Raw genomic sequence first — 120,453 nt, 5'->3', positions numbered from 1 at the left:
AATCATAGTCCAAGTGCCGCTTAGTTATTTCTGAGTGGGAAGCAGTAAAGAAAGCAAAACAGTGCTGTGTACATACCTGTCTTTAATGGTTGCTAAAAGCCAATGTGGGTGGCGCTGTGGTGTAAACCAGAGCCTTGGGCTTGCCGATCGGAAGGTTGGCGGTTTGAATCCCCTCGACGGGGTGAGCTCCTGTTGTTTAGTCCCAGCTGCTCCCAACCTAGCAATTCGAAAGCACGTCAAAGTAAAGGTAAAGGTAAAGGTACCCCTGCCCGTACGGGCCAGTCTTGACAGACTCTGGGGTTGTGCGCCCATCTCACTTAAGAGGCCAGGGGCCAGCGCTGTCTGGAGACACTTCCGGGTCACGTGGCCAGCGTGACATCGCTGCTCTGGCGAGCCAGAGCCGCACACGGAAACGCCGTTTACCTTCCCGCTGGTAAGCTGTCCCTATTTATCTACTTGCACCCGGAGGTGCTTTCGAACTGCTAGGTTGGCAGGCGCTGGGACCGAGCAGCGGGAGCGCACCCCGCCGCAGGGATTCGAACCGCCGACCTTTCGATCGGCAAGTCCTAGGCGCTGAGGCTTTAACCCACAGCGCCACCTGCGTCCCCTCAAAGTGCAAGTAGATAAATGGGTACCGCTCCGGCGGGATGGTAAACAGCGCTTCCGTGTGCTGCTCTGGTTTCGCCAGAACCGGCATAGTCATGCTGGCCACATGACCCGGAAAAACGGTCTGCGGACAAACATCAGCTCCTTCGGCCAGTAAAGCAAGATGAGTGCCGCAACCCGAGTCGTTCATGACTGGACTTAACTGTCCTTTACCTTTTAAAAGCCAACAAACTTGTTCATTCCACCTCCTGTATTGTTTTTATTTTTAACCTACCTTTATTCTCTCCACCTCCTCCCAAAATCAGTATATACAACTGTCCTCTCATTGCTTAAGAGTCAGAGAGTGCCGGTTATTTCCTGTTAGCAGTAGCTTTGGCAAGAATTTCCAAGGAAAGCCCCCATTACACTCTTTTATAATCACAGTCTGAGAATGATACCGAAGAACGTAATCTGAGTTCCTTTGGCTAACGTCAGCAAGTTGGGCACATTTGGCATCACTGACTCATTTCCTGTAGAGCTTTTATTGTTTAGCTTACAAACCACATTTCTCATACATTATACCTCTAGGCACAAGTCTTTTTAAGGAAATGAAAAACACCTTTAGTATCCTTTTATATATTAAGGGGGTGGGGAAGCATGAAAGGCAGACACACAGAGAAATGTATGCTACCTTTTCTCACACCCATCCTCCTGTATCTCTCTCTCTTGGGTTCTGATGGGCATCCTGCAACTCTTAATGTTGTTGGATTCCCAGCTCCCACTAACTGCAGCCAGCCTGTCTAAGGAGCTGGGGTGATAGGGGTTGTAGTCCAGAAGAACCTGCAGCGCATCCCTGCTCTATCAAGAAAACATTACTTCAATTAGTAGTAATTCTCATTAGCACTTAGTTTTCCCCTGCTAAAGCCACTTTGTGATGGGTGATCAGTAGCAGACCAGGGCTATGGAACCTTTTTCAGCTCAAAGGTCATTCCTTTCTGGCCAACCTTGTAGGGGCCAGGTGTGATTGGGGCTAGCGACAAAAGTTGATGGAGCAACCAATGTGAGCCTGACCTTGGTACAGTAGCCTAGTTTCTACACACATACACATATCCCTCTGTCATCTTTATCCAGGCAAGCAGAAGGGATTATGAGTTGAAGAACACGTTCCAATCACACAAAAAACACTCAAGGAGGATGTGTTGATCAAAGTGTGGTCTGGAGAATCCCGAGGGTCAGTTAGAAAGGCCTGAGGTTCCCCGTCGCCCCCCTGCTTTTCACTTAAAGTGTGTCCCCCCCCCCTCCCAGCACTTGTTTGCCATGCCACCTTCACATCACTGCCTTCTGGACTGACAACCAGCAGACATGAGCGGAAGGCTAACAGTGCCTCTCGGGAAGGGGATATGACACTGGAGGCTCATATCACTGCCTTATGTGCTTTAACAACTGTTACTATATTTAAGAGCAAAAGCGGGGAAATGAAAACCAGAACTGCTTGAGGGCAATATACAGCTTGTCTCTCTTAAGCCAATATTAAAGTACTAGAAATCTGAATTTCCCACTGCGTTTTATTAGCCAACAGCACATGAATAGAACAATGGTGGGTGCGTATGTTTTAATAATTCAGCAAGCCTTTCTTAACGCAAGGTGTCGGCTATAAGCAACAAAAAGGAAGGGAAATGACACAGAAACTGTTTATAGCACTGTTCAGATTTCTTCAGCAGGATATGATTTTAGAGAAGTTCATAATCACGTCAGCATGTCAGTTTGGTTAGCCCCAGCATTCTGAGAAATAGGATCCTACATAGAAAAATAAATCACTTAAATGAATATAAGCAACAAAAGAAAACATGTTGTTACCCAAGTATTCCTTTATTGTTGTCTTGAGCTGGAATGGACAGATAATATACCACAGCATTTCACAAGAGCAGGAAATTGAGCTGCTGTGGTTATACTGTAAGAGGAAATGAGACTTGCCTCGTTAGACTTCAAGCGTTAGCTTTAAAGAGGTGAGAAAATGCATTCTGAAATGCAGTCGGATAATTTTCTCTTACAGGATTTAAATAAGTGCAAATTCATAAAATCAGCAGGTCCAAGTGGTAAATGTTCAATATTGCACTGCCTCAAGCTGCAAGTGAACTGTGGCTGACCTCTCTCGCAACTTGTCTGCACACAAAAACAGGGAGAAGACCAGGATAAACCTTTGATCCTCATTTGCTAAGTGCCATGAGCATTCCCTCTGCCTGCCCCACTCCCCCTACCACAGAAGAATTTGCAAACATGCAGCTGTCCTGGTTTAGTTCAGGAAAACATTTCAAGGTTGGGTCTTCCATAATTTGTCTAGTGTGTGGTCATTCTGCTACTCTGAAATGTGCTCGACTACTATGCACACAAGTAATCCAAACAGCTGATTTTGACCTACAAAGCTTTAAACAGCTCAGGACCTCAAAGTTCATATGGACCTATGAAGACCATGAGAACACCCTTTGAGGTCCTTCTTTGTGTCCCTCTCCACAAGAGGTCTGGAGGGTGACAACATGAGAATGGGCCTTTTCTACAGTGGCTCCCCGTTTGTGAAATGCTCTCTCCAGGGAGGTTAGCTGGTACCTTCATTATGCACCGTTAGGTGCCAGGCAAAAACATTTCTCTTCAACCAGACCTTTGGCTGATTAACATCCTATTCACTTTTAAATATATTTGTGGGAGTGGATGGGGGGGTTATTGGGGTTTTTTGTTGCTGCTCTTGTTTTTATCATGTATTTTGTGTTTTTATCTTGTATTTGTATGTTGTGAACAGCCCTGAGGTCTACAGATGAACGGTGGTATGCAAATTTAATAAACAAATAAATAGGCATTCTCAATGGCTACCCTAGAACTATGGAACTCCCTTCCACTAAACACTAGCATAGATAAATGGCAGGAACCTCTATCACAAAAGTGCTGTAGAATTTGATCTGGCTGCCCTAAACAGTCAAGAGCCAATTGTGTTTTAGGGTGATTTTGAAAAATCTGGTTTTTACATAGGCTGAGATCTAGAGATAGATAAGTATCTGCTCCACACGTGCTTCCTCCTGAACACATGTTGGTACTTTATATGCCAGCAGTAGTATCAGCTGGGTATTTTAATTTGTAGGTTTTATTATATTTATTAAAAGGTAAAGGTACTCCTGACCGTTAGGTCCAGTCGCGGACAACTCTGGGGTTGCGCGCTCATCTCGCTCTATAGGTCGAGGGAGCCAGCATTTGTCCGCAGACAGCTTCCAGGTCATGTGGCCAACATGACTAAGCCGCTTCTGGCAAACCAGAGCAGCGCACGGAAACACCGTTTACCTTCCTGCCAGAGCAGTTCCTATTTATCTACTTGGACTTGCACGTGCTTTTGAACTGCTAGGTGGGCAGGAGCAGGGACTGAACAACGGGAGCTCACCCTGTCGCGGGGATTCGAACTGCCAACCTTCTGATCGGCAAGCCCAAGAGGCTCAGTGGTTTAGACCACAGCACCACCTGCGTCCCATTTTATATTTATTATGTAAAACAAATACACTAAATCTAATTCATTCCAAGTACCGCTTGGCACCATGAGGGCAAAGGAACAGCCTAACTAACCATTAGTTAGGATAGCTAAATGAATCTTCCTTGTCCAGAGGCAGTATTCCAGATGCTGGGGGCAAACAAGAGGTTGTCTTAATGTCCTGCTTATTATCATCCTGGAGACATCCAGGCCTCATTTTCAGTAAGCATCTTGACAACATGACTTTCTAGATATGAACATGCCCCAGATTTTAACCATTACAGAACATGGTTTTGCAAGTTTTTTGTTTTTTTTAATGAACCCTTAGTATGTGGATGCGGGTCTAAAGTAAAGTTCATAAAACTACATTTAAGTGCACATTTGTTGCAGAAACAAGCTGAACTAATGAGGTAATTTGTTAGCAGTCAAGTGGCATGCAAACAGACACAGGAACCAGTGTCCCAATGTAAAAGAGAGAAGAGAGGGCTTTTAACAAGAAAAAAGGCTGCATTAGAAGCAGCACCAGATTACTCAGATAAGACTGAAGTCTATTGTGTAGTTTCTCTTTTTTTTCAGGCCATGACATGAGTAATGTAGGTATTCACAGAGCCGGCATACAATTGCTCTTATTAATAGGACAGATACTACATTAATACAGGATTTCCCATGCCTCATAACCTCTTCCTGAATTGTAAAGGAAGCACAACACACTCATACAGGATACCTACAATATTTGAAAAATCCCATCAAATATTGAAATGTGTTCCCATTCGGCTGGTCCAATGTTCTTGGCATGAACAGAAATGCTCAATGCTGCCTTGTGCTGTTTCATTTACATGTTTGAAATGCATTTGCAAACTTCTTGCACGTGAAACTAAAGAATGGGCAGCCTGCCAGCATGCCACCATTCAGCTAGGCTGTTTTCACTTGGAAATGATGTGATGTGGCTGCAAGCAAGAAAAAGCTCATCTATTGTGTCCAACCCTACACAAAATGTTTGCGTTCCCTTGCTCTATAGTTCTCCTTCCTGAGTGGCCGATAAGAAGTCATTAGCTATGCTATAGCTAGTTCTCACCAGCGCAGCATTCTGACCCTTACTGAGCTGTGCATTCAGGCAAGCAAAAAACCCTAAAGAAAAACAAAGAGTTCTGTTCCCATCCATCTATAGAGGGAATCTCACAGACATTCCATTATGCACTTCCCACTGACCTTCGTCATCCAGAAAAGTTTGATTTGGAGGGGGAAGGGGAAGGCGCAGAGAAGAGACAAGGCCATTGTATTTCTGAGCCTTTTGTCAAGTTTGCTAGCCTACTGCTGGGCACAACTTTAATGCTCATATGTTGTTTAGCTTCTCCACCGCCACCCGTAACACAATTAAGCTTTGTTCTGACCAAGAATGTAATTTATTCTGATTAATATATGGATGCTGATTAAATGACCAAACATAAGGGGGGAATCAGGCATTCATTTTAATTAAGCCTATAAATAGTAACAACAGACAGAGGACTTCTGAGACTCAACTTGCAGGACACTTCTAAGCAATTATTTAGAATTAAGCCCCATTAAGTCCAGTACTTCCTTGTAAGCAGGGCTCAGGGTTGCAGACGTAGACCGAGGTCCTGACAAAATCTATGAGTAATCTTGCTGAACTCTGACCTAAAGTCCAAAGCTGGCAAATAACAGGACTGTGTCCCTTCAGATCCAGATACGGTGCTTTCAAGCAGATTGTGAGTCTTGTTCTTGTTGAGCTAAACCACAGACAAAATGTACTCATAGTCAACACAGATTCTGTTCTTTTTTTTAGAAAAGTGTTGATCTCCTGCAGGCTCTCAATCCATCTGTATTCAAAAGAAGGGTTTTAAAGTTAGTTTTTGCAGTCAGTCAAGATTGTTGCTGTTTTTGTAACTAAAAACTATTCCAAGCAGCAGAAGTGTTGTTGTAGTGTTTTTTTTCGGGGGGGGGGGGGATTATCCAATAATAAGTTAAACAGAACTACAAGTTTTCAAAACTTTTTAAAAAAATTTGTTAAGTTCCCCAAAATGTCAACACTGTTTGAGGTGGGATCCAAAAAATAGCCCATAGTTTTCTTGCTGTTAGTGCATATAAAACAACTCTATAGATAACATAATATTTCACATTAGCCAGCAACCGTCCAATTTTCAAGTAATCTGATTTACCTTCTAGAAAACTCTGAAATGATTATTATCTATCAAACTTATTAGTTGTTTTTCATTACAAAATCTCAATGCATTTACAACAAAAAATTAATAACATACATTAAAGTCAGCATAAACTACAATGCACCAAAATCTAAAACTGATTCATATTTTTGAAAAAAAGGACTAAAACATCACACCCACTGACAAAGGCCAGGCATAATTAAAAACCAAAGGCCTGATGTGAAAGTATTGTTTTTGCCTACCACCTAAAGGTAAGTAATGTGACTGCCTAGAGAGAGTATACCATAAGTGGGGAGCCATTGCTGAGAAGTATTTTTCTCATGTCTGCACTCTCCGCATCTCCCTTGGAGGGAACACATGGCAGAAGGGTGAGAAGTAATGGAGCTATTTTATTAGTTTTTCTTCCTCCGGCAAAGAGGGAACAGGAATCATAGCTATAGAGGGGTGCAAGCCAATACATTACTTTCAGAAATGTATTTACTGTTTTATTCCAAACATGGATTTCAAAGCATGATTTTCTGCCACTCAGCTATGCACCTGAGCAGAGTTTGCAAACTGGTCCTTTAGAGATAAACCCCCAGCTTGATTTATATTTTACAAAGTTCTAAGCCTTTGAAAACATTTAATTGCTGTAGTTAAATATTATGCACATCACCTTACCTTTGGAATGGTCAGGAGAGATAACACAAGTAATAAAAACAGCTAATAGTTTTTAAATTGCATCACTCAAGTGTTCTATTTGAGTAAATTATGTATTTGGAGCCAGAAGAATTTAAAAAACAAACTTAACAACTAATCCAGTTACAGATCCAGTTTAACTAATCCAGTTTTACTTTTAGGGCTATTCTTATTTTTCTCATGGGAACCATGGAATAGTTAGTGCACCTTACCTGTTCACTGAGAAGCCATAGACAATTCTATTTTATTGCTTTTTCTTCTTGTACTTTTGCTGTTTTGTCACTATCTGCATCACCCTTAAAAAGACATCACAGACTGAAGTTTTAATAATTTTTTATCAAAACAATTTGCCTCCACAAAATAAAGTATTTGATTATAAGATTCCATACTCTTTGGGCATATACCATCTCTAGAGGATGATCTAATGTTAGTTTCTCCTCAGTATGTATTTTGGGGTCCTTTACTGAAACAAATAGATTGAAGGCCATCATCACTAACAAATCCATGGATTTCAAGGGGCCTACAGCGAGTCAGATACCATCAACTGAAATTAACATGTTGAAGTAGTTTAACCAAAAGGAACAAGAGAGGAATGAGGTTAGGAAAGGATGTGATGCAATTAACAGCAGAAGGATACAAGAACTTGAAAAATGTCACTGACATCTCTGAAAGGTAACTACAATTTTGACTGATGGAATGTAGAGGATTGTAGCCTATTTCTGCAACAAACTACTGCATAAACACGCAAACCTGAAGAATGAGCAGCATACTATGTAAAAGATTCAAATGGCATATTACATGGCATCTCCCATTAAACATAATTTAAGAGCAGCTGTAGCATGCTGCTTGAATCCCAAACCTATAAGAACATGGCATTTCTAGTAGTGTGCTGCATTTCCTAATTATGAGTACATCAAAGTAGGAACAACCAGTGTTAGAAACTGAGATTTGAAAACAAGGAGCTAAATGGCACTTTAAACCTAGGCTTTGGGCGCAACAATGGAATATCTAGGCACACTTCTTTATAACAATACAAAGCTGAAAATGAATGAACTGCAGCTAAAATCTTATGTTCATTTTTCACATGGTCTAGTCTTCATCTGAAGGCTGCAAAAAACAAAGCCATGCTTCCCCAGCCCACCCCCCGTAATATTCTTAAAAGGGTCTCTTCTCCAGTCTTCAGAGTAGCTGAAAGTGGGGAGGCAGAAAAAGGTCCTCCTTTCCTTCCACTCCGCAGTTTTAATCTGAAATCTTAGGCACAGCACTGCACCCAGAGCTCAGAAACTGCTTGGGCTAATGAAAATCCCTTTCGCAAAACACGCCTGGAACAATGGGAGTTTTGAACCCTGGGAGCAACAGCATGGTACTTGAAACTATGGGACTAATTGGACTTATCCCTGCACAGCTCTGGTTCTCTAAAAGCATAAGGAGAATAGCACAGAAACAAAGAACACAGCAATTCAAACAAAACAGCTAAGAACAGAGATACACCTACAGCACAACAAACTCTCAAATGTCATACCTTGTCACTGGCTTTTGCAGATTTTTTCTTTTTGGGAGGATCTTTCCAGAGAGATTCTATATTTATGTAGGCTTGGAGACTCCAGTCGTACAGCTGAGAACCAGTTACCTTTCAGAAATCAGAGATTTCATAACAACAGTCAAATTAACATCCACTTGAAACACTGTGTATTTTTATTTTTAGGTTGGTTTTTTTTTAAAAAAAAAAAAACAACTTTACAAACATTTATGAAGAAGTGCTAGTTTAATTACTTTTATTGTATCTAGCCATAGGCCATTACAGCAAAATATTGACCTAGCCCAATAACGGCAGGGAAGATCAATTGCTATCCATGCAGTACAGGCCTAGAGCCCTCTGAACAAGGACAACATCATTTCTATGAGCTTAATCAAACTACCGTAGCAATGCAACAGCTATTCACAAGTACCAACTTTTTTTAAAAAGGTGTTCTTGCAAGAAAAATGTCAGTGCTAAAGATATTGGCAGATTAAGTTGGTTTATGGAAGGAAATTTCGCAGTCTTCTTCTCCCCCCGCCCTAACACAGTAGCACCCCCGGCAAAGGAGGAGATTCAGGGGCCTTCTTGAGCAATGCAGTAAGCTTCCCAAAATAACTAAAAGTAGCTAATGAAAGAAAACGGTCCTGTACCCTGCTCCTCACAGCAACCCCACCCCACACTGCCAAGGCAGTCTTTTTAGAGGTTTCTAAGGATGTGGTAAGGGACGCAGGTGGCGCTGTGGGTTAAAGCCTCAGCGCCTAGGGCTTGCCGATCGAAAGGTCGGCGGTTCGAATCCCTGCGGCGGGGTGCGCTCCCGCTGCTCGGTCCCAGCGCCTGCCAACCTAGCAGTTCGAAAGCACCTCCGGGTGCAAGTAGATAAATAGGGACCGCTTACCAGCGGGAAGGTAAACGGCGTTTCCGTGTGCGGCTCTGGCTCGCCAGAGCAGCGATGTCACGCTGGCCACGTGACCCGGAAGTGTCTCCGGACAGCGCTGGCCCCTGGCCTCTTAAGTGAGATGGGCGCACAACCTCAGAGTCTGTCAAGACTGGTCCGTACGGGCAGGGGTACCTTTACCTTTAAGGATGTGGTGGTACATGTGGTGGCAAACTTTACATTTATGAAGTTCCTTTATTCAATTTATTTTACTGGATCAAATCCAGTAAAAAGGTAAAGGACCCCCGGACAGTTAAGTCCAGTCAAAAGAGACTATGGGATGCGGCGCTCATCTCGCTTCAGGCTGAGGGAGCCGGTGTTTGTCCACATACAGCTTTCTGGGTCATGTGGCCAGCAGGACTGAACCGCTTTTGGCACAATGGAACACCATGAAGGAAACCACACAAGCTGTATAAGAAAGCCAGCCTTACAAAATGCAGAGATTGTCTAGAAAAATACTTAAAGAAGCATATGATAACGACTAGTTTTCCTTAAAGAAAGGTCAAAGATAAATCTAGAAAACATCTGCTCAAAACTTCAGCTGCTAAAAATGATATGCAAGAACCCTGATTAATCATTAACTTAAGGCTAAGCCACCAGCTTGTAAACAAACTGTGCTGTGCTCCATCTGTACTCCACGTCTCTGTACTTCAAAGCGTATTACTATCAGTACTCATTCCATATAGCATTGTTTTACGCTTCAAACACACTAAATGTGGGACTTAATTGTTTCAAATACACTTGAGAGGGATGGGTTTACACCAGTGCTCCCCCCCAGGGGGGTACTCAAGTGTACGCAGTACTGGCACATCTTTTGTCGTTGTTGTTAAAAAGTGTGACACTTACAGTGACAACTTCAAGGTGAGCACCAGCACCTATTTTTCTAGGAAAAAAGCACTGCTTTACACAGCTAGAGAGGGCCTCAAAAACAGCTGCGTCTTCAGCTTTACTTATGATAAGGAGGATAACGTCACCATTTTCAGTGGATGAGAGTGATTTATTTTACATGAACAAACAATCACAAGGATTCACTCAACCAAGAGACAATTTTAAGAAAAATACATACCTAGGACTATTCTACGAATTCTAAGGCAATCCTGAGGGGAATACAAGTGTGGAAACAAGACTTTTGACCACTGATAATTCATACAGCAACACTGCATAACCTTAAAACCTGCCTAGCTGACACAGACACCAAAAGAAGTAGACTACCCTATGTTGTGTCATTCTGGCATTTTAGACTGCATGTATTAGTAATGCAGGCTTTTGTAAGAAATAAGATGTGCTTACCTTTAAAACGAAGTACAGTGGTACCTCGGTTTACAAACTTAATCAGTTCCGGAAGTCCGTTCTTAAACCAAAACCATTCTTAAACCGAGGCGCGCTTTCCCTAATGAGGCCTCCCACTGCCGGTGCCCTTCCATCATTCAGCTTCCATTCTTAGACCGAGGTAAAGTTCTCAAACTGGGACACTATTTCTGGTTTTGTGGAGTTTGTAAACCGAATCGTTCTTAAACCGGACTGTTCTTAAACCGAGGTACCACTGTACATACAACAGCAGATGAGCATTTGCTATTTGCAAGCCATATTTACAGTTATACAAATAGGAACTGTGTGATTTCCCACAGTACTAACCTTGGCAAGGGTAATGGCTTGCTGCGGGTAGTAGAGAGCGGCACCAATCCCCATGAAGCTTGCTGGATACACCAACCTCTTTATTTTGGAACCTGCGCCAAAGAATATATAGTACTTCTCACGATGTCTGTATCCAACAAATGATGTGCTGAACAAGGTGATCCACACATTATAACATGATTTTTTCAGCCAGCCTAAGCTATCAAAATGGCACAGTATTTTGTTATAGGTACCTGTCCTTTTGACAGAAAGTAGATCTGGAGGAGAGTGTTTAAGCGATGGGATCTGATTAGACATAATAGTTTAGTGGGATAGAATTTATGTAGTGGATTAGAATTTGAAGATCAGAATTGCAAAGAACATAGATATACTGACGACTAAAGAACTCAAGCCTGGCTTCCAAGCCTTTAGCAGATCCTGCCCACATAATTCCAAATTCTTCTCTACAATTATGAGGATTCAACACATTAAAAAGATACAGTTAAATCTCCATTGCACATCAATATTTATGTCAATGAAAGAGAAAATTATCACATAGAATTTGAAGAGGGGAATTGTAAACTATCACATACCTCTAGCCACAAACAAGCCAACAATACCAGCAAAACCTATGACACCAAGCCTTGGATAAAATCCTGGAGGTGGGCTTTTGAGAAGTTCGTAGCCTTCTAAAATAAAAATCAGACCACAGCATATTACACTAGTATGTATATATTTTCATAATTTCAATTAAATTTAAAAGTATTATTTGCACTTATATTTCCAACTACAAATAATTGGTTACAACTACAAGCAACTTTTAATATCCACTTATAACCCACTTTTCCTCCAAGGAGCTCAGGATAGCATACATAGCTTCCCCACATTTTATTCTCAAAATAATTCTATGAGGTGGGTTAGGATGAGAGGCAATGTGGGTATTTGAACCTGGCTCTACCCAGCTTTTTAGTACCTGTCGCACACCTCATCAAGCCAGATTTTATTTTGCAAAATGAATCTGAAGGTTCTGTGAATATAACCATATACACTATTATACTTACTAAAAAAAAAATAATGTACTCAATTCTAATTTGTATAAATAGGGGATGGGTGAATTTTTGGGAATGTGGCTGTGCAAGGTTGCCAAAGTCAGGGAAAACAAGATCCAGTTGCACACAGCTAAAAACAGGACTTTGTTTTAAGAATAACATCAGATTAAAGAAAAACAACATTCCTTGGGGGATGAAACTGCATGTTCCAGAACAACAGTGCCAATTTGCCTAGACCCTAAAGGCACTATGATAAGGACAGGGATTATGGCCTTTGAGTCACGTAGTCAGAAAAGACCTTGAAACCCTGAAACCTAGAAGAATTCAGATGGGAATCTGAAAGATGCTGCAAGAATCTTGCAAGCTCAAAAAACATTCCAAGTTGATGTTGCAATCCAAAGAATATCTGCAATCAAGACTATGTCACATAACCAAAAGATTGAGCTAAGAGTATAAGAATTAAAAGGAAAGTTCTAAGAGTAGCAATTTGCCCAAAAGATCTTGCGGAACCCCAGTGAGCACTATGGAGCTTCCACCTTGTCCTCTTTGTGCTACTAGAATGGACATCTAGTTAGGCAAAGAAACAATCTCTGGGAACCATTCTTGCAGAGCAAATGTGAATGTGCTGCTTCATTGAGAGTTCTTGAGTAAATGAAATTAATACTTTCAAAAATCGGAACCAATGCCTTAGTCTCTGTGCACTTCATAGGAAGTTCTTAAGCAGAGGTTGGATGGCCAACTGTCAGGGATGCTTTAGATGAGCGATAAATATTCTCTCTTCCATTTCTCTACATTTTTAAAAAGCAAATGTAATCTAAATGAAGAGTTTTTGAGAACTTGCCACAATTTTGGCTGGTCCTAATAAAAGTACTGCCCAACGGTGGATTTTGTCATTCTTTCTGTTTTTTAAATCATTTAAACAGTGAGAGAGAGAGAAAAAGAATAGGATTCTTTTAGCTTAAGGATTTTTATTTTTTAATGACATACACGGACAGGTAGTATATGACTATACTGTTTCCAGTAGGGGCAAATGACACGGAGTGGGGGAGCTAGCAAGAAAATGACATGGAGTGAAGGGTTAGAAACCATAGTTCCCATAGTTCATTTTTGTAAAAAGATCATTACAGACAACTCCATGTTAATGTCTAATTTGATCCTCAGTGATGTTATCTAAATAAATATCCTTTTGTTTTGCATAACCTATTCACTATTAGCTTATGGTTCAAAGTCCAAAGTGCATTATGCCCCTGAAGAGATGAATTTTGAGATCTTTTGTTTTGCACTTTCACTGAATCCTTTCTTGTTTGACCATTATTTGAAACAGCATAAGGAAGACCTTTGTTTCGTTTCTAATAGGTCTCTTATCTTCTTATAACCACATTGTTCCGAGCCTAATACGCTCCAATAAAACCAAATACATTGCAGCAAATAAATATGCAGCAATTAACTGGTGCCTCGCCTCACTGTACAGCCAAGTTGGAGAAATACAATGCACATCTAGAAAGTCATGACAATAAAGAACAGAAACATTTCCTTGTTTAAACAGGAAATGCTGAAAAGACAGGGGTTCCTTTACAGAGAGAAAGAGAACCCAAGGCTGCATATCTTCTAATGTTTCAGTATAGGTATAGGAGCATAAAAACCTATTATTTCAACATAGCCTTAACACAGAATTCAGGTATCTTGTTGCCCCCTAATGCTTCCCATCTCCCAGCCTTTCCATGTAGCATATCAGACCCATCATTGCCATAATGTTCTTGGAGAGGAGAGAATTAAGAGCTGCAGTGAAAAACTACAGTAAGCTGAGAAAAGCACATTCCCGCATAACTTAGGCAAAGATTTGAAAATTGCAGTAAAAAAGGTGGAAGCCTTTTGTGTTAATTATAATCAGCATACTGACAACAAAACAACCACTGTAATGGGCTCAGTATGTCTAGGTCCCCACAGGATCTCATTATGGGTAACCTTTGGTGTGATGTGCCTATAATAAATGAGACCTTTAAGAGGGCAGAAATAAGCAGCTTACATGGCTAGTTTCCCCTTGAGCAGAATGAGGCAACTGCTTTAGCAATGTTCAATACGGCTGCAATCATACAGATTATGCAGAACTGTTTTTATAATCTTGCTACTACTTAACCACATCTGATTTAGTTGTAGGAACTATCAATGGATCTTACCTCTGCCATATTCAGCTGCTTTTTCTACTTTGGGCATGGCTTTGTCAGAAAAACCCTAGAGATGGGAACAACAGTGATAATTGCTACTGTTTTTCATCAAAGAAGATCACGAAGCCGTTTGTAAGCACCTAGTGGCATTACAGGTATTCCAAAGCAATTTAAAATGGTTTCTATATAGATCATATCTCTATATACCGTATTATACTGTGTTGTAGGCTACCCAGTAACACCAGGCTTAATATTGAATGTCTACCACACACACAAGAAGGAATGTAAGCTAGTGATTCCTCACTTCTAGGTGTCTCTAAATGGTCCTGTCATTTGTACAAGGCACACTCTAATCCAAACACTTTATTTCCAGAAGGCAACCTAGAGCCTTCTTGAGTGTTGCAAAATAATCTGCATGTGTGTGATTTGGGTCGGGGAGCAGACAAGTGCACTAGCTCTAGCCCCTTCCTCTATTCTGTAACCTTACAACTCATGGAAGCTCATGTCTCACTCTACTCATCAGACCGACCTCATGAGGAGGGGGAAGAGGAGCTCTCCATTCCCATATTTGAGGCAGCAATTCCTGAATCCTGACTGAGGTAGCTTCCCTCACTTCTCCCTTTTTCTGATATGGAAGGCAAGAGGAGACTTTAGGAAGTCAAAATGCTCAAATGTCCTGGCTGCTGCTTTCCAACTTCTTAGCCAGGGTGGGAACAAAGAAAGAGATCAAATCCTGCACAAGCACTACACAGTGCACCTCCCAGCCAGTGGTCTAGGGGGACAAGGCTAGTCCCCTAAATGTGTCCCATGCACCTCCTTCCCAAAGCCTGGGAAGCTTCTGCCCAGCTTAGGGTGGGAGGTGTGATGCTCATGGGTCCAAGAGCCATCCCAGCTCTGAGAAGGAGGCAGGAGGGCTCCAGCATCCTATCAGAACCCTGATGCCTCCTTCCCAAAGCCTGGGAAGCTTCTGCCCAAGGCACGATGTTCATGCATGCAACGTCAGGATGTCACAATGTCACACACATGATGTGCTGCCCCATCGCCCTTGCAAGCTGGTGCCTCTGGCTCCAGCTGTTCCCCTACGAAAATTTTCATAGAGAAATCCCAATGAAAATCCTCATTATTATATATTTTACATAGCTGTTTATTTGTATATATTTTAAAATTTTATATATGGATGTTTTATGATGGCTTATACTTGTAATGCCTAATAAAGATTTGACGAAGAAGAAGAAAAAATTCACCACATGCCACTGTTCCCAGTAATAGTCACAACCAGGAAGCAACATGGAAGTGGTACCAAGAATGGTGCCACAGCTGCAAATGAAACCAGAACAACCTGAACCACAAGCAGGATATTACTGGAACATGGCACGTGTCAGCTTAGTTTTTAAAGGTAGGTTAAAAAAACAGGGCTGTGCACAGCCCCATCAGCCATGACCACAATCACCCGGTCTCAAATCAGGACACTCTATCCAGAACCACCCGCACCACCCTAGAACTGGCCCCAAAGTAGTTCAGGTGTAGGGCTTATGTTTATTTGGTTTAAAACAACAACACTAAAGCCTAATTAAACATACAGCCATGAGAGGCAGAGAAGGAAGCAGAGAGCAGGGGTGTCGATTTGGTGGGGCACTGCTTTATAAGTGCCCCACAAAAGCTGCTAGCAAAGGGGCACCCTGCAGGAAGAAAACTCTGGCAGTGGGCTCCAACCTTTTCCCTGGCTCGGGCCTTGACCGAATCCAGCGCATAGCCCTGTTTAAAAAATCTGCCAGCACCACCAAATTGCAGGTGGTCTTGGGGGGCCCTAAAACCAGAGGGGTGTATGGAAGCTTCAGTAACAGGACTGGGAGATTAAAATGTAAATGCACTGGCCATTAGCTTATCTGGACTACAACCTGCTTGTGGAATTCTTATACTTGCATCTCCACAATCTGAAATAATTAACAGTTAAAGCTTAGTCTCATTATGAATTTAAACTCTATAAAGTTCCTATTAACTGTACCCCTCAGCTTACAACCCAAAAACTCCATTAAGAGAACTTCCTTCAACAAAGAACAAATTGGGCATTTTCAAGCACATTTGTTACAGGTGCTAAGTAACATGTGTTAACACCCAATTTGTGTCTGAAACCAAACAAAATCTAGGTCAGATAGCTTGTCAGGCAAATCTGTATTTAGAATTACTTCAAGACAGCATATCCTGGCAAAATGATGATATGTGGACGTCTGTATCAACAGTTAGTATGCAAGAGAACTGGTTCTACTCATGGGAAGTTCTGGAATGAGATCTTCATGTTAATATGAATTCATCAGTTGCCAGGACTCTCAATGACATATTACATACTGCTATACCTGAAACCAGGCTGTGTATGGCTCCAAAGATTGCCGCACATAACAGATACCTTCCTCCAACTGTGTATGCGTATCTTCCACATACTTTGATTTTGGTGATGGACTAGTATAGAGTGAAAGCTGTGAACAACAGAAAACACAAAGTTACTTGCTATTGTCAAATTATTCTACAATAATAAACATTAAGTAGTACTGCATTACTTCAGGACATCAATGTGTATGCAGAATAATTGCACCCCAGAAAGAGGAACCTTCTTAATTAAGAATGGCCACATTGAAACTGGGTGCTGGCTAACCGAAAACAATTGTTTACAAAGACAACAGACTCTTACCTCATCAACTTTCAGTAAGTTATTTTTAGATGCATCACTCTCAGGAGCAGCAGCATAAACTTGTACAGCAAGGAAGCTTAAACTAGCAGGAGCAGCCATCAATAGCTTTACCTAAATATGATGAAAACATTTATATTTTATGGGCTCAAGTGGAATTATATTGCACATCCCATAAGCCTAATATACATGCAGATAAAAAAGCCAGGGTGTTTATCAGAAGTGTGCAGTTAGAGAACCCTGTCCATTGTTACCAATCTACATTTTTGTCAGTATTTCTGTTTGCATTTCTTGAGGATAGCATGTCAATAACATTTCTGTTTTCAGTTAAGCCTGAACTGGAGCACAGTGGAGGCAAATCAATATTTTCTGATAAGCTTCCACAGAAATCTAGCTTGAAAAGCTGTGCTTTCAATTCCTGACACTCAGCTGCCATCAGAAATGAAACTGTCCATCATTTCTGTAATTGTTTGTTGTTATAAATAAATATTAATTACCAAAGAAGAGAACATACTAACCTCCAGAGGTTAGGGAAATTAGTTCTTTGGAGATAATCTGTAAATACCAATACCAACATGTTTGCTACAATAAATTTAGTTATGAGGCAAGATGAATAGAGCACACAAATTATATAAATGTCTGACGGCATAAGGACTACAATCAATTTGTATCACTCTTCCAAGGATTTTAAGCCACCCATATTCAGAACAATGGGCAGGCATCACTTAAAGAGAAAGAAAAGCAGTGTGCGCAGATCCTTGTTTGTCTAGATCCTTATTTGTCTACCATAATAAATTGGGCGGGGGCAGGGGGGGAGAAAACACTTTATGTGCACACAGAGACTGAGAAACTTTATGTGCACACTTGAGCTCCCACATGGCATTGAAGTGTTCACTCAAATTCATCAAACAGAAATCATATTATTAGTAACACGTTCTCTTAAAATAAACAGATGCCTAAAATAGAACAACACTTCAATCTTCATCAGGTTTTCTATGGTTGCCACCCAGTGCACTTTTATTTGGAATTAAGTACCACTGAAGCTGGGGAGGGGAAATTTTTCTGTAAACATGCATATGATTATAATGTAGAACACAAAGCTCTGCAAATGCTCAGTACTGAAAATGGCCCAGAAAGTTTAATTTATACTTTTAACTGTTAATTCATAGACTATCTAGTGTGCATAGTGTTTTATCAAAAGGAAGGCATTTAATAGCCTCTATTTTACAACCATGTTCAAAACTACCATTGAATTATTTATTTTGTTCCACAAAACGTATTTACTTGATTGTACTGAAACCACAGCAGTTAAATTAGCAACGAAGACAGAATAACAAAGTCTTCAAATCCAAGAGTTAAGAGCATATGCATTTTTCTTCCACAAATTAACTGGTTAGGAATATGAATTACATCAAATACAGTTAAGTGAAAAACAGATCATTATTTTTTTAACAATTACATTGTTAATTAACATACAAAACACCTTTCTATTTCACAAAGCTTGGTCCTATAGCTCCCCCTGTAGAATGGCAGGATGTATAACCCTAGAAAAATAGCAACTACTGTACTGTATTTTCAAACATCTGAATATAAACTGAAACATACAAATCAACAATCAATGCTCCTCTGATGAGGGATGAGTAGTTACTCCTATAACAGATCCGAAATAAGTTTCATTGTCCCTCTGTATCAGAAGCAAAACTTCACTCAGGTTTGTAGGCATTGTGAATTCTAATACAAATTACATGGCAGACCATCTTCCTTTAAAAAAAAAAAAAAGTTCCATATATTGTTTGCCCCTGCAGTATTCCATGCAAAACAGCAAAAGCAAAGAGGCTTGTGGCACCTTAAAAACTAACGGATTTATTATGGCATAATAAAACATCTGTGCATTACAGTTCACTTCATGATGAGTTACTTATTCTATTCATATGTAAACATAGGCTCAGAAGTCCTACTGAATTCTATGGGGTTTACTCCACAGGAAGTGGTGTTAGGACTGCAACCTCCATCTTTGAAGGTGATAAAGGATTCTCTGGTTGTGCTATGAACTAAGGCTGCATCCCTACAGCCACTTACTTATGTGAGAGCACGTCTCACAGAATTCAGTGGTATTTACTTCTGATTTGACGTGTGCAGGATTGCACTATAAACAACTCCTCTACAACACAAGACTACAATCCTAAACTCGCTTGGGAGTCAGCGCCATCAAACTGCATGCGATTTAGTCGTTTTAAAAAGCCTGCTAGGAACTAGGAACTCTGCTGGGAAATGAACACCGACAGGGGAACATCATCACTGGGGTTTTTTTGATCGCCATATGCGTACATCTAATCGAGCCGACAGCACCAGATCGCATTTAGATTCTTTTCTAAATGGGAGGGAAGCGGTGATTTGCGCGAGGGCTGAAACACGAGTTGAACTCCGTATTGTATTGACCCAGCATCGAGAGGGCTCCCTATGTGTGCGGGCGGAGGATTCGGAATTAGAAGACCAGTTCACTCCCCGGTCCGCCTCGCTCCCCACCCCCCACCCCGAGGAGCCCAAACGGCCACACAAAAGACAAAACTGAAGAGGGCGGGGCTGCTAACCCCAGCGCGCGCAAACCTCCGTCTACACCCCCCTTTTTTAAAAAACCGCCGCAATTGATTGGCATGTTTCCATGGCAACCGCGCGGTAATACGAGCGCGGCGCCGACCGTAACGGTGCAAGGGCGCGCGCGCGCGCACACACACACACAAACAGTTCGAAAGTCGCGCGCGGCGAAAGAGAGCCGGGGCGGGGGGCGGAGGCAGAGAAAGAAAACTAACCACAGTGATATCGTTCCTCCTCGAGAACTACCGGTGAAACTTTCTCACCTTGAACATGCCGAGGACAGCGCCGCTGCTGGAGTGCGGCGCGACGGCAATGACGCACAAACCACGCGCCGCGGACGGACGCCAGAGAGGCACCAGCGCGACACGAGGGAAGGGGGAGGAGAGACGTCGCGCGCGATTGGTGGGCGGTGGCCAACTTGGCTTCCGGTCGCGTTGCGCGTCCCTGTTGCTAGGCGACCGGCGAAAGGAGTTCGACTGCGGCGCCTGCGGGCTCTTGAGTCGAGGATGGCCACGATATGGAGCAGGAGCTCTCGCCCGGCAGGATCCAAGAGTGACAGCAGAGTAAAGCGGAGGTAAGGGCGTCGGATAAGCTGGGAGCCTGGCTCTGGGCTGAAAGTGGGCTATGCTTTTCCAATTCTACCGTGAATCTGTTAGGACAGAGCAGAAGGAGTTGGCCGTGCGGGTTTCGCGTGGGGGCTTTTACCATCCGCATGTGAGGCAGGCGCTCAGTAAGTGTAGCTTTCCCCGCGTGCTGAATTTCCGCCTCACCCAACTCTTAAGGAAACGCGAAAGAAAACGATTTACACACATGTAAAAGCCGCTCTGAAAATGCTTTAAAAAAAAAAAATACATTGAGTTTTCCATAAGGCTCACCAGTGCCACCTCGTGTCATGTTGTATATTGCACTTGAAACACACTTAAAACGTTTTATTTGCAGCTGAGTCCCTAGTCTAAGCATACCTCGGATTTAAGTCCCAACGGCCGGCTTCTGACGGGTTTGCAGGGGGAGCGTAATGTAACACGTTGAAAAGTTTGTGCAAGTTGGAAAAAGCTAATCAATCTTTAAATATGAATATGGATCTGTGTGGACTCTGGCCCCCAAACTACAAGGGTTGAACAAATAGAACAACTTGTTTTGTAAGCAGTTTTCTGAAGAATATATGTTCTTTTATGGCTCAAAAACATTGGCCTGGAGAGCACAGTTTAATCAATGTTGAAGGGTGCCACCTTTTTGATGGTCAGAAACCAGTACAGTGGTACCTCTGGTTACGTACTAAATTCATTCCGGAGGTCCGTTCTTAACCGAAACTGTTAAGAACTCTAACCTGAGGTAGAGGTATCACTTTAGCTAATGAAGCTTCCCACTGCTGCCGTGCCGCCGCCGCGTGATTTCTGTTCTCATCCTGAAGCAAAGTTCTTAACCCGAGGTACTATTTCTGGGTTAGCGGAGTCTATAACCTGAAGCATATGTAACCTGAAGCGTATGTAACCCGAGGTACTACTGTATTAGAAACAGAGATGTGACAGCTAGGAGCTAAATGGCACCTTAAACCCAGGTTATGGGGGCAAAAACAGGATGTTTAGGCATGCTTTTTTATAATAAGAATACAAAGCTGTAAATGAATGAATTGCAGCTAAATCATGTTCATTTTTCACTTGGTCTAGTCCTTCCCCTGCCCACCCCCCTAATATTTTTAAGAGGGTCTCTTCTCCATCCTTCAGAGAGTAGCTGGAAGGGGAGGCAGGAAAAGGTCTTCCTTTCCTTCCACTCTGCAGGTTTAACCTGAATTCCTAGGCGCAGTACTGCGCCCAGAGCTCAAACTGCTTGCACTAATGAAATTCCCTGTTTCAAAATGCATCAAGAACAATGGGAGTTTCAAACATTGTCAGAAACTTTGTGTCTGTAATAGCTGCAAAACAGAAAGCAACAGGGAAGCTCTTTCCAGCATGTGGGTGCAGGCTGGTGCAGAGCTTGTATGAGGCCTGGGGAGTAAAGGACTTGTTAGGGTAAAGTTATCAACTCAAACAGCATAAGTTTGGCAGGCCCCTGGCGGACCAGCACTGGCTGTCATAGCTCTCTGAGGTCCAGAACAAGTGTACCCAGCTATGCACCCTTCCTCCCTGTATGGGCTTGTGGGGATTTAATTGATTTCTGGCAATAATTTTAAGTTCCAATCACTATAGTCTGGTGATTTGCAATTTATTCCACCAGGTCTCATCCTGACGCAGCAGCAAAAACTATTCAGAAGGCGTGGTGGAGTCACACAAGGCTACGGTTGTATAGACTCATGAAACATACAATTCGGGCAGCGGTATGCTCTTGCATGTGATTTGGGCTGACTAGATGTACTCCTATAGTTTAATGTGTCATTATAACTCTATTTTTAAAGTGGTTTCCCTTTGTATGGATGCATTGAGGAAAAGAAACAAGCTCTGGCTTGCAAGGGGTATCCCTCAAGGTATCATGAATATATTTGTTTTATTTGTAACAGTATACACACAAATATTCAAAGCTAGCAGGGACCCAGGGATAATGCTTTCATGCTCTCTGTCACTGTTGGCAGTAGAAATCTGCTAACACAGAGGGGCTGGGCTGTGTGTTGTAAGAGGAAAGCCCACCAGAAAGTTGCTGCATCCTAAATTACTGAGCAGCAAGAATTGATTTTTGGCCATTTCCCCATCAGGAATAATTATTGCTCCTGAAAGTAAAACAGTACAAATTCGGAAGCTCAGAGGTGGGCCACAACTGGTTTAAGATTTTAAAGGTCTAACCAGCACAGTGAATTGAGGCCAGAAATAAATCGGTAACCAATGCAGAAGGCTACTATATTAGATAATATAATTGGAGTCAAAACCATAGTAGATGCATTTGTTTGAAGTTTGCCAACCATCTTCAGAGCAACTAAATATAGAGTGCATTACATTATCCTGTATGTGGTTGAAGCATGAGGCCAACCCCAGTTACTCTATATTGTGCACAAGTTGGTGCACAAACTGAAGTTGATAAAAAGCACTCCTGGCCATTGTTACCACCTGGTTATCCAGGGACCAGGCTGTGACCAGAAGTGTACACACACACACACACACACACACACACACACAAGCAATCTTCATTGCTCTTCATTACTCCCAGTCTTCCATGCCTTTCAAGCCAAATAAGCAAATAATGACCCGTTACTTTTTTCTAATTTGTCTGAAGATGTGTTGGTTTGCTGCAGACCCTGAAATAGCCAGTTCCTCAACATTCTAGTTGAAGTTAGACGTTGACGGGCACCTGTTCTTTTTCAGACTGAAAGGGTGACTATATAAATGGGCCTTCAACAGAAAGTTGCAGTGTGCCATGTTCCTATTCAGGGTTCTAGTTAGCCATGCATTCTTCCTGCATACTCCATTCTATTACCTTATCCTCCAATTTTCCATTTCCATCCATATAGACTCTCAACAATCTGTGGTCACTGAGTTTATTTCTTATTTTGTTTTGGGGAGTAGTTGCTGTTTACAAGAGGGGTTGTCCTTAGAATTTTTCTTTAAAATAATTTCTACTTCTGTACATTGATGTTTGTTTAAAAACAGTTACACCAGGCAAGTTACAACAATATAAAATTACAAAATTAAAGTCAATTAAAACACTTCAGAGTTGGAGTCCTGCCCTTCTATAGCATGCTGATACTTCCCTCTTCCTTTACTCCTGACCTGGATTGTGACTGTAATATATTCCACCTTTACTATAAAATTGTTGCATTTCTGTGCACTCTTGTTTCCGTTCCAGCGTTCCAGGGGTCCTTTACTTTTTTTTAACCTTCATATGTACATTTTATTGTTATCTGCTCTAGAATTGTTATTCACAGTGAAGAGCAAGGTAGAGATTTTTTTTTGCTTTTTCTTGATTTTCCACACGACAAAAAATTTACATTCCAACCTATTTATACAAATCCTTAAATTCCTAACAAAGAGTTATTTTGTTTAAGTCTTTTTCTTAATTTACAAATTCTTAATTTCTCCATATGACTTCCAACCTCCTCACTGAGGGTTCCTCCTTTTTTCTTTTTAATTATCACTGCTTCAGTATGCCTTATTTCTTTTGTTTTGTCTCATATATACTTTTTTTTTTTTTTGCAAGATAGAGATATTTTAAATGCTGCTTTAAAACAAAGCTTGTTGAAAACTCCCTGAGCAAAACATATATTTATTTCAGGAGTACTGCATTACCCATGATATTTTGAAAAGAGTGTGTCCTTTGGAGGCTGAACTTCTTAAAGACCCTACACTTACGTGCAGAGTTCGATTCAGGTAAAAGTATGAAATTTCCATGCCTTGGTTTAATATATTTTGTTTAGTTTAATGGTCTCTTTCTTCACCTTTTAAATGTTACTATGTAGGGGTGATTCCAATGGAGTAAGTTTCTTCCAAAGAAGAGTAATTGAGAATGAATTGTTCCTATTGATAAATGAACCAATATATTATTCTACTTTGCATGGCAGTAGCTTCATAAGAACAGTAGTATACAAGAATCATAAGCATCTCATAGTGATACTTTACTATGAAAAAACACCAATATAGACTCCTTCTGAGCAAGTGTATTTTTACTGATGACAGTAACTAAGGCTGCAGTCCTAAGTATATCTTTCTGCTTGATAAGCTGATTTTCAACATGCAGGAGGTATAGGTAGATAGATAGATAGATAGATAGGCATTTAGGCAGCTTATAGTCTGAAATGATATAGACTTTACCAAGTGATTTTACTGAACATATACATTTGATCTTATTTCCTTATAACTATGTCCAAGATTGTTGCCTTAAACACACTTGAGTCCCATCCATAGAGTTCCCTTGACTTGATAGCATTGGCAGAGCTGCTGTTAACAGAGGACAGCGAGAGATCTATTTTCACTACTTCCTCCCAAGATGTACCAAGACTCACTGGTCAGCTATATGTTTAGCACTGCAAATTTACCGTATTTTTCGCCCTATAGGACGCACTTTTTCCCCTCCAAAAATGAAGGGGAAATGCGTGTGCGTCCTATGGGGCGAATGCAGGCTTTCGCTGAAGCCTGGAGAGCGAGAGGGGTCGGTGCGCACCGACCCCTCTCGCTCTCCAGGCTTCAGGAGAGCCGCAGCGCCAGTCCCACAAGGTCGGGGGACAGCGGGGAGGCGGAACACCGCCATCCCGCTGTCTCACGATGTGGTTTGGAGGCTGATGGCGGGGAGATGCGTGCTTCTCCCGGTCACCAGCCCCGCAAGCTCCGGGGACAGCGGGGAGGCGCAGCGCGTCTTCCCGCTGTCCCCGGACCTGGTCTGCAGGCGGGCGGCGGGGAGAAGAGCGCTTCTCCCCGTTGCCGGCCCCACAAGCGCCTGGGGGGGAAATAAATTTTTTTTCTTTATTTCCCCCCAAAAAAACTTGGTGTGTCCTATGGGCCGGTGTGTCCTATGGGGCGAAAAATACGGTAATTCTAGTCCAGTGAGGCAAAATGTGTTCTCTGTTCCCAGCAGATAGAGCTCCAGAAAGGAAAACATTTTACACGCATAGGGTAGAATTCAACATGGTGCTAATTTGATCATTCTGTCAACGCAAGCATTTCATTTCTTTCGTCAGATAAATTTTTATTGGTTTTTCATTATACATACATATAAACATATACCATATTGATTACATAATTTACATATATGATATAATTTACATATCTATCAATGCAACCATTTCTTCCTTCATGCTCTATTCTGGGGGTTCTACTAATCCAGAGCAGATTTGGGGGAAGAGGAGCAGAAAGCCCCACTTCAATATTGGGAATCCTTGCCCTGGCTTCCACTAGTGAACCAGGTTAGTTAAATCCATCCCATAGACCTGAATTTGCATACAGATTGGAGCTAATCCCATACCTTTCAAGGGAACATACTCTTAACATGTGTTTGGGATTAAGGATATAATTTGTTGGATTGTCTTTGTTAAATAAAACCACAGATGGATTTTTAAAACATCGCCAATCATAGTATTTAAATTAGAACTAAAATGAAAACAGTCACTTCCATTGCCAAACAATAAATAAGCTGTTTAATAACAATAGGTAATTAAGTTCTGGTGTTTCCCCTCCCTTCAGATTAGCTGGATCTGATTTCCCCCCTTTCGTTGTGTTCAAGATATTTTGCAAGTCAAGAGACCAAAACACCCATTACATCACTGGGAAAAGCGTAATAACAGCAACAAGTGAGGTAACCTATTGGATATTTTTTTAAATGTTCTGTATCATCTGTTACCTAAGCTTGATACTATAATAAGTTGTTCTTTATATTTAAAACGCTACCGTTCTTAATTATGATAACTTTACCCCAGCTGTGAGGAATCAGAATTGTAGAGTTGGAAGGGATCATGAGGGTCAACAATTCCAACCCCCTGCAATGCAGAAATCTCAGCCCATGGGCCTAAGTAGGCCAAGCAGAGGTCCTAATTTAGCCAGTGAGGAAGTCAAAGTACTGGGAACCTTGGGAGGAAGTGATCATGTTCTCTTGGGTTTCATTATATAGAAGCAAGGAAAAGCTGAGTATAGTTGGATACCCACTCTGAACTTGAAGGCTGATTTCAGAAATCTTAAGGAACTATTGAGTGAAATGCCATAGTCAGAAATACTTAAAAGAGAAGGGAGTCCAAGATGGATGGGAGTTTCTTAAAGGTGAAATATTGAAGGCACAAATGCAGACAATTCCAACAAGAGCAAAAACAAGGGTCCGGAAACCAAGCCTGATGAGGAACAGTTGAGGGAATTGGGTATGGTTAGCCTGGAAAATTAGAGACTGAGAGGAGACAAGATAGCTGTCTTCAAATACCTAATGAGTTGTCAAATGGAAGATGGAGCAAGTTTGTTTTCTTCTGCTCTGGAGGGTAGGACTCGAACCAATGGCTTCAAATTAAAAGAAAGGAGATTCCAACTAAGCATCAATAAGACTTTCTGACAGTAAGACCTGTTTGACAGTAGAACGGTCTCCTTCAGGAGGTGGTGGACTCTCCTTCCTTGGATGTTTTTAAGCCAAGGTTAGATGGCTAACATATGCTTTACTTGAGATTCCAGCAGTGCAGGAGTTTGGACTAGATGACCCTTCTTTAGAATTTTTTGAGTTCTTAGTGTTACGGTTCTAAGACATCACAGTTAGTGTACAGATTGCCCTCCCCATCAATATCTGTTTCTTCACATTGTGTTTGAATTTACTATTTGAAATTGTACCCTGCACTTCACATACTAAGTGGTGTACACTAAAATATTAAGAATATTATAAACTTACTGTATGATGCACACACTTTGTATGGAGAACATATTCATGCTGTTCTTCCCTTTCAAAAACTGATGTGGGCACATGTAACACTTAGCTCATGATGGAAAGGATACAGCTACATTTCTTTATGAGACTAGGATTATTTTTCCACTAAGCTTCTGAACCGTGCCTTAGAAAATGCATCATCAAGCTCCTATAAAATTTTCAGATACAAAATTGATGCACTTTTGATTATAATGGTATAATCAGGCTGAGCTTTGTCTTGAATGCATGAGGATTTCAGAATGGTGATTTAGGGTAGAGTTACAGTGACACTGAGGCTATTTCTATATTTTCTGATGATTGATAGGCGGCTGTTGATGCTTGCAAGTTAATGGGATACCGGACATATTATAATCAGATACTGCAGGATGAACTTCAGCATAAGAAATACGGAATAACAGAGGAATTGGATGTGGCTACAATAAGAGACCACGTACAAGTAAGCAATGCTTATGTTCTCCACCCCTTATGCCATAATTAATTACAGTGGTACCTCGGGTTACATACGCTTCAGGTTACAGACTCTGCTAACCCAGAAATAGTGCTTCAGGTTAAGAACTTTGCTTCAGGATGAGAACAGAAATCGGGCTCCGGCGGCACGACGGCAGCAGGAGGCCCCATTAGCTAAAGTGGTGCTTCAGGTAAAGAACAGTTTCAGGTTAAGTATGGACCTCCGGAACGAATTAAGTACTTAACCTGAGGTACCACTGTAATTAATCTGATAATGAAAAAGACCGAACACGTGGGAAGGGTTGGAGGAGGGAATGAATGAGTCCAAGACCCTGCTTCCAGTCTCACTTGGGAAGAGGTTTGGAGGAAGATCTGAGCAGCCCCAAAGTCAACTTAAATACAACACTAGTAAGAGCAAGGCAACAGCATATTACCACACACACTGTGATTATATTTGTGTATTTGTAAAATTCAGTTAAATAATCCAGGCAACAGATCCTATAGAAAATATTATGTTAGCAGTAATAATATACAATGCAACCCTACATATTTTAGAAGTAAGTTCCACTGCATTCAGAGGGACGTACTTCACAGAATTGGAGCCTTAGGGTTCATTTTCTTGGCTGATAAAATGGAAGAATTGCAGTAAAGGGTGTAGTTTACAAAAGATAACCAGAGAATCCTAGTACAACTTTCTCATACATATTGTTCTTTCATGACTGTCTAGTATAGCAATCTCATGGATGAGGTTCCAGCATACTATGGTGGCAGACATAACTGCTGGAGAAGGCTGTCTTTACATGATTTTCCCAGATCAATGATTGTGTATGACATCATGGACTATGCACAGTCTGGGAAGCTATCTACCAGACTTAGGATGGAATTGCCATTTCTGCTGCTGAGGCCACAGAATGAAGAAACGTGTCGTGCTCAAATCATGGCTATTTGTCAAATCAGGTAAATCAGAGCTTTTCAAACTCCTCATGTTGGTGACACACTTTTTAGACATGCATCATTTCACGGCAGAAGCGGCAAATTGCGACCCGCGCACGGGCAGACACTGGTTGCATTCTGCTCAGGATGCGAACGGGGCTCCGCAACAGATCCCATTCGCCTCCCGAGGTACCACTGTAAAGACAATGTCCATTACTGATATGGAATGGAATGTTTATTTGAAGGCAGGTGTTCCCCCTTCTGGATATAGATAAGCATTGCTCTGGCCTCAGCTATCCACTTACAGCTCTTAGTTAATACATTAATTTATTTTATTATATATTATGATCTAAACAATTACATATCATGTTTAGTTTTATAGCAGCTATGTATTTAAAGGGCTTTCCATGTAATGCTAAATGGCTCAGCTCCCATTAATTTATTTTTTAACATGATTTCAATGTAAAATATATTTGTGATAGTTTCAGTATTTTGATAATATGATACAGAAGTGTATTTTCATGTTGCTTTGGTTCTGTTGATTTAAATGTTTCATAGTGTCAGTGATAAATATATTTGTTTAATACTGACAACAAATGTGCAAGCATTACAGTGCAGTTATGACTACTCATTCTTACTGGTGAAACCTAATGCTGCACCCATTAAAACATTTTTAAAGTTGTAGTCCTATGGACACTTAATTGGGACTAAATCTAGATTAACTTGGGGATGGTTTGTTGAATAGGCTTGCCGAGGATTACACTGTAAAGGAGGAATTTCCTTATTATATAGTGAATGCTGATAACATTTCAATTCTGTACAATTGTGTGGGGAAATTGTTTAAAACATTGTTTTCCCTCCAGAACTCCACCACAAATTCCCACAACTGCAATCTTCTCAAAACTGAGTAGAAAATCAGCACCTAGAACTGGGCGTCGCTCTTACCAAGCTCAGAAGAAGAATGCAAAAATGAGGAAGGCTTATAGCCTTGAGAAACAAAGAGAGGTGAGCATGTTAAAAGAAAAAGAAATTTTCTGATCAAATGCTGATAAATCTCACAGCTAAGATTCTACTAGTCTGTTTTAAAGAGCTTTTATTGTTTCCCCCCCCTTGGGATGAACTTAATAAGACAGTTCTAAGATTATGACCAGGGTAACTCTACTTGTTCTACATAAAAGCCATCAGAAAGGTGAGGACTAGAGCATAACACTATGTCTAACTAATTGTTCTTGATCACCTATGCTGAGAAACGTTTGTGTAATGCACTAAATAAAGAACCCAAAAAAGTTTGTACCATATTTTTCGCCCCATAGGACATACCAGCCCATAGGACGCACCTAGTTTTTTTGGGGGGGAAATAAAGGAAAAAATTTTTATTTCCCCCCCAGGTGCGCTGCACTAAGCCCGAAGCTTGGGGCGTGCGGAGCTCAGCGCGCCCCAAGCTTCTGGGTGCCGGCAAGGTCTCTGCTAGCCTTGGGAGAGCTGGGTCTCCCACGGCTACTGGATAGCTTCCTGAAGCCTGGAGAGCGAGAGGGGTCGGTGCGCACCGACCCCCCTCGCTCTCCAGGCTTCAGGGAAAGCCTGCATTCGCCCCATAGGACGCACACACATTTCCCCTTCATTTTTGGAGGGGAAAAAGTGCGTCTTATAGGGCGAAAAATACGGTATTTTACTGATCCTATCATTTTTATTTTGTTTTAATTTTATTAAAAGGCATTTAGACAGATTAGAAATCCATCTCCATAATTTTAAAACAACACATTTGTAGCTTTGGCATGCAAAAAATGCAGGAATTAACGTGTTAGTAAGCAACCTCACTTGCTAGATCTCAAGGGGTTGGCTGCAGTCCTTAATTGTAATAGACCTTCTAAAGAAATACCCGGTGTTTGAGATCTGCTTCTAACTAAGTGGCAATGCAAAAGGACCCTTGGACAGTTAAGTCCAGTCAAAGGTGACTATGGAGTTGCGGCGCTCATCTCGCTTTCAGGCCGAGGGAGCCGGCATTTGTCCACAGACAGCTTTCTGGGTCATGTGGCCAGCAGCCACTGCTTCTGGCGCAACAGAACACTGTGACGGAAACTAAAGTGCATGGAAATGCTGTTTACTTTCCTACCACAGTGGTACCTATTGATCTCCTTGCACTGGCATGCATTCAAACTGCTAGGTTGGCAGGAGCTGGAACAGAGCAATGGGAGCTCACCCCGTTGCGGGGATTCAAACCGCTGACCTTCTGATCGGCAAGCCCAAGAGGCTCAGTGGTTTATAAAATAAGCTCTGCTTTAGTAAGTTACATTCTGCAACAAAACCTGCAATAGGGCCCCTATAGGACACCATCCTGGTTGCTGCAACATAGCCTAGGAAGGAAGATTAGTGCAGACACTGCTCAAGTGTCCAATCCAAGACTGTCTTATGTTTGTTTGTTTGTTTGTTTGTTTGTTTGTTTGTTTGTTATTATGGGTGGGTTCAACTAAATGAACAAAAACTGCTAGTGCAACAGTGTCCCCCCCCCTTTGTGTGCCCCATGACTTCCCCCAAATTGGCTCTGTGCACAGGAGAGGGGGGAGATGGTTCCATTTGGAAAGCAAAAATTCTTCCACTGATGGAATGATCAGCCTCATCCCACACTGAATTCCACCTCATAGTGCAACATGTACAATGGATTCTGTTTAGGAGTATGAGGCTAAACAACTAAGCTGTGATTTCTTCTTAGAATAATCTATACTTTGTTATTTTGGAGCAGATGCTGAGAACTTCATCGTTGTTAAGTGATCATTCAGACTCCACAGTCACTGAAGAGTCAAGCCATGAAAGTCATTTGTCAGATGAAGACTGGGAGCACGAGGCAGTGAAGCTATACAACTGGGCCAGATCCCTACGAGTGGAAGATATTGGGGGAGACTAACCCATGATAAAACTTATGTTCCCTTCCATTTCTTCTGTTTGAATCACAGAATTGTAGAAAACAGATAATTTGTCCTGATGTGTGTAATTTTCTCCTATCATGCTGCAGACATGAAGAACATGAATAGCATGTGAATAATTACTGTCTGGCTTTGGGAAATTCATGGTGCAGCAATTTATTGTGCTAAAGTAACGATGGTGGTCTCATTAGCAGATAAGAGGGAAGGAAACATGACCTATAGGGAGAGAAGCAGAGTTATTTATCCTTCGAACCCACATGGACAAGTTTGAAAAGAGAGTAATAGTTTCCTTTTCTGAATTACAGCTAAGGGGGCACCAAGAGAGAAAGTTGGTGTATGATCTCCATTTTAAGTCATATTCAGGGTAGATTTTGCAAGGTAAGTATTTATTTCAAGGGGTCTACACTGAGCATGACACAGCAGGATATTGCCTGGTAAATTGCAATGTTAATCTAGTGTCCATTTTAACATAGTCATTTGTGCTTGCTTATCAATTGGGCTGAATGTTTTAAATAAACAGTAATTTTTGAGTTAGGTCAACATGCTTGACCCATAGAAAAGAAGAACTTGAAGTATAATACACAATGGACAAAGTACCCTAAAGATTAAAAATATTTTATTTACATTTTTATATATACAATTTTTACACATTAGTTTAAAAACAGAATAGAGTACATATGCATCACTGAACATAATGCATTCACAGCATGAGAGAAGTTAATGTTTGGAAACGGGTGGGAAGAAAAAATGTTTTTAGAAAGTTAAAAAGGACAGATCACAGAATTTCATAGCAGCTCTGGGAACGTTCCTGGAAAAAGTACCCCAACACGCACATTTGAGTTTGTGTATATGTTTGAACAAAGTACTTCCATTTGATTCAGCACAGTTAGAAGATAGCTTTCCAAATTAACTTGTCAAGACTGTTGTTCATGAAACCTCTGCCAACTCATTCAGAACAACAGTAAAGCAACAGCAGAATTCATGCCATATAGGGATATGCCACTGCATCCCGGTAACCTTTTCACCAGGAATGCAGAAAACCTGTGGCTCTCCACATGCTGTTAAGATGCCCAATCTCCATCAGTCCCAGCCATCACGTTTTAATGATCAGGGTTTGTGGGAGTTGTGCTTCAACAACATTTGCAGACCCGTAGTTTGCTTTACACTAGTACTCTTTTCGAGACTTCCAATGGCATTAATATGAATAGTAAAGATTACCAGTTATTGAGATTATAACTGGAATCCTGATCCTAACACAATACTATAATTTTGAAAAGTCCACCAAAGCAATCCAGAATTATTAATCCAGATTTCTGTCTGCTTTTCTCTTTGCTACACTATTTGGAACAAAAACTGCCACTGATAAGAGATCACACTATACGAAAACTAAGATTTTCAGTTCCTATAATTTTAATGATAGAGTACACATTGTTTTACAGAGACATAAGCTCACCCTTAATTGGCTTTTACAGTTTACACCATGTATGGGCAATCTTGATGCTACACTGCCCATTCTCCAGTTCAGAATTCACAATGTATGTTCTCTCCAGAATAAAAGTATTCTGAACATTAGCAAGTTCTGTGACCAGGATTTAATAAGAAGAAAGTATTTCTCCCTTTAACTGTTATGAAACAAGCAAAAAGACTTTACAGTGATGGAGTTCTACAGTATCATCCCAATTATTGTTTTTTAAGTTGGACCCCATCCGCATGGTTTCTAAATGACTTAGTTTCTAGCAGCGACTAATGGCTTAAGCAGCATCATACTAAATAAGTCTAGTTTTATGTATGCTGTAACCTTCCAATTCTAGCTTTATCCTTTTTCTCAGCAACCATGCTTGGGGGGAAAGTTGTGTCAACACAAACACTGCTTTATCTAGGCTCAAATTAGGATTGCAAACCTTTTCATCTATTAAATGGTTGGCATATGCCGCTAAAATGCTAGAGTCAACTTTTCCATTAGTATAAAACATCTGTAAACTCCTTGGAGAGCCACTGGTCCCTTAAAAAGCATTAAGAGCAGCCACTTCTTTCCCAGTTTTGTTTCCCTACAGTTGATGTACCTCACATGCCCCCCGTTCTACTGAAACGTATGGGCCATATATATTTACAGTCGTACCTTGGTTTTCGAACAGAATGTGTTCCAGAAGTCAGTTCGACTTCTGAAATGTTCAGAAACCAAGGAGCAACTTCTGATTGGCTGCAGGAGTATCCTGCAGCCAATCAGAAGCCACGGAAGCTGATGTTTGGCTTCCGAGGCAAAGTTCACAAACTGGAACACCTACTTCCAGGTTTGCGGCGTTCAAGTTCCAAGTTGTTCAAAAACCAAGGTACGACTGTATAATGCAGTATACTTAAGCTCATGTTAAACAAATTCCTTTCAGAACCTGAGGGCTTAAGTATGTGTTGGATTGTGGTTACTGCCTGTATGGAGTTTTTATGTTTCATGCCCCTTGTTTTGGCACCAGTTAAACAGGTAGCTGAAGCACCAGTACAAATGAAAACCATTGGGCTTAAACAAAGTATTGAGCCTTTTTTTATGAGCCTAGACTAGTCGGCCTAGTACTTGACAAATTCTAGTCCATAATAGGAAATGTGTTGGGAATCAAAGGAAAAAGATGCAAGTACCTGATGCCAGAGAACTAGAATTTTGGTGCATTCTTTTCTCTTATATTAAGCAAGCAAACAAACTCAAGTAATGCACAGAAGTTCTAAGAACATACTATTTGTTTCTGGCATCATAGGCAAAGTCAAGATATTAGGCTAAATATCACTGACTCCAAGTTGACAAATATTTCTTAACCTTATACCAGAGAAAAGAATACCATCCTTTAGATTTGAAACTGCTAGATGCTTGGTTTTGGTTTTTCAAACCTGGTACATGGGGCGATGATAATAAAAACAAACACAATTAAACAAATCCAGTGTAAACAAGATAGGAATTGAATAAAATAAGGCTGCAATTTCATGCAGACTGAGGTTAAGCCCCAATTCATTAGGGCTTCCAATAAAACATGTACGGAATTGGGCTTCTTAAACAGTTGCATTGGGATGGAATGAAGAATAAAGGGTTGATAACCACAAGCACTAGAGATTTCTAAACAGGTTAAAATATTTTTACACAGTCTTATCATTCCATTCTTGGCTTGCCGTAATTAATTCTCCAATACTTTACATTTGGTGAATCATTTCAGACCTAACTTCCTTTTATGCTGAAAGCAACAATGAAAACCAAATACCTAGTTCAAGTCAGAAGCTGAGAAGTGGCACATATGCAAAGCAATGACTTCTAAATCTGCACATTTGGTCTTCGTCAAAGGTTGAGAAACCCGGGTAAATCATTTTTTAAAAGCTTATTTGACGCCCAGGCTGATTCAGATGCACAGCAGAGCACATAGTATAATCAGTTTCATTATACACGATTGTGTGTTTGAAAACACTCTCACAACAAAGTGCCCGTGTTTACTTTTGCATGTGCAGAGATATTTTGGCCCATTTTACACATAATGCTAAATCACTGTTTAGTGTTGCATGCATGAGCAGCAGTGAGCCTTGGACACCCTTCAATGGAAACATATTTTAAATGTATTAGTTCTCTGTTCCAGGAACACTGGTTTGTTTGTTTTTAAAGGATTATAAACATGGGTTGATCTTGACTTCATTGAACAAACCATAGATCAAGCAAACCAGATTTTCCCCAAGTTCAGTGAGGAACTTGGGTTCATTTAAAACCAGAAGTGAAAGCTTTTGATTTCACTGGTCATGCTAAAGATGATAGGCGAAGAATACATGTGAGGCCATGGTTTATATGGGGGGGGGGTGTTTAGAAGGGTTGGGCTATAACTTCTTTCCGTACGTGCTTGTTTTGTATACACAGAGAGACACATCATGTGAAATTGTGCAGCTCAGATCTTGATCCATGTGTCAGGAAAAAAGACAGAAAAATGTTAAAAGATTTTTGGGTAGACGTTTACATGTTTGATGCAGAATAGTAACACCACTTTGGGGCCTCGGTAATCCAGGAGCTGAAACAAGACACAGTCAAATGTGTCCGTTGTGGAGGTTTCTAGCATGCATAAGCTTCAACTCCCAGAATACAAAATGAACTACATGTTCTACAGTGATTTCCAGTTCATGATACTGGAACAAAATGGTACAGTTAATTCCTCCATGTTTTACGCAAACAGTTGGACTTCCATTTCTTCTGAAGCCACATTTTAGCAGTTTGCCAAGCATCAGTGAGCCTTACATTGCCCAGGCAAGATTGGCTCATCTCCATATTCCACAGGCAGCTACTGGAACTTGAGTATTTCAGCTCAGAACTCTGTTCAGATTTATTTTCGGTGAAACGCAGATAGTTGTCTAATAGTTAAGAAAGTGACCTCAACAAGATACAATTGTTCAACATCCTCAGACCTCCATACAAGTATACTGTGGAGCCAGTGGTTATTTTCTAAATTTGCTTAAAAAATAGAAGTTTGCCTAACTCGGCATCTTTTGAGCCCAGCAGCTCAATCAGTGCAAAGAACTGTACAGCTGCAATGCTTCTGCGATAAACACCAACTAAAAAGCTCTACCATCCTTCAAGAACAGCAGAGGCAGTGATTGTTATAAATATTTCTGATTTGTATTTCTAGAATCAAGTACTGAAGACTACAGGTTGGGATCTGACTTTATAAACAACAAAAATGGTAGCTTCGACATTTTTATCACCTGGTTATAAAGGAGTTCAAGTGTTACTGAATCAATCAGTATATACCAAATATAAGTTTACATTGATAAGAACGAGGCCTCGTTACCCAACAAATTTAAATACATGAAAGGGTGCTATTAAGAGCTAAAATTAAACAGATATAGCTCATATCTGTCCACTAGTTAAAAATAGACTCTTCCAGCTGCACATAAAAATATGCATTTCATTTTGATCTTACAGTGTATGCATGTATGTATATATATAGATATATTTTATTCACAAACCACAACGCAGACAAATGCAGCCTAGAATTTATTTTAGTAGAAAATCTTCAGTGTTCTTTTTTTCAAAAACCTATTTTTTCAGCAGACTTACTGGAACTACTGTACATTAAAATAAATTGAATAGAAATAGAAAAATAAATAGAAAACCATTTTAAATTGTCACTGATATCAAAATGAGGAGTGTCAAACCTGATTGGGAGGAGTCATAAATGGAAATAAAAATAACATTTAAGCAACAAGTAATTACAGGAACAAATTGAAAGGCCCCTTTCACTGCTACATTGGAAGTCAGGCTCTGTTCTAGTAAGGCTGCTGAATTTTATCCTGACAGTTTAAAAAATAAAAATGCACAATACATAAATGCTTTTGACCCACCTTGCAAACAGAGTGTATTCTAGTGCATCCTGAAGCATGTGTTGTCTTCACTCATACAGAATGGACATAGTATATGGGGTTAAAACACATGAAATGGAAGAACAATTTCCCCTCTCAAAACACAGTAATAGCATGTAAAAAATAAAATCAGTATGAAACCACAGGTATTAGCATTCCTAATAAACTTGGTAGATGCATTCCCTGTACACTTCTTTTTTCTCTTTATTAATTTAAGTGGCATATTACACAATACACTGTTTTCAGTGGGCTTAAATCTGCTTTCCCTTACCCCAGCCCTCCATCCCACCAAATTATAAATAGTTTTGTTTTGTTTCTTTAAACTTTAGCTGCAACGTCTAACATGTTCCAGCACATACTCAGGAAAGTGTAGGCTACAAACTTGTAAGCCATCTAGCTTGCAGGGCATTCTTGGGTATTCGTCTTCTTTCCATTTATTATCTTCAGGATCAAAAGTGAGAATTGAATCACTGTAGTGACCATTATAACATAGGCCCCCAAGAACCATTATCTGTTTTTCCAACACAGCTACACCATGACCACTTCTACCAATTGGCATAGAAGCCAAAATAGTCCACTGATCACTGTCTGGGTCATAAACCTCTGTAGAAGGGCACCCTTGAGACTCAAAAGAGGCCCTCAGAATTACACAGACGCCTCCAAAAACATAAAGCTTGCCATTATAAGAAAGCATCTTGTGAAAGCATCTTGCATAATTCATTTTGCATTTGTTTTCCCAACAATTAGTCACCACTTGAGTTCTCCTTGTTCGCTGCTCCACAGTCCCTTCTTTACTGGGATCAAATACACACACCTGCTTAGATGTGGACGAGGATGTGATTCCGCCTGTGATGTACAGCTTGTTACCAAGAACAGTTCCTTCATGTCCATATTTATTGACTGGATAGGGATCCACAAATTCCCACTTATCTTCTGTGATATCGTATCGCTCTGTTGAATAAAATGTCTCATCTCTTGTCCTTCCGGCCACTGCATAGATATATCTTCCAATAACACCAACAGCAAATTCTGAGCGTGGTACAGACATATCTGCCATTCGTAACCAAGAATTTTGTCTTGGATCATATCTGAACACTTTGGAAGAAGCATGAAATTCACCATCTGGCCCCAACTCTTCCCCGCCCAATAAGAATACAAAATTATTAACAATAGCAAGGCAGTCTGGTCGTAACGGTACTTGTGGACCTTCCAACTCCCACCAGACCCTTGGTTTGTGCAGAAGAAGAATTTTACTATTTACCATGCTGTGTCCTATCATTCCTCTAAACACTGCAGTCTGGGGTTTGGCAGAACGGATGCGATTTGATTTCATTTCCATCAAAGGCTGCTGGTGCACACTATGGAAGTAATTCATAGCTTGCTCCACCTCATGCCGCAACTGCCGGGAATAACGATAAAATTCCGATGTTTTCACCTAAGGACAGAGCAAAACACACGTGTGTATTGACCAAGGAAAACAGTATGAGGAAGAAATCTATGCTGCCTAATTTTACACAATTGAATCATGAGGGGGAAAACATGACCTAATCACAGCAATAAGTCCCATAAGTCCAGCAGAGCCTGCTGAACCTTCTGACAAACTGCACCTCTTATTCTGTCACTTTCCTATCTAACTGCCCTGCCTATGTTCAACAAAACTCATAACTAATGAAATATTTTTTCTTTTTTGCATCTGATTGATTGTTCCCAGAAAACTTTTTAACTATTACCTTGAGATGTCTGGCAAAAAAGGATTAAATAGAACTTGCTTTTTCCATGGCAGTTTTTAAATGCTTAGAATCCAATTCAGGTTTAGATAGCCTCTTGCAGCCTTTCTCAACCTGTGGATCCCCAGATGTTGGTGAACTACAACTCCCATCACCCCTAGCTAGCAAGGCCAGAGCTCAGGGATGATGGGAGTTGTAGTCCAACAACATCTGGGGACCCACAGGTTGAAAACTGCTGCAAGGAATTCCACTACCTTCCTAATGCTCTAATGCTTACTAAAGTCCTTAAAGGCCATCAAATCCTGAATAGCTCTTTCAGTTAATTCCTAGTGGCGTGCCAGCAAGCCCATGCATTTCACAGTGGGCTTTTGTCACACTTGCAAACAAATCAGCAAGCATATACAGTGGTGCCCCGCAAGACGAATGCCTCGCAAGACGAAAAACCCGCTAGATGAAAGGGTTTTCCGTTTTGGAGGCGCTTCACAAAACGAATTTCCCTATGGGCTTGCTTCGCAAGACGAAATGTCTTGCGAGTTTTTCTGACTTTTTTTTCCTCCCCCCCCTTTTTCTAAGACGCTAAGCCGCTTATCTGCTTATCTGCTAAGCTGATAAGCCGCTAAAAGCCGCTAAGCCGCTAACAGCGCTAATCCGCTAAGCCGTCAATGGGCTTGCTTCGCAAGACGAAAAAACCGCTAGACGAAGAGAATCGCGGAACGGATTCTTTTCGTCTTGCGAGGCACCACTGTACCTAGTGGTTGCCACCGGTTCTGATGTTCATTGAGCCCAACAAACTTTGGTCACACAGCTGACTGCTTTAAGGCAGGAGGAAAACTGTTGGTTCTACCTTCCAAGATCTATAGGAAACTTTTGATTAGTTTAACAGCAAGGCTACATATTTACACCAAGAGCTTTTACCTTGCTGCTACAGAACAGACTTTCACCTTCTCACCCCTTGCTTTTTCCTATAAGACCTATTGCAGTCGTTAAGAGTTGTCAACAGGCTCATCACAGCTATCTGCCAATCACCCAATCCCACCACCCTTCTGAGTAATACCCCTCCCCACCTTCTCACTATATAGAAGGGTCTGGTGACTTCTGTTTCAGTGTATCTGAAGAAGTGTGCATGCACACGAAAGCTCATACCAAGTACTAACCTAGTTGGTCTTTAAGGTGCTACTGGAAGGAATCTTTTTATTTTGTTTTAAGAAAGACTTTATTTGCTGCTTCTAACAAATACCATGCAAGTGACATCCTTAAGTGACCTTTCACCACTGCCTCATGGATGCTGTGATCTTACAATCAAGGAAGTTATGCATTAACAACCACAGTCATACTGATCTTAACGAAAGAATCAAGCTACCAAACCATTTAGAGCTATGTGCATTTCAGTCATATACAAAGAGGCATCAAGATAAAAACATGCTCTAACAATGACCACATTTTACACCTTTGTGACCAAACGCTAGCCCTGCTTTCTCTCAATTTTAAATACATATACAATGGAATACCATATATTCACATGTTTGGAAATCAATGTTAGAAGTACCGTATTTTTTGCTCTATAACTCACTTTTTCCCTCCTAAAAAGTAAGGAGAAATGTGTGTGCGTCTTATGGAGCGAATGCAGGCTGCACAGCTATCCCAGAAGCCAGAACAGCAAGAGGGATTGCTGCTTTCACTGCGCAGCGATCCCTCTTGCTGTTCTGGCTTCTGAGATTCAGAATGTTTTTTTTCTTGTTTTCCTCCTCCAAAAACTAGGTGCGTCTTATAGAGCGAAAAATACGGTACTTTATTTTCCTGCAACATCAAATGAAGCCCTAGTAAATAGATAGTATTTTTGTTTCAATTTTAGTGGTACAATGAATGACCTGTGAACAGAAGTTTGGCTGTGAACACAAGACAGTCATTAGACTAAGAAAAAATGTACACTGGGTTTATCAATAGGGTTACAAACCTGTACTACATACTGCAAATACAAATCATCACAGAAACATTTGAAATGCTTTACTTTTTTTCCTTGTTAAAAACCAAATCAGAAAACTAGAGTAATATGATCAGCTAGGTTTATTGCATTATGAAAGTTTCTAGAGTGCATTTGATTTTTACAGTGGAATTTAGCACACACACTCTTGAAATTGCTTCCAAAAAACTTTGCGGAATGAATTTTTCTCTTTCATAATACTAGAATGAAATTGGTAGGAGACTCAGGACAGACAAAAGGTAGTACTTCACATGACACATAACTAACTTATGAAATTCACTGTCACAATGTATGCCAGTAGTCATTAAAAGATTAGAAAAAATATTTAATGGCTAAAAGTCATGATGGCTATATATTGAGTACTGTATGCCAACTAGTTTGCTAGGAGCAACAGCAAGTTCTACTTCCTAGAGGCATCTGGTTGGACAAAGTGCATTTTCTTGATTTTATTAGTTTACTAATATATTCAATTTTTAGTTTGTCAAAGTTGCATGGAAAACATAACAAAGTAGTAGCTTAGACGAAAAGTTACCACAGAAGAGGACATGTAAACACACGCAGCAGCACACATTTTGGATAAAGCAACTAAAAAGTTGAATATAGATCCTCAAATCTTCATGCTTTGCAACTGAATAATGATTGGCAGTTCAAGTAACATAAGATTAGTCAACATTCACATAAATTTGGCAGAACTTATACCATCCCACTCCACTAGCTGTTACTAACATTAAAGAACATTTGCATTCCAAGACAACTTGTTCCCACAGGCTACAAAATAACAACTTCCTCATAAAATCTAATACTTCTGGAAGTATAAAATTTGGAGAAATCTCCCTTAGCTATCAGTAAAATGAAAGTCAGCTATGAATCTTCATTTTCAACCTGGCTGAATTTGTTTTCAACATGACAGGCTTCTCTTAGGACAAAAGTCTTTTCTACCTCATATCTTAATTGCCATTTGTTAGCAAAGGCTATTACTAGTCTAGGCTTGTTCACGCATAACCCTCAGAAACATATTTCGGGCCACAGGTTAGCCACCCTGAGGATTCCTTCCCCACCCTCCCCTTTTATAACATTGAAGACAGCAGCTTGGTATTCAGCTAAGTTTTACTCAGTGTTGGCCCATTAAAATTAACAAGCATTACTAAGTTAGGTCCATTAATTGCATTGAAACGTAACTGAATATCACCCCTTCCTTGTCAATAAATACCATTCCAAAACTTTCAACCTATCTCCTATCCCTGCATTTGTTGTTTCACTAATTGGCTGACTTCTGTGACTGACAGCTATTCTGATTCACAGTTCTTAAAACACAAGAACAGGCCAAGCTGAAGATCTGTGCATACACATCTTCTGAGTAAATAACTGGCACAGGCTTGGTGCAGATGTAACACAAGCCAATTTAACCTTAATTGACCATCTCTCCCGTTGGCATTTCTCCTGTTCTTTCAGTTTGGAAACTAACTGAATTCAGTACTACAGGTAGACCTACGTTTTCCTTATTATAGTTTAAACAAAAACTCAACCTGACACACTGGTTAGAAGCAGGTTTGCAAACCGTGGCTTGGTACCATAGCTCATTCTGAAACTGAAAAGGAGGATTACCCATGCAAGAGGCACCGGCGCCAGGTATATGGGGCGCTGGGGGCTCCAGCCCTCTCAGTATTTTGAATCAGGGGACCCAGCCCCAATACTGAGGGGGCTGATACCTCCCCCTGCTGCCAGATGCCCTTTGTGCACCCCAGCCCACACTTGGGAGCCAGGACATGGCTGGGACGCGCAAGGGTGAAGATCACCCTCCACACCTCCTGCCCCTGCTGGGTGCATGCCGCGGGGAGGAGGTGGAGCTTGGAGCCCAGCGCCGCACTCCGCCACCTCCCCGCCCAGTGCTGCATCATGGATGCCTTACATGATGCATAACATGATGCCCTCCCCCCATGTAAGGGGTAAGTCGGCACCCCTGGCAAGAGAGGAAGGAAGAAGTCCATGAATCCACAATGCATTGTTGTCCTAAGAATGCTTCAACTGATTGGGCCTTGTTATGAAACACCTGTTGTTTGGAATTCAGTTACACCCACTTCCAGCAAGTCCTCCCACTTGCTATGAAACCGTTATACCAACTGTCAGGGACTAACTGTTAGGTGATACATGGAGGTAACTACAAAGATAGGCTGGATAACTACACAGTTTTGCATTGTGGATGCAGTCTTTTCATTCCAGGGAACACCCAACTATGAAGTAACTTCCATACATATACTGCTCTTCCTTGAGCAGGTTACTTATTCTAGAAGATGAACTCTAAAAGAGAAATATACCAAGGATTAAATCATACACTATTCATCTAATGCCTTCTTTGCCTGTACCAAAAAACAGGAGAAAGCAATCCAGGCTCAAGATTTTGCCTAAACTTATTTGATATTGCTTTTTTTAGAAAAGCACCACTGCCACACTGGGTCCCTATTTCTATCAACTTCAGGCTTTTGCATCTAGCCCTTTCTCTCTTCATCCCACCTTCAAATAATCCTCACTCATGTAGCGTTTGCATTTCCTTGAGAGTTCTCGATACTGCCAGGGCAAATTGGATTTTGAGAAAGGATTGGAGACTATACTCAAAGGTTGCTAGAAGCTGGGACTCTGTGTGACAGCAACAGATCACTAATTGAGGAACAGCAGTAAAATAAAAAAGTACAAAAAGTTTGGCCACTGGGAGAAGAAGGTCCCTCTCTTCTTTTAAGAACTAGGGCAGGGACACAAGGAGTTATGTACATGTAGGCCTGGAAGCATCTCATTAAGATACTATGCTGTGAACTGACACCAAGACAACTATATTTTGGATACAGACTAGACTAATAAATACAGGTGACTCTCAACTTAGACAGGGGTTATGCGTAAAGCCAAAATCATGTATAGTCAAAACACACTGGGTTCAATGGCAAAGTAGGATTGCCAAAGAAATTCTCCCCAGAAACTCACCCCCTTCTGAATTTTTTAACTTTTTTTTGTCAAGCGTGTAAATCTGAATGTGCACAAGTTAAGTACATGTAAGTTGTGAACTGCCTGTAATATAAATGGAAACAGAAAATATGGATGAGAAACACACATATACTGATCTAACATAAAAAGTGAGCAAGTCCACAAAGAGAATAATGTATGAAAAGCAAAATAAGGTTTTAAAGATACATCAAATGTTTGTAACCAATGACTACAGTACACAACAATCAGAATACAACACATTTATTTAATAAATTTCAAAAGTGTGGCATTAGGGATAAGTGTTAGAAAATATACGTGTCGTTCTTGGTTGTTTAGTTTGGTCTTTAAAGGCTTCTATTTCACTCTATTGGCTCACAGAACTTAAGTCTAAACCTAAGAAATTATTTAACGCAGCTTAGCATGAAAATACAAATGTATAAGGCTGGACACCTGACTTAAAAACCTAATTTTAAAATCAACCATATCATTAGGTTTCTTCTAATGCATATCAGTATCAAAATGTACATGGATTTAAACATTTTGCATATTCTTTTGAACAACTATTTTAGTCCTAATACAAAGAAAAATGCCAAACTGGTATGACAGCTTTACTTGATGGGTCACTATTACAGAATCTTATATAACCCTATCTTCCTAATGATAGTTTTGTACTTGTGGCAGGTGATAACAAGTGCAGTGGTTACACAAAGGTACTGACACTTTAGAACTTCTGTTTAAACAGAACTCTGTGTACAAGATAACACAGGCTGTGTACAGCCATCAGAGGAAAATGCTATTGAAAATGTATTTGCTTTCTTAATATAAAGAAGAAAAAACCCATCTACTTCATAATTTGGCTGATCCTTGTTTAGTACTAGGCACCAAGAGATCTTCCCCCTCCTCCCAGCCAGGATTCCACCCATGTACAGTTGCAAAGTCGAGGTGGTATTCCACCTAACCTTTTCCTCTTCTCTGTTTTCCCAATTTTCCTGCCCCATACTGATGGACTTCCTTGAATCAAAGTTTGCCCAACTCTTGAAATATCATATCTAGACCTAGGGGAAAGTTGCCACTGCTTGGGTAGTCTTCCTGAATAAGAAGCTTTGTTCCTGATGGATTGAAACTGCAGTCTGCTCTCCTAATAACCAGCTTCTCCAAAGGTCTCTTAATTCCTCAGGGAACCTTGCCCCTGTAAAGAATGCAGACCTCAATCCAGTGCACAACAGCCAGTCATTTTAATGAGTTTTGTACGGTTTCGAAATGTTTTTATATGGTGCACCTCCCTGATGTTCTGCAAGAGGGAAGTATATACAGTGGTACCTTGGTTCTCAAATGCCTTGATTTCAAAGAACTTGGGACCCAAACACTGCAAACCCATTCTGGTTTGCGAACTTTTTTCATAAGATGAACGTTCTCCGTTTTGAGTGTTACACAATTTGAGTGCCACACTTCCGTTTGGCGTGTTACACTGAGGTTGATCTATTTTTGCTATTTATTTTGCGTTTTTGTGGCTCTTTTTTGTCTGTGTGACTGTGTGGAACCCAGTTCCGCTACTCATTGATTGTGTGACTGCAATACATTGTTCATTGCTTTCATTTTATGGATCAATGGTCTTGTTAGATAGTAAAATTCATGTTAAATTGCTGTTTGGGGAATTGTTATTAAAAGTCTGAAACAGATCAATCCATTTTGCATAACTTTTTATGGGAAAGCGCTCCTTGGTTTTGGAACGGACTTCTGGAATGGATTAAGTTTGAGAACCAAGCTACCACTGTAAATACATTTATAAACCAACATTTACCATCTCCCACTTCTCTGTTATTGGAGAAGACCAAACCTAAAAGGGGAACAGTATTATACGGTAACTTTCCAAGCAGACTGAGAATTCAGCTTCCTGCGATAGAACAACTCAGGCCCCAAACACCTGAAAAACCACTTCCTAATCTACAGACACACTTGGGTGTTGGCAGGGGAGGTCTCATTGATTGTTCCACTGCCCTCGGAAGCTCAGAGACAAGGTAGCCCAGGAGAGGGCATTCTCTGCGGCAACCCCTAAGCTGTGGAAATCCCTTCCCACAGAGGTGCATCTTGCACCATTATTATACAGCTTTCTGAGAACGCTGAACAGGTGCCTCTGTACCCTGGCTTTTGACACCTGAAATGTATATTTTTAGAATGATAATACAGTGGTGCCTCACAAGACGAAATTAATTCGTTCCGCAAGTTGCTTCGTCTTGCGATTTTTTCGTCTTGCGGAGCGCGGATTCCCTGGGTATTAACGGTTTTACGAAAAAGGAAGCAAAACCGCAAGACGTTTTCGTCTTGCGAAGCAAGCCCATAGGGAAATTCGTCTTGCGAAGCACCTCGAAAAACAGAAAACCCTTTCGTCTAGCGAGTTTTTCGTCTTGCGAGGCATTCGTCTTGCGGGGCACCATATAAATAATGATAATAAATACAGGAGTGCTTTAAGCCCCATAATAATCAGAGTTGTCTCTTCCAACAAAGAGGAGATGGAACAGAAAGAGAACTGGTACTAAAGGCCCCAGCAAGAGGAGACTCTTCCATTTGCCTTAAACGTCAGCCGCAAATGACAGGAACAGCTGAAAAAAATAAAGAGCCATAACGGAGCTCATTTCTACTTCTGGAGCACATCAACCTAGATCCTCCATTGATTCCATAGGAATCAAGAAAGAAAAGGGTAGGGTTAACAATATAAAATCAAGGGTAGAATTAAAAACATAAAATCAAGCAACACCTATATTTCTAATACACTTTTGCATTTCTGATTTTCCACTTTATAAAAGAAGTCATTGTGTGCAATTGTGGACCTCCCAAAAGTCCATTTTCTGCAGGGGATTAAGGGGATCCTCAGGTGGTTTTCCCTCCCACTTGCTCCACAGGCAGGAATATACAAATTAGACAGACCTTACCTCAAGGAGAGAGGGTAACACCTCCAGTTGACAAGGTAATTCAGCTCAGAAGAAAGTATGTTAATCTCAGACAAAAGCACTGCATGCCATGGATACAAAAGGCAAGAACTGCAACTCTTAAGGAAGAGGAACATCCAATTAAAAAACCCAATACAAAACTAAACTGAACTGAGGAGAATACTAAAAAAACCCAGCATATAAACGAATTTGTCCAAGCTGCAACGAATAGCCGAAACTAGCCTAGAGTGGGTAGGATCACCTCCATCCCCTGCAGAAATGGACCTTCATTGGAGGTCCAATGTCACAATTTCCTTCCAGGGGTAAGGAATCCTTGGATGGGATGCACCAAAGCTACTGTCAGGTGGAGCCAGCTGTGGACCCTACCCCTAACTAGGAAACCACCTGTTGTAATACACACCTACTGAAAGAAGCTTTGGCAGATACATAGATATTGATCCTGTAATGTCTCACAAAAATAGACAGAGAAGAGTAGGTGGCTGCCCTACAAATATCCAAAGTGTCAAAGATAGCTGAAGCAGAGGCACTCCTAGTGAAGTGAGTAGTGACCCCAGCCAGCAAGGCCGAATCAGAAACCACATAGCACTTGGAAATGCATCCTGTCAGCCATCTGGAAAGTGTAGCAGCTGAAACCTTCTTTCCCATGGTCTGTGGCTGGAAGGAGATGAACAGGGAGTCAGACAGGCAAGATTTGTTCTCTTTAGACAGACATGCAGTGCTCATTGTTAAGTGCAGAGCACCATTCCCTCTCCTTGTCCAATCTAGGATGGGGACAGAAAGAAGGTAAGATGACATCCTGGCTCCTATGAAAACTTGAGTTAAAACGTAGGGACCAACTTCTGCATCACTGAATCTTTGTGAAACAAGAACAGTTGCTTACATGCTGAGAGTTCCCCCAGTTGTGACACTCAATGTGCTGATGTAATAGCTACTGGGAAAAGCACTTTCCAGAAGAAAGAAGGCCGATTTCAAAAAGCTGAAGGAATTACTAGGTGACATCCCATCGTCAGACATACTCAAAGAGAAGGGAGTCAAAGATGGATGGGAGTTCCTTAAGGTGAAATATTGGGAGGAGGGGGGATGCAGAATTCCAACAAGAAAGAAAGATGGGAGGCATCTAAAGAAAACAGTGTGGCTACACAAAGGAGTTTACAAATGGGCTGAGATTTAATAAGGGCATGCATGAGAAATGAAAGAAAATCATGAAGGAAGAGCACACAGGTGGGCCAAAGCTTAGAATGAGATCAGGCTTGCAAGAGATGGTAAAAATAATAAAATCAGTTTCTTTGGCTATGCTCAAAGCAAGAGGAAGAACAAGAAAATAGTAGGCCCTCTACTACTGAGGCTGAGCGGTGTAACCCCAGAAGAAAGCACACTGATATCCCATATCATATGAAAGATCATATTCAGCAAGGCTTAGTTAAGTTCCAATACTGTTCTTCAGAGTCTATGCTGGCAGATATATTTACAAAGCCTGTATCTGCAGAAAAGAACAAGTCTGCAACTTTTCCATTAGGTATCACAAATTGAAATATTTCAAGGCAACAGCCCAACAGAAGGGGTGTTGGTGTAATTTGGGAATATATGCGAAATTGCACGAACTGCTTGGTCAGTGTTTTGAGTTGCCCTTCCTCTGCAACTGATTTCTGTTAAGGGTTAGGACGTCAACTATGGTGGGCCTCTTGAAACAGCTCAAGGCTACAGGCCTCTGGCATGACTCAAATAATGTGTAAACGTGCATTAGCAGGTATAAAACCAAGGCTGCATTCAGCAGCAATGTGGTGTGTGGTGCTGGTGGAACTCTCCCAAAACTTGGACCTCTCTGTATATTTGGATCTCTTCAGTTTAACCTCTAAGACCAAGTTACTGTACTTAGTAGAATAGTTTATGATGTACCAGCATCTCTTAACTGTGTATAATATGTCTGAATTGTCTTGCGTCTTGAAGCAATAAAACATTTTACACTGAACTGTGTGGGCAAGTAGCTTTCTTCACTGTCAATTCTGGAAAGGCTGACAATGGGAAAGGTAGAAGACTCTTGAGTTTTGCTGGACCACACTGGTATTGGTGTGATATAGAAATGCTATCAAGGAAGCCCCCAGCTGATAAGATGCTCCATGATGGTATGAAGGGTTTCCATTCTGAACCTGCATTTCTGGATGTGCCTGTTCACCCTCTTCAAACCCAGGATGACCCTGAAATCTCCCTTCTTCTTTGGGAATACGAAGAATAAATATGGGGTAGCAGCTGTAGCAATGCTCTGTTGGGGACAAGAGCTCTATAACACTGATGGATATCAGGCGCTGAATGGCTGCTAAGACCAGATGGTGTAATTTTCCTTTTTGGATCTGGGAGAAATCACAAAGTAGTCATAAGGTAAGTAGGCAAAGTCTACAGTATACCCTTCCCTCACAGTTTGCAGAACCCTCTGATCTGTTGTCATCTCTGTTCAACAAAGGAAGAACTACCGCAGACGACCCTCAACTGGAAGTTCCCGCAGCTGACTTGGGGAGTCCAGACTGAGTTGCCTTCTATCCTCCCTGACTCTGTCCAGAGCCTCTGGAATGGAGAACTGGTTCTACTGTTGCCTGGGATAGAATCTGTCCACCCTACTGGTACCGCTGGCATCTGTTGTCTTTAGAACCATAGGCACCCTTGGAGGGCTGAAAGGAGCTACGCCCAAACTGACACCCCACAGCTTTTTTTCTTATTCTTAGTTTCCACCAAGTAGGGCTCTAAGAGGTCACCAAACAGCCTGCCCCCTAGAAAAGGGCCTGTAGCTAGATTAACCTTACACTTGGAATCTGTGTTCCACATCTTAAACCATAGGTATTTCCTAATAGCTACACTGACTGCCATGGCCCTTGCAGCATACTACATGGCATCTAGGCTATCATCAGCCATAGAGGCAGCTGTCCTCTCCAGCTTTCAAATTCCCTAGAGAAGGTGGGAGTTATTAGCCAGAACCTCCTCCAGAAGTCTTCGCCCATTTTAGGGAGGCCCTGGCCATCAAGAGTGAGGCTGTGGCCACCCTAATTTCCAATGTAGTAGTTTCATGGGCACGCCTCAGCAGGATCTCAGTTCTCTCTTATCATCTGTGTTCCTAGCTAATTTATCTGTGTCCTTGGCTGCCAGTGTTCTTGCTGCCCTCCTGTGGCGCAATGGGTGTGTCTGGCTGTCAATCAGAAGGTTGGTGGTTCAAGTCCAACCAGGGATGGCTGTGGGCAGAATTCCTGCGCTGCAGATGGTTGGACTGCACAATCTTCCAGGTCTCTTTCAACTTTACAGTTTTATGGTTCTGTGCCATCAAAACTGAACAAGCACCCAGGAGGAGGAATTAGTTTAGCCGTACTATCAGACTGAAAGGTATAAAGCCTTTTAGGCCCATTCAGCTGGCAGAGCCTTCTTGAAAACAGATAGAAAAGTTATCAAATGAGATTGGAGGGTTGGGTACGTTTCACTTCAGAGGCTCCCTCCTCCCACCCCATGTTCTTAGGAGCAGGGATCTCTAAGATATGACTTGCCTTTTTAAGAGGGCAAAATCCTTGGTAGAAAACAAGCAAGACAAAGGTGCAGAAAACGCCTCCTCCTCCACACTGGCTGGTAATTCCCCCTCCTCCTTGTTGGAAGCCATGGCAGACACAGCGGCTTCATCCTCCTCCAATTCACCCACAGCCGATCACAAGTCTGAAAGCTTGTTGCCTACTCTGCAGCCCCTGCCTGGCACCACCAATCTGTGGCTGCTGATAGGAGACTGAGGCAGAGGAATAGACTTGCTTCCAGACCTCTGAGCTGCCTTAGCTCCCTCTCTTCTGGCCCAGCATTTTAGTGACACCAAGGTGTCCTCTTCCAGAGGTGGCCCTATACCTGCAAAGGTTAGATCACCACCTAGATTTGGAAACAGCTGCTGCATCACTACAGCCAGGAGAGGAGGAAGGTGAGGAATAGCTCTCTGCCCCCAAAACAGCAGGAAAGAGCCTATGCAGGAGTCGTCACTGAGGAATCTTTAGCTCACCACTAAAGGGAGCATTGTGCACTGTGAGGCCCTCTCTCCTGCCCAAACCTGAGGTAAGACTTAGGGCTGGGCTCCAGGCCATGGCTGAGTGGAAAGGAGCAGGCGCAAAAAGGCCATCTGAGGGACTGGGCCCACACCAACCCCCAGGCCCTGTACCAATATGTCAGATCCGCCAACAAAACTTGGGAGTTGAGAGCTGTGCTGTCAATCACTAGATGAGGGGATGACACAAAGTTCAGTGTCTGCAGACCCTCCAAAACCTCAGCTCTCTCAATGGGCTAACTGGAAGGCAGGGGCAAGGCCAGCATCCATCTTAACTGCCTTTCCGTCAGGTCAGCCTTGGACTTTGTTGACCAATTCTCTTTTCCCCCCACAGGGAATTGGTCAACAAAGTCAACCCTTTCCTCAGAAAGCTAAGGACGGCAGCATATAACTATTACTCAACCTGCACTGCAGCAAGGCAGGAATGAAACAGGAGGCATTACCCTCCTACCATGAGGTAAAATTTGTCTAATTTGCGTATGTGGAACAAGTGGGAGGGACAACCATCCGAGGATCCCCTCCCCGCTGCAGGAATATATTTTGTTTCACTGATTACAATACATGTCGTCTTGTCAATCACCTTGCTGTACTTGTTTATGAGGTTTTCTCTATCACTAACAATCAGAAAAAGCTGCAAACCTACCTTTTTCCTGGCTGTAAATCCTGCTAGTTTGCATTTGGGGGATTTTGTTTTGTTTTGTTCTAAAAGCTAGATGGCACTTGTTTCAGACATTGACGACTTCAATGTTCCATTTTCTAAAACAGTGTCTTATTTTTCCCTCCTCCTATTTCTGGAAATTTTACCTATTAACAGCATGCTGCCCTAAACGTAAAGATGAATTCTATCTATTGCTTTCAAACGCACCAACCTTTTCAAATACACTGGATGGTGTCATCAAACAAAACCTGATGTTCTGAATGATGGTGTCGGTATGCCTCCAGCGTCTTCTATCATGCCGCAGCCAAGCCTGAACAGCCTCGTAGAGCTCTATCTCTGGGAATCTGCTCAGACGATCATTATCCAAGTAAGTCATAAGCTTTTCAAAGCTCAGATAGGACAAGAAGTCAGGTCTGGCCATGAGAGGCACAAAGTTTTCTAACAAAAAGGAATCCAGCTTTTCTCTGACGCCCTCGATGTTTACACCAAAGTCATCTAAAAGTCTCATAATTTCTGCACAGTTTTCCAAGCATATTTTTGCTAATAGAAAGGAGCAGCAGAACTTCACCACCTCTATAAGCTGGACGTACATGGCAGCTTGCAGGATTTCATGAACAGTGCTCATACTCAGTTCAATGGTTCCATAGTACATGAATTGGAGAACATGGCTGAAGCCTGTTGCAGTTAGGCCTTTCAAATGGATTTTCTCCTGATCTCGCTCCCTCATATCAGCAGTGAACATAATCCTGAAATAATCACTTTGGGTGGCAAGCAATGCCTTATGAGCCTGAAACTGGTGGTCCTCAATAACAAGAGTGACGTCAAGAAGCAATCCCTCCTCATACAGTGTTCTGAACCCAGCAGAGACGCTGGTGTCATGGATGGAGGAACTAAATCCTTCCACGTCCCCTGCCATGAATCACCTGGGGAAAAATGTAAATAAAGAAATGTTATGATTTCTAAAGATTCATGAAAATGTAGAAACATATAAAACTTGTGTTTATCATGCTTTGTGAATAGTGTTAGTTGCCTTTTATTCTTAACAAATCAATAACCAATATAAGAAATTTTGCTTTGCAGAAGGGAGAAGCTGTTCATGAAAATTACTTACAGCAAAATTTCAAAACTGTAAACATTTAAGCTCTTTTATCTCCAAACTCTTGCATTACCTATATTGGCTGAGATCTAGCATAGTGGGCAGAGTGTTAGGTTTGAACTTGGAAGACAAAATCAGTCTTGCTATTTGCAAGTGGCAAGGTAGGATAATTCTTGCTCTTACAAATGAAAGGATCCTAAAGCAGATGGAACTATACTCTTCAAAAGTGTCATTCAGAAGTTCAGCTGAGACTGCTGTAGCTTAACAATACTATGCCATGGCATAGGCAATTTGCCATGGTGGAGATCATTTTGGTGTAGCAGCCGTATTGTTCAAGTACCGTGATATACTCAGACCCATGTCCTAGAAAAAAAATTCAAATGCTGACTTAAAAACACAAGCTGGTAAGTAGCAACGTTACCTGGAACAGACACTTCATGGCAACATCACAAAAAACACACAACAACAAAAAAACCTGTCTACTATTTGGATTGAAAATATGGTAAAAAAAAAAAAAATAGTTCTTTAAGGGACACAACAATCTATCGCTAAAGATTTTCTTTTTGTTTCTTATAAATGTCTAGGAAGCTCTGCCTCCAGGAAGCAAGCCTGTATCGGGGTGGGAAGAGGTATGCCACCATGGACAACCTTTGCTCCCCCAAACTCCCAAGCCAAAGAATCTGCTAAGAACAGCAGGCTAGCAAGCTGAGCTGTAGAAAAAAATATATATATTTGGCTGGTATGCTCTAAATTTGAATGAATTCATGAAGACCTCTCCTAACGTAATGGCATGACAGAAAACATCTGTCGCCCAACCTGCGTGGAACTAGGCAGGAGAAAATTAGAAGGTTGCCTCCCACATGAAGTAGTGACATCTAATTTGCATATTGACCTGCCTAGTGGAGCAAGTGAGAGGGGCAATCCATTCCAGGATCCCCTCCTCCCTGAAGGAAAAAATGAAATTTATCATGCTTTTTGCAATGTGGACTTCGGCAGGATTTTAACATATGTCAACCAGGCAATTTCCATGGCACAGCCTGTACACAGACATGGTATATTCTGCCATGGAAAATCTTTGCACAGGCAGATAATCCATCTTGTAAGCAGCATGACATGTTATGGGCCCCATCAGAAAAAGTGACATCTTTAGCATGCTAATTTGTTCTGCAACACCAAGTTAAACATGTCAAATGTTGGAAGAACTCCTCTACTTTTAACACATATGCGGATCACTGAGAGTAAATACTGCTAACAGACAATCAATTTAGAAAGCTTAAATTCACTGTGTTTTAAAAACAATGTTGGCAAGTTCTCCAAGTTCTTCCAAGGTTGCTAGCACTTACTCAAATAAAAATTCAAAAGGCAAGCAGTGTAGTAAAGAAGTGCATTTCTGAAACAGAAGCGGGCAGGCACCTTTGAATTCAAATTCAGAAAGTTATAACTTACGTTGTAAAACCTTACATGGACTGGTTCTTACCTTCATATCGTTAAACACAGTAGTATAGCAAAATAATAATACCACTTAATATTTCTGTAAGACTACATCATCATTCCCCAATGACACCTTCAAGCACAGTTGTTCTTAGAATCTTTGTCCTTAATTTTATTTACTCCTTGTTAGCAATGCCTGCATATCACAATAAATCAGGGTTGCTAGCTTATTTATTGGGAACAAAGAGCATATTACCCATTCATTCCTGCTTCATACCACCTCTAGTGTGAGCAGGAGAAACAAGACACAAAGTCTCAATTTCCATGACATTCAAACCCAGAATCCTGGTTTGTTGCTCCCTTACATGCCAGAATTACAACCTGGCCTGAAACCATGGTTTGTATTGGTTTATGAATCACGGCTCTTTATAGAGAGCAACAAACAATGATCCCAAGTGACTATCACAGTGGCCAAGCTTAACTGCAGCTTTCTAATTTGTTTCTTGCACTGGGAGAAAAGTGAAGTGGAAGCCATCAACAGAGTGTAGAAGCACATTGTTGTTCATTCCTAATATACCATAATAAGTCAGTAACTCTGCCTAATCATTGTAGTGTGTGAATGCAGCCATTGTGTCTTCACTGTTCACAATAAGCCACGTATGTTTAGTAACAGCAAAAGTACAATGGGATTGCTACCGCAATCAACAGCAGTTGCTATGCCCAACAGTCTCAAACCCTACACCACCTACACCTTAAATTTTCTTATCAGATAAGAAAACCAATCCACATTTTTCAGTTCTTATTTTGTAATATGCCAGGGGTGGGGAACCTATAGCTTGTCAGATACTTGATAGCCTACAATCTTATCACCCCTGACCATTGGCCATGCTGTCTAACAGAGGGCCAAAAGTTAGCTATCTCTATATTATGCAATGCAATTTTCCCCTTTTACTATCTTCTGTATTTGCAGCACATGCATCTTATGTACTAGTATATGTGCTTCAGCACCACATAATACTAAAATTGTACTAAAATTAGATATCAGATAATAACTGATCTGTTAAGGTGAGAAACTGCTCATTTTGGGGTAGAAACAAGAAATGAAAGTCATATATACAGAGTGAGTCACGTCTATCAAAGGACAGGGCCAATCAGAATTTGGATGTAGCAATCATTTTCTGGAATGACCATTTAGGCAACTGGTATTACTTAGAAAGGCTTTTATGTTTTTGGCCCTAACATTTAACCTGAAATATCAACTGATACTTAGTTACACTGATGTAAACCATTCAAATATTATGAAAAAGAAATCTGAATTGGCTCACTATTCTAGAAGCACTAATGCTTAAGAATGAACATCAGGAAAATTGACAAAAATGTGGTTGGCATTTCACACTTCACAGAATCAGCATGTTTGCCCTTTACCCAAACTGAGTCTTCTACCACTGCTCTTTTTGTATCATTGATTTTGCATACAATGAATTTTGTGAAAGTGACAACTAAGCATCTGAATCTGCATAGACACCTGCTATTTCATGTGCTTTTGAAGACAACTTAGAAGTCAATGTTAGCTACATTTGGTGTAAGAGTAGGGAAACTGTGACCTTCTGAATGTTTTGTACTACAACTCCCATCAGCATCAGCCAACATGGCACACAGCCAGGAATTTTGGGAGTTGGAGACCAGCAACCTCTGGAGGGCTACAGATTCCCCACCCCCAATACAGAGAAAACCACCGCATATTGAGTTTATATATCTAATTTCTCAGAAAAACAGTAGTTTACAGTGTTCTAGGTGGCTACTGGGATGGATTGGATAAATGTTTTAGTAAATAAAGAGGTAACCAAGACTCTTGGCCAGTCACAGTATGTCACTGATAAAATCTAGAATAACTGTTTTCTACTTTCTGGCGAATTAGAAAAGGATGCTGCTTCCAAACACAAGGAACAGAGAGCTATTATGAAGAGTGAAGTTCAGATGAACAATGACTAGTCGAAAGAAGATTACCAAAAGACTTATTCATAGTTAAATGTATCTCATTTTCTGCAGAAACGTAACATTGATCACAATGATTTCTGATGTTCTGATGATTCCCTTTGGTATGAATGCTTGTTACATAGAATAAACCAGGCCACAACTGGTTGAACTGATGTCATATAGGATGCAAATCACAAAAGTAACCTGGAGGAATGTGTGTGAAGAAAGATACAGATGTGAGACTCAGAGTTACTCCCTCAATACAACTGCTAACCAAGAGTTACAGCTTCTTAAAAGTTAATGAAAGTAGGATTAAGATAGTAATCCTAATGCCATTTACCTAAGAGTAAGACTCATTGAATTCAATAGGACTTACTGCTGAGTAGTGTTCAAAACTCCCATTGCACATTTTGCAACAGGGAATTTCATTAGCGGCAGCAGTTTCTGAGCTCTGGGCGCAGTACTGCACCAAAGATTTCAGATTAAAACTGTAGAGTAGAAGGAAAGGAGGACCTTTTTCTGCCTCCCCACTTCCAGCTACTCTCTGAAGACTGGAGAAGAGACCCTCTTAAGAATGTTAGAGGGATGAGCAGGGGAAGGACTAAACCATGTAAAAAATGAACATAATATTTTAGCTGAAGTTTATTCATTTTCAGCTTTGTATTCTTGTTATAAAAAAGTGTGCCTAGACATTCCGTTGTTGCACCCATAACCTAGGTTTAAGGTGCCATTTAGCTCCTAACTTTCATATCTCAGTTTCTAAAACTGCTTCTGAGTAGGCATGGTTAGAAATGCACCTTTTTTTTTTTTTACCTGACAATCTGGAACAAACAAGCATCTCCTGAGGGGCAACAGTTAATTTGACACAAGTACCATTGCTCCACACAACCAAAAAGAGGAGTCAAGGATAATGCTATAAAAAAGATGCCACCGCCACTGATAGATGCTCAATGATTCTGATCAAAAATGTTTAATTAAGCTGTCAGTCTGAGACATTAAGGAAGGCCAAAGCACTGCCACTCATTAAGGTAACTGAAGTAGATTATACGGTGATGTACAACCACATCAGTGAGTGCACATACAGTGACTGAAGAGAGATATTTCACAGAATATATAATGAACACATTCTACTAATGGCAGATGGCTTGCAAAATCATACCATCTACCAGACTGTTCATGTATGAAAACAATCATTGGTAAATAAACAAAGATTTCAACCTCCATTACCATGGGGTTGGAATCAAAGCTGCCATGGTATGTAAACTACACTACATTATTCTTCATTTCTTGCCTACAATCAGATGTAAGGCAGAATGTTCAGTAAATTGTTCTTGTTTCAGAAAAAATAATTGCACTGCACATATCTGTGTACATGTAAATGCCGCTAATGAAATTATAGCATTAACCAATTTACAAAGCAAAATATATGCATAATAAAAAGCAGCAGATTATAGTTAAGGGTGAAGTTTGGGTTGCTCATTTTATTTCTCACGGCTACATTTTGCGATTTCCATAAGAAGCTTCTAGAAACAACTATTTTTTAAAATGACAATCACTGCCAAACAAGACAGATTTGGATTGGTCCTATATTCTATTTTGATCAGCTACAAAACTTTACATTTGAGCAAATTTTCATACTTCTACTATGAAAGGAGCAATACTTTGATACTATAATATTTACATTGCTGATTTAATAGTATATTATTAAGGACTAAAGTTAAGGTATTAGGATCTCAAACTAAATAAACAAGCAGACAGGTGGTATCTCTAAAAGCTACATTAAATTGATACTAACAGAAGACAACACAGTTCTGAATAGAGCCAACTGAAAACCCATGGGCTCTACAAATTATTGTACAAAAAGATTTATCCTATGCACCATAAACTTTTAATTTTTTTATATAATTAGGAGTTCCTTCCATATTTCAACGATTTCCTATACTGTATTCAACTTTCATCTTAGTATTTGTGCAAATGTGTAATGTGGCTAGAGACTCAACACTGTAAACAGTGCTGGATTTTGCCCAGTAAGAGCCACACTTAAATTTCAACACAGCCTTCGATAGTTGAGGCCTGAGTTTCAGAAAGTACTACTATATTTTAGAGGAACTCTGTGAACAAAGTTAAAAAATTAACCTAATATTTATACAACAAGGCTTGTAAGGTTATCTTTCAGCAGCACCAGACACCTTGCTGCTACATTTAAATCAGGGCTGCACCATTTAGTTGGTCTATTATATTATTAAACTTTAGAACTTTTCATTGACAAAGGTGTTCCTGAGCAATTGAGAAATACATATATTCATGCTAATTATTTTAATATGAGTAGTTAAAAAAATGACTTATGGCAAGTGTTATCTCAAAAAGACCACTGCTCTTTCTCTTACACTCAAAAAGGAATATTTCTTCTAAGGCAGTGCTTGTTGTAACAAGCACACACCATCTCAAAACAAAGAGCTTCTTTTCTTCAAGGACTATTTGAAGATTTCTTTACTCATATACCATCCAACTTTTACAAACAAGTGTTCAAACCAAAGATGAAGGCAAATAGTTTTTGGAGACTATAAAATCCCATAAAATTTTTACATATCAAGCCTCAAATGTATCAAAATTGTGCAGAATCGTGGCAAATTACTGTGTACCCTGGTGACTCTGATACACCTGGTACAGAACGAAAACACTATGGCGTAATATTTACTAAGAGAAACGGTCAAACACTTTACTATCTCGAGCACAAAGTGAAGTATTAAAGGAGGGGCTGCATGCAACCAAAGATCAAAACATGGATATAGATTAATGGAGAAGAAGTGTATGACACTGTTATCCCTACCATGTGCATTTTAAGCACAGAAGACTTCAGTGCGCTGTGTTCCTGGAAGCATCACTAGCATGCTCACATACACAAAGGCCAGGGCATATATCAATCTTCTTCCCCACCCTGTTCATCATGGGTGACTTTTCTGAGGAATTAGAAAGAGGAAAGACAGCTTCATCATACCGCCCTCTTTTAGAGAAACAAAGACACCTGAGAGGGCAAGATGCTCAACTGAAACCCAGAGGCATTACACAACTATCCAATTAGCAGCAGGAACAACTGAAAAACCCTTGAACCTCTGATACTAGGATGATGCTACCACGAAAACCTCCAGTTCCATCACAGCCACTGCCTTTACTCCCCCGCCCCCCCCAAAAAGCCTTACACCCAAAAGCAGCTGTCCTTCAAAAGCTGGAAATGGGAAGTATATTGAAGTACCTCAACTGATGTGCCCCAAACATGGTGGAGGAGAGGGCAAGCCAGAAAAAAAGGGAAAATACTATATCTCAGGGAGGAGAGGAGCGGGAGCGACTTTGACCTAACTGGGTCTAGAAAATGAGCAGCAAACATCATGAACATATACGGGGGGGGGGGGGACGGCTGGTCCTCGGGCAGCTTCACGTACCTCTCAGCAGCACTGAAGACACAGCTCTTCCCGCTGAACCTGCAGAGAGGGGGGTCTCTGGGTGACATAAAGACAGAGGAGGAGGAAAGCCTCACAGGGGGGCTGAAGTGGGGTTACACGGAGACCGAGGTATCGCGCCCGGGCCCCTTCCTCGCCTGCCGGGGCCGAGGCTGCGCGAGCGAGCGAGCGAGGCCTCTTTCGGCGGCACCGTCCAGGCACCGGCTTTCGCCGGCCCCTGCCTCGCCCGCCCCCTCCCAGAGTCCCTGCCTCTCCCCTTCCCTCTCACACTTGTTTACCTTCTTCACTGCCTAGCACAGCCACAGTCGCCATCTTCCCCCAACGACAAGCACCCCGCACCGGCCGTCACTTCCGCCGCCGCCGCCGCCGCCGCCACCACCTGTGGGAGAGGCAGAGGGACACGCACAGGAGGAACCTCCATCAAGGCGGAGTGGGATGCTCAGGCCGCCGCCGCCGCCGCCTCCTTCGCCTTCCCAAGGCGCGCTCCCCGGCCGGCTCTCGCAGGACCGCCCCATTCGCCGGTGCTGCCGCTGCCTCACAAAAGCCGCCAGCCCCACACGCAACACTGGCCCCTCCTCGCGCAGCGCCCCGCACGAGGAGCCGCCTCCCGGCGGAGCTCCGGCCGCCGCGCCGCTGCCCCGTTCAGCCGGCCCGAAATGCAGCCTCCCCCACGGTCGCTCCCCGGGCTTCTCAGGACCCGCCGCCGCCGCCGGATGGGCTTTCCTCCTCCCCTCCTGTTCTCACACCTTATCAACTTCCACCATCGTTTATTAAATGCCTGTGTGGCCCCTCGTCTTGAGGATCACAGGGCGGTTAACAGCAGAAAAGCCCAAGCGTACATGACATCGTTTGGTTTCGTTAGTTTCCATTTCCTAGCGCACAGGACGTGCATTGACCTAGTTAAGAAGTTGCCTCCTTCCCTCCCTCCCTCCCTGAGCACGTATATTCTGTACTGTGCACTTCAGGAGGGGCACTTCCAACTCGAGTTATCATTGTGTAATACCAACATATCAGTCTGCAGCCCTCTGCCTGCTTGCACGGGAACGAAACGTTTCTAACTAAACGCACGTTAATATTGCTCCGTATATAGCAGTTTAATTTTCATGGCTTCCTCCCAAAGACTCCTGGGACCTGTAGTTTGGTGAGAATCCTGAAGCTGTATTCATTTCGGACTTCTGCAAGCAATTAAGAATGCATCTTTCCATAGCATAGTTAGTTGATGGTCTCTGGTGTATATATACAAATTCTAAACCACTTTGATGTTTATTATGATATAAATATTTTAATAAATAACTGAGCTTCATGGCTGCTACAGCACACTTGCATACCATGGCAGAGTAACTGTCCACTTGGGAAAGTGTATATATAACAAACATTAAGCCTGTGGTACAGATTTGCCTTTAAGATTACCTACTATGATATAAGCCTCCTATGACTCTGTGACTTAAGAGTAGTCATCTTGGACCAAATGAATTTAAAGGGAAATGGCAGCACGAAACCAATCATTATAATACATCAATAGTTCAAAGCTGTCACTTGTGGATTCCACAGAAACAAATGGATTCGTGCTCATTATACCTGTTAATTGGTTTATCAGTGCCAGGATTTGTGCTAGCAACAACTTTTCTACATTTCATTTCCAGCTGACATCTTTAGTTTTCCCTTCCCCCAAATTATATGCATTTATACTCAGAATATGCATCTAAAGAAGTGGACTGTAGTTGGTCCCACCCAATAGATTCGCTGTTGCTAAATATTCCAGAACAATTGTTCATATTGCTAAATGCATATCCTTCTCTAAGGAGAAAAGCTGGGATGGGGAAGAAGTGGCTCATATCTTTAAAAGAATTTCATACTCACATGTATACATAAAATGTACTCCAATTAAGAGCTAAACTGATTAAACAGGTGGAGTGTACGCTGCTGCTATACTGTATGACACCAGTATGGGCAAGTAAGATGGACAATGAGACTTGCTGGGATCCTATCAGAAATGACCTGCCTCACAAAGCAAAAGGAGAGCAGATTATTTGCCAGGAGAGAGAGGTTAAAAAGGCTGATAACTAAAAAAGTGCTTCTTATTGGCTCTCGTGCACCGAGCATGGGAGTGCCTGTCCATCTCTTCTAGAGAAACATATTCTGGACTTAAATCTGAGACCTTGGTTATCATGTTTCACATAAGAAAAATGGTAGCTTACGCTGTTTTGGTGGGGCTGAACACTCATTTCCAGTATAATTAGCTATACCCAAACCATTATGCGGGAGGCAGTGGAAGACAGAAATGCCTGGCATTCTCTGGCCCATGGGGTCATGAAGAGTCGGACACGACTAAACAACAACAAAACCATTATTATTATTATTAGGCCATGTAAACTCTTGTCTTTATACTAGAACGGTGGCACTTTTTCTGGCAGACCAGAGTCCATATTGTCTTCCCTGTAAAGAAAGTGAGAGCTTGGTTAAAGACTTTATGTTCATTTTTAAAAAAGTAATTTCCTTACCTTGGTCCATGTGCCCCACCTGCTCCTAAACATATGGAAGAGGGATGAAGGTTTTTTGTTTATAAATGCAAGCGTATACACCATATAATTAACTTCTGATATTTTATTTCCTACTGTATTTTTTATTATGTTGCATGTTCTGTATATATTTTTCAAAATTACCATCAATAAAAAAAATAAGTAAAAAGGAAAAGTAGGATTTCCTCTTGTATTCAGCTGCACTGCAACAGAATGTTGAACGCTCTCAGAAAACCTACGTAAGATCCTTCAAAGGCGGCTCTTAAAACGGAACCGCGCTGAACCAACCATTCCAGTCCCTTTCTTATTCAGTCACAACCCGCAACACCCTTCTCCACATTCCGGCCCCGCCCACTGGGCTTGGGAACGCGGAGCCGCGACGCTCTATGGCAGTCACGCCTTTCCTCACAAGTGCCGGTTGCATCAGCCAGGCCCGGGGTCCTTCCAAGGCTGTCCTCTTCCATGCCTGAGCCAACCCCGAAGCCCCTTGAAGCCGGTCTCCGGGCTGGAAAGAGGCGGCGGGGCGAATTTGTTTCCCTTTGCGTTTGTTGGCGTCGCCTGGGCCGGGGGGCGACGGCAAGAGAACCGCTGTGTTCCGTGGCGAGGGGTCAGGCAGGTTCACCGGCCTCCTAACTTCCTTTCAGGCAAGATGGCGGGGGACGAGGCGGGAGTGACTCTGGGGCAGCCGCACCTCTCCCGGCAGGACCTGAGTACCTTGGTGAGAAGCGGGTCTCGAAGGGCGGGGGGGCTCGTGGGCTCGCGGGGCGCAGCGTCCCACGAGGCGGCGGCGGGCTGGCCGTTGCCCGGGAGCCCGTGCGAAGCGCAGGGGCAGCGAGGGGGAAGGGAGCTGGTGGGCTTTGCCGACTCCCGTCGGGGCTCCTACTGCCGCCTCCCCTTCCGTCCAAGCGGGGACAGGCGCTCCTCGTGGTTGGGCTGGGAGAGGGAGCCGTTTGGAGAAGGTGGACGCCAGAAGCTTCGGCGGGAAGGGCGGTGGGATCTGGTGATCCTGCTTTGGGGGATCTGTTGCACGTCCGCACGCTTCATTCCTCCTCTGGAGGGACAGCTTCGCTTCGTCATTTGAGTGCGAGTCCCAAGCACAGTGCCTGGGTGTAGTTGAAATTCAGCGTTTAGAAGCCTGCCACAGCTAAATGAGAGTTTTCTGATGCATCCACAGTTTGGGGTGTCATGCAATTGCGTTCCCTCTCCTCCTCCTCCTCCTCCTCCTCTCACCTCTCTTGCCATAGCATAACTAAAAGCAGGGTAGATAGAAATCATCGGAGGGGTAGGTTAATGGAGACTTGTCCCTTACTTATATGTGGGTATGAAGTCATATTCCTGCTATTTGCTGCCTACCTGCTTCTGTGGAGAGAAGCAAGATGGCAATGTTCCCATCAGCTGCTGCCTGTGAAGCAGCCAGAAACAAGGTGTTTTGGGATGGAACAGTAGTGGCTTTGGAGCCACTGCACCGAAAACTCCACTGGTGGGGGTTTGATTTTTCTGTAAATTATTGAGCTCTGTAATTCCCAACTACACTTGAAGGTAAGAGAGATACTGTGCTGACAAACTCACAGTGTAGTCAAGCAGCACAATCCATTGCCAGGTCAAGATCCAACCCATTTGCAATCAAACTTAAGACACGTTGCATTACACAAGATATCAAAAGATATTAAAGCATGCCACTGAGCAAAAGCAACATCCTCTGCTTTTTGCACGTTTTGACTACTGCCAGTAGTATAGTTCCAGCTGGGTGTAGTGACAAGAGCCTTCCACATCAGAGTCCTCAGAGTGTCACCTTTATTCATCCTAACCCTCTCCAGCAGCACAGGGGTTAGCTGTGTTAACAAGTAGCCTAGGGCAACTGACCCATTTCTCAGCCTGAGTTTTTAACCTATGAAATAGGCGTAAATACCTTCACGTGAAGACAGTAATAATAAAGCATGCAAAACACTTTGTGTTGTAGACAGGCTGTATAATTAATGAGAGAATTTATAACATGAACATTTGACAAATATTGTAAGTTAAGTATGAATGATTTAGCATTGTACAACCAAACTTATGTCACATAGAATCATAGAGTTGGAAGAGACCACAAGGGCCATCGAGTCCAACCCCCTGCCAAGCAGGAAACACCATCAATTTTAAAATGTTGCCAGCAGCATTTTTAAAAATCAGGTTTAAAATTCCAGATTTTTTCCCCAGGAGGCATTCCAAATCCATTTATATCACAAGCTTGGCTGTTGATTAAAATGAGATGTTGGAACAATGTTTTCTGCAAAATTGTTTACTTCATTCATAATAGCTTAAGATGCCCTTAGATCTTCATAGACAAGGAATAAATATAAACTCAGTCAAATAAGTTATCTAGTGCTGAACTATCTTGTTAATCTTCGTTTTGAATTCCTTTATGTTCACCATTGGAAACACTTTACTGTTTCTTTCCTCTGTATTCTGAAAGAGAAAATTAATATAAACAATTGCAGGTTTTTTAGCAACTGTATTTGTTAACAAAGTCTTTTGAAGTAATAGAATATTTATTTCCTGCAGGATGTAACTAAGTTGACACCTCTGTCACCAGAAGTCATCAGTAGGCAAGCTACAATTAATATAGGTAAGTTAAAACAAATTTAACTGGAAGAGGTTGAAATATATTAATAGCATAGCCTCTTGAAACCGTGAGTCTCTGTGTGAACTGAGGTACCCTTAAAAAATGCTAAGAGAGTTGAGGTCTTCCAGATTAAAGTCTCGATCCAGCGCAGATTTAGGTGTACTTAACACCCATTGAGTTTAATAGGAGTTAAATGCATGTGACAAAATTATTGTTTCCTTATTTGGCTGCAAATCAAAATACTGACCTTGCTTTGTCCCATCCTAATTATTAAATTCTCTAATCCTGGAACATATCTGCTCTATGGCTTTATTTTATCCCATTTTTCTTTGTTTGCTAGTTTATCAGTCTTAATTTGAGAAACCTAAATAGCTTTCTTTTGCCTTAAAGTTCAGCATTAGGCAAAAAGAATTCATTCTCTATGTAATGCCGCACTTCCAGTAGGTAGCCTTCATTTCCCATCATACTTGTTCTATAGTGGTTCTTACTTTGAACTGAAGCTATCACGTTTCTTCATAGAAGATTTTCTGAAATCAAATTAGTTACAGTGGTATCTCAGGTTAAGAACTTAATTCATTCTGGAGGTCCGTTCTTAACCTGAAAATGTTCTTAACCTGAGGTACCACTTTAGCTAATGGGGCCTCCTGCTGCCGCCTTGCAATTTCTGTACTCATTCTGAAGCAAAGTTCTTAACCCGAGGTACTATTTCTGGGTTAGCAGAGTCTGTAACCTGAAGCGTCTGTAACCTGAAGCGTCTGTAACCCGAGGTACCACTGTATTGTCTCTTCACTTAATATGAAGTTTGGTATACAGATAATATAGCCTGGAGTTGGAAAAATGTGTCTTGGGGTTGTTTTAGACCTGTGATCTATTATAAACAAATGAATTTACTGACCTCACAAATGGAGGAATCTATTAGTTTGGATACATAGGGATAACTGGAGAAACTAGCACTTCTAAGGTATATGCAGAAAGTGATGAATTTTTACTCTGTAGAGGATTTTTGTGAAATTGACAAATATTTGTTTTTAAAATCCAGGTACAATTGGCCATGTAGCTCATGGAAAGTCAACAGTAGTAAAAGCTATTTCTGGAGTTCATACTGTCAGATTCAAAAATGAACTGGAGAGAAATATCACTATCAAGCTGGGCTATGCCAATGCTAAGGTACGTCACTACCATATATCTAACAAATTGCCTGTTTTGCTTTGAAGCCACGCTCTTACTATTCTTCAGTGCAAAGTCAGCTGACCAATGGTAAATTAAACCTTCATTTTCACTTTTTCTCTGCAGATTTACAAACTTGATGATCCAAGTTGTTCTCGACCAGAATGTTACCGATCCTGTGGGAGCAGTACACCTGACGAATTCCCAACAGATATTTCTGGGACCAAAGGGAATTTTAAACTAGTCAGGTAACATGAAAAGCTCAACATAAATGATTTAGCATTGGCCCATAGTTTGTTGTGGTTTTTGCTGTGGGTATGTGCTTATATGGAATTCAAACTTAAAATACCTGATTTTCTTATTTATTTACCTGTATTGATTAAGTCTGCAACCAATACAGTCATACCTTGGGTTGAATGCGCTTCGGGTTGAGCGTGTTCAAGTTGCGCTCCGTGGCAATCCAGAAGTAACGGAGCATGTTACTTCCAGGTTTCGCCCCTTGCGCAGACACTCAAAATGACCTCATGCACAGAAGCAGTGAAAAGCGACGCACAGATGTACCGTCGCTAGTTACCGGTACGTTTGCTTCTAGATGCGAACGGGGTTCCAGAACAGATCCCGTTCGTATCTAGAGGTACCACTGTATTGGTCTTGACAGCAGAAGAGGACTAATGAGCTGTCCTAAGAGCAGTGCTACATGTTCAACTGCTTATATGGCAAGAACTTTGAAACTCTGAAGATTGTCTCTAGAATCTGTCCCAACAGATAAGGAAGCTAGAAGAGGCTTGAGGTGCTTTCTTGCTCCTTGTCATTCCTGTGTTCTTTGGAAGGCGGGAACTGTTATCAGATTTGCCTATGGCAGGCATGGCCAAACTTGGCCCGCCAGCTGTTTTGGGACTACAACTCCCATCATCCCTAATAGGACCAGTGGTCAGGGATGATGGGAATTGTAGTCCCAAAACAGCTGGAGGGCCCAGTTTGGCCATGCCTGGCCTATGGCAAAGCAGCTCTTTGCTAGAACAAAGAAGCTGTTGGCTGTTTGGGCTTTCTCCTATTACAGTTGTGTGATTCTTTGCCTTAGCATGTTTTTGAGGGGAGAGGAAGTAGGGCAAATTAGTTGCACAATATATGGAAGGAGGAAGCCCAGCTAACCAGTAACTGCACCTCTCTATATCTCAGATGAAGCAGGTGGCGCTGTGGGTTAAAGCCTCAGCGCCTAGGACTTGCCGATCGAAAGGTCGGCGGTTCGAATCCCTGCGGCGGGGTGCGCTCCCGCTGCTCGGTCCCAGCGCCTGCCAACCTAGCAGTTCGAAAGCACCTCCGGGTGCAAGTAGATAAATAGGGACCGCTTACCAGCGGGAAGGTAAACGGCGTTTCCGTGTGCGGCTCTGGCTCGCCAGAGCAGCGATGTCACGCTGGCCACGTGACCCGGAAGTGTCTCCGGACAGCGCTGGCCCCTGGCCTCTTAAGTGAGATGGGCGCACAACCCCAGAGTCTGTCAAGACTGGCCCGTACGGGCAGGGGTACCTTTACCTTTACCTTTAAGCACCATTAAACATAGTGTGACTTCGTTTTGAGTACATTTTAAGAACTAAGAGGAATGTATCTGCTTTTAAATCTATACAGTGCAAAAGTTGTCACTTTTAATTCTTCAGTTGCTTCAAGAAGCAGATATTATTGAAACTATTCATCTTCTGCATATTTGCTTTAATGTGTGGTTATTGCATATTCGTAAACCTTCCATTATTTTAATTAGACTAATTATTATTTTGCTTCAGAATAATGCTGCTTATTTTGCTCTTCCTTGCACAATAGGCATGTCTCTTTCGTGGATTGTCCTGGCCATGATATCTTGATGGCTACTATGTTAAACGGAGCAGCTGTCATGGACGCAGCTCTGCTGTTAATAGGTAACTATTGGAGTGGAGAAATTTGACATGGTATTGATGCAGTACTTCTGCTTTTTAATAGCTGTTTAGTATTTTCACTGTTGATGAATACAGTTCTGTAATCATATTTAAGATGCATTGAATTCTGTATGTTTTCAGTGCTGGATGTTTAGATTGTTCCTGTCTAGGAACTGTGACCCACAGAAATAATAGGATGAGATATCATTGTGATCTTTCATTAAGGAAAGTGACCATACTCTAAAACAATACATAATTATTTGTTCCTTTGTCTTTCCAGCTGGCAATGAGTCATGTCCTCAGCCGCAGACCTCTGAACACTTAGCTGCTATAGAAATCATGAAACTGAAACACATTCTGATTCTACAAAATAAGATTGATTTGGTAAAAGAAAGCCAAGCCAAGGAGCAGTATGAGCAAATTCTAGCTTTTGTACAAGGTAGGTTTCTAGAACAAAACCAGTCACTGCCAAGTAGATTATTACAAGCAAACACTTACCATAAATTCTGAGTTTAGCAGTTAACCGTGTTTTAAAACATCACTTTGTGTATTAATCTATATATTAGTAAAATTCTGCAAAAGGTTTTAGAAAATAAGCATGAATAAACCTTGGCTCAGGCCTTGAGCAGATGGGATGCAAGGACTCCCCTCTTGAATGCTAAGTAATGGGTACAGTAAAGGGTCCATCTAGTATGTTTGTGCAGTACAAGAAAGGCTTAAGTGCAAAGTGCTTGAATTTTAGAGAGCTTTCTCTCTTGCACTTCTAAGTGGCTTGGGTGACCATTGGCATTGTGCCAGTATACAGTCACTACACCAGGGATTCAGAATGGCAGTTTGATTTTGGCACTACTGTATGTACATTGGGAGCTGGTGTTGGTGAAAATGTCGAAATTAGTCCCTTTTGGCTTCTTCCATGTCCGAGTGGAAGGCACATTTTACAACCACAGGCTCTTGTGTCATTGGGTTTTTTTACCTGCCTCAGTCACACAGGTTCCCACGGTTCCTTTCCTAGTTTCAAATATTTCAAAATATTCTGTTGGGTGAAACACTTGGATGTATTTATTATTCTGTCTTTGAAAAATAGCTTCAAATAGTCTCGCCCAAAAAGAAAATCCAGTAATCTTGAACATATGAAATATGTGTCTCTTAAAAGTCCTCAGATTATGGTAATCTGTAAGAATAATCCCAAATAAAAAGGTAAGGGGCCCCTGACAGGGCTCGCAAGCCGGGAATGAATGATGTTTCAAGATGGACTGAATTAGAAGGGAGGCAAATTAAATTCAAAATAGAATAATGATTCTTAGTCGGTGGTGTTCTTTTGCAAAATCATCCCAATCCTCAATTCTCGCCATGTGCACTCAAAAATAAGCGACACTGATTTTAACCAGGATTTGTAAACAAATAGAAGTACTAAGCATTATATCCTTTCTTTCTGTACCCACATCCACACATGATTTCCAAAACAATTGTATTTTCAGATTCAAATGCCAAACCTTGACTAAAGCACAATAGATTTGATAATATTGTTGAACCTAATGGGTAGGATTATAATTACCCCTTTTCTTTTCTTTACTAAAGTCTCACATTTTAAAATTATATCCTCACTTTCTAGATAGTCTTAACAATCTGCTTTCCATCTCTCCTAGTGCAATTAATATATTTTTTTGAGTAGCAGACCTCATGTTGCAAATTGCTTTTAAAAATCTGTTTCATTTAAAAAGTAATTTGCCACATGGTGTGAGAAGCTCTTGTTCAGAAAAGGAAGGAAAGACCAAAGTTTCTTTGGCCACTAGTTTGTTTGGATCTTGGACATTCATTCTGAAACATCTGGTTTCCAAGGGTTCAAACTATTGCAGATTGTGATGATTTTACTATGAGCCAGGGTTTGTTTTTTTAATTTTTTAAAATTTAGATTGACTATTCTGCTTCTACAAACTCAAAACTGCGTGGACTGTTTGCTGATGAATATCACTACTGAATATATAGCTAAATCATATGCATATTGAAGAGCAAGCTTTAGTTTTTGGTGCAAGTGTATTCGCCCAACAGTTCTGTGTTGTTTTGTAGACTGTAAAGAAAATAGGCAGAAAGCTTACTTGTGATGTAGATAACTTTTGAACAAGTCACATAATAACTGGTGCTTTTAATACATTATTATCTGTGAAAATAGGTACTGTTGCAGAAGGAGCTCCAATTATTCCAATCTCGGCACAGCTGAAATACAACATTGAAGTTGTTTGCGAATACATAGTAAAGAAAATTCCAGTGCCATTAAGAGACTTCACATCAGAACCAAGGCTTATTGGTATGTCTGCTTCAGACCTGTCCACTTATATGTAGACTTTCACCCCCTTGCTCACAACATTGAGTAAACAATATTTAGAATTAAATAAGATTTAGAATGCCATTGTAAAGCATATGTAGTGCAAGTACTCAGACTTAAAAACTGAAGAATAAATAATATGTAAAAAAACCAAAAGTAACCACGCTAGTTCATGATGGATTTTTAAAAAACCTTCCAAAACCTACAGGCTTTTGGGGGGCCTATCAAAATGTCACAAAAGAGGTGTGTGTTTTTAATTCCCTGGACCTCTTCATCAGGCAAGATGTTACACACAGCAGGGATGTTTTGCTTGTTATTCAGGACTAAATTGGATTTGTTAAATATGAAGCTTTGTTTCTCATCCATGGGCTTATAAGTTTTTCTTTTTGCATAAGTAGGTGAAAATTTTTATGTATAGAAGCCCCTTCAGAGTGGACTAAGCCTGCCAGATTGTAGACAGAAGCATTTGCAGGGAGTTTTGTGCAGGGTGCTTTTTAAAGTTCATTTAAAAACAAACAAACAAACAAACAGGAAAAGTATTAACTTTTACATTTTCCGCCAAAATTGTATGCAATTTGCAGGCATCTTTTCCCTGTGAGAGGTGATGGAGCCTGCCACATTTCAGAATGATAGCTGTATAGGGTGGATACAATAGGAATCTTTAAGGGGGCTGTGGCTGGTGATGGAAAAAAGTATGGCTCTCCAGGAAATACTGGGGTGGGGTAAATGTCACCCCCAGCAAGGACCCTGTTATGTCAAGGGGTAGGGGACTGCTGCCCTTCTTGGATTTGTGGAGATACAGTGGAGATCTCTCTGTTGACTTGTACTGAGGAAGGCAGAGATACATGTGACAAATCCCTTCCCCAGATCACTGTGATTGGAGAGCTCTAGGAGAATAATTCACTGTGATTCAAATCTAGACCCATCTCCCTGCTCTGTACCTTATCCCTTCTGGAGTTCTGGGCATGTCCCTACTTAGTTTGGTTTCATTTCTCAGAAGTGAGAAGAAAAACAGGCATGCTTGGAAGCTCAAAGTAACCTTTTATCTGACTTGAGATGCCTAGCTCACAGCTTACACCAACCCATAATCTGGGGAACCGGGTTCGCGTCTCCGCTCCTCCACATGCAGCTGCTGGGTGACCTTGGGCTAGTACACTTCTCTGAAGTTTCTCAGCCCCACTCACAGAGTGTTTGTTGTGGGGGAGGAAGGGAAAGGTGAATGTTAGCCGCTTTGAGACTCCTTCGGGTAGTGATAAAGCGGGATATCAAATCCAAACTCTTCTTCTTCAGTTTTATCTGTCTAGTCTTTCAAATGATACAACTTCAACTAATCAGTTTAAAGATTGAAAGTTCTAGGTTTAATCGATAGCAGGGTTTTTTTTGCTTTGCTTGAAGCACTCCATGAGATTTCCATTATACTTTCATCTGAACAGTACATTGTAACAATAGGTAGGCATTAAAGGGCCCTTGAAATAATTTATTGTGTGTTAAGTCTGTCCGCTGACTTGTAAAAATTGCACCTTAAGTTTTGTGTGCTTGGCACAGTCACATGGAAACAGCATTACGTATATACTTTGGTCAGCAAGAAAAAAGTGTTGGGAGTACAAGATTAACGCAGGCATTTACTGAATGTATCTGATTAGATGTCTCTTCAGTTATTAGATCTTTTGATGTCAACAAGCCTGGATGTGAAGTCGATGACCTGAAAGGAGGTGTAGCAGGCGGTAGTATTCTAAAAGGTGTATTAAAGGTAATGCCATTCTTATTTCATTGCTGCTTCCCCAGATACTGCATGGCAAACCACAGAACGTGCATTTATGCTGAGGAAGAAATAAGAAGTTTAAAATGGTATCCTGATAGCACTTATAACCAGGATCCAAAAAGGGTTTTTTATATGAGCCCCAAGGCTTAGGTGTGACATGTAACTTTTTAAAAAATAAATCCTTGGAACAAGAGGTTTTAATATTAAATCACAAACTATTCATGGTGCTCCATTTTGTTTCAGATGGAGTTTGTCATGAGCCATAGAAGGGCTTGATGAAAAAAACAAAATCTTTCTTGGGATACTAAAACTAGTTTCTTTCAACCAAGCCTTGTGTCTTCACATCCCTATTTCGAAAACCCTAATTCTCTTCTTGGTTTTGCCCATAAAAACATTTCTGTCTCAAAAAACAAAATTGTTATATAGAAGCAAGTTTAATTTTATGATGCTACAGATATAAAGTTTGTAACTTGATACAAGTATGAGTAACCCTTCAGGTTTTTTAAATCATTATTTCTAAAGTAGGTAACTAGCATCTTAATGACATAGAGCACCTTTATTTTCTTTTAATATTCTGTCTTTTATTCTGTTTATAGGTAGGCCAGGAGCTTGAGGTAAGACCTGGCATTGTATCGAAGGACAGTGAAGGAAAACTTATGTGCAAGCCCATCTTTTCCAAAATTGTATCACTCTTTGCAGAACACAATGATCTGCAGTATGCTGTGCCTGGAGGGCTCATTGGTAAGTTACCGTATTTTTCGCCCCATAGGACGCACCAAGTTTTTTTGGGGGGAAATAAAGAAAAAAAATTTATTCCCCCCCCAGGCGCTTGTGGGGCCGGCAGCGGGGAGAAGCGCTCTTCTCCCCGCCGCCCGCCTGCAGACCAGGTCTGGGGACAGCGGGAAGACACGCTGCGCCTCCCAGCTGTCCCCGGAGCTTGCGGGGCTGGCGGCCGGGAGAAGCGCACTTCTCCCCGCCGCCCGCCTGCAGACCAGGTCCGGGGACAGCGGGAAGACGCGCTGCGCCTCCCCGCTGTCCCCGGAGCTTGCGGGGCTGGCGGCGGGGAGAAGCACGCGTCTCCCCGCCGTCAGCCTCCAAACCACATCGGGAGACAGCGGGATGGCGGCGTTCCGCCTCCCCGCTGTCCCCCGACCTTGTGGGACTGGCGCTGCGGCTCTCCTGAAGCCTGGAGAGCGAGAGGGGTCGGTGCGCACCGACCCCTCTCGCTCTCCAGGCTTCAGCGAAAGCCTGCATTCGCCCCATAGGACGCACACACATTTCCCCTTCATTTTGGGAGGGGAAAAAGTGCGTCCTATATGGCGAAAAATACGGTATATTTGATATTTATGCTACACGTATTTAAGAGCCATAGGAAGCGTAACATAAATTAAGAGTGCATCTATAAACGAACATAACTGTTCCAACATCTTAATTAAGAGAGATTTCTTAACAGGATTATTCCAAGAACTTCTCTAACACATTTTGTGTAGGAATGTGCTGGGTGGTGGTAGCTATGTACATTCATAGCACATATATTTAGTTGCATAGCCAATATTTGAATACTGCAGTTAACTTGTAGAATATGCATGTAGAAGTGTACTTTGTTTTTTGCCCGTTCACTAATAGCTGTGCCTCTTGGCTGAGAGGGGAGAAAACTATCACTATAGCACTTTAGTTGTTCTGCCCTTTAAGTGATTTGAAGAGGCTGATTTCTCTTCAGTCTTGGGTGTTTCACTGTCAACAGTGCATGTAGCACTCTCACTTTCTCTCTGGAGAGTGTGCGCTTGAAGAGACAACTTGGGAGTCCCTCATCTGAAATTTAGATGTTATGACACATTCGATATTGAATAAAATATCCAATTCTGAAAAGGAATTTAAGTATATATGTGGTTTAGCCAGCATGGCAGATTTTGAGAGAATCTATTGGTCACATAGCTTTTGATGTAACTTAAGTGTTTTGTTGTTAGGTGTTGGCACCAAGATTGATCCAACTCTGTGCCGAGCTGATCGAATGGTGGGGCAAGTTCTTGGTGCAGTTGGAGCTCTACCTGAAATATTCACAGAACTTGAAATTTCCTACTTCTTGCTGAGGCGACTGTTAGGTGTCCGCACTGAAGGAGACAAGAAAGCAGCAAAGGTTGGCTATTAGGCACTTTCCATGTAAAAATACTGGGAAGAATTGAAATTCTTCATTTTTCATTACTGGAAAAGGGTGCTTATATACCTTAAATGATAAAAGAGTTGTATCTGATTTTCCTTTACCACTTATTTCAGGTGCAAAAACTATCCAAAAATGAAGTTCTAATGGTAAACATAGGATCACTGTCTACTGGAGGACGAGTCAGTGCAGTGAAAGCTGATCTGGGCAAAATAGTCCTAACAAACCCTGTGTGCACCGAAGTAGGAGAAAAAATTGCCCTTAGTCGAAGAGTTGAGAAGCATTGGCGGTAAGTTGGTTTGAAATTTTAAAAAAGTCAAAATGATATTCCTAGATGAGTGGGTTATTGCCCATTAGTAGTTCTAATATATGAGAACCGGAGAAAATGTTGCAAAATGTAAGGCAGGATTGAGCCTCTCCACTACCAGCAGCATGCATAAAAGCGTCAGCTATTGACAAAAGTGTGCTTTGTTCATAAACTACAAGCCATCATACCGTTTTATGACACACTTTGTCCAGAATAACTTTTTTAAAATAAATACTTACAGCTTTTTAAATGCAACTTCCAGTAATTGTCAACTTTTTCTCTGTTTTGCAGTTTAATTGGCTGGGGACAGATTAGAAGAGGAGTGACAATCAAGCCCACAATAGATGACGACTGAAAAGCTGAAATGCATTGCTTCACTTTGTAAAAGCTGAAGTGTTTCCATACACCTGAGAGTGCATTTTCAGAGTGGAAGCTGTTGTACAATGTCCACATTATACTGAAAATCAAGCCTCTTAACTGAAATTCTAGTTGGTATCTGCAATAAATGTGTAAAAGAAATTGGCAAAGACGGATTTAATTATCCTCACTTACAGCAAAACTAAACTTGACTCATGTTTAATTTATGTCAGTTTGTCTGAGACTCTCTTTGGGGCTGGCTTACCTAACTTTAAACAATGTAACACAATACCCCACAATCTGTTTTGAAATAAAAAATATTGCTTATTTTTTCATTTAATTCTTACAAGTCTTTGAGTAGCAAAAAACTGAAAAGATTGTTGAACCAGTGGAAAAAATAATAATAAACACTCCTTGGAAGATCAGTCCCCTTTCTTGCCCTATTGTTTAGCTTTCAGGCTTCTAGCAAATATTTTCTTTCTGCAAGTCACTGTATTTTTTCTATTTATAGTTGAGATCACTAAGAATCACTGATTTTACTTTGTAGATGTTTCTAAAACCACAAGGACATAAAATATTGTTCACATGGAATGCTATTTGCTTTTAATAATGGTCAAAGTAGATTCTCTAAAAAGAAGAAACTTAACTGCAGTACTGATTTTCTTAGATAAGTTACTGTATATGTGATCCATATGCCCTTGAAACAATACAGTGGTACCTCTAGTTGTGAACTTAATCCATTTTGGGGTGCCATTCACACCCCGAAAAGTCCGCAACTATAGAGTGCCTCTTCTGCGCATATGCGCTGTACAATCGAGCGCTTCTGCGTGTGTGCAGCCAGCGAACCCGGAAGTAAACACTTCCAGGTTTGCCACATTCGTAAGCTGAAAGTCCGTAACGAGCAGAACGCAACGTAAGGTATGACTGTATTAATATTAAAATACATGGTATTTAGAAATCCATGTTTAGAATTGTCATCCATCTACAATGGATCATCTAAGTTGGACGAGCATATGAATATCAGGGTTCACTTAGGAAATTGTGTTGTGGATAGAATTTGAGCCCACTTATTGGTACAAAATTCATATACCTCAACAGTTTGATCCTAAGTTGTTGCAGGGAAAACCGTTAAGAATAAATTAACTATGCCATTGCATGTTGATTTTATTCCTGTTGTCTGCAGTGTTCCAAAGTGGATAGGACAAAGAATGGAAAGTTATTCTAATGCTATTTGGAGGCACAAAATCATCTAGGATTGTAGATGTTTGCTGTTGCTTTCCATTATCCACATCCACAATCTTAAGGATTTTGTGCCTCCAAACTCTCCTGTGCACAGGAATTTGAAATGCCTTTACCTGATCCTTATCCTAAACTACATGTGCTAGTCTCTTCCCGCAGGAGGAAAATCTATAAAGAACTCAAACTGCATTCTCGTGTGGAAGACACTCTTAAGCGCTTGATTCTTGTATTCTGCAGAAGATCCAACACTGCAACAGCAAATAGTATTTTATACCCTATAGCAGGCATCCCCAAACTCGGCCCTCCATGTTTTTGGGACTACAATTCCCATCATCCCTAGCTAACAGGACCAGAGGTCAGGGATAATGGGAGTTGTAGTCCCAAAACATCTGGAGGGCCGAGATGGGGGATGCCTGCCCTATAGCCTATAGATCCAGCATGAAATGAAATTTAAGCTCTCAACCTTGCTTCCTGGGCAAAGCCCACTCCATGCTTCTCTGATAGTGGTAAGGACGCTCCCCTTCCAACTTTTAAACTATGTATTGCAACTGGCAGTCCACAGCATAAAGCCCATGTCCCCAGGATAAGACAGTTCCATCTAGCTCCTGGCAATCCTACGAAATTTTAAACCAATTATAGTAACGTACCTTGACTCAGGCAACATAGATTTAAAGGTTAGGGTTAGGGAAACAAACCAGGAACCAGTGCAACTGTTTTAAGACTGGCAAAAAGTTGCACAATTGAGAGTTTGACTACTACTAAAAGGAATTGTTTCTGCAGCTAAATATGTTTATGGTCCTGAGAGCAGTGTCTGGAGCATAAAGCACCTTGGAAAATCAAGGTCTTGGCCATCTCTGCTCTTAACAAAACCAGAGAGAACAATAAAGTGCATGAACAACTTTTTATATTATGCACACTATTAGGTAAGCTGGTTATTGTGGAATATAAAATAGGTTGATGTACCACATTGGACTAAAAGCTCTGAAACCTCCCCATTTTGTTGCTCTCCAGCTTGGGAATCTCATCAATAGCACTGATAGACTTTATCTCCACAAATCCACCTAATCTTTAAAGATTGAGAGGTAGTTTCATTAATTATGTGGTATTTGAAATGGTACTTTAGACCAGGCCTGTGCAGAGCTTGACTGAAGCCCAACGCAAGATTCCCTTGTTGACTGGGAGGTCTGTCGGGATTCAGGCCTCATCATGGGACTGAAACTGCCTTGGTTACACTGGTCGATGATCTCTGGTGGCCTCGGGACAAAGCTGAAAGCTGTTTCCTAGTTCTGCTGGATCTCTCAGCAGTGTTTGACACCATCGACCACAACATCCTTCTGGACCGTCTAGAGGGACCGGGAACTGGGAGCACTGTTATACAGTGGTTCTGCTCCTTCCTCCTGGGCCATGTCCAGAAAGTGGTGGGGGGGGATGAGTGTTCAGACCCCTGGGCTCTCACTTGTGGGGTGCCTCAGGGTTCTGCCCTCTCCCCCATGCTTTTCAACATCTACATGCAGCTGCCGGGAGAGATCATCAGGGGGTTTGGGCTGGGTGTTCATCAGTATGCGGATGATACCCAGCTCTACCTCTCTTTCAAATCAGAACCAGTGAAAGCGGTCAAGGTCCTGTGTGAGTGTCTGGAGGTGGTTGGACAATGGATGGTGGCAAACAGATTGAGGTTGAATCCTGACAAGATAGAAGTACTGTTTTTGGGGGACAGGAGGCGGGCAGGTATGGAGGACTCCCTGGTCCTGAATGGGGTAACTGTGCCCCTGAAGGACCAGGTGCATAGCCTGGGAGTCATTCTGGACTCACAGCTGTCCATGGAGGCGCAGGTCAATTCTGTGTCCAGGGCAGCTGTCTACCAGCTCCATCTGGTACGCAGGCTGAGACCCTACCTACCCGCAGGCTGTCTCGCCAGAGTGGTGCATGCTCTAGTTATCTCGCTTGGACTACTGCAATGCGCTCTACGTGGGGCTACCTTTGAAGGTGACCCGGAAACTACAACTAATCCAGAATGCGGCAGCTAGACTGGTGACCAGGAGCGGCCACTGAGCCCACATAATACCGGTCTTGAAAGACCTACACTGGCTCCCAGTACATTTCCAAGCACAAATCAAAGTGTTGGTGTTGACCTTTAAAGCCCTAAACGGCCTCGGTCCAGTATACCTGAAGGAGCGTCTCCATCTCCATCGTTCTGCCCGGCCACTGAGGTCCAGTGCTGAGGGCCTTCTGGCAGTTCCCTTGCTGCGAGAAGCCAAGTTATAGAGAAGCAGACAGAGAGGGCCTTCTTGGTAGTGGCACCCGCCCTGTGGAACACCCTCCCACCAGATGTCAAAGAGAAAAACAACTACCAGACTTTTAGAAGACATCTGAAGGCAGCCCTGTTTAGGGAAGCTTTTAATGTTTAATAGACTATTGTATTTTAATATTCTGTTGGAAGCCACCCAGATGGGCGGGGTATAAATAAATTATTATTATTATTAGGCATTCTTGGCATAACAGCACTAGTCTGGCAGGCCCCTAGCACCTCACCCCACCCCACCCTGCTAGCTTAGCCCTCCAAGGCCCAGGGCAAGTGTACCTGTTTGCCCCCTCCTGCACAGGGCAACTTTAGATAGAAAAGTACTTGTCACTAAGTACAGTGAAAAATCCAATTTACAAAATAGTATATTCAAACAAGAGCAATCCTGATAGGGCAGAAATGCTGGCGTATCTCCTGAAGCTACATCCTAAATGTTTTGGATTGGGATAAATGGGACAGTATGTAAACCTTCACCTTCTATCCTACCATTTACTCCTGTGGAGTGAAATTTGTTACATCTGTGTTTTTGGTGGTGTGAAATAGGCAAAATTCCATGGGTGGGACCAGCAGATGGGAGGTTTCAGGGGGCAGTGTATCTGTTCCTCCCTTATTCTGCCCTTGACATGCCCCGTTTTTTACTTTTACACTAGCATAATTTCTGCATCTTAACCTACCCCAGCAGCAGAGCTCACTCTCAGCTGGCATGTGGGAAAATGCTCTAGTTGGGAGGTTACTATGTGACCTAACTGGGGGCTAGGATTGCACTTTAGTACAGAAAAGCCCATAACAGTTGTGGAATACATTGCTAGTTAAGACTGAGGAATGGTATGCGAAAAGACTTCTCTGTGGAAATTAAGGTGCCTGATGGAAATGAGTACAGACTGAATATCTGCAGAAATCTCATTTGGTGATCACTCGTAGCTGAGTAAGATTGTCTTCCATAAACACGGTTTTAACAATGAGTCCGTAAGTGACTGTGGAGGCCTATTCTGGATCTACACGTCTTTCCACAGTTGGGACATTGGTTTCCGGGCGGGAGTTGATCACAGTGTGGATTTGCCAAGCATGCCTTCCTCTTAGCGCTTTTCTCCCTTGCGTACTATAGTATCAGCAGCACCAAATTCGCTAATACCGCCAAATCCCATAAAAAGGGCAGAATAAGTATTTTTATATTGTCTACAAGTAAAGGAAATGGACAAACTCTGCCGTTAGACATCAGTATTTCTCAAAACAAAGTACCGGTATTGTATATACAGCACTGCACGCAGAGGTCCACCTGCACAGTGGAACCACCTCTCCTTATACCCCCAAAATCTGTTCCAGAGACACCCCCCCAACCCTTGAAGCAGACTTTAAGAGTAGGGGGTGCAGGGGAGAGGAGAGGAAGTTCTGTTCTACAAGATGTGTGTTGCACAAGTAGAATGACAGCGTTTAAAGGGAAGAATTAAAACGACGACAGAAAATGTTGTTTCTAAGAAGCACATATGGCATCACTGTGTCTACCATGTGGTACACTATGGCTGGGGAGCTAGCCCTAATTGTGACAGACCAGCAACCCTCCATATCATTATCATCATTTCTTGTGTCTGAAAAGATACACACATTGGAAAGCTTGTGTAACATATCTTTTTTTAAATATTAAATAATTATAACACTTTAAAAATGTAGAGGTGCTTCACAACTTAAAACTGCAAGTGGGAAAATTAAAATTTATAACCTAATTTTTCCAACTGATACAACAGAACGCAAGCCATGGCGATACCTGAAATGCCCAATTATCACATGAATTATACTGGCTGGCTAAACTCGTATTTATTTGAATTTTTAAAATCAACATTTTTTAAAAAAAACACGGCACCACGTTTTTTTGAGTTTGTTGGGTTTTTTTGGAAGATTATGACCTTTAACAAACCGATTCTTGAGAAGTTTCCTGCATTTCCCTGTTCAATCTTTCATCCTAAAAAACATGTATTGTTCTCGAGATGGGGAGGGGGGCGGAGAAACGGGGCCTGAATAAGTAAAGATTTTAATCCAAAAATGTCGGCATGCAATAAACGCTTCCTTTTTAACAAGGCGGTGAGCAGAATAAACTTCGGCGATCGAGGGGGGTAAAAGAGAAATCCGGGAGGCGGGGGTGCCTCCGGCAGTGCCTGCGGGGAAGCCACCCCGAAAAGTTGGGGATTTTCCAGGCCCAAACCACCCTCCGCTCCCCGGCGCCGAGTTGAGCAAGTCTGAGCCCGGAGCGGAATTTTACCGCCGAGCTGGAACGGAGGAGGCGGCGGCGGCGGCGGCAGGAGCGGCAGCTGCAGCGGGAGGGGCTGGCAGAGACCCGCCGCCCTTGCACTTCATCTTCCCGTCCCTGGCCCGGTTCCTTCTCCTCCGCCCGCCCGCCCGCTCGGCCCGGCCCGGCCCGGCTCCTGGCCTGAAGAGCAGGCGGCTCAGGCGGCAGCAGCGCCGGCTTCTCCCTTCCGCATTTCCCTGGGTCTCTCTCGGGCAGTGACGTGACGTGCTGACGGCGGCCCGGCCCGGGGAGCTTGGCCGCTTCCACTCAGCTCCGAGCTCGGCCCCTCCCTCCCCTCCGCTCCCGCCCGCCCCGCCGCTGCGGCTCTACCACCGAGATCGGCCCAGCTACGCGCAGAAAGGCCGCGCAGAGGCCGCCGCCGCCGCCCCGCCCGGTAAGCAGCACGGGACAGGCCCCAGCTAGGCCCTTACCCCGCGCGGGACCAGGCCTCGGCGCCCGCCGACGTGCAGGCCCCGAGAAGGCCGCAGCTAGGCCGCGGGCCCGGGCTCCGTCCTGCAGGAGTGGGCCGTGAGGCCCTGCTCCGGGGCCTAGGCGGCCGCAGCTCGACTTCCAGGAAGGAAAGAGGCGGCGGGGTGGCGCGAGGCGCGCGGGGAACAGGTCTGAGGCGCGGGGCTGAGGGAGCGAGCGGGGCCGGGGCCGAGTCGGAGGGAGACTGTCTGCAAGGAGGAGACAAGATGGCGGCGGCAAGGAAGGCTGAGGGAGAGTGCCGGCCGCCATCTTGAACTCATCGCTCCTGGCCCCAGACAGTCCCCATTACGGGCAGGGCAGGGCGGAGACGGCGCCAGTGGGGGAGGCTCGCCCCTCCCCTCCTTCCCCGTGTTGTGCCCAGTTGTCCTGCTCGGCTGCTCGTGGGCCAGCTTCAGCCCCGCAGCCTCCCGCCCCACCGCCGTAGCTTTTGACGGGCTGGGCGGCTTTTCCAGGCGATTCCGCTGCCAACGATGCGGTTAAACGATGTCTCCACGGGGCACGAGCAGCGCACACAACCGCCCCCAGGCTCCTCTGCAAAGGGGGCCATGTGCCAGTTGGCGCCAGAGTTTATGCAAGGGACTTTTTTTTTGAGGGAGTGTGGGGGAAACCATATACAGTATACATAATACTTCATGCCAGGGAATATAGATGCCTGGCTCTCCATGCTGGGGAAGACCAAGTGGCTTCATTGTGAAGGGGATGCGGGGTCGCTTGACATCTTCCATGGGGTGTTAACACTTTCGCGGGGTAGAGGTGGCGCAACGCTAGAAACCAAATTAAAAATGCCACACTAGGCAGGCTTAGTACAGTTTTGCAGTCTTCAGCTCAAGCTCACCCAGTTAAAAAGGAAAAGCAGTTTTCTCTGGGTAACCCACAGTGCAGCCTCTGGGAGTTTCACTCACGTGTTAGGATGTCAGACAAAGTGCCTCAAGGTGTGGGATTAGTGATTTTTGTGTTTCTTAACTGTAATACGTGAAGTAGACAGGTCGGGTTACTGTGAATCGTGAAGGCCACTGAAAGTCAATATATCTGCTGTGCCTGAAACAATAAAAAGCAATTTTCAAATGAACATCTGAAAAGCTAATGGGGATTTCATAGAGAACACCTTTCAGTTTTAGGGACAGTGGGAAAGGGCTAGTAATGTTGTACAACTTGCTTTAGGGAGGAAAATTTTTTTTTTTTACTAAAGTCTCCTATGAAGTGTATATGACAATCAGGCAGGGAGATGAGATTGAAAAATGATTTTCTGGAGTAAATATATATATATTCATGTGTGTGTATGTGTGTGTGTGTGTGTATCCACTTTCTGCAGAGTGAGTAGAAGCAGAAAATAATGTGCGTGGTAATTTCCCTGGATGCTTTGGTAATAAATTTCAGCTTATTTTGGGCGCAACAGCATTTGTGCAATGAACAAATCAAAAGCTTTTAACTGTCCCGAACTTCTATGGGTGTTTAAATGCATGTAGAGTAGTTTTGCTTGCGACTAAGGATGCAGTTTGGACGCAGGTGGCGCTGTGGGTTAAAGCCTCAGCGCCTAGGGCTTGCCAATCGAAAGGTCGGCGGTTCGAATCCCTGCGGCGGGGTGCGCTCCCGCTGCTCGGTCCCAGCGCCTGCCAACCTAGCAGTTCGAAAGCACCTCCGGGTGCAAGTAGATAAATAGGGACCGCTTACCAGCGGGAAGGTAAACGGCGTTTCCGTGTGCGGCTCTGGCTCGCCAGAGCAGCGATGTCACGCTGGCCACGTGACCCGGAAGTGTCTCCGGACAGCGCTGGCCCCTGGCCTCTTAAGTGAGATGGGCACACAACCCCAGAGTCTGGCAAGACTGGCCCGTACGGGCAGGGGTACCTTTACCTTTAAGGATGCAGTTTGAAAAACACAGTTTCTGTTTATTCCTTGCACATTAGCATCTCAATATTTCAAATTTTCATTATGAATAAATCATGGATTTACTTAAAAAAGCAACTTATTGCTCATGAGTAGCAATAAACTTTTGCTAATGCTGCCACTCAGCTACTTTTCGTACCATTACTATGACATACTTCTGCCCCTCCTGTCTGAGTTGGAGACACCATGTTACAGTGGCTCCACTTCTTCCTGAATGGTCCAAGAAGGTGGTTTCTGCTCTGCTTCATGACATGCAAAATGCCTCAGGGTTCTATTTTATCTCAGTATTATCTTCAGTATTTAGAAGCAATGGGAGACAGTTGGGAGAAGTCATTGGGAGGTCTGAGTTGCAGTATTAACAGTTGTCATGATCTGGCTGGATGCAGAGGAGTGGTGGGAGGCACCAGCTGGAAAACCACCCAGGGAAAGAAGGATCAGAGCCAGGGAATTGGTGGTGGGATAACAATGGGTGGTCAGAGGGAGAAGGCTGGGAGGAGGAGGTGTCGGAAGCTGAACAGGTAAGAGGGTTTGGTGAGCAGGAAGAGTCTGTGGCAGAGTCCAGAACCAGAGGCAGAAGAGGAGGCTGGAGAGGAGGGGGGCCAAGAGGCAGAGATGAGTCAGGCTGCTGAAGAAGGCAAGGAGTTTCCCCCTCCTGTGGCAAGTTCTCTCCCCCCCCCCCCCAAGAGGTGTTAAGAGGGAGGAATAAAAACACGCAAGGCAAAGAAGTCTTAGGTTGCTTGGGAAGGACCCTGGGGGAGAAGAGACTTAGGGAGTTTTGGGAAGGCACCAGCTGCCTCTTTGGGCCAAGACCTACTGGGAAGAGTTACTGTGCTCACTGGGCCTGAGCTGTTTTTGTTTATTTCAATAAAGAGTTAACTTCACTAACACCTTGTGAGTTATTGCTGACCTGCTCCCAACTCCTGTCTTGACATCGATATGCAGATGACATTCAGCTCAGTCTCTCTTTTCCACCCATGCATCCCAAGAAGGCTGACCAGATATCGGGATGCATATTGGAAGGGATGAGATGGTGGGGAGGAAGGCAGAAACCTAATTCAGATAAGAGGTTCTGTGGGTTGAGAAGTTGGCTGATCTAAATAGAGGTGTGAGACCTGTTCCAAATGGGGCTGCACTTTTGTTGAAAGAGCAGTTGCGCAGCTTGGGGGTGCTCTTGGATTCATTCCTGTCCAGAGATGCACATATAGTGGCAGTGGCCGGAAGTGCCTCTAGCAGCTCAGGATGAGTCAAACCTGGCCTCAGCTACCCATGTACTTGTGTCCTCCAAAGTGGACTACTGTAATGTTGTTTCCACTGGGCTGCCTTTGATGATGGGTCAGAAAATTTAGTTGGTGCAAAATGTGGTATATACATACAGATAGAAGCCAGAAAGTCTTCTCATCTAACACTGTTTCTACACCAGCTGCAATAATTACCAGTATGGTTCTGGGCCCAATTCAAAGTGCTGTGTTTATCTTTCAGGTTTGCTTAAGGATTGCCTTTATCTGTACAGCCCAGCTTGTGCCCTAAAACAGGATTGGGAAAACTTTGGCTCTCCAAATGTTGCTGGATTACAGCACCCATTATCCTTGATTATTCACCATGCTTGCCTTGGGGCCAATAGGCATTGTAGTTCTGAGGCATCAGAAGGGCTGCAGGTTCCCCACCCTTGTCCCAAGATCTTTTTCGGAGGTCCTGTTTGTATATCTGTCAATAAGATAAACTAGGCTGTGGAGCACAAGAAACAAGACCTTCTTGGTAATGGCCCCACAGTTTTAGTGTACAGTAGTACCTCCGCTTATGTAACGCTATCATTATGTAAACTTCGTGATGCGTAAGTGGCAAACTCCGAAGTATTTTAACAGGTTTTTGCCACACATACATGCGCAGAAGCAGTCCTCCGGTTGTGAAAACCTTGGGATCCGGCCGGCCCTCCAGAACAGATCCCATCCCCAACCAGAGGTACCACTGTAATTGACCTCTTCAATATTGTTTTTTTTAACACTGCCATTTCTTAAGACTGTAAATGAGCAGCTTTCTAATGCTAATACAAACCTCTCTAATATATCTCATACAGCTTTGTATCATTCATTTTCATATATGTTGCTTCTGAGAGCCAAAAAGATATTTTGAATGAACAAATACATACAGTGAGGTAGGCGTGTTTTGCCCTGAAAGCTGTATTTTCCTGCCCCCACTGGATATAGCAAGCAGTGTGTGCATATCACTTTGTAGTCTAGGGGGTAGGTCCTGAGGAATTGACTCTTTTCTTGACGATATTTTTCCCTCTTGGGATTTTTTCATCCATGAACTGAGTTCAATATGCATGCCACATAAATATTGGAGCTTCTTCATTTTTGTTTTATAGACATTTCTGACTGATGAGAGTTAAAGGCCATGGATGAAGATGGGCTTGAGCTACAGCCACATGACCCACATGCGTTTTTTGATCCTACAGGTATGACAGTCTAAAATGGATTTCTCTAAATGCATGATGTAGCCTATTTGGTCTTTACTGAATGACACCATACTGGGTTTTTTTGTTTGTTTTTTTAAATTTCTCTACTCTCCTGCCTGAAAGTCTAAATTCATTCTGTTCCATAGTTAACATGTTTTGAGAAGTACCTTGATGCTAAAAGAACTACCAACCACCACTAAAATGCACTATATAATCTTTTAAGCATTTCTGTACTAATATTGTTGTTTACCATTTCTCTAGAATAAGACAATAATAATGATTATTTTCTTTGGATACCAAGTATAATGCGGGCTGCGTAGGAGGTTGTTACAGAATGGGAAGACCGAGATAGTTGACAACTGGGTTAGCGCTTCCTAACCTTTACATACATTTTCAGTTCTCTGTACTTTTTATCAGTTTTAACATCTTCCTATACTTTCCACAAAGTCATATCCACCTGGCACTTTTTCTCAGTGAATTCTAGGTCCTTCTAACCCTCTGTGATTTTGAAGGCACAATAAGACCAGCAGGAGCTAACAAGAAGCTTGTAAACTTTATAACAATATGGAATATGTCACATAGGGAATAATCCAAAAACTTGCATATGATGTGTGGGGAAAGAAGTCATAAATAGATCTCATTTTCATGAAACCTGAAACTATACTGTCACAGTAACTTTGATTATTTTTATGTATTTCAGGAACTGATGGAACGCATTTGAATGGAAATGAGATTGTTGTTGAAATACAGGAAACAGTCTATGTCTCAGATGTGGAGGATTCTGACATAACAGTTCATAACTTTGTCCCAGAGGATCCTGATTCTGTAGTAATCCAGGATGTAATTGAGGACGTTGTTATAGAAGATGTTGAGTGTCCAGATATCATGGAAGATACTGATGTATCTCAAACTGTTATTATGCCTGAACCAGTGCTGGACACTGATGTCACTGAGGAAGTGTCTTTAGCACACTGCACTGTTCCAGAAGATGTTTTATCCTCTGAGATCACAGCTTCAGCAATGTCGATACCTGAGCATGTGCTCACAAGTGCGTCAATGCACGTACCTGATGTTGGACAATTGGAACATGTTGTTCATGATCATAGTAATGTTGTAGAAGCAGAAATTGCCACAGGTTCTCTGGGAGAAGATGTAGTTTCTGAAGTTTTGGTAGCAGATTGTGCCTCTGAAGCTGTAATTGATGCCAGTGGAATACCTGTGGAACATGATAATGACAAGGGCAACTGTGAAGACTACCTTATGATTTCCTGTAAGTGTCTGGGTGAAGTATTTCAAAAGCCACAAATTTATTTACAAATTCCTTAATCCAGAGTACTTCTATTGCTTCACTTTTAATCCCTTGGACTTCTGTGGTGTTAATCTATGCTAAGTACACTTGTAGTAATTTAAGTAGCTGCTGGTGAGTTGGGGAGGGGTGGAGAGAAGATGGCAACCATCATATTACTCAGTGGTTGTGAGTCTTGATTTGATTGATCCCACCACCACTTTGTCAAGAAGAACCGAGAATGAGCTGGACGAGAAAGGGGATGCAGGGTTTAGGATGGTTGCTGTAACATGAACTGACCCTGCATGTTATGTTATGTCAGCACAGCACTATACCTTGGTAATACTGTGCTGACAAATGGCATTCATTTGTCAAATGCAACATAGCAGCAATGCACAAAGTCATTTGAAGGCATAGCACTAGGCAGAGAAAGCAGGTGGTGGGAATTGTTTGGGGAGAACTCTCATAATTGTCAGGCTATTTAGCTAGCATGATTCCACCAATGTAATGCTGCATGATGCATAGTAGATATTTAGAACTTTCTAGAAGCATAGTAGGATGGGTGAGTTTGTTTATAGCCTAGGCACAGGATATCAATAAAGTGCACTAGCATAGCTATGCATATAAGATGCAACCTTATGTTACTCAGCTATTACCTCTTATAAAGATAATAGATCCCACCTCTGTATTCTCATATATCAATGTTCTAAATTCTTATTCTGTTCTAAAACTATATATACTTGTTCTTCTCTTCAAACAAAATATAAAGCCACACCCTTTATAATTTGACGAGAATGCTTATACAATAATTATGCCAAGTGAAAGTTTCCCTATTACCTCATTCTTTGCTTTCAGCCTCCCAAACAAGCTCTACCAGTTTTTAAGTCATGAGTTTGATGCCTAATTTGGTGTTGCCTTGGCCAGTCTGCAGCAGTTTTATCAAGCAAAATGAAAACATGCTTCTAAATTCAAATCTCCACTTTTACATAATTCATGTATCTGTTTAATGTGCCATGTGGCAAACTGTAGAAGGAGTGTTCTGAGGCTTTGGCAGTGGTTCTCAAACTCACAGTGTCTCCATCCCATTCCCAGTAAAGTTGCAACCTAGTATTGGCAAAAACAAAAGATGTAGCAAGCAGGGTGGAATGGAAATTGATGAGACAGGCTGTATGAGCTTGCCTTGCATAGAATTCCATTTCAGCTGTTGTGGCACAAATAGAGGTGTGCACCACCTCATATATACTTCTAGGTAGAATTCTGCTGTGCTGCATCATCATCAGCATTTTCACTGTCTGTTGATAGATCATGAGAGCACAATTTAGTTATTCATTTTATTTCATGAAAATTAAATACTGCTTGATTGTAGCAAAAACCTCAAATCAGTTTTTTTCTATTTATAATCACCCCGCTTTCCTCAAGGCAATTACAGATTAATTGTTTCGCAATTGGCTATTACCAAGGCACACTACAAAGAAACTCACATTTTACTTTTAACACAGCTATTCTGTGACTTTGGCATGTGGGATCCTCTAGCCCCCAGGCCTAATTAGGCTCACCAGGCTTCTCCATTTGACTTGCAAGACCGGTTTGGACAAGCCACAGTCACCTATCCTACTCCTGATTTTATCGGGTGTGGGGCAGATGAAGGCACAAGCCAAAAGGGATTTGCATGCACCATTGATCAGCTGATGTGTAAAGAGGGGTTTGCAAGCACCCACAGTCAGCTGATTGGTGGGTCTTGCGAAGCCCAGTGTATAGTGCTCACAAAGTTCTGGCAATCAGGTTGTTGGGGCTTGTGAGTACTGTGCACAGAAGTCTGCAGAATTCCCACAGTGAGCTGGTTGGTGGGTCTTGTGAAGCCCAATGTACATGACTGAGCCAGCTAAGGATCCAACTCCAGTGTGAGAACTTTCATGAAATGCTTGGTTCACCAGGGGTGGAAGAGATAATGATCCAGCCCACCGGCCTGTTCCAGTTCCCCACCCCGTGTTGCTTCCCTGATTTATTAACATTTTTCAAGTTTGGTCACGGTTATTAGCTAATTAAGAGAAATAGGCAGTGCAGGAGAGCATTTTGAATTTATCTTCTTAACATATCTCACTAGTTTTCATGTAACTATAATAATAAATTATATAAACATTTCTTTTACTGTCATTTATAGTTTTACTGCATTTTAAAATATTTCTACAATTGAAATGATAAATTTTTTTCTTACTGCAATCAGTTTGTGTTGGATTGATCATTTTATTGTTTTTCTCTGTAGTGGATGATGCTGTCAAGGCAGAAACTGATGATTCTGTTGACCTGACAAGAAAAACTGTGTCAGAAAATGATCCTTGTAAAATGGATGGCATTTGCCCAGAAGTCATCAAGGTGTATATTTTCAAAGCTGATCCAGGGGAAGATGACTTAGGTACAGCATTCTATTTTATTTTATTTTTAAACTTAATCTAAACATCAGTAATTGGAGGTTGAAGGACAAAAGCTGTGCTCTTGAGACTCCTCCTTTCCCTCTAGTTGCCAAACTAGAAATAAAAATGGTGGAGAATCTGGCCTTTCTGACATGTTGGCTGGTAGCAACAGAAAGTGGAAGTTAAGGTTTAGGCCCACTATCCCTTGTTCTTCTCAACGTATCTCCAGGAAATTAGTTGCTGAGTCTTAACCTTTCATAGTATCTCCTTTTATTTGACTCGGGCTTCTTTCAGATGTTGTGTGGGGAAAGTGTAGATTATTTTCTATTGCTTATATTTAAACCATAATTTAGTAGAAACATGCTTTTACAAAATACTTTGACCAACTTTTCCCCCCCCACCCAGGAGGCACAGTAGATATTGTGGAAAGTGAATCTGAAAATGACAATGGAGACACATTAATGAATCAAAATAGCAGTGTTCGCATTCCAAGGGAAAAAATGGTTTATATGACAGTAAATGATTCCCAGCATGAAGATGAAGATTTAAGTAAGTATTTGACCTTTATTTAGAGTTAAGAATTTGTTTAAAATGACACAAAATTTGTATTATATTGTTTTTTCTTCTCTTAGATGTTGCAGAAATTGCTGATGAGGTATATATGGAGGTAATTGTAGGAGAGGAAGACGCAGCAGCTGTTCACGAACAGCAAATTGATGAGAATGATATTAAAAGCTTTATGCCGATAGCTTGGGCAGCAGCTTATGGTATGTTGTAAATCAAAAGACACTTCCCTGTAGTGTTAGCTCATGCCAAATGAAATTGGCTCCCACTCCTATTTTATGCAAACAAGCAGCCACATGGTGGCTGCTGGGTCGTGAGCAGTTTATGGGTAATGTTTGCTTTTGGCATCTTTTTATTATCCAACAATGTTGGTTTGTGATAGGGTGATGAAATCCATAGTATGAGTCACGAACAAGTGTAGCAAGAGGCTCACTGTGTGGAGCAGCATTCAAAGGTTTCTATTTGAATGTGAATCTGACTTCATTCAGTGCCCAGGTTGACTGCAAAAAGGCACAGAACAACCATTTACTAACTTAATATTTTATTACCATGTATAGATTCTGTATTTTGAATATTCCTTAGAGTGCTGATGATATGTAACCTTCAATCCTCCATTAGGTAATAACACAGATGCAGTTGAAAACCGAAATGGAACAGCTAGTGCTCTCTTGCACATAGATGAGTCTGCTGGTCTTGGAAGGCTAGCAAAACAAAAACCAAAGAAAAGGAGGAGGTTGGAATCCAGACAATATCAAACAGGTAAGTACCCAGCGACTCTAGTGACTATGATGATTGCCTGTCAAGAGAAAGAGAATAGAAATGCATTTTCTTTGAGCATTTTAAAGGTTTTAAAAGCACTACCATGTAGATGCATACTTTTTGTGGTTTTGTATGTTAACTATATAACAAGCACACAAATTTAGAACTGTCAACAGGAAGAACAAATAAATTACTTGGAAAGTCAGGTTTCGGCAGAAAATTATTCCTAGACACACCGTGTACACCTATTAATGTAAATCACCAAGTAAAGGTAAAGGGACCCCTGATTGTTAGGTCCAGTCATGGACGACTCTGGGATTGGGGTGCTCATTTCGCTTTACTGGCTGAGGGAGCTGGCATACAGCTTCCGGGTCATGTGGCCAGCATGACTAAGCCACTTCTGGCGAACCAGAGCAGCGCATGGAAACGCCGTTTACCTTCCCACCTGAGCCGTACCTATTTATCTACTTGCACTTTGACATGCTTTCAAACTGCTAGCTTGACAGGAGCTGGGACCGAGCAACGGGAGCTCACCCCATCGCGGGGAATCGAACCACCGACCTTCTGATCAGCAAGCCCTAGGCTCTGTGGTTTAACCCACAGCGCCACCTATAGCCTAAACAGCACTATTCACACACAAAAGGGAGATACCAGTAGGTTTTGGGAACCCTGAAGTTTGTAAAACTATACACACACACCCAAAACCAAACCTTTAATGGGGAAAAAGCTTGAGTGGGCCAGAGCCAAAAACATTTCAGTGAGAACTGAACTGGAATGCTAACTAATTTTTGGTGGTGGAGTGCAGGGTGAACTGGAGAATCCTGGAAGACAACTTGGTTGGTTGGAACCTCAAAGGAGAGTAACCTGCACTCACTTAATTATAGTGGGAGATTATGTAGATTGCATACATGGCTAAGCTCTGTACATTACTTCAATACAGAGTACATATTACCAAAAGATGGATCAGTTTCTGGCATTTTGTTTTGGGGTGGGGATGAGGGTTAGACAAAAAGCTTGTAATTTTTAGAAACATCTCTAATGGACTCAGTGTAATGAATTACATCAACTTATAAATTACTTATAAATCCTCAAAATGTGACTCATTTCACTGTAAAGATGGGTTAATACAAGTGTCTTTGTCTTTAAGAATGCACAAGTCCCTAGTAACCAAAATGCAAAGAAAATGAAATTGCACTAAGATAGAGCACATGGACTCGCTGAGGAAGGCAGCAGTTAAAGTAAACCCTACCCAACACCTCCTATGAAGTCGTACTGATGCAAACATACCCCCAGCGTTTTTAGGGAGAAAAGAAGTTGTTAGATACATTATTCTCTTGCAACAACTGTCAATGACTGATGCATAAAATGTGAGAGGATATACGCATCTGTTGTGCTCCTATTGGAAGCATAGGCTTATTATAGCAGCTATGAGCACTACCTTCCTGACAGCCCCAACAGTTACGTAATACGCATGCATGGTTCATAAGGAGGGAGGGATTACTAGAACAGTTCTGCCCTTTTGGCATAGCTCCGGTGGTGGAAGCATGTTTGTTGTTGTTGTTGTTGTTGTTGTTGTTGTTGTTGTATGCCACCATTCAAAGATCACAGGATGGTTCACAACATAAAAATACATAATAAAAATACATAATAAAACATTTCATCAAGCTCCATGTATTCTATGTCTGGATTGACTTGCTTCTCATATTTGTTTTGATTGCACAATGATTATATATAATTCTTATCTCATGCTACCTGTTTGCAACTGTTATTTTGGATTATAGTTAATATTAACATTTCTAGTAGCTTACTCACTTATCTGAGAGCCGTACAAAGCAACAGAGAACAAATAGTTATCCTCAGTTTTAAAATTAGAAATTCCTGTACTGGTGGACTCTTTTGGAAACAGTTGTCCTCAAACCTGACAAACCTGATTCATCCACTGCAAAGACTCCTATTATTACAAGGCACCTTTAAGAGATCTTGGGTTCTGCAGTTACTGACATGTCAAGGTATTCCTTTATGCAGGTTTAATTTGCTTAATTAAAGGATGTGTTAGCACTTGACATTGCTACCAAATACTGAAGTGCTGCAAGTCTTCCCCCATTTGTGTTGAATGATTTTGCTTAAGTTCTGACACATTATTGTGGCTAATTTAATTTAACAGAGGTAATATTGCCAGCCAATATTTAAATCCTATGGATTTCAGTGAGTGGGACGGCAATCCTTTACCTACTTATCTGGGAATATGCCTTGTTAACTCAGTCAGACATATATAGGATGGCACTAATAAGTATGTGCTTGACTGTGTCACTGAAATGAATAAGATTTTGAAGTGCATAACTTCAACTTACATAGCAGTTAATACACATATCAGCATATTTCTTTTCTGTTTAAGGAGTGCCATTTTCATGATTTGGGTTTTGCTTTTATTTTACAGCAATAATAATTGGGCCCGATGGCCATCCTTTGACAGTCTACCCCTGTATGATTTGTGGGAAGAAGTTTAAATCTAGAGGCTTCCTGAAAAGGCACATGAAAAACCACCCTGAGCACCTTCTTGCTAAGAAAAAATATCGATGTACTGATTGCGATTACACTACAAATAAAAAGTTAAGTTTGCATAACCATCTAGAGAGCCACAAGCTTACTACCAAGACCGAGAAGCTAATTGAATGTGACGAATGTGGGAAAAGTTTCTCTCATGCAGGGGCTTTGTTTACACACAAGATGGTGCACAGGGACAAGGCAGCAAACAAAATGCACAAGTGCAAATTCTGCGAATATGAGACAGCAGAGCAGGGATTACTGAATCGTCACCTTCTGGCTGTGCACAGCAAGAACTTTCCACACATTTGTGTGGAATGTGGCAAAGGATTTCGGCATCCATCAGAGCTCAAGAAACACATGCGAATCCACACCGGTGAAAAGCCCTACCAGTGCCAATATTGTGAGTATAGATCGGCTGACTCTTCCAACCTGAAAACTCACGTAAAGACTAGACACAGTAAGGAAATGCCCTTCAAATGTGACATTTGTTTTCAGATATTTTCAGATACCAAAGAGCTGCAACAGCACATCATTATGCATCAAGAAAGCAAAACACATCAGTGTCTGCACTGTGACCACAAAAGTTCAAACTCGAGTGATTTAAAGCGACACATAATTTCCGTTCACACAAAGGATTACCCCCATAAGTGTGACATGTGTGACAAAGGCTTTCACAGGCCCTCAGAACTGAAAAAACATGTTGCAGTGCACAAAGGCAAAAAATTGCACCAGTGTAGACATTGTGACTTTAAGATTGCAGATCCGTTTGTTCTAAGTCGCCATATTCTCTCAGTTCACACAAAGGATCTTCCGTTCAGGTGCAAGAGATGTAAGAAGGGCTTCAAGCTGCAAATGGAACTCAAAAAACACATGAAAACACACAGTGGTAGAAAAGTTTATCAGTGTGAGTTCTGTGAGTATAGCACTACAGATGCCTCAGGTTTCAAACGGCATGTTATTTCCATTCATACAAAAGACTACCCTCACCGTTGTGAGTTCTGCAAAAAAGGCTTCAGAAGACCTTCAGAGAAGAACCAGCACATTATGCGGCATCATAAAGACATTGGGCTGCCGTGAGGACTCCTTATTCTATGGAATTTAGAAGGGTGTGTGTAAAAGATTCGCTTTCTAGGCAGTAATTGTATTATAAAGCAGATCACACAAACAAACTAGCGTGCATTTGATTTAGTGCTGTATACAGATAGGATTATTGCTTCTAGTTGACTTTTATACATTTTGTTCATTAGTGTGTTCTGAATTCTCTTCCGTTTAATAAATGAGGAAGGATAGCAACAATAAAGTTGCATTTAATAAAGTAAACCCTGTCTCAAAATGAATTTTTCAACCACATTTGTTCTCTGAAATATTTACCTTACTGACATGGTTCATATGACCATATTAACAGTTTTGTCATGAGTTAAATATATATTTTTAATTTGCTCTTAATAAAGCCGTCATAAAGAGATTGTATAAAATAAACTGGGGGAAATTAATGTAAGAAGATAACATTGTACCATAGGACCCACTTATTGTTTCATCTGATATTTAAAAATTTGTGACACAGTCTTCATTTGAGTAGTTACTCATTACTATTCTCCATCATTTGGAGTTCTTTTTACATAATGTTTAATTCTTCCATGATACGTAATAGTTGGTTGCTGGGAGCATTTATTTTCAGGAAGTGTGATTTTAAAACTTCAGGCATTTGTTCATACATATTAACTATGTGCTTCTCTTTTGGTTCTGTATTACAAATGCATTTGTGTTTTGAAACTTATTGCTGATTCATAGTGCATATGGATACATTTGTTTCAGTTGTTGGCAGGATCAATTGACAGTTGTTAAGGTTACCCCAAATTAAAAATCATATTTGTTACAAGACTCCATGAAATATTTGGTCCAATCATATTTTTAACTATCCACCAGCAGCCTTGGACAGCTTTTCAAAGAGTATAAACTGTATAAAGGGAGCACATTAGATGGAGCAATAAAGAATAGAAACAGATGCTATTTTCATGAAGAACTTGTTTTCCAGCAACTTTTTGTATATTTTCTCTATTACTCTCTTAGGAACACAGGGTGATATCCAATGTTTCTCCCTCAGCTGATGGAAGGAGTCGATGTCAGTAGGCAAACAAGGCAGTTTTCGTTGATTCCTCCTCCCCAGTGCAGCCCCTCCGAAATCTACTGTGGAGAGTCCTCAAACTTCCAGAGCAGATTTTGATGGAGCACAGAGAGCTACGAGGAGGAGTAATGGTCTCCTTCCCCCTGTGAAACATTAGATGTCACAGCTTTTCTTAAAGAATCGTTTCAGTAACAAGCGTGTAGTGGTCCTTCCAATCAGTTTATTAAGTAGTAATTATCTAGAGTTTGTCCAGTTCTTCCTTATCTGTTTATACCCTTCTGGATAGATGTTGCAATGATCACCTGTGCTCTGAAAGCTAAGGCTGCCACAACCTGCTTCAAGGCAAACAATGTACTCTTATGAATTTGCAAAGTGCAGTAAAACAGGGTGGGGCGGGGACTCCAAAGCATGCTGTAAGGGATGACATCTTAGTGAACGTACATAGTCTGGTGTGTTTGGCTTGTTGGCTTCTTCAACCCCTTCCCTTCTGTTTTGGTCCCCAAAGTACACTGGTCAAATATAATGAGATGAGACGCAAGTTCCAAATGAAAAGTTTTTGCTCTATGCTTCCTTCGCCTCTCATCAGAAACACAATATCCCTATGGTATGTGGCCAGAAAATACAATATCTGTACATTTCTTCAAATAAATACCTCAGTATTCCTGGGTTGATTGGTTTTGCTTAATGGAAACAAGAATTACTTGAGACAGCCATATGTAAACATAAACACTTAATGTGCTAACATAAAACATTTTGTTTTATACAAACCTAAGTGTGTCGGATTTATGTGCAGCTATGTTTGTTTCTGACCTTTTGTGTTTGGACTGTTGCATGTTCACCAAACTCCTGGAATAGATAGTGGGGACCTCTAGTAATCAAATGCACTCATGACTTCTGCTCCAAGATGCACATGGCCATTTCTTTATCTTTTAGTAGATTTAAGCAGCGCTTGTGTAGAATCCTGTAAAAGATTCTAGGTGGTTTCTTTACTGTGGGATTATGGCCTGAAAGCCTGGTCCTAAAAGCACTTGTACTCATTGATTCAGTGGAAACTTAGGTGCCTCAATTTTCATTGAAGTCCTGCCCAGATATCCAAATAATTTACAAAAGTTATTTTCAAACCTGTTAAAAAGTTAGTAAACCTCAAATTCTCAGTCTGCTGATGAAAAGTATTATCCATATTGAAAACCTCTTTTCTTGGACAGTTACTCAACTTGAGAACAAAAAAGTGACCCACTTCCTATTTTTTTAACATCATCTGGAATCATAAATACTTGTTTTGAAGCATAATTTTGGAAACGTACGCAATTAAGAGTTTAGTGAAGTGGATTTTGTACAATGTATCTGTAAAAAGAGCAAATCAAAACTAGTTATTGTTAATGTAATAATAGTTACAGGCTAGTTTTATTTGATTAGCGAATGCTATAAAATTGATGTTTCAGTTCCATGTTTTAAATGGTACATTAAAAAAACAACAACTGAGAACATAATATAAATAATTGTTCTGTAAAAATGCTTGTTAAATACTATATGTCCCTCCCTGTGTACACTTTGTAAAAAGAGAAAAAGAAAAGAAATAGAGTCCTATATAGGGATGTGTAACGTTGTATTGTGTACTTGATGATAATGTGAAAAAAATAAATATCAGACTATTTTCCTGTTAATGAATATTCATTTGATAAGCTAACTTTTTCACATATTGCCACTAAAATTCATGCTGTTTCGTCTTACAATAAACTTGGTAGCTGAGCAGAATATTCAGAGATGTCGGGAACTAAATCTGGGACATTCTTCAAGGGTAAGGTAAAGGTAAAGGGACCCCTGACCATTAGGTCCAGTCGTGGCCGACTCTGGGGTTGCGGCGCTCAGCTTGCTTTATTGGCCAAGGGAGCTGGTGTACAGCTTCCAGGTCATGTGGCCAGCATGACTAAGCCGCTTCTGGCAAACCAGAGCAGTGCACGGAAACACTGTTTACCTTCCTGCCAGAGCGGTACCTATTTATCTACTTGAACTTTGATGTGCTTTCGAACTGCTAGGTTGGCAGGAGCAGGGACCGAGCCACGGGAGCTCACCCCATCATTGCGATTCAAACCACCGACCTTCTGATCGGCAAGTCCTAGGCTCTGTGGTTTAGCCCACAGCGCCACCCGCGTCCCAGTACTTCAAGGGTACTGCGTACTATGTGATGAAACTGATGTTGACACTAGGATTCCACCAGTTCCTTTCTCTAAATAGTGAATTTTGTTTCCGTTCACAAGCGTGTTACAGACGCTTCAGGTTACAGACTCCGCTAACCCAGAAATAGTACCTCGGGTTAAGAACTTTGCTTCTGGATGAGAACAGAAATCGTGCTCTGGCAGCGCGGCGGCAGCGGGAGGCCCCATTAGCTAAAGTGGTACCTCAGGTTAAGAACAGTTTCAGGTTAAGAACGGACCTCCGGAACGAATTAAGTTCTTAACCAGAGGTACCACTGTATTCCTTTTTTAAACTATTTTTCTAAAGCTCTTGATGTAAAGATGAGCTTAAAAGTGCCTAGGGACTGCCTCCAAAGTCGCAGGATTGGCAAAATTAAGATTCCATTGTCTACAGAATGGGACATTATTTAATTACTACAGTACTGCAAAGCCCGGAAGAGCTTGCAAAATCAAATAAAAACATAATTAAATAGCCATGAAACATTAGAAACCAGCAGCCTTCTACCCAGTGTTGCTCAGAAATTCTAAAAAACCAAATAATTGGTGAAGTTTTGAAAGTCTACTCTCTTGATTTAAAATGGTGTCCCAATTGCATCCAAACATACACAAAAACCTGCTCCTTGATCTCAAATTTTGGTGATGATACCTAAGAGGTGTCCTAATGCATAGCAAACAAGCAAACAATTTTGCCAAATAAATAACAGATTATAAATAAATACTATGAGACAACAAAACAGAAAAATACAGGATTTTGCTTTTTACTTCACCTTTAAAGTATTGGTTGTCAGTTCTCATACAAGGAAAAAACTAGCACAGCATCTGCAAATATTTCTCAGGGGCAAAGTTCTAGTTACAACTGAAGGGGACTGCTTCAGAATGATATGGAAAATTGGGAAGTTAAGAACATGCATTGGAAGCGACCCTCAAGTGCTGAGCACACTGGCCATTTCTGCAGCAGAGCTATAGGAGCCTTGACCAACCTGAGACCTTCAGACGATGTTCTCAAATAATTGGCTTGGCTCTTACAGCTTTATTGATGTTTTAATTACCTAGTTTTGATCTTCAAGTGCATTGCACTGGGCTATATAATGCAGTGTTGAATGTTGCAGAATATGAGTAATCAAGAAAACGTAAAAAATAACTGTCCAGCTCATCTGTACAGTAGGTTTCATCATTGTGGACTGAAACCTTCGCCAATAGGTGGCAATAAAGGATAAAAACTGGAGTAACATCTCCCCCACACCACTCTTAAAAAGAAAGAAGTTTTCCAACTAATCCTAGACAAAAACATGAGACACAGACAATATAATCTCTGTACTATAGGGCGGTGATGGGGCTGCTATTCATCACTTGTTTTTGTTTGGAAAAGCAGATATTGTCATAATGCTGTTTAAAGAACTTTCTACTTCATAACATTTTCACATGTCTCTGAGCACAATGCAGTGTGTATCAGCAGAGAAATGCGCACCAAGGGCCCTTTGCTCTTGTGCCAGCTTCCTTTATTTAGTTTTAAGTCATTGTGGACATTTTAGCATGCCCCTATCAAAAGCTTCCCATTTCAGCTGCTGTTTATGTGAAGAAGACTCATTTGGCCTTCCCTGATGCCATTTACAGTGGTACCTCGGGTTAAGTACTTAATTCGGTCCGGAGGTCCGTTCTTAACCTGAAACTGTTCTTAACCTGAAGCACCACTTTAGCTAATGAGGCCTCCTGCTGCTGCCGCGCCGCCAGAGCACGATTTCTGTTCTCATCCTGAAGCAAAGTTCTTAACCTGAAGCACTATTTCTGGGTTAGCGGAGTCTGTAACCTGAAGCGTATGTAACCTGAAGCGTATGTAACCCGAGGTACCACTGTATTTGAAACATGCTCCCAAATAACTGTTAGGATAATGGCATTTTATCATATAAAACCTAGGAGAGATTTCCATTTAACGATAGGGCATGCAGCAGAACCCTGTAGAAATAAATCCCATTGACTTCAATGGGACTTGCTGTAGGTAGTAGGGTGGCCATGCCCTAGTGAGCATGTTCTTCAGTGAAGGAATCTTCTGTTTGTAGGCCTGTCAGTCCAAGGTCTAGTTTAAAGCTAAAGAACTGTAAGAAGGGAGAAAAAGAGGGGCACTGAATTTGCCCATCGACACAGCACCACAGACTGAGGAGGCACACAGGACCATTTCCCCTACGATGGTGAGATGCACTGGGTTTCTTTTTAATGAGCAATTGTGGCGTAATGGTTAGAGTGTGGACCTGTGGGAGCCATGTCAGAGGCTCGCGATGGATAATGAGGGAAACACAACCACATGCATTGCAATACAGTGGTACCTCGGGTTAAGAACTTAAATCGTTCTGGAGGTCCGTTCTTAACTTGAAACTGTTCTTAACCTGAGGTACCACTTTAGCTAATGGGGCCTCCCGCTGCCGCCATGCAATTTCTGTTGTCATCCTGAAGCAAAGTTCTTAACCCAAGGTTCTTTTTCTGGGTTAGTGGAGTCTGTAACCTGAAGCGTCTGTAACCTGAGGTACCACTGTAACAAATAGCCAGAAAGATGGCAGTCTCACATTAAATAGCTCCTAGGTGATTCTGACTCTACTGAAGTTTGACTATTTTCATGAGTGTGGCAGTATTTAAAAATGTAATTACCATACTTTTCCGTGTATTAGACACCCCCATGTAGAAGACGCCCCCTATTTTGGGGAACTCAAATTTAAGAAAATGGGGGAAGATGGCTCAGAGTTGTTGAGCTTTGGGGGGGGGTTAGCTTTGGGGGCCAGTGGAAGTGATGGTATTCCAGCTGAACTATTTAAAATTTTAAAAGATGATGCTGTTAAGGTGCTACACTCAATATGCCAGCAAGTTTGGAAAACTCAGCAGTGGCCAGAAGATTGGAGAAGATCAGTCTACATCCCAATCCCAAAGAAGGGCAGTGCCAAAGAATGCTCCAACTATCGCACAATTGCACTAATTTCTCACGCTAGCAAGGTTATGCTTAAAATTCTACAAGGAAGGCTCAAGCAGTATGTGGACCGAGAACTCCCAGAAGTGCAAGCTGGATTTAGAAGAGGCAGAGGAACCAGAGACCAAATTGCAAACATGCGCTGGATTATGGAGAAAGCTAGAGAGTTCCAGAAATACATTTACTTCTGCTTCATTGACTATGCAAAAGCCTTTGACTGTGTCGACCATGGCAAACTATGGCAAGTTCTTAAAGAAATGGGAGTGCCTGATCACCTCATCTGTCTCCTGAGAAATCTCTATGTGGGACAAGAAGCTACAGTTAGAACTGGATATGGAACAACTGACTGGTTCAAAATTGGGAAAGGAGTACGACAAGGCTGCATTTTGTCTCCCTGCTTATTTAACTTATATGCAGAATTCATCATGCGAAAGGCTGGGCTGGATGAATCCCTAGCCGGAATTAAGATTGCCGGAAGAAATATCAACAACCTCAGATATGCAGATGACACAACCTTGATGGCAGAAAGTGAGGAGGAATTAAAGAACCTTTTATTGAGGGTGAAAGAGGAGAGTGCAAAATATGGTCTGAAGCTCAACATCAAAAAAACGAAGATCATGGCTACTGGTCCCATCACCTCCTGGCAAATAGAAGGGGAAGAAATGGAGGCAGTGAGAGATTTTACTTTCTTGGGCTCCATGATCACTGCAGATGGTGACAGCAGCCACGAAATTAAAAGACGCCTGCTTCTTGGGAGAAGGGCAATGACAGGCCTAGACAGCATCTTGAGAAGTAGAGACATAACCTTGCCAACAAAGGTCCGTATAGTTAAAGCTATGGTTTTCCCAGTAGTGATGTATGGAAGTGAGAGCTGGACCATAAAGAAGGCTGATCGCCGAAGAATTGATGCTTTTGAATTATGGTGCTGGAGGAGACTCTTGAGAGTCCCATGGACTGCAAGAAGATCAAACCTCTCCATTCTGAAGGAAATCAGCCCTGAGTGCTCACTGGAAGGACAGATTGTGAAGCTGAGGCTCCAATACTTTGGCCACCTCATGAGAAGAGAAGACTCCCTGGAGAAGACCCTGATGTTGGGAAAGATGGAGGGCACAAGGAGAAGGGGGCGACAGAGGATGAGATGGTTGGATAGTGTTTTCGAGGTTACCAGCATGAGTCTGACCAAGCTGCGGGGGGCAGTGGAGGACAGGAGTGCCTGGCGTTCTCTGGTCCATGGGGTCACGAAGAGTCGGACACGACTAAACGACTAAACAACAACAAGCTTTGGGGGGGATTGCCGAAAACCGCTCATCTGCACGTGTCAAAAAAACCATCTCACGTCTGTCCCCTCGCCAGCAGAAGCTGTCAATCGCCAGCCCAATTACCACAGCATCAGCCGATCGACACCAGCCATTGACGCAGACCTAGTCTTAAACCTAGTCTTATACATGGAAAAGTACGGTATCTTACTTGAGTCAGAAAATGTGCCCTGTGAATTATTGTGCCCAGTTTTGGGCAGGGAAGTCCAGATTTGAAAACGGAGGCAAAAATAGCCAGCTCCTTTTTTTTTTTTTTTTTTTTGGAAAAAAGCATATATTAATCTTCCATGGCTACAGATAAAATTTGGGCATGGTAGAAGAAGTGGGGATTTGTTGACCATTCTGCATGATAATCTAACCACAGTAACCATTCCCCTTTGTTCCCTCTACTAAGTATTTGTTGCTACTCAAATATCTGATGTAAATTCCAGTTTTGTTTAAAGCCTGTATTCTATTAGCATATTAAATTGATCAAACCACATATAATCAAACCACCTCTGCAGGGAGGTGGGACCGATTCGGATGGTCCGCCCCCGCCACTTAATGGATCCAAATGGTTTCCAGAGAGTGGTAGGGGATGCTTTATCCCATGTTGATGGCCTTTCAGCTGATTCCCTGGTGGCCTGCTGGAATGTGGAGTTAACCAGGGCTATTGACTGTTTGGCTCCGAAGCGCCCTCTCTGATTGCATGGAGCCCGGACAGCCCCGTGGTTTTCCACGGATCTGAGGGCAATGAAACAATCGTTGAGACGGCTAGAGCGCCGGTGGCGGATAACTCATTCCGAATCTGACCGGACACAGGTTAGAGCTCAACGTCGAGCCTACCAAGTGGCGATAGCGACGGCGAAGAAGAATTTCTTCACCGCCTCTATTGCATCTGCAGAAAACAGCAGCAGGAGACTTTTCCAGGTGGTTCACAATTTAGCGGAACCACCTGCAACATCGGGGCCCAGTACGGGCCACATGTTCTCCTGCAATGATTTTGCAAAGTTTTTTGCAGATAAAATCGCTCAGATTCGGGAAGAAGTAGACTCCACCGTGGGAGAAGGACCGGGGCGGGAGAGTGCTAGAGTTCTGTCTAGTCAAGTTGAGTGGGATCAATTCCAATCTGTTACCTCCGAGGATGTGGACAGGCTGCTTGGACGAGTGAAACCAACCACCTGTCTCCTGGATCCTTGCCCATCCTGGCTTATAAAAGCTAGCCGGGAAGGACTGGGCGATGGGCTTCGTGGGGTGGTGAATGCTTCCCTCCGTGAGGGAGCCTTCCCAGACCCACTGAAAGAGGCGGTTATTAAACCGCTTCTTAAAAAAACATCTTTAGATGCGGCCACGATGGCCAACTACCGCCCAGTCTCAAATCTTCCATTCTTGGGCAAGGTGATTGAGCGAGCGGTTGCCGAACAACTCCAGGCACGCCTGGAAGAAGCGGACCATTTGGATCCCTTCCAGTCGGGATTCAGGCCTCATCATGGGACTGAAACTGCCTTGGTCGCACTGGTTGATGATCTCCGACGGGCTAGGGACAAAGGTGAGAGCTGTTTCCTAGTTCTGCTGGATCTCTCAGCGGCGTTTGATACCATCGACCATAACATCCTTCTGGACCGTCTTGAGGTGCTGGGAGCTGGGGGCACTGTCATACAGTGGTTCTGCTCCTTCCTCCTGGGCCGTGTTCAGAAAGTGGTGGTGGAGGATGAGTGTTCAGACCCCTGGGCTCTCACTTGTGGGGTGCCTCAGGGTTCTGTCCTCTCCCCCATGCTTTTCAACATCTACATGCAGCCGCTGGGAGAGATCATCAGGAGGTTTGGGCTGGGTGTTCATCAGTATGCGGATGATACCCAGCTCTACCTCTCTTTTAAATCAGAACCAGTGAAGGCGGTGAAGGTCCTGTGTGAGTGTCTGGAGGCGGTTGGAGGATGGATGGCAGCTAACAGATTGAGGTTGAATCCTGACAAGACAGAAGTACTGTTTTTGGGGGACAGGAGGCGGGCAGGTGTGGAGGATTCCCTGGTCCTGAATGGGGTAACTGTGCCCCTGAAGGACCAGGTGCACAGCCTGGGAGTCATTTTGGACTCACAGCTGTCCATGGAAGCACAGGTCAAATCAGTGTCCAGGGCAGCTGTTTACCAGCTCCATCTGGTACGTAGGCTGAGACCCTATCTGCCTGCGGACTGTCTCGCCAGAGTGGTGCATGCTCTGGTTATCTCCCGCTTGGACTACTGCAATGCGCTCTACGTGGGGCTACCTTTGAAGGTGACTCGGAAACTACAACTAATCCAGAATGCGGCAGCTAGACTGGTGACTGGGAGCGGCCGCCGAGACCATATAACACCGGTCTTGAAAGACCTACATTGGCTCCCAGTATGTTTCCGAGCACAATTCAAAGTGTTGGTGCTGACCTTTAAAGCCCTAAACGGCCTCGGTCCAGTATACCTGAAGGAGCGTCTCCACCCCCATCGTTCTGCCCGGACGCTGAGGTCCAGCACCGAGGGCCTTCTGGCGGTTCCCTCATTGCGAGAAGCAAAGCTACAGGGAACCAGGCAGAGGGCCTTCTCGGTAGTGGCGCCCGCCCTGTGGAACGCCCTTCCAGCAGATGTCAAAGTGATAAACAACTACCTGACATTCAGAAGACATCTTAAGGCAGCCCTGTTCAGGGAAGTTTTTAACGTGTGATATTTTACTGTATTTTTTGTTTTTATGTAAGCCGCCCAGAGTGGCTGGGGAGGCCCAGCCAGATGGGCGGGGTATAAATAATAAATTATTATTATTATTATTATTATTATTATTATTAATATGCATAATTGATTCTGAACACTTATTTTTTAGCATTAATTAAATAAAATAGATGTGCAAATTGGATTTAAAGAACAGTTTTCTCTATGCCTATCCTGTGCCTTTTATGGCCCGTTATATGTTAATTTTCCTGACCCTGTTCATAGGATTCAGGCACATTACTGTATGCCTAAAAAAATTATTGGATGCCGCAGTTGTACCATATATATATAATGTGTGTGGGTGTGTGGGTGTGGGTGTGGGTGTGTGTAGTTCCTGTAATATATATAACTACTGAAATATATCCAAGCTTGATACCAGAGCAAAATCTCAAACTTGAGGTGATAGACACTGTTTTTCTTAAGGGCTAAAAGTTCTGCAGTGGAGCTCATTCCAACAATGTGGTTGACGTCTAGGAAGCTAGGTAAATTTTGGGATGAATGTTTAATGAAATCCACAAAATTGCTGGACAAAAGGTGGCTAAATTCCCAGAACTGGCTTTGTTAAATCTTTCCGGTAGGGAAAATGCAGGTGTAAGCTTTAAACCACTGACTATTTTTCACAGCAAAGACCGTTGTAACTAGGCACCGGAAATATATATGGAAGGAGCCTCTTTGACGAATTGGTATAATAAGGTCTGGAAATTGGCACTTGTTGAGAAACTCACCAATAAGTGCGGAATGGTACAAGGTATAAACGAAATGAATCCGTTACAGCAGAGTAGCATAGCTTCATTATGCATACAGTGAAGAACGGCTGTAAAGGACTTCATACTTCATATAAGCATTTCTGATTGCTTTGGCAGCCAGCAGCAAAAATTCTGATGTGCTTGCACTGACTGCCTCTCCAAGAAGACAATGTTCCCTTGCGCACCCTACTACAGTCATACCTCATGTTACGTTTGCTTCAGGTTGCATCCCGTGGCGACCTGGAAGTACTGGAAAGGGTTACTTCCAGGTTTCGCCGCTCGTGCATGCGCAGACGCACAAAATGACATCACGCGCATGCACAGAAGCGGCGAATTGCAACCCGCGCGTGAGCAAACGTGCAGATGCAGGTTGCGTTCCTTTCAGGTTGTGAACGGGGCTCTGGAACGGATCCTGTTCGCAACCAGAGGTACCACTGTACTGTAAGACTTTTTCTTAAAATATAAACTGCCTTGTGCCCCCCATCCTATATTTCCTGCCGTCCTGAATGGGAAATAGCAGGAGTGCCAACAAGTCTTTTAACAGTACAGTAGCTGGGCCAGACCTCGAGCAAATAAATGGCACAAACTGATACTATTTTATGTGCCAAGAAAAGGGGAGGGGTGAGAGAGACTGCAGGCAGTCCACTGAAAGGGAAAGCATGGGGTGGGGGTGGGGAAGTGCTGACCAATGGTCAGGTTTCCTTGCCCTGAGAGTTAACTAGCCCAGAGCTACAATGGAATTAACAGTACAGGCAAATGAGTTCATCTTTGACTAATGGTATTATAGCCGAGAACGAAGGAATGACTAATTATTCATCGCTTAATTGCCCACTCCCATCTACCTTTTTCTTGAGTGTTAACAAACTGGTCTGGAGCCAACTGTAGCATCAGCTAGTAATAGTTTTAAGCACCATTAGGCCACCGTCATGGCAATTTAAATTGTCACTTTCTATTAAAAGGTCTAAACTCCAACGGGTTTCGGCAGAAAATGTGCTGTTCTGCCAGCGCTATTAAACAAAGACACCCTCTTCGTGCAATGTCAGTGGAATACATTTTAAATAAGGGTTCAGCTGCACCACACTAATTTAAACTACAGTATTGCTTTCTGCCAAAGAATAGAACCCTGATTTGGGCAAACACCCCCCCTTAAGCTCTGTGACAGTTTCCGTGATTACTCTTAACACATTTAAACCCGTGTGTGTGTGTTTGAATGTGCTACAGCATCTCTAGGACTTTCGCCATAAAAGGGAATTGTATTTTAAAAGAAACATTTCTTTAAATAATCTTGTGATTATGGTCTGTATTTAATGATCTTTTATTAATTGTAGAGTGTATGTGTGTGTATACAAACGCATGCACGCACACACATACAATATGTTTGACAAATTAAGGGGAGGACAAGGACAAAAAGCTACAAAAGGGAGGGACACTGAGAGTTTGGGTGTGGCAGGACTAACTGAAACAGGTGACTAAACCAAAGGCTTTGTTTGCACTACAAATTGAAAAGCAGGACAATTTTTTGGGCTTTTCCACAGGGACCAGGAAGAATCAGTCCTGTGAAGATGGTGAGGGGCTGACCAACAGAGCATCCTTGGGATCCTGTGAATTTAAAACCATTAACCTGAGCTGGAGGTTCAAGATGCAAGCACAATCAGATGACTGAGAGCTGAATTAATGGCTTCGATATGAAGGTGGCTTACCTTGCCAAGCGGAGTCAGCTTACGTTGCCAGAGAAGGCACCATAGCTCAGTGGTAGAGCACCTACATTTTGCATGCAGAAGCCCCCAGGTTCGATCCATGACATCTCCAGGTAGAAGGACCAAAAAGGAAGTGACGGGAAGGCTTTTTGCCCAAGACTCTGGGGAGAGCCACTGCGAGTAGCCAAACAATACTGGAGTAGAAGGGCAAATCACTTCATCTCAATTAAGGCTGCTTCCTGTGTCCATTGCTGCTGGTTGGTCGTGTCCAGAGTGATGGCCCGTGGATGGCACACCTGGGAGTATTGCACCTGTTTCCAAGTACATACTGTAGTGAGAAAGAGAGAGAGCCCCCATTTTAGGTTAATTAAGCTGTGTACCCTCTTCTGTTTACACTTCATCCAGTGCACTCCCACAACTGGTTTGGGAAGCGGAGTACATATGACATTATTCCCAATCCATATCTATCGATGCTGCATTTTTTATGTGTTTCCCCCCAAAAAACAGCTTTGATCCAAACTGAGAAAAAGACAACCTATGCCGGCAATGTTTACACAGTATTAATTGTCCACCGCTTCCCCATTCACAAAGACTTTCTGCATTGCATCCTGAACGCCTTCCTCTGAATTCCCTGTCATAGACAGAGGAAGCCATTACAGATATTTTTATGCATTTAAAGTTTAACATCTTAAATGTCATTGCAATAGTAATGTTGCACATGACAATAAAAAATAACATGTTTTATGAGCCTGGTTTATCTACCTCACTCCTCCTGGACAAAAGAGTGTGCAAAACATAGACATTTCTCTGAGCGACAAGGAATCAGAGAGAATAACGCAATTACAATCTTTGGTATTGGTGGCCTAATTTAGACACTGAAGAATATTTGAGCAGTAGTAATGGCTGGTATTTTATTTCAATGGCCTTTGAAGCTTGTTCCAGTATATCAGAGAGTCCCTTATGTCATGTGCAATACGTTTTCACTGAAGTGTATTAGACTTGTTAGAAGTAAATGAGTCATAACATTTCAGCTCCCTCTGTTATGTTCTCGGCTGTTGCAGTTATTGCTCTGAAGGACACTGAGACAGTCATCTTGAGATAAATATCTCTGTGATGGCTATAGATACAATTTTTATGTCTCCACAATTACATTTCTAACTTCAAAGCACTCCACATTTTACCACTTTACAGCCATGAAAAAAACCCACGTCAGAAATCGATTCACATCTGACCCTCACGAGAATAATATGCAAGGGAGGGGGATCGAAAGTCATTTTCTTGACAGAATTAGGAACACTTTCTGCTTCCAATTTTTTTTACAAGGGAGAAAAGAAGATACCTGCACTTATCAGATAGCATGTGAATTCAGTGGTAATCGGGGAACAAGTAAGCAGGAGAAGGACAACATTATGACTGAGAGGGTACAGATAAAGCAAAGAGGTTATTATAGGTGCCACTGGAAAGAAAAGGCAATGGAAGACAGACAGAACAGGGCTTTCATCCCAGACACATTATGGGAGAGGGAACAAGGGACATATCCACAAGCAGAAACCAAGGGTCATTGGGAATCTGCAAGGTGTTTAAATCAATGGGATATTTGCATTCACAACAGTGTTTTATGGCCATGATAACAGCATGGAGCAAGTCACCCTAAGGGGCAAAATGATCAGGCAACAAAGCCATTTATTTACCTGCTCGTTCAGTTGATAAACTGCCCTTTAGCACAGATATCCCGTTGACATTTTTGGGATTTCAAATGTTCTGGCACTCTGGCAGAGTAAAAGGCACTCATTTCTGCCACAGAGTCAACCTCCACTGGCATCTCTGTTGTTTTCTGGCTTGCCTGAGGAGTCTACTGTAGCAAGGCACTCCAGAAGTAAGGCCAAGACAGAATGGCAATGGCAAGCGGCCTCCTTTTTGCATGGCCAGATGTCTAAATGAAGCCAACTACAGTACCAAAGGTGGGGGGGGGTGGGCTTTCATTTTTGTGGTTTGCGGCGAAACGTCTCTAGAATCTGTCCTGGAGAATAAAGTTGGAAGATTCAGGACAGATAAAAGGAACTACTTTTTCATGCAAAACGTAAAAGTAAAGGACCCCTGGATGTTTAAGTCCAGTTGAATTTGACTATGGGGTGCAGATTTCACCTCCATTTTCAGGACAAGGGAGCCGGCATTTGTCCGCAGACAGCTTTTCTGGGTCATGTGGCCAGCATGGCTAAACCGCTTCTGGTGCAACAGAACACCATGACAAGTGCCAGAGAGCACAGAAACGTCAGCAGTGCTGCAGCAGTGGCTATTTATATACTCATGCTGGCATGCTTTCAGACTGCTAGGTTGGCAGGAGCTGGGACAAAGCAATGAGGGCTCACTGCCAACTTTATGATCAGAAAGCCCAAGAGGATTGGTGGTTTAGACCACAGCGCCACCTGCTTCATGCAGCCCATAGTTAAACTATGGAACTTTTTCCCACACCAGCAGTGATGACCACTAACCTGGATGGCTCACTCAGGGAGGATAAACTATCAACAGCTACTAGCCATTATGGCTATGTTTTGCCTCCATGATTGGAGCCAGTAAATGCTTATGAATACCAGTTGCTGGAAACCACAGGGCAGGGTAGAATGCTCTTGTGTTCAGGTTCTGTTTGCAGGTTTCTTACAGGCATCTGGTTGGCTATTATGAGAACAGCATGCTAGACTAGATGGGTCATTGGCCTGATCCAGCAGGCTCTTCTTGCCGGTATGTTCATTTTTGTTGACATATGGTCCAGTTGGACACTTCCTAAAATATACTATTTGTTATACGAAGAATTGTGATTCTAATATTCTGCATTTGCCTTCTTTGTTTATTCTCCTATTGGTGAAATATATCTGTTTCTTTATGAGTTGTTTGGAATGCTTATCAGTTCAGAAGATGGCTATAAACATTTTATAAGATGTCCTAAATTGATAGCTTTTAAAATCATTCCCATGCGACAATGTCTTGTTTGAAAAGTTTTGGGGACCTTTGATTACCAATTGCAGATGTAGGGAACCTGTGGGTGCTGCTGAACTGCATCTCCCATGAGCCCTGGCGAGCCTGGCCAATGTCCAGGGATGATGGGAGCTGTAGTTCAACACCTGGAAGTCCAAAGGCTCTGCGCACCTAACCTATTGGTTTCATACTTCTTTCCCTTCCATTATTGCTGAAGAACAATTGCTTGCAACTTTGTGCATGACGGTTTTTCAGTCTTCCCATTCCAATTGCATGGTGTGATCTTCCAAAACAGCACATGACAATTTCCAGCAGATAATAAAATTTGAAAATTCCCTTCACATGTATAGAAATGCTATGCATGTGCTCACAGGCCTTTGTGTATCTTGCAGCAGGCACTGGCCTCATGCTAAAAGTCTGTTTTGCCTCCAGTTTGAGGAGCCAAGTTCCATGCTTAATGCATTTCTACACAATATTTTTGACAATGAGCATTTCAAGAAGATGAAATATTTTGAATGGCAACAAACAGAATAGCTGCATGTAGAAGAAAACAGCTGCTTTGAGATACAATGGAATCGCAAAGGCTGATATGAAGGTCAATGCTTTTTCCAATTCAAATGATTTTCCATTACTTACTTTGTGGATTTCCACCCAGTTTACTTAATGCATCACTTTGGAGGGACCTTGTACATTAACGCTGCTGGCAGCATAATGGCAGTGTTCTAAGATTTACATTAGGATAAGGTAGAACTTATGCATTTGAAACCACTGCTATTAAGAGTCCTATTACAGGGTTGTGTGCATAACCAGACACATAAGAAATGCACAACTACAGATATTGTATTTTGTGCAGTAAAAAAAAATACATGTGAAGTTGCTTATCGGGTATTAATTTTTTTATTTCTTGGTCCTGGAACTCCTATATTAATTCTCATTATTTCATGCCAAAATACAGACGTCTCCTGTGGAATCCAGATTCCTAGGATTTGATATGTTGATTAAAAACATTCCATTTGACATTAATGCATACCCTTTAAAATGAGTTAAGGGACTAAATATCAGATAGGCATTTGTGGCAATTTCCAGATAGAAGGGGAAAATACATTATCCAGTAGGTAAAAATTAGGAACCACAGCGTGGTATTCACCTAAGTTTTACTCAGAATAAACCCACTGAAATAATGAACATGACTAAGTCGGCCCATAAATTTCACCAAGTCTGCTGTGAGTAATACTTGGTTGACTACCATCCAAATAATGTCAAAACAGAGTTCCAATCAGCTGAGGAATCAGTCTCTTTGCTACGGTGTAAACAATACTTCCCTCATTTTGACTAATTCAGTTTGAATAAAAGCATTTGGAAAATTCAGCCTTGCAGTCACCTACCTGATGATGCCACCATAATTATCCATCACTACTTCTTGGAGTGATGGAACTCTGATTTGCCTCTTCAAAGGCCCTTTAAGCAGCCAAAATATTCTCTCCATGGCATATATTTCCCAGCCTGGAGTGTGTGCCTTATCCAAGGCTGTCTCTGCTCTGATTAGAGCTGACCCAAAATTTGTCACAAGTCATTCCCTAAAGAACATTTTGGATATTTACTTTTTCTTACTTCTCCCAGCCCCAAGAAGGGCACCAATATTCTGACTGGCATTTTCTCCTCCACAATGCCCCAGAATAATGCTAGGCCCATGGCATTGTGGGGAATACAAAATGGTGGCCAGGCTGCCAATAGAGCTGCTACTACCACTTGTAGCAGCATTGAAAGAACAATAACAAAATAAAATCTTACGAAGAGCAAAAGAAACTGTGCTATTGTCACTGCTAATGGTGAATGCCACCCCGAGGAACTATTGAAGAATTTCTCCTTCCCCCTGAAGAAACAGGGTGAAATGGGACCCACAATTTCTCTGCCTGCAAATGTCAAGAGGCCATTTCCATACGGGTCTACCTCAATAACTTTCTTTCTCTATATTAACTTACTGGAGATCATCTTCTGAGGTCCTTCTTTGTGTGCCTCTTCCACAAGAGGTCTGGAGGGTGGCATCACAAGAATGGGCCTTCTCTGCAATGGCTTCTCATTTGTGGAATGCTCTGCCCAGGGAGGTTTGGCTGACGCCTTCATTATATACCTTTAGGAACCAGGCAGTGTGTTGGGGAGGAGGGAGATTACTGGGTTTTTTCTTGTTTTTATTTTTATTATGTATTTTGTGTTATTATATTGTGTTTTTACGTTTTGAACCACCCTGAGACCTGCAGATAGAGGGTGGCATACAAATTTAATAATAATGAGGAGCAGGATGATAATAATAATAATAATAATACTAACCTTCAAGTCTCTCTCCTTCTGCATTCCATGTCTGTTCCCCACTCTCACTCTTAGCTGATTTGTCTTTAGGGTGGTCAAGAAAGAGGACAAAGGAGGACAAATTTTAAAATGATTACTATAGATATGTAGAAATAATTACCATAATTTAAATCAGGGGCAGGGAACTTTTTTTTTTTAGCATGAGGACCATATCCCCTTCCAGGGGCCCCATACCAGCAGTGTGAAAAGCCATTGGCAAAACTTTGTGCAGCAATGGATGTGCATCTTTGTACAAAAGGCTTCATTCCAGCCAGCCAAAAATCTCCATCCCCTCCTCATCCAGGCAAATGAGATACACTAGAACAATTCAAACTTACATCCCTCCAGAAGCACTCAAGGAAGGCACAGAGCAAAACCAAACACAATCTGACATCTTCCAATTAACTTATTTGAGGATTTCCTTAAATCTAACAATAACTCTGATCTAATCAGGGTGCAAAACAGACAACATAAAAAGATACATGTTACAGACTCAGCTTCTCCAATTCCACAAGGACCTAGAGGCACCCGGAAATCTTCGATGCAGAAAGAAAAATATTGAACTTATCTAAAGTCTGAGATGTTATCAAGGTTTACTATCTAGAGAATGTACTTTGCTACATCAGATATGAGGACCATATAAATACCTAATGCTGCTAAGCACCTAAACCCAATCAGGAAAGGCTGCGTAGTTGAAAAGGTCAATCTCCACGCACCAGAATAGCTTATCTGCTAACAGGTGTGGGTGGGTGGGTGTCTGTCTGTATATATAGTAACTAAAGAACATATCTCAAGTCAGAAGAAGTCTCTTTGATTCTAGAGGGAATTTTTTTAACGCATGCTTAATTATTTCATAAATCTAAATGAATTCTAATGTGGAAATCTTATACTCGCCTGGTTGGAAGTCCCATTGAACACAATGGAGCATGCTTCAGAATATTTAACAGGGCAATACTATGCTGGCTCCTCAAAGTAAGTCGCATTGAGTCCAAAGGGACATACTCCGAGCCAGGTTTGTGTGTATACCATTGCAGCCTTATTTAGGCTTATTTGCCTCCTGTATTTACATGTATTTATTTATTTTGTTCTTTATCTCATAAAAAATGAACTCCACTTGATTGTAGAAAACCTCAAAGTGTTTAACAAAAGATAAAACAGTGAGAACAAGAAAAATTCACAACCCTACTTTAAACATACAAAGTTAAAATACTAAAATAGATTCAAATTACCTCAACTTTCTAAGTAATATTCTAAGCATATATGAAATTCGATGCTGGGTGCTAGCTGAAATGAATCATCTTATTCAGGCCTATGTGATCATGCATTGAAGTGGAACGTTTGTCTGTTATTGCTCTTCTATACAGAAATTTCACCATATAAGCCTTCTTTTTTGTGTTTAGGTTTTACATGATAAGGCCATGATTCTCGTGGAACATCTTATGCTCAGGTATGCCTGTACACACACAAACACTTATTAATCAAGGCTTTCCCCTTCATAATACAGGAAGCAACTGTTTTAGGCATGTCCAGTATGTGTGCGATTGCACATGTGCACATTGCTCTGAACCCGGAAGTGACCTAAAAAGTCACAAAAAGAGGCGGAATGGGGGCAGGGCAGGGTCGGAATGGGGAGTTTGCAGGTTTTTTCAATGGTGTTTCAAATATATGCGATTTCACTTAAACATGTGGAGCCTTGGAACGTAACCCCCTCCCTCGTATAAATTGGAAGTTGCCTGTGCTCACATGCAGTGGCTGCGAAGAGGTAGAGTGGCTTGTATGCAAACATTTTGATTTAGCAAGTGGCCCTATTATGAATAGCTTGCTGTAGCAGGAAAGCTTCTCCACAAATAAACAGGCTCCCTTGCACATCAGGTGTACAACAGCCAAACCAGTTTATCCATTTCCTTTAGCAAGAACTTGAACATTAAATCTATAGTAGCTATAACAGTGGTTTTCAAACTGTGTTCTGGGGAAACCAGTGTGGTTCCTTATTGTCAGTTTCTCAGTGAAAAGAGCTATAATGGTGAGCAACTTTCCCGAAAAGGCAACTTGTTGGACATTAGCCATTTCTCCCCTGGCACTGCATAGCAGTAGAAATGTTTAGGTGTGTTCCAGTAAGAATGGAATATGGAACATATTCTAAGATTAGGGTCCTCTGCAAAGCATTGGGATTATATTGTAGATGTGCAGGGATGGCAGACGTGCAGACGGGTTGATGTGAAAAAGTGGGTTTCCTGCGCCAAGATTATCTGAAAACCACGTAGTACACCTTTGATTTATTGCTCAGTCTTTCCCACTTACAACAACAAATACTGAAATAGTATCACTTGCAAAAACCCCCCCCCAGAAACACCCTTCTGCATGGTACAGTATATTGTTCAATTGTTAAGGCTCAGCAAAAGGAAACGTTCAAAGCACAATGTCATCTTTTATACAGAACCATTTCACATGTTACTGTGTACCATGAGAACAGGTTGTGGTTTACAACATTGCACCCTGCTGAGGGCAATGAAGTTGGTAACAGTTGGTGGAAAAGGTGTGGCATACCAAACATCCTGGCCAGAAGAGACAGCCCTTTCAGTCTCACATCGCCCTGTCTCTTTCTCTATTTGACCTCTTAGGACCTGGCTGCTAGTGCCAGATCTCTGTGTCTCACCTGACTATTGTTTTGCCGCTTCTTATCTTGTGGAACTGTAGAAGGAAAGTAGCAGAGCATTTGGACAGTCAGTGTTTCACTGATTTCAGACGTGCCTGTCACCTCAGCCAGCAGAGCTTGACTGGAAGAACAAAAGGGAACTAGCAGAAAGCTGGTTCCAGTCTTCCTTGCAGCTGCAGCACTCAGTGAAAGAAAAGAATCTGAACAGGGAGGGCTAGAGAGAAAAGAAGGGAAAGCGTCCCTGAAGAAAGTTCCTAAAATGGAAGAAGCGGGAAATAATGGGACATTGGATCCTGTCTGTTCTGCAAATGAACGTCCATACTCACAAGTAATATTAGAAAGTAAGTTTATTCACTGTTGAGAACAACGTAAGTCTGTGTGAATAAATCCTTTTGGGGTTTTTTTTTTTTTTTTACCAGATTAATCAAACTTGTGTGTGTGTGTGTGTGTGTGTGTGTGTGTGTGTTAATGAGAAGCTTTTTCTTTCACTGTTGTTCTGGACTGACCTACTTTTTAAATGGCATTTGAAATGAGGAGGACACATTAATGTTCATCAGAAAGGCTTAAAGGCAAACTTAATCTAGTGTTGATGAATGCATAATGACTTTGAATGGCAAATTTATTCACCTGTAACTTTAAAATTAAAAAGAGTTTCAACCACAAAAACACAAAGATGCTTCTTTCTAGCAGGACTCGTGTAGGAAGAATTCCAAACAGATATATGATTGTTGATGATTATGATAATATTATTTTATTTATTTCATAAAATGTATATACTGCTTGATTGTAAAAAAAAACCCACTCACAGCGATTTACAAAATGATAAAATGATAAAATAAAATAAAAATTACAACCATACTTTAAAACATAAAACAAAAGTTAAAATACTAAAACAGATTAAAATCACCTCAACTTTCTAAGCATCTGGGTAAGCTAGTTTAAGAAGAGTTTGGATTTGATATCCCGCCTTTCACTCCCTTTAAGGAGTCTCAAAGCGGCTAACATTCTCCTTTCCCTTCCTCCCCCACAACAAACACTCTGTGAGATGAGTGGGGCTGAGAGACTTCAGAGAAGTGTGACTGGCCCAAGGTCACCCAGCAGCTGCATGTGGAGGAGCAGAGACGCGAACCTGGTTCCCAAGATTACGAGACTACCGCTCTTAACCACTACACCACGCTGGCTCTCTAAACAGGAATATTTTTAGCAGGCACAAAAAAGAGTACAGTGGAGGTGCCTGATTGATTTCAATAGGCAAGGAGTTCCGGAGTGCAGGTGCTGCCATACGAAACAAATGCGGAATGGGCAATATGTATGATAATGCTATTTATTAGTCACTGTTCTCATGGGAATGAGCAACTGACACAATACCCACTGATCAGAAATGGGGAACTTTAGGTGTGTGGATCAAAACAGGCACTTCCCACAGTGCCTCTGCCTTTGCATTGTATGAGCAGTTCCACCTGCTAGAAATTAAGTGTCAAAGCTTTCCTGCTGTTCTCAAGTATGGGGTCATGTGGACACAGAGAATGGCAAGGGAAAGGGAAAGTTTAAAACTTATTGAACTATGATATGACAGTAGTACAGGGATGAATGTGTAGTTGTGTATAGACACTAAAGGCACAACTAGCCTCAGTGCGGGACACCTGCACTTAGACTCGCCCGCCCATTTATTTATTTTTTAATGAGTTGAACTTATTAGGTTCTGCAATGCTGTGAGCAACACTGGGGTGGTGTCTGGGAGGGCTGCATTTTTCCTGGAATCAGTCCCCGTAGTTACAGCACTGGGTCTGTTTATCTGAATCACAGTCACAGTTTACTGCCAATTAATCAGTGTCAAAGCATTCCTTTTTTTTTTTTAAAGGTCATTCACAAAACATCCCGTTAAAAAGATGTGGGATTGCCCTTTGGTTCCATAACAATCTTGATGGGTGTTACTGACTAGGAAGAGATATCACAGATTAGGAGAGAGCCAATAGCTCATATTTTAGTGGTGGCAAAGTTCCAAACTGCAGCGAAATGGAAAAATATAAAGCCCCAAGCAATGAAGGAAGAAGGTATGATTCGACTGATGCAGAAGCTTACCATGGATAAGAATTTGCATCAATGAATTTACAGATATCATACAGCAAACCCCAGATATAATTATGACTGTGTAGAACAATTGTTCCTGATTCTAGATGTAATTGACACAGCTAACTAGCAATACAAGAGAACTATGACTCTCTTTGACAGCAGTTTATTGCTTAAGGTGTGGGGAGGAGAGTGTACATCTGTCTGTATGTCTGTCTATCAATCTATCTATCTACTTGTTACTGAATTATTTTGCACATGCACCCAAACAGGTACATAGTCTACTATTCCTGATTATACCAAATTTTATTCCTTTTTTTTTAATTACTCGTTAAAATTAAAAAACTGTGTTTGTGATTTTAAGCACTTAAAAAACAAAAACAAATAGGCGTGGTGCTTCATTAATGTGAACATTTTTGGCCAGAAAAGCTCCAAGTAAAAGAAAGGGGGAGTGAATTCAGGCAGCCAATGTACCATGTGATAAATGTGGGGGAACTGCGCTTGTTTATTAAATGTGGGCTTAAGATGGCCGTGGCTGCTTTTGTAGTGTTCTGTAGTTGCTGTGTTGTCCTACCTCTAGTTATGTACTCATTCTGTAGCCATAGAGTGAAGACCTAAGTTCTACCTAAGTTCCACAATGCATTGCTGCCCTGCTGCAGTGTTTTGCCACTACCAATACTTCCTTGTTCTTCCTTTATGGAACTTGATTGTTTAACCTCTTCCCACATTCTTCTATTAATACATACTGATAATGGAGTATGTAATATGGGTTTCTAAATCCTTTCCACCCTGTAACAGCAATGCCTCAACTGTTTTTTCCCCTAGAGGTGGGGCTCTGAAACTGGAAATGAGCCCTACCAGGAGAAAAAAATACCTAATACAGCTGCATCTAGGAAGTCCAATGGAATCCGTTCCAGAAGGCCATTCGACTTCCAAAACGTTTGGAAACCAAAGTGTGGCTTCTGATTGGCTGCAGGAGGCTCCTACAGCCAATCAGAAGCCCCGGAAGCATAGCCAGACACTCTGGTTCCAAAGAACGTTTGCAAACCAGAACGCTCACTTCCGGGTTTGCGGCGTTCAGGTGTCAAAACATTTGAGTACCAAGGTGTTCAGGATCCAAGATATGACTGTTCAGAAGTTTGGATAACAAACAAGCATTTATCCCCAGTTTCAGCTAAGACCAGCTAGAAATATTCATATCTCTCTCTCTCTCTCTCTCTCTCTCTCTCTCTCTCTCTCTCTCTCTCTCTCTCTCTCACACACACACACACACACACACTGCCACGGTCTCTCAATTTCAAAATCCCAAACTATTTTTTTCTGCTCAAGCTTAAGTCCCAGTGATGAAACTGACTGATCCAAGTAATTAACTAGCAATCGGTCTACTAAGGGAATAGTTAATTTGTAGCCATACCAATATGGATTCTAAGGCCCTGGATTGTGAATTAAGGATATGCTTACCTTATATTAAGCATGCTTGCTTGCTTTTACTAGGCTGAAGTATTCCATTTCTTTATGTGCTGCAGCTTGTTGTTTAAATTTGCCACAACTCTTTATCCTTTCAGGCCTTGATTTGACAGGAATATTGCTCTTTGCTATCCTGACTTTAATGACACTGACTGCTGACCTGGTGTTTGTGGAGGAAGTTTTCTATATCTACCGCAAAATCCCACCCTCCAAAAGATCCATTTTTATTTGGATAAATGCAGCTGCTCCAGTAAGTTGAATAAATAAATTAGTTGGGTTGGGGCAACTGGCTAAAATGTTTTTAAATGTTTTAGAGTTCTAATTTTGGTTCCTCTGTTTTGTTTTTGTCGGGTTGGTGTGGGTTATATGTTTAGTTGGGGTTGGCGGTTATTTTAATTTGAGTATAACAGTAAACTAGTTGTTGTTGTTGTGTTGTTTTCTATTGATTTCTTGGTTTGTTTGTTGCTTGTATAGGATATTTTCTTTTTTAATATTTAATGTTCTGTTGTGTTTTTATATATGTTGTAAGCCACCCAGAGTGGCTAGGGAAGCCCGGTCAGATGGGCGGGATATAAATTATTATTACTATTATTATATTACACTAAGCATGGAAAACCCTCTTAGTACTCACGTAAGGGCATCCAGAGATGACCCTATTACTGGGTCTCTGGCAATGCCTTCCTCTTAGGGACAGGCAGTAGCATACATTATTTGCATGCAGAAATTCTCAGGTCCAATCCCTGGCATCTTCAGCTAAAACTGGAGTGGGGAACCATCAGACCCAGGGGCCAAATGTGGCCCTCCAGGCCTCTCCACCCAGCTGCTAAGACTCTGCCCAAGCGACACACACCCAGGCAATATCTCTCACTGGCACTGCTCTCAGTTCTCTTTCCGTGATTTCATGTGGCTGGAATGTGCTCTTGAAGTGTGTTAATATCTCTTGCTTGCTTGCTTGCCTGGATGGATGGAAAACAGAGAATGGTGTGTCTGGCCACATCCACTTTTACCACACCCAACACTGGCATGCAGCACTCGGAAGCCTGCGCACATGGGAAGGTGGCCCTCAGGCTGAAATAGGCTTCCCACCCCTGAGTTAAAACAATGAATAGCCAATGACTGTGGATTACTGCTGCCAATCAGAGTAGACAATACTGGCCTACTTGGACAAATAGTGTGATAACTTACAATGCCACTTCCTATGATGCCACTTGGATACTGGACTTCCCCAGGTAGGGCTTCTCCATCTGATGTTTTCTAAAGGAAAAGTTCTTTAGAAAGAGCTCTGATGTTCTGATGTTCTGATCTGATGCCTAACTAGAGACTAGATAATATTGAATTGTGTCTAAATCTGAACTGAAGGGATATTCATTGAGAAGATAATAGATTCCCCCGCCCCCTGCCCCCTGCCCCCAAATCTACTTAGTTAATAAATAGGTTTTGCCCTGAATGTTCCTCTCTCTTTCCAGGTGATTGCCACTACGTCATGTATTGGGATGTGGATTCCTCGCTCAACAATGTTTACAGATTTCACTGCAGCAGTGTATGTTTTCTCTATCTTTTTAGATATGCATTTACCCGTCTGTTTCCATTTTTAGGCAAAATGTTTCCAGCATTAAGGAGACACATAGTTATCATATATTTGTAGGAACAGCCCTTTTGTTAAAATAGAATCCTTTATCAGTTTTTTTTGTGTTTTTTTGCGTGAGGAGAATATACTGTTAACTCAGACTTTGATGATAGTGTAGAAACTAATAATGGCACCGACTAGATAAAAGAATGGAATGTTAAATGTGGGAGGGGGGGTGTATTCTTTAGTTTGTGCACTTTAAAAGTCCACAGACTCCTTTGACTGGCAGCTGGATTGAAACAGCAGAGCCCCTTTGATTTCTCAAATGTATTCTATAGAGCAAGATTCTGGCCTGTGAGTGGCATTTCACCAGTCTTTTCTAAATGGCACATTGCAGTTTTTTTTTTAACAACAACAAAAAACTGCTGAAAAGAAGTACTGTACACCAATACAGGAAAATAACCCAAGTTGGAGATCTGTGTGATGAGGCTTGTCAGCTGTAACACATACTGTAAAGGAAGAGAAAATAGTTTGCATCCTTTGGCTTTTTGTTCTTTTTTTTTTTAAAGAAAACAACAACCCAAAAGCAGCTGTGGGGGATGCAAATTAGACTGATGCAGTGGCCCTGAGGAAGGGAATATTTAAATTGCCCCCCCCCCGGCTATTTCTCCTAAAACAAAGTTGTCTTACTCTTTCAAAAACAAGGTACTGTATTTTTTGCTCTATAAGACACACCAGACCACAAGAGGCACCTCATTTTTGGAGGAGGAAAACAAGAAAAAAAATATTCTGAATCTCAGAAGCCAGAACAGCAAGAGGGATCGCTGTGCAGTGAAAGCAGCAATCCCTCTTGCTGTTCTGGCTTCTGGGATAGCTGCGCAGCCTGCATTCGCTCCATAAGACGCACACACATTTCCCCTTACTTTTTAGGAGGGAAAAAGTGAGTCTTATAGAGCAAAAAATACGGTAGGTTTTTCAGGGAATGGCAACTCAAGGCATCCCAGTAGTTACTGCACCATGGATAGCTCCAAGTGAACAACAACAACTTGCTCCAACAAAGGCTGAAGGTGAACTGAGGTCTTATGAGTCCACTTCTTCCAGGCTCCATCCTTTAGGCCTGAAGACTGTGGCTCTTAAAGGGCCAACTCTCTCTGTTTGTAACCTCCTGAGCGGTGTCCTGTTGAGCAGCTATGCTACTGTGAGAAGCACTCAATTCCCCAGGCAAGTCAAAACTGGGGGACCGCCCCTGTTAGGGTCCCTGCTCAAGCTCAGGCTCCAATCCACCAGCATCAGCAGCCTTCTCCAATTCCTCAGCTAGCAGAACAGTAGACCTGGCCTCAGCCAGCTCTTCCTCTTCTGAGCTCAAGCCTGCAGCCATGACAGTCATGTGTGACAAATGCATAGACAGGAGAGCAGCCGTGTAAATATTAACATGTAGGTGCCTTTCCCTCCTTCCCATAGATTTTTTGCTATTGTCATCCACAAGTTCCTGCTCATGATGATTAAAGAATG

General features: G+C 42.0%; 6 protein-coding genes and 2 long non-coding RNA genes across 22 annotated transcripts in view; 4 read left to right on the top strand and 4 right to left on the bottom strand.

Annotated features, from left to right (window-relative positions):
- Positions 1-2,334: 2,334 nt before the first annotated feature.
- APOO (apolipoprotein O) lies at positions 2,335-19,872 on the bottom strand. Of its 4 annotated transcripts, none has more exons than XM_079972310.1 (9): positions 19,774-19,872; positions 16,919-17,029; positions 16,587-16,706; positions 14,245-14,299; positions 11,612-11,707; positions 11,040-11,131; positions 8,474-8,581; positions 7,164-7,247; positions 2,335-2,382 (listed from the first exon to the last, which is right to left on the bottom strand). In XM_079972310.1, exons 1-8 carry the CDS (start codon positions 19,780-19,782, stop codon positions 7,191-7,193), a joined length of 648 nt encoding a protein of 215 aa, XP_079828436.1. In that variant the 5' UTR covers positions 19,783-19,872; the 3' UTR covers positions 2,335-2,382; positions 7,164-7,190. The 4 variants fall into 4 exon arrangements, with proteins under 4 accessions (XP_079828436.1, XP_079828435.1, XP_079828434.1 ...); XM_079972309.1 differs by lacking the exon at positions 2,335-2,382 and adding an exon at positions 2,434-2,748; XM_079972308.1 differs by lacking the exon at positions 2,335-2,382 and adding an exon at positions 5,545-5,931.
- LOC307214017 lies at positions 8,678-11,030 on the bottom strand. Its single transcript, XR_013837836.1, has 2 exons — positions 9,546-11,030; positions 8,678-9,162 (listed from the first exon to the last, which is right to left on the bottom strand). It is a non-coding gene; the product is annotated as an uncharacterized lncRNA (long non-coding RNA).
- LOC307213979 (uncharacterized protein CXorf58) lies at positions 19,781-31,131 on the top strand (the record flags this gene model as incomplete). The annotated part of the gene is given in 9 exon segments (XM_079972292.1): positions 19,781-19,871; positions 19,874-20,084; positions 21,725-21,824; positions 23,708-23,802; positions 25,609-25,720; positions 27,126-27,257; positions 27,996-28,225; positions 29,065-29,206; positions 30,942-31,131. Coding segments are annotated over 9 exon segments (1,275 nt in total). The 3' UTR covers positions 31,104-31,131.
- Positions 31,132-31,721: 590 nt separating this feature from the next.
- Positions 31,722-61,651, bottom strand: KLHL15 (kelch like family member 15). 7 transcript variants are annotated; one of them, XM_079972265.1, is made up of 5 exons: positions 59,077-59,435; positions 58,781-58,835; positions 58,171-58,300; positions 51,048-51,759; positions 31,722-37,927 (listed from the first exon to the last, which is right to left on the bottom strand). In XM_079972265.1, the coding sequence occupies exons 4-5, from the start codon at positions 51,750-51,752 to the stop codon at positions 36,818-36,820; spliced, it is 1,815 nt and encodes a 604-aa protein (XP_079828391.1). In that variant the 5' UTR covers positions 51,753-51,759; positions 58,171-58,300; positions 58,781-58,835; positions 59,077-59,435; the 3' UTR covers positions 31,722-36,817. The 7 variants fall into 7 exon arrangements, with proteins under 7 accessions (XP_079828391.1, XP_079828390.1, XP_079828393.1 ...); XM_079972264.1 differs by having other exon boundaries at positions 58,781-58,819; XM_079972267.1 differs by lacking the exon at positions 58,171-58,300 and having other exon boundaries at positions 58,781-58,819; positions 59,077-59,437.
- Positions 61,652-61,826: 175 nt separating this feature from the next.
- EIF2S3 (eukaryotic translation initiation factor 2 subunit gamma) lies at positions 61,827-74,243 on the top strand. Its single transcript, XM_079972286.1, has 12 exons — positions 61,827-62,035; positions 63,862-63,925; positions 64,962-65,089; positions 65,216-65,337; positions 66,905-66,999; positions 67,277-67,435; positions 69,167-69,301; positions 70,975-71,069; positions 71,678-71,822; positions 73,049-73,218; positions 73,356-73,528; positions 73,838-74,243. The coding sequence occupies exons 1-12, from the start codon at positions 61,967-61,969 to the stop codon at positions 73,899-73,901; spliced, it is 1,419 nt and encodes a 472-aa protein (XP_079828412.1). The 5' UTR covers positions 61,827-61,966; the 3' UTR covers positions 73,902-74,243.
- A 9,870-nt stretch (positions 74,244-84,113) lies between these two features.
- ZFX (zinc finger protein X-linked) lies at positions 84,114-95,908 on the top strand. Its single transcript, XM_079974598.1, is given in 8 exon segments — positions 84,114-84,553; positions 85,254-85,823; positions 88,102-88,251; positions 88,655-88,798; positions 88,882-89,016; positions 89,432-89,572; positions 92,010-93,181; positions 93,183-95,908. Coding segments are annotated over 8 exon segments (2,412 nt in total). The 5' UTR covers positions 84,114-84,492; the 3' UTR covers positions 93,222-95,908.
- Positions 95,909-105,603: 9,695 nt separating this feature from the next.
- LOC307214013 lies at positions 105,604-112,598 on the bottom strand. Its single transcript, XR_013837832.1, has 3 exons — positions 112,076-112,598; positions 111,164-111,226; positions 105,604-106,190 (listed from the first exon to the last, which is right to left on the bottom strand). It is a non-coding gene; the product is annotated as an uncharacterized lncRNA (long non-coding RNA).
- Positions 112,593-120,453, top strand: part of LOC307213982 (organic solute transporter subunit alpha-like) — a 29,049-nt gene continuing 21,188 nt past the window's right edge. For 5 of the 6 annotated variants that reach the window (XM_079972299.1, XM_079972297.1, XM_079972298.1 and 2 more), the window contains exons 1-4: positions 113,325-114,178; positions 117,473-117,624; positions 118,841-118,914; positions 120,403-120,453. The exon at positions 120,403-120,453 is cut by the window's right edge and continues 108 nt beyond it. In XM_079972299.1, coding sequence (XP_079828425.1) covers positions 114,097-114,178; positions 117,473-117,624; positions 118,841-118,914; positions 120,403-120,453 — 359 coding nt within the window. In that variant the 5' untranslated portion in view covers positions 113,325-114,096. Of the gene's footprint in view, positions 112,629-113,324; positions 114,179-117,472; positions 117,625-118,840; positions 118,915-120,402 lie in introns of those variants that run through there. The other variant, XM_079972301.1, reaches the window with a different exon arrangement.

This window comes from Podarcis cretensis (genome assembly GCF_951804945.1).
Source record: "Podarcis cretensis genome assembly, chromosome: 4".
Lineage (NCBI taxonomy): Eukaryota > Metazoa > Chordata > Lepidosauria > Squamata > Lacertidae > Podarcis > Podarcis cretensis.
Note: the sequence above shows the minus strand (reverse complement) of the source record. Positions and strands in the feature narration are given on the sequence as shown.

Coding starts and splice junctions, on each gene's coding strand:
- APOO (XM_079972310.1), bottom strand. Junction 8,582..11,039: donor AAGCCATTACCCTTGCCAAG/GTTAGTACTGTG, acceptor GATTTCTGAAAG/GTAACTGGTTCTCAGCTGTA. Junction 7,248..8,473: donor CTGCAAAAGCCAGTGACAAG/GTATGACATTTG, acceptor TGTCTTTTTAAG/GGTGATGCAGATAGTGACAA.
- KLHL15 (XM_079972269.1), bottom strand. CDS start 51,752: ATGGCAGGGGACGTGGAAGGATTTAGTTCCTCCATCCATGACACCAGC. Junction 37,928..51,047: donor CATCCAGTGTATTTGAAAAG/GTTGGTGCGTTT, acceptor CTCTGTCCTTAG/GTGAAAACATCGGAATTTTA.
- EIF2S3 (XM_079972286.1), top strand. CDS start 61,967: ATGGCGGGGGACGAGGCGGGAGTGACTCTGGGGCAGCCGCACCTCTCC. Junction 65,090..65,215: donor TGGGCTATGCCAATGCTAAG/GTACGTCACTAC, acceptor TTTTCTCTGCAG/ATTTACAAACTTGATGATCC. Junction 65,338..66,904: donor GGGAATTTTAAACTAGTCAG/GTAACATGAAAA, acceptor CTTGCACAATAG/GCATGTCTCTTTCGTGGATT.